The 144,179-nt window shown below is 34.7% G+C and overlaps 9 protein-coding genes across 11 annotated transcripts; 1 reads left to right on the top strand and 8 right to left on the bottom strand.

Moving 5' to 3' along the window:
• Positions 1–52,254: 52,254 nt before the first annotated feature.
• LOC131619076 (uncharacterized) lies at positions 52,255–59,705 on the bottom strand. Its single transcript, XM_058890217.1, has 3 exons — positions 59,594–59,705; positions 59,262–59,446; positions 52,255–53,142 (listed from the first exon to the last, which is right to left on the bottom strand). The coding sequence occupies exons 1-3, from the start codon at positions 59,703–59,705 to the stop codon at positions 52,255–52,257; spliced, it is 1,185 nt and encodes a 394-aa protein (XP_058746200.1).
• A 4,985-nt stretch (positions 59,706–64,690) lies between these two features.
• LOC131620582 (mitochondrial carnitine/acylcarnitine carrier-like protein) lies at positions 64,691–67,751 on the bottom strand. 2 transcript variants are annotated; one of them, XM_058891708.1, is made up of 4 exons: positions 67,706–67,751; positions 67,389–67,461; positions 65,434–65,825; positions 64,691–65,315 (listed from the first exon to the last, which is right to left on the bottom strand). In XM_058891708.1, exons 3-4 carry the CDS (start codon positions 65,823–65,825, stop codon positions 64,814–64,816), a joined length of 894 nt encoding a protein of 297 aa, XP_058747691.1. In that variant the 5' UTR covers positions 67,389–67,461; positions 67,706–67,751; the 3' UTR covers positions 64,691–64,813. The 2 variants fall into 2 exon arrangements, with proteins under 2 accessions (XP_058747691.1, XP_058747690.1); XM_058891707.1 differs by lacking the exon at positions 67,706–67,751 and having other exon boundaries at positions 67,389–67,587.
• Positions 67,752–72,897: 5,146 nt separating this feature from the next.
• On the bottom strand, positions 72,898–73,955 carry LOC131617228 (mitochondrial carnitine/acylcarnitine carrier-like protein). The gene is made up of 2 exons (XM_058888567.1): positions 73,564–73,955; positions 72,898–73,458 (listed from the first exon to the last, which is right to left on the bottom strand). The coding sequence occupies exons 1-2, from the start codon at positions 73,953–73,955 to the stop codon at positions 72,957–72,959; spliced, it is 894 nt and encodes a 297-aa protein (XP_058744550.1). The 3' UTR covers positions 72,898–72,956.
• A 6,601-nt stretch (positions 73,956–80,556) lies between these two features.
• Positions 80,557–83,489, top strand: LOC131620583 (uncharacterized). Of its 2 annotated transcripts, XM_058891709.1 has the most exons (8): positions 80,561–80,797; positions 80,919–80,996; positions 81,071–81,138; positions 81,229–81,369; positions 82,123–82,164; positions 82,599–82,738; positions 82,936–83,076; positions 83,152–83,486. In XM_058891709.1, exons 2-8 carry the CDS (start codon positions 80,920–80,922, stop codon positions 83,278–83,280), a joined length of 738 nt encoding a protein of 245 aa, XP_058747692.1. In that variant the 5' UTR covers positions 80,561–80,797; position 80,919; the 3' UTR covers positions 83,281–83,486. The 2 variants fall into 2 exon arrangements, with proteins under 2 accessions (XP_058747693.1, XP_058747692.1); XM_058891710.1 differs by lacking the exon at positions 82,123–82,164 and having other exon boundaries at positions 80,557–80,797; positions 83,152–83,489.
• A 247-nt stretch (positions 83,490–83,736) lies between these two features.
• On the bottom strand, positions 83,737–101,426 carry LOC131619077 (phosphoenolpyruvate carboxykinase (ATP) 1-like). The gene is made up of 13 exons (XM_058890218.1): positions 101,108–101,426; positions 87,072–87,279; positions 86,396–86,574; positions 86,168–86,321; positions 85,985–86,069; positions 85,792–85,892; positions 85,410–85,708; positions 85,034–85,207; positions 84,869–84,934; positions 84,602–84,780; positions 84,235–84,404; positions 83,975–84,143; positions 83,737–83,881 (listed from the first exon to the last, which is right to left on the bottom strand). The coding sequence occupies exons 1-13, from the start codon at positions 101,424–101,426 to the stop codon at positions 83,738–83,740; spliced, it is 2,247 nt and encodes a 748-aa protein (XP_058746201.1). The 3' UTR covers position 83,737.
• Positions 101,427–101,450: 24 nt separating this feature from the next.
• Positions 101,451–102,054, bottom strand: LOC131619078 (uncharacterized). The gene is made up of 3 exons (XM_058890219.1): positions 102,012–102,054; positions 101,892–101,930; positions 101,451–101,755 (listed from the first exon to the last, which is right to left on the bottom strand). Exons 1-3 carry the CDS (start codon positions 102,052–102,054, stop codon positions 101,451–101,453), a joined length of 387 nt encoding a protein of 128 aa, XP_058746202.1.
• A 3,890-nt stretch (positions 102,055–105,944) lies between these two features.
• On the bottom strand, positions 105,945–109,170 carry LOC131619079 (phosphoenolpyruvate carboxykinase (ATP) 1-like). The gene is made up of 12 exons (XM_058890220.1): positions 108,974–109,170; positions 108,578–108,756; positions 108,350–108,503; positions 108,170–108,254; positions 107,978–108,078; positions 107,596–107,894; positions 107,217–107,390; positions 107,052–107,117; positions 106,794–106,972; positions 106,438–106,607; positions 106,182–106,350; positions 105,945–106,088 (listed from the first exon to the last, which is right to left on the bottom strand). Exons 1-12 carry the CDS (start codon positions 109,168–109,170, stop codon positions 105,945–105,947), a joined length of 1,917 nt encoding a protein of 638 aa, XP_058746203.1.
• Positions 109,171–127,877: 18,707 nt separating this feature from the next.
• Positions 127,878–128,219, bottom strand: LOC131619080 (uncharacterized). The gene has a single exon (XM_058890221.1). The coding sequence runs from the start codon at positions 128,217–128,219 to the stop codon at positions 127,878–127,880; it is 342 nt and encodes a 113-aa protein (XP_058746204.1).
• Positions 128,220–134,608: 6,389 nt separating this feature from the next.
• Positions 134,609–138,103, bottom strand: LOC131619081 (phosphoenolpyruvate carboxykinase (ATP) 1-like). Its single transcript, XM_058890222.1, has 12 exons — positions 137,907–138,103; positions 137,290–137,468; positions 137,060–137,213; positions 136,878–136,962; positions 136,687–136,787; positions 136,303–136,601; positions 135,930–136,103; positions 135,765–135,830; positions 135,498–135,676; positions 135,141–135,310; positions 134,883–135,051; positions 134,609–134,789 (listed from the first exon to the last, which is right to left on the bottom strand). The coding sequence occupies exons 1-12, from the start codon at positions 138,101–138,103 to the stop codon at positions 134,646–134,648; spliced, it is 1,917 nt and encodes a 638-aa protein (XP_058746205.1). The 3' UTR covers positions 134,609–134,645.
• Between the last annotated feature and the right edge of the window lie 6,076 nt (positions 138,104–144,179).

Raw genomic sequence — 144,179 nt, forward strand, 5'->3', positions numbered from 1 at the left:
AGTCAGACTCAGATGTTGAGATGGAAGGTGCAGAAGCTGAAGACCTTCCAGAAGATCGTCCTGCTGAGATTGCTGTCCCTGTTGGCAGAAGTTCTGGCGCTTCTTCTTCTGGTGAACCCTCAGCTCTGATGAGCACTTTGGACGCTCTACATCAGAATCAAGCCATGCTAGCTTCTCGTTTGGACACGCAAGAAGCAACCAATGCTGAGTTTCGCTCCTTCATGGCAAGGTAAACTGCAAGCACTGACGGGACTCATGACATACTGGCGCAGATTTTGTCTAGGCTCGGGTCTTAGTCTTTGGTCATTGTCGTTTTCTTTCCTTGTTGCATCTGCTTATTCTGCATCTTTTTGTGTACTTTCTCTTTCAAATCAATGAAAAAGTTTAATTCTGTTTCATTCCTATTGTCTTTTGTTTATCATCTGAATCTTTTATGTTTTTGATGTTATGACAAAAAGGGGGAGAAAATGTGATAAATGATCTGATTAATATTATCAGTTACCGAGTAAAAAGGCCCCACATTTCTAACAGAACTTGCAAAGTTCTATGGTTTTTAAGTGTTGACTTGCAGGAATTAAAGATCCTCTTCAAAGCTCAACATGAGAAGCAAAATCATGAGGAGAAGCAATTCTAAAGAAGCAAGCTGAGTGCTATGAAGCTTCAGAATCAGAAGCAAGAAGGAAGAATGTTCAGATATTCTGATGATAGAATATGCTCTGAAACATTATGTCTATTTGTTCTGATACATATTATGTGGCTCTGATACATATTATGTGTTCTGAAACATATTCTATGTTCTGACTCATTCATGCTGACTTTTGTCGTTTAGCTTTGTTCTGTAACATTTCAGGATGTAGAGATGCTCTGATGATGCTCTGGTACATTCAACAATGTTCTGATACAATCTAGCATGAAGTGATGTAAGAAGAAATTCAAGCTCTGAAGCTGTCCTGATGGAAGCAAGAATCAGAAGCTGTGAATGTTCTGAAGATCAAAGAAATTCAAGCTCTGAAGCTGTCCTGATGGAAGCAAGAATCAGAAGCTGTGAATGTTCTGAAGATCAAAGAAATTAGTTCTGAAGCTGTCCGATGGAAGCAAGAATCAGAAGCTGTGAATGTTCTGAAGATCAAAGAAATTACAGTTCTGAAGCTGTCCGATGGAAGCAAGAATCAGAAGTCATGAATGTTCTAAAGATCTAGCATATGTGAACGTCTCTACTGAAATACTCAGGGAAGTCTTTTATTATTAAAATTCTTCTAGTATTTATTTCAGGGGGAGATTATCTATCTCAGGGGGAGATTATAAATCTCAGGGGGAGACATATTCACATGCTTATGCTTTAGCTGTGTAATTGTCTTTAGCCGTCTGCTCTTTCTGATCGCAAATTCATATGATTTATATATGTTTTGTCATCATCAAAAAGGGGGAGATTGTTAGAACAAGATTTGTTCTGATCAATATTCTTAGTTTTGATGATAACAAGGATATGACTTTTGGATGAGATAATGTGGTACTCTAATACACTGCAATTTCCCTTTCAGGAAATATATAAAGAGTATGCACAAATCAGCGCTCAGAAGCTTTGACTCAGAAGGTTCAGCATGCAACATCAGAACATGGTCTGGCAAGACATCAGAAGATGGTCAAAGCAGAATCAGAACATGGGTCTATGGAAGCATCAGAAGAACTTGAGTTCAGAAGCAGAAGCACTGAAGTTCTCATGGTATCACGCTCAGAAGCTCTTCAAGGTCAGAAGACAAGAAGATGCTCTGCACCAAGTTGTTTGACTCTGATGATATTCAAACGTTGTATACACAAACATCAGATCAAAAGCAAGTACAAGATGGCAGGCTACGCTGACTGACAAAAAGAACATTAGAAGCTATTAAAGGCAACGTCAGTAGACACAGCGTAAACAAGGCTCGAGGTAGTTGACAAAAGAGTGAAACATTAAATGCAATGCTGTACGGAATACGCAAAGCATTAAATGCTCCCTACGGTCATCTTCTCAAGTGCCTATAAATATGAAGTTCTGATGAGAAGCAAGGTTAACCGATTCTGAAGAATTCTGTGAATACTAACTTGCTGAAACGCTGTTCAAATCAAAGCTCACAAACTTCATCTTCATCAAAGCTCACTACATTGTTGTTGTAATATATTAGTGAGATTAAGCTTAAACTTTAAGAGAAATATCACTGTTGTGATTATAGCTTTTCAGAAGCATTGTAATACTCTTAGAATTGATTACATTAATTTGTAAGTAACTAGAGTGATCAAGTGTGATCAGGATACTCTAGGAAGTCTTAGCTTGTGTCTAAGCAGTTGTAACTAGAATGATCACGTGGTGGTCAGGATACTCTAGAAAGTCTTAGCTTGTGTCTAAGCAATTATTCCTAGAGTGATCAGGTTGTGATCAGGATACTCTAGAAGACTTAGTCGCGGGCTAAGTGGAAAACCATTGTAATCTGTTGAGATTAGTGGATTAAATCCTCAGGTGAGGTAAATCACTCCAAGGGGGTGGACTGGAGTAGTTTAGTTAACAACGAACCAGGATAAAAATAACTGTGCAATTTGTTTTTATCGTTCAAGTTTTTAGACTACACTTATTCAAACCCCCCCTTTCTAAGTGTTTTTCTATCCTTCAGATCCAACGCACCAAAACACACATCCATATCATGGACTCCACTGATTATCACACAGGATCACAATTAAAATATTTTTCTATTTTATTTTATTTACTTCTAAAATTAATTCAAAATAGTTTAAAAAATCAAAAAAATATAATAAAAATATTTTTAGGTTTATAAAATAATCTATTAATTTTTGACACAAAAATATTTTATTTTTCTTAACAATTGAAATATTTTGTTTAATTAATTAGTACATATTTATATATTTGCTTTTTAATTATTTCAACCAATCAAAAAAATCAGAAAAAATTTGTTCTTTTTATTAAATTAGGTTTATATATTATAGACTAATTTTGTACATATTTAGAATATTTTTCTCTTTAAGGTTTAATTATTTGTATAATTATTTGCATAATTATATGTTAATTAACTTAATAATTTCAAAAACATCTTCAAAAAATAAAAAAAAAATAGTTTTATTTTAAAATTAATTAATAAGCAACTTGGACATATTTTAGACTTAATTTTTAGGTTTAAATTTTATTTCTACCTTTGCTCATTTTAATTAAATTAATTATGCATTAATTCTAATTAAAATCAACCATACAAAAAAATCCAAAAATATTTCTTTTATCTTATTGCAATTTAAATTCATAGATAAAGTGTATAGGTTGTCAAAATCATGTAAATAGCGTAGTTTACATTTCTTGCACAATTGATGTAATAGCGTAGATTTACTTTCCGCATTTTACATTCCCGCATTTTAATTCTTGTACATATAAAACTGCGTGTATGTCAAAGATAAAAATTGAAGCGTTAGATCACTAACTTCAAAGATAAAAATATCTGAATCAAAACACAATCACACTTGCACCTCTTAGGGTAATCCCTCTGTTACACTTTTCAAAAATCAAATTCTACTATTTCAAATGCAAATCCGAACTTTTGTTTACATCCGGTAAAAGGAGAATTTTCTAAAAGAAATAGGAAAGGACCTTATAAACTTAGGGTAGATCTCCTAATTGCTTGCTCAAATCAAAACAAACAAATGTCTCATATATCATTGTTTTTCAAAATAAAACTTTCAAAAAAGACAATACTTGGTATATATCCAAACAAGGATCATTACGAAGTTAAAGCTCTTTTTTTCAAAACATCTTTCGAAAGATAAAACACTTTGTATACATCCGCACAAGAATCATTACAAAGCCAATTTACAAAGGTATTTTAAAACCACATACAAGCATTTCAAGGCAAGACAAATGATTCAAAACAAGTGAACTAAGCAATTAAGAGCCCATGGATAACCATGGATACAAAGGGGTGCTAATACCTTCCCTTTGTATAACCTACCCCCGAACCCAAAATCTCTTAAAGGTCTTTTTCCGTTTCTTTTATAAACCTTTCCTTAATTGGATAAAATAAAAGTCGGTGGCGACTCTCTGATTTTCAAAACTCAAAAGCAAAAGAAGAGTCAGTTCGTATCTCACGAGAGATAAGAAAAAACCGAGGGCGACATGTATCCATGTACTTTGAGCATCAATTGTGGTTTTGTTTAAGTCGAATATGTGACGCCTCAAATTAGTTGCTTGTTTTCGATGTTTTATACTATGTTTGCTCTTTTTAATTGTGGGGTAGAATTGGGGTGTTACATTAGTGGTATCAGAGCAGGTCGGTCTGTCCAGCCAAGTGTCGTGTCGTAGTGTGGTCTAACAATGTTGTATTGTTGTTTGTGTTGATTGCTTTTGTGTTGTAGTGAAGACTTGTGATGGCTGGGAGGAATGATGCTGCAATAGCTGCTGCTTTGGAAGCAATGGCTCAAGCTTTGGAGAACCAACCGAATGGTGGAGAGAGTGCTGCTTCTCGGAGTTTGGCTACCTTCCAAAGAGAGAACCCTCCTGTGTTTAAGGGAACTTATGATCCTGATGGCGCATTGACATGGCTTAAGGAGATTGAGAGGATTTTCTGTTTCATGGATTGTATTCCTGAACAGAAGGTTCGGTATGGGACTCATATGCTAGCAGTTGAGGCGGATGATTGGTGGCTAGAGACCTGTAGGAGATTGGAAGCGAGTGGTGAAGAGATCTCTTGGATTGTGTTTCGTATGGAGTTTTTAAGGAAGTACTTTCCTGAAGATGTCTGTGGCAAGAAGGAAATTGAATTCCTTGAGCTAAGTCAAGGGAACAAATCTGTTGTGGAGTATGCTACTAAGTTTGGTGAATTGGCTAAGTTTTACCAATACTATGATGGGCCGAATGGTGAGTTTTCCAAGTGCATTAAGTTCGAGAATGGGTTGCGTCCGGAGATTAAGAAAGCAATTAGTTACCAGAAGATTCGCATCTTTGCTGATTTGGTTGATTGTTGTTGGATCTATGAAGAGGACAACAATGCTCATTATCGTGTGATAAGTGAGAAGAGGGGAAAAGGTTATCAAGGTCGTGGTAAGCCTTATGACGCTCTGAGTGGAAAGGGTAAGCAAAAAGTCACTGATGGCAAGAGAACTAGTGGGGGAGATGCACCTGCTGGTGTTACGTGCTTCAAGTGTGGCAAGGTTAGCCATAAGAGCACTGTGTGTACTACTGATGCCATGAGGTGTTACCGTTGTGGAGAGATTGGACATACGTCACCTGCTTGCAAGCATAAGCAGATGGTGTGTTTCAACTGTGGTGAAGAAGGACATATTGGAAGCAAGTGTCAGAAGCCAAAGAAGGAGCAATCCCGTGGAAAGGTGTTTGCCTTGTCGGGAACTCAGACCACTTGTGAGGATTCACTCATCAGAGGTACTTGTTTCATTAATAGCATTCCTTTAATTACTATTATTGATACCGGTGCTTCTCATTGCTTTATATCTGCTGATTGTGTTAAACGATTGGGTCTTGTGTTGTCTGCTATGAACGGAGAGATGGTTGTCGATACTCTGGCTAAGGGTTCGGTTACCACTTCTCTTGTGTGTTTGAAGTGTCCCGTGTCGATTTTTGACAGAGACTTTCTTGTTGATTTTGTTTGCTTGCCGTTGAGAGGTTTGGATGTGATTTTGGGGATGAACTGGTTAGAGCATAACCGTGTACACATCAATTGCTCTTATAAGTCTGTGAGGTTTTCTTCTCCTGAAGAGGAAAGCTTAGAGTTGTTATCGACCAGACAGTTTCATTTGTTGATGAAAGAAGATGTTCAAGTGTTTGCTTTGGTTGCATCAATGTCTATTGAGAACCAAGCGATCATAGAAGAATTGAAGGTGGTGTGCGATTTTCGTGAAGTTTTCCCCGATGAAATTCCTGATGTACCGCCTGAGAGAGAAGTTGAGTTCTCTATTGAATTGGTACCTGGTACTAGACCTGTGTCTATGGCACCGTCCAGGATGTATGCTTTAGAATTGTCTGAATTGAAGAAGCAGTTGGAAGAATTGCTTGAGAAGAGGTTTGTGAGACCTAGTGTGTCGCCGTGGGGAGCTCCAGTGTTATTGGTTAAGAAGAAAGATGGAAGTATGAGACTTTGTATTGATTATCGTCAGTTGAATAAGGTGACAATCAAGAACAAGTATCCACTTCCAAGAATTGATGACTTGATGGATCAATTGGTTGGTGCTCGTGTGTTTAGCAAGATCGATCTGAGGTCGGGTTACCATCAGATTAAAGTGAAAGATGAGGATATGCAGAAGACGGCTTTCAGAACCCGTTATGGACATTATGAGTATTATGTGATGCCCTTTGGTGTTACTAATGCACCTGGAGTATTTATGGAGTACATGAATCGTATTTTTCATGAGTATCTGGATCGTTTTGTGGTGGTGTTCATTCATGATATTTTGATTTACTCTAAATCAGAATCAGATTATGCTGAGCATTTGAAGTTGATATTGCAAGTCTTCAAAGAGAAGAAGTTGTATCCTAAGTTATCCAAGTGTGAGTTCTGGCTGAAGGAAGTTAGTTTTCTGGGGCATGTCATTTCTGGTGATGGCATTGTCGTGGATCCGTCTAAAGTTGATGCCGTGTTGAGATGGGAAACTCCTAAGTCGGCTACCGAGATTCGAAGCTTTTTGGGACTAGCTGGCTATTATAGAAGGTTCATTGAAGGTTTCTCTAAGTTAGCACTTCCGTTGACTAAGTTGACTTGTAAGGGTAAGGCTTTCGTGTGGGATGTTTCTTGTGAAGATAGTTTTACCGAGTTGAAGAAAAGGTTGACGTCGGCACTAATTTTGATATTGCCTAATCCGGAAGAATCGTTTGTGGTTTATTGTGATGCTTCTAAAATGGGTTTAGGAGGTGTGCTCATGCAAAATGGTAAAGTTGTTGCTTATGAAGGATAGAAAAACACATAGAAAGGGGGGGTTTGAATAAGTGTAGCTTTAAAACTTGTAAGATAAAAACAATTTGCACAATGATTTTTATCCTGGTTTGTTGTTAACTAAACTACTCCAGTCCACCCCCTTGGAGTGATTTACCTCACCTGAGGATTTAATCCACTAATCACACTTGATTACAATGGTTTTCCACTTAGCCAACTGCTAAGTCTTCTAGAGTATCCTGATCACAACCTGATCACTCTAGGAACAAACTGCTTAGACAACCTCTAAGACTTTTCTAGAGTATTATGATCTACCTGATCACTCTAGTTCTTACAACTTAATGTAAACAAATTCTAAGAGTAATACAATGATTCTGAAAAGCTATAATCACAACTGTGATATTTCTCTTAAAGTTTAAGCTTAAATCTCACTAAGATATTACAACAGCAATGTAGTGAGCTTGATGATGAAGTTTGAGAGCTTTTGAATTTGACAGCGATTCAGCTTAATGAGCAAGTGTTGTTTTAGAATTCGTCAGTTGTGCGTTAACCTTTGCTTCTCATCAGAACTTCATATTTATAGGCGTTTGAGAAGATGACCGTTGGGAGCATTTAATGCTTTGCGTATTCCGTACAACATTGCATTTAATGTTTCACTCTTTTGTCAACTACCTCGAGCCTTGTTTCCGCTGTGTTTACTGACGTTGCCTTTAATAGCTTCTAACGTTCCTTTTGTCAGTCAGCGTAGCCTGCCAGTCTAGTACTTGCTTCTGATCTGATGTTTGTGTAAACAACGTTTGAATGTCATCAGAGTCAAACAGCTTGGTGCAGAGCATCTTCTTGTCTTCTGACCTTGAAGTGCTTCTGAGCGTGATACCATGAGAACTTCAATGCTTCTGCTTCTGATCTCAAGTTCTTCTGATACTTCCATAGACCCATGTTCTGATTCTGCTTGACCATCTTCTGATGTCTTGCCAGACCATGTTCTGATGTTGCATGCTGAACCTTCTGAGTCAGTTGCCTCTTGCCCTGATTTTGTGCATACTCTTTGTATAATTCCTGAAATGGAAATTGCATAGTATTAGAGTACCACATTATCTCATACAAAATTCATATCCTTGTTATCATCAAAACTCAGAATATTGATCAGAAAAAATCTTGTTCTAACAATCTCCCCCTTTTTGATGATGAAAAAACATACATAAATGATATGAATTTGCGATCAGAATATCAGACGGCTAAAGACAATTACACAGCGATAGCACAAGCATATAGACAATGTGTGAATATGTCTCCCCCTGAGATTAACAATCTCCCCCTAAGATAAATAATCTCCCCCTGAAATAAATACTAGGAGAATTTTTATAAATAAAAGACTTCCCTGAGTATTTCAGTAGAGACTTTCACATATGCTTAGATCTTCAGAACATTCACAGCTTCTGATTCTTGCTGCCATAGGACAGCTTCAGTACTTGAATTTCCTAGATCTTCAGAATATTCATAGCTTCTGATTCTTGCTTCCATTGGAAAACTTCAGAGCTTGAATATTTTCTTGAGTCATTGCATGCTAGATTGTATCAGAACATTGTTGAATGTATCAGAGCATCATCAGAGCATCTCTACATCCTGAAATGTTACAGAACAAACTAAACGACAAAAGTCAGCATGAATGATTCAGAACATAAAATATGTATCAGAACATATAATTATGTATCAGAGCATACAAACATAAAATGTTTCAGAGCATATTTTGTAACTAAAACATGCATCAAAACATATAAAGAATAAGAATGAAAGTATATTCTATCATCAGAATATCAGAACATTCTTCCTTCTTACTTCTGATTCTTGAAGCTTTATAGCACTTAGCTTGCTTCAATTTTCAAGAGCTTGATTCTTTATAGAATTGCTTTTCCCCATCTCTTTGCTTCTCATGTTGAGCTTTTAAAGAGGATCTTCAATTCCTACAAGACAACACTCAAAGACATAGAACTTTGCAAGTTCTGTTAGAAATGTGGAGCCTTTCTCCTAGCAACTGATAAAATAAATCAGATCATTTATCACATTTTTCTCCCCCTTTTTGTCATAACATCAAAAACACAAAAGATTCAGATGAAAAACACGACAAACACATAGAAGAAAAGGATAAATTTCATTAAGCATGGAGAAAAAGTTCAGAAGTACAAGAGGAAGGGCAAGAGAAGATGCAAAGAAAAACAGATGCAGCAAAGCAAAAAAAAACAGTCTAAGACTCAATCTAAGATGACCCTAGCTTCGACATGATCTTGGCCAGCATATCATGAATCCCACTGTTACTCTCATTCTGCCTTTCCATGAAAGCACGAAACTCAGCGTTGATTGATCTCTGCTCATCCTGGTTCTTCTGAATAACTTCCAAAGTCCTTGCAAGACGGGAAGGTTCATCAGATGAAGCTTCACAACTTCTTTCCAAAGGGATGGCATGCTGATCCGCAGCTTCCATGATCAGATCATTTGCAGGATTTTCCTCAACAGGAATTGTTTCAGCAACATGATCAGCATCTACTTCTTCCATAGAAGCATCTCCATACTCTGCAGCGGGAACCTCAGAATCTCCATTCTCAAGTGCCTGAAGAATGGCAGCAAGATTCCTAGGAGTAGAAGGACCTTCAACTTCTGGTGGGTCAACAACTTCTGGAATGACCAAGCTTGGGTCTTCCTTAGAAGGGTTTTCCCTCAGAAATTCAAAGAGAGTCCTGAAATCTCCGAGTAGAACAGGATATTGAGGTTTCCAGACCACAATTTCCCTGCAAGGATTAGCTTCCATTGCGGCAGCAATTCTTGCTTCTTCCAGTTCATCCACGAACCTCTTCTCCTCAAAAGCAACCCTGTTTCTGAGGGGATGGTAGTAGATACCATTATCACCCTCCAGAAGGTAACCAGCATGACCAGGGGCAGCAGCCACTAGTCTCTTCTGAACTCCCATTGCTCCTACTTGAAAATCCTGGCGAAAGCTTCTCCAGAGGTTTCTCGTAGAAACATCATCAAGACCATTGAGGAAAGAATCTCTCAGAAGGTCAAGTCTGCTAATCACTTCACTTCTGAACAACTCCAGACAAATGATAGGTTCAGGTTCAGGAGGGTTGAAGGTGAATTTGTAGTCAGGGTAGAGAAGGCAGTAAGGGTTGGATTTTCTGGTGGTTAGGGGGTGGGATGGAGAAGATGGAGGTGCAGTGGTTGAGGAAGATGGAATATCAGTGAAGGAGTTTGATGAGGAAGGTATATCTGTAGGTGTGGAAAGGATGGTAGTTAAGGGGGTAGGGTTGAGAACTTGAGAAGATGATGGTGTTTGCAAGCTATTAGGTAAAGGTGATATGGGGGTAGGAGTTTGTGCAGAAGGAGGTGAATGAGGAATATTTGTAGAGGTAAGGATATTTTGAGGTTTAGAAGGGGAAGGTTGGATAGGTGGAGGTTGGTACACTTGCCTGGAGAAGTTACCTATTCTGATTGCCTCAAAGGAATCAACCTTAAGAGGGTCATAAGTGACCTTCTGCCTTGTTTCTCTCTTGACAGCTTCTTCTGCAGCCTTTCTCTTTAGCCTTTTCTCTCGCTTCTTCTTATCCTCCTTCTTGAGGTCAGCTTGAGAAGGAAGCACTCTTCCACGAATCCATGCAGAATCAATAGACGATGAATTTCTCACAGAAGCCTCCAAATAGAATTTAACAGCCTGGCAAAGTTCTGCTTGAAATAAAGTAGAGAAGCCTGCAACAGGAATTCTTCTGTATTCAGTGTCAAAGGGAACAGCAGTTATTTCCTTGACAAGTTCCATTCTCAGCAAGTCAAGACCATTTAAGATAGAACCCCGAGTAACTCTAAAGAAGTTAGGTGTTCCAATAGCCTTTAGGGAGTCCATTAGGTCACTTTCAATCAGAATGTCTGAGATCATTCTGGCGAAAGGAACAGCGTTTCTTTGGAGATGAGGATACTCTGCACGTTCGTCATCTCTTGATTCTTCAATAGCCAACTTCAGATTTTCAAAAATGATGTTGGAGATGTTGATTTCAATTCTTCTTCTGACGCAGAAGAGAGTGTACTTGTGGTCAAGACTGATGTAAGATGAAGAGAAGAATTTCTTTCTGTGATGAAGAGAGCCCAGAATAATCTCAGCCCAAACTTGATAAAACGGCTTCAAGGTACCAGTTAGACTTGAATCAGTACCGGTAACACACGAAATCAGCTTCTCAACCTGGAACCAATCAACTCTGCCAGGAAGGGGACCAGCGACTCCTTCTTCATCGGCCAAGTTGTACAGCTTCCTGATTAACTTCTCAGTTATCACAACTTCATGCTCTAGCACGAAGGAGATAATGGCGGTTGGGGTGACGGTTGCATGAACCCAGAAATCTTTCACTAGTTCAGGGTAAATTGGTCCAGCCAATCTAGCCAGATAGTTTGACCATCCCTGTGCCATGAGTTTAGCATCAGGTTTGAAACCATATGCTTTCAAATTTTCAAAGTCCACTGAGGACTCACAGATAACTTCCAGTTCTGACTGAGGAATGGAGCAAGTCTTCAGAGGAGCGTATCTGTGCTTGTTGTATACCAGTTGAGAGGAAGAATTCATGATGATGTTGCTTGGTTTCTGATCACAGACTAGGGTTTGAAAGAAACGAATGCAAAGAGAGAGATGCACAAATGGAGAGAGAGAGAGAGAAAAAAATGAAATGAAGATGAAGCGGGTTATTTAAACGGTTTGAAAAAGAAAATAAAATAAAGTAAAAAGAAAACTGTTTAATGACATCAATATGCATTTAATGAGAAATGACGTTAGGAGAGATAATGTGACAAAGTGAAATGATTTGCACAGTTACCTAGGGCGGCGTCTCCTCAACTGCACGCATGCTTGTCCAAAAATAGTGAGCACGTGTTCATTTTCTGGAAAGACTGGTGACTGCTGTTTTGCTTTAAAAAAGTTTTTGAATCAACTTAGATAATGAAACGTTAGTAATAACAGAATCAGAACTTCTAATAGATTAGTATCAGAACTTCTTATAGTTGCCTAGTCCTAACACATTTCAGAAGGTACTCATACAAAGATCTTCTCATCTTCTCATTCTGGGCATAAGTCCATACTGATATTCTTCAGAATGTACTTAAACCTATCTTCAGCAAGGGGTTTTGTAAAGATATCAGCCCATTGATGGTCTGTATCCACAAAGTTCAAAGAAAGAACACCCTTCTGAACATAGTCCCTCATAAAATGATGTTTAATCTCAATATGTTTAGCTTTGGAATGTAAGATAGGATTCTTAGATAAACATATAGCAGAAGTATTATCACAGAAAATAGGAATGTTACTCTCATATATCTGATAATCTTCTAGCTGACTCTTCATCCAGAGCATTTGTGTGCTACATCCAGCAGCAGCAACATATTCTGCTTCTGTAGTTGAGAGAGCTATGGTAGCTTGCTTCTTGCTGTACCAGGAGATCAAATGACTTCCAAGAAATTGACAACTTCCAGAAGTACTCTTTCTTTCAATTCTATCTCCAGCATAGTCAGCATCACAGAATCCTACTAAGTTGTATTCTTTAGATCTTCTGTAGACTAAACCAACGTTAGTAGTACCTTTCAGATACCTTAGAATTCTCTGAACAGCAGTTAAGTGAGATTCTCTAGGATCTGATTGGAATCTAGCACACAAACACACACTGAATAGAATGTCAGGTCTAGAAGCAGTTAAGTATAGAAGAGATCCAATCATACCTCTGTACAACTTCTGATCTACCTTCTTACTTACCTCATCCTTACCTAAAACACATGTTGGATGCATAGGAGTTTTGGCTTCTTTGCTTTCAGAAAGATTAAACTTCTTCAGAAGTTCTTTCACATACTTCGTTTGATGAACATAGGTTCCATCAGAAGTTTGATTGATTTGAATCCCAAGGAAATACTTGAGTTCACCCATCATGCTCATTTCAAATTCAGCCTGCATAGACTTAGCAAACTCCTTTCCAAGTGAAGCATTAGATGTTCCAAATATAATATCATCAACATAAATTTGACAAATTAAAATATCCTACTTAGATGTTTTACAGAAAAGAGTCGTGTCCACTTGTCCTCTAGTGAAACCATTGTCTAGAAGGAAAGAACTTAATCTTTCGTACCAAGCTCTGGGAGCTTGCTTCAAACCATACAATGATTTCTTAAGTTTGAAAACATGTTCTAGAGACTTAAAGTCTTCAAAACCAGGAGGTTGATGGACATAGACTTCTTCATCTATATAACCATTTAAGAAGGCACTCTTAACATCCATCTGATACAGAGTGATGTTATGTTGAGTGGAAAAGGAAATTAATAAGCGAATAGATTCTAACCTGGCCACTGGTGCAAAGGTTTCTGTATAGTCAATCCCTTCTTGATGACTATATCCCTGAGCCACCAGTTTGGCTTTGTTTCTTACCACTTCTCCCTTTTCACTGAGCTTGTTTCTGAACACCCACTTAGTACCAATGATGTTGAATCCTTTTGGTCTAGGAACCAAATCCCATACATCATTCCTTGTAAACTGATTTAGTTCTTCTTGCATGGCAATTATCCAGTCTGGATCTTCTAGAGCTTGATCAACAGAAGTTGGCTCGATCAAAGAAACAAGACCTAATTGACATTCTGCATTGTTCTTAAGGAATGCTCTTGTTCTGATGGGATCGTCTTTCTTTCCAAGGATCACATCTTCTGAGTGAGCTAAGGAGAGTCTAGAAGATTTTCTGACTGTTGGCTCTTCAGAAATCCTGAGATTCTCTAAAGATGCAGCAACTTGATCTTCTGATTCATTGCTTCTGAGACTTTCAGCTTCTGGAGCTTTACTTCTTGGTTCTACAGCTTCTGATATGTCAATATCTATATCTTCAAAATTCTCAAACTGCTTTGGTTTTTCAAGACCAAGCTTATCATCAAACCTGATATTGATTGATTCTTCTACAACCAATGTTTCAGTATTGTATACTCTGTAGCCTTTAGAGCGTTCAGAATATCCAAGAAGAAAACATTTTTGTGCCTTAGAATCAAACTTACCAAGATGATCTTTAGTATTCAGAATAAAACACACACATCCGAAAGGATGAAAATATGAAATGTTGGGCTTTCTGTTCTTCCACAATTCATAAGGAGTCTTATTTAGAATAGGTCTTATAGAGATTCTATTCTGAATATAACATGCAGTGTTTATTGCTTTTGCCCAGAAGTGCTTAGCCATATTGGTCTCATTGATCATGGTTCTGGCCATTTCTTGCAGAGTCCTATTCTTTCGCTCTACAACTCCATTTTGCTGTGGAGTTCTAGGGCAAGAGAAATCATGGGCAATACCATTTTCTTTGAAGAACTCCTCAAAGAATCTGTTCTAAAATTCGCCACCATGATCACTTCTGACCTTTATGATTGTGCACTCCTTCTCAGATTGGATCTGAGTGCAGAATTCAAAGAACACTGAATGAGACTCATCCTTGTGTTTTAAGAACTTTACCCATGTCCAGCGGCTATAATCATCTACGATGACTAATCCATATTTCTTCCCTCTGACAGATGCTGTTTTGACTGGTCCAAACAGATCAATGTGCAGAAGTTCTAATGGCCTTGAGGAAGAGACAACATTCTTAGATTTGAATGCAGGTTTGGAGTACTTGCCCTTCTGACATGCTTCACAAAGAGCATCTGATTTATATTTCAGATTTGGGAGACCTCTGACCAGATTTAGTTTGTTAATCTGAGAAATCTTTCTCAAACTAGCATGTCCTAATCTTCTGTGCCAGACCCATTGCTCTTCAGAAACAGACATAAGGCAAGTCACCTTCTGCTTCTCAAGATCTGAAAGATCAATCTTATAGATGTTGTTCTTTCTCTTGCTTGTAAATAGGATTGAGCCATCCTTCTGACTTACAGCCTTGCAAGACTTTTGATTGAAGATTATATCATAACCATTGTCACTTAATTGACTTATGGACAATAAGTTATGCGTTAATCCTTCTACAAGAAGTACATTAGTTATGGAAGGAGAGTTACCAATACTTATTGTTCCAGAGCCAATAATTTTGCCCTTCTGATCTCCTTCAAACTTGACTTCTCCACCAGACTTAAGCACCAGGTCTTGGAACATAGACCTTCTTCCCGTCATGTGTCGCGAGCACCCAGAGTCCAGGTACCATGACATTTTGTGCTTTGTCCTCTTTGCAGCTAAGGATATCTGCAACAGAAATTATTTTCTCCTTAGGTACCCACAATTTCTTGGGTCCTTTCTTGTTAGTTTTCCTCAAGTTCTGATAGAACTTGGGTTTAGCATGATAATTAACAGGAGGAACAACATGATATTCTTTAGGTTTGACATCATGATATTTCTTAGGTTGTGTCACATGCTTCTTGGTGTGTACAGTGTTAAAACTCTGTGCATGTGAAGTGAGCCTAATATCATGTGCATGGCCATATTTGAATTGATCATACAATGGCTTGTATGTGATTTTCAAATCATCAACAGGTTCAAATTTATGTGAGGTATCACCCTCATAGCCAAAGCCAACCCTTCTGTTTCCAGAAACACCATATATCATAGAAGCAAGATGACTTCTGCCAATACTTCTAGATAGGAACTTTCTGAAGCTCGAGTCATATTCTTTCAGAATATGATTGAGACTAGGAATGGATTTTTCTGATTTAGAAGGAGATCCACTATCATTGGATAATTTTAAATCTTTTTCCTTCAGTTCAGAATTTTCCACTTCCAGCTTCTTAGTTTCAAATTCAAATTGCTTTTTCAGCTTTTTGTATTTGATACTAAGGTGAGCCTTGAGTTCCAGAAGTTCAGTCAAGCTGGAAACTAATTCATCTCTAGATAGTTCAGAAAATACCTCTTCAGAATCTGATTCTGATGTAGATTCTGATCCATCATCCACTGTGGCCATCAGTGCAAAGTTGGCTTGCTCTCCTTCAGAGTCTGATTCTGATTCTGATTCAGAATCATCCCATGTTGCCATAAGCCCTTTCTTCTTATGAAACTTCTTCTTGGGATTCTCCTTCTGAAGTTTTGGACATTCATTCTTGAAGTGTCCAGGCTCATTGCACTCATAGCAGACAACTTTTTTCTTGTCAGATCTTCTGCCACCAGAAGATTCTCCTCGTTCAAATTTCTTTGAACTTCTGAAGTTTTTGAACTTCCTTTGTTTGCTCTTCCAGAGTTGGTTTACCCTTCTGGAGATCATGGACAGTTCATCTTCTTCTTCTGATTCTGATTCTTCAGAATCAACTTCTTCAGCCTGAAAAGCGTTAGTGCATTTTTTTAATATTAGATTTTAATGCAATAGACTTACCTTTCTTCTGAGGCTCATTTGCGTCCAGCTCTATCTCATGGCTTCTCAAGGCACTGATTAGCTCTTCCAAAGAAACCTCATTCAGATTCTTTGCAATCTTGAATGCAGTCACCATTGGACCCCATCTTCTGGGCAAGCTTCTGATGATCTTCTTTACATGATCAGCCTTGGTGTAGCCTTTGTCCAGAACTCTTAATCCAGCAGTTAGCATTTGAAGTCTTGAGAACATCTTCTCAATATCTTCATCGTCCTCCATCTTGAAGGCTTCATATTTCTGGATTAGAGCAAGAGCTTTGGTCTCTTTGACTTGAGCGTTTCCTTCATGGGTCATTTTCAATGACTCATATATATCATGGGCAGTTTCCCTGTTAGATATCTTCTCATACTCAGCATGAGAGATAGCATTCAGCAAAACAGTCCTACATTTATGATGATTTTTGAAAAGTTTCTTTTGATCATCATTCATTTCTTGTCTTGTAAGCCTTACGCCAGTAGCATTCACTGGATGTTTGTAACCATCCACCAGAAGATCCCATAAGTCACAGTCTAGACCAAGGAAGTAACTTTCCAGTTTATCTTTCCAGTATTCAAAGTTTTCACCATCGAATACTGGTGGTCTAGTATAACCATTGTTACCATTTCCATTGTATTGCTCACCAGTATTCAAAGTTTTCACCATCGAATACTGGTGGTCTAGTATAACCATTGTTACCATTTCCATTGTATTGCTCACCACGGTTAAGTGCTTGCACCTTAGAACCGGCGCTTTGAATAAGTGTAGCTTTAAAACTTGTAAGATAAAAACAATTTGCACAATGATTTTTATCCTGGTTCGTTGTTAACTAAACTACTCCAGTCCACCCCCTTGGAGTGATTTACCTCACCTGAGGATTTAATCCACTAATCACACTTGATTACAATGGTTTTCCACTTAGCCAACTGCTAAGTCTTCTAGAGTATCCTGATCACAACCTGATCACTCTATGAACAAACTGCTTAGACAACCTCTAAGACTTTTCTAGAGTATTCTGATATACCTGATCACTCTAGTTCTTACAACTTAATGTAAACAAATTCTAAGAGTAATACAATGCTTCTGAAAAGCTATAATCACAACTGTGATATTTCTCTTAAAGTTTAAGCTTAAATCTCACTAAGATATTACAACAGCAATGTAGTGAGCTTGATGATGAAGTTTGAGAGCTTTTGAATTTGACAGCGATTCAGCTTAATGGGCAAGTGTTGTTTTAGAATTCGTCAGTTGTGCGTTAACCTTTGCTTCTCATCAGAACTTCATATTTATAGGCGTTTGAGAAGATGACCGTTGGGAGCATTTAATGCTTTGCGTATTCCGTACAGCATTGCATTTAATGTTTCATTCTTTTGTCAACTACCTCGAGCCTTGTTTCCGCTGTGTCTACTGACGTTGCCTTTAATAGCGTCTAACGTTCCTTTTGTCAGTCAGCGTAGCCTGTCAGTCTAGTACTTGCTTCTGATCTGATGTTTGTGTAAACAACGTTTGAATGTCATCAGAGTCAAACAGCTTGGTGCAGAGCATCTTCTTGTCTTCTGACCTTGAAGTGCTTCTGAGCGTGATACCATGAGAACTTCAGTGCTTCTGCTTCTGATCTCAAGTTCTTTTGATGCTTCCATAGACCTATGTTTTTATTCTGCTTGACCATCTTCTGATGTCTTGCCAGACCATGTTCTGATGTTGCATGCTGAACCTTCTGAGTCAGTTGCCTCATGCGCTGATTTTGTGCATACTCTTTGTATAATTCCTGAAATGGAAATTGCATAGTATTAGAGTACCACATTATCTCATACAAAATTCATATCCTTGTTATCATCAAAACTCAGAATATTGATCAGAACAAATCTTGTTCTAACAGCTTATGCATCAAGACAGTTGAGAGTTCATGAGAAGAACTATCCTACACATGATTTGGAACTTGCTGCTGTAGTGTTCGTGTTGAAGATTTGGAGACAATATCTTTATGGTTCTAGATTTGAAGTCTTTAGCGACCATAAGAGCTTAAAGTATTTGTTTGATCAGAAGGAATTGAATATGAGACAACGAAGGTGGTTAGAATTGTTGAAGGATTATGATTTCGGTTTGAATTATCATCCAGGAAAGGCTAATGTTGTTGCCGATGCTTTGAGTCGCAAGACTTTGCATATGTCGACAATGATGGTTAAGGAGTTAGAATTAATTGAGCAATTTCGAGATATGAGTTTGGTATGCGAAGTGACCCCTAAGAGTGTTCGATTGGGTATGTTGAAGATTAACAATGATTTTCTGGATAGTGTTAGAGAAGCCCAGAAGTTGGATGTGAAATTGGTTGATTCGATGATTGGAGTCGATCAAGGTGAGAATGGTGATTTCAAGTTAGATGCGCACAGTGTGTTGAGGTTCCGTGATCGGATTTGTATTCCTGATGATGGGATTTGAAAAGATCTATTCTTGAGGAAGGTCCTAGGAGTAATCTGAGTATTCATCCCGGAGCTACGAAGATGTGTCAAGATTTGAAGAATTTTTTTTGGTAGTCTGGAATGAAGCGGGACATAGCTCAGTTTGTGTATGCATGTTTGACTTGTCAGAAGTCGAAGGTTGAACATCAGAAGCCTACTAGTTTAATGCAACCGTTGGAAGTCCGGGAATGGAAATGGGATAGCATTTATATGGATTTCGTGACGGGTTTTCCGAATACCATGAGAGGACATGATTCGATTTGCGTGATTGTTGATAGGCTTACGAAGTCGGCTCATTTCATACCCATTAACATCACTTATCCAGTTGCGAGGTTGGCGGAGATTTATGTCCGTGTGATTGTGAAGTTGCATGGTGTTCCTATGTGTATTGTTTCGGATAGAGATCTGAGGTTCACTTCAGATTTTTGGAAGAGTTTGCAAGAGGCATTAGGTTCTAAGTTGAGATTGAGTTCAGCATATCATCCTCAGACAGATGGTCAAACGGAGAGAACGATTCAATCTTTGGAAGATTTATTGAGATCTTGTGTTCTTGAGCAAAGAGGTACGTGGGATACTCATCTTCCATTGATAGAGTTCACATACAACAATAGTTACCATTCGAGTATCGGTATGGCACCGTTTAAAGCGTTGTATGGTCGGAGATGTAGGACTCCGTTGTGTTGGCATGAAACGGGTGAGAGTGTAGTACTTGGACCTGAGATTGTTCGAGAAACTACCGAGAAGGTTAAGTTGATCCGTGAGAAGATGAAGACTTCGCAAAGTAGGCAGAAGAGTTACCATGACAAGAGAAGGAAATATTTAGAATTTCAAGCTGGTGATCATGTATTCTTGAGAGTTACGCCGGTCACCGGAGTGGGGAGAACCTTGAAGTCGAAGAAGCTCACTCCTCGTTTTATTAGACCGTATCAGATTTCAGAGAAGGTTGGTAATGTGGCGTATAGAGTGGCTTTACCGCCTAATCTTTCGAATTTGCATGATGTGTTTCACGTGTCGCAACTTCGGAAGTATATTTCTGATCCTTTGCATGTAATTCATATGGATGGTGTACAAGTGCGGGATAATCTCACGGTGGAGACTATGCCGATAAGAATTGAGGATCGTGAAACGAAGGCGCTTAGAGGAAAAAAGATTGCTTTGGTGAAGGTGGTTTGGTCGGGAACTACCGGTGAAAGTTTGACGTGGGAATTGGAGAGCAAGATGCGCGAGTCGTATCCTGAGTTATTCGATTGAGGTAATTTTCGAGGACAAAAATATTCTAAGTGGGGGAGAGTTGTAACGACCGTTTTTCTTTAATTATTTATTTATGTGAGTTATGTGAATTAATTGTGAACTATGTGTTAATTATATGCTTAATTCATTTTATGTTGTTTTATTTGGGGAATTATTAGTAATAATATAAGATAGTAAGTGTTGTTGATTATTGGGCCTAAGTTGGTATTAGTAAGTGAGGGGTGTTAGTTAGAGCCCATTAGTAATTTAAGATAGTAAGGGTTTAACTAAACAAGGGTTTTAAGAGGAAATAGAAATTAGAAGTTCATTTGGGGTTTTTGGTGAAAGAAGAGAAGAGAGGAGAGAAGAGGAGAATCTCAAGGTTGAAGATAGAGTTGACTTCTGTCATGCCCTCGGTTTTTTACCGTACCTCTCGTGTGAGAGATACACGAACTGACACTCTTCTCTTTTTGCTTTTGTGTTTTTGAAAATCAGAGAGTCGCCATCGACTTTTATTTTATCCAACTAAGGAAAGGTTTATAAAAGAAACAGAAAAAGACCTTTAAGAAATTCTGGGTAAGGGGGTAGGTTATACAAAGGGAAGGTATTAGCACCCTTTGTATCCATGGTTATCCATGGGCTCTTTAATTTGCTTAGCTCACTTGTTTTGAATCACTTTTCTCTTGCCTTGACATGCTTGTATGTGGTTTCAAATACTTTTGCAAATTGACTTTGTAATGATCCTTGTGCGGATGTATACAAAGTGTTTTATCTTTCGAAAGATGTTTTGAAAAAAAGAACGTTAACTTCGTAATGATCCTTGTTTGGATATATACCAAGTATTATCTTTTTTTTTAAAGTTTTATTTTGAAAAACAACGGTATATGAGACATTTGTTTGTTTTGATTTGAGCAAGCAAATTAGGAGGTCTACCCTAAGTTATAAGGTCTTTTCCTATTTCCTTTAGAAAATTCTCCTTTCACCGGATGTAAACGAAAGTTCGATTTTGCATTTGAAACAGTAGAATTTGATTTTGATTTTGAAAAGAGTAAAAGAGGGATTACCCTAAGAGGTGCAAGTGTGATTGTGTTTTGATTCAGATATTTTATCTTTGAAGTTAGTGACCTAACGTTTCAATTTTTATCTTTGACATACACGCAATTTTATATGTGCCGGAAATTAAAATGCGGAAATGTAAAATGCGGAAAGTAAATCTACGCTATTACATCGATTGTGCGGGAAATGTAAACTACGCTATTTACATGAATTTGACAACCTATGCACTTGATCTAAGAATTTAAATTGCAAGAAAAAAAAAAGAAATATTTTTAGATTTTTGATGATTGATTTTAATTAGAATTAATGCATGATTAATTTAAGTAAAATGAGGAAAAAAGTAGAAATAAAATTTAAACCTAAAAATTATATTTGAAATATGCCATATTGATTGTCAATTAATTTTAAAATAAAACTAATTTTTTTTGGATTTTTTGAAATGGATTTTGAAATTATTAAGTTAAATAATCATATAATTATACAAATAATTACACAAATGATTAAAACTTAAAGAGAAAATTATCCTAAATATGTACAAAATTAGCTTATAATATATATACTATATTTAATATAAAGAACAATTTTTTTTATGATTTTTTGATTAGTTAAAATAATTAAAAAGTAAATATATAAATATATACTAATTAATTATACAAAATATTTTAATATTTAAGAAAAAATAAAATATTTTATGTCAAAAAATAATAGATTATTTTAGAAGCCTAAAAATATTTTTATTATATTTTTTTGATTTTTGAAACTATTTTAAATTAATTTTGTAAAGAAAATAAAATAAAATAGAAAATATATAAACAATGATCAGGTGTGGTGGATAATAGAGTCTATAGCATGGACTGGCAAGGCTAGAGCGTTGGATCTTGAGTTAATGAAATCTAATGGCTGAGATCATAGAGCTCATGATATGATAGTGGAAAGCAACGCATGTGATTGGTCTGAGTTTTAAAACACACGCGCGCACAAACCAACCAACCAGGGCAAGCCACGTCTTCATCTTCAACCTCCAGACTCCTCTTTTAACAGCGTTTGTTTTCAAAAGCGCTGTAATATGTGAGCATCAATCCTGCAAAATAACGAATAGGGGTAAACGTGTACAGAACTTTTTCGCGACCTGTTCATTTGATTCGTACTGATTCACTGAATTCAACCATGCCCTTAATTTTGTCTGATTTTGCCTCTAACGAAAAACCCTAAAATAGAGTTCAAGAACCCAAAAATGGTATTTTCGTGGATACATGTTCAAACTTCAATTAAACTTCCAGAAATGATCAGAACACCAAACTAAACTTAAATATGAGTCTACATCTTGTTAAACATGCAAGTATAATGAGATTTTTGTAAGTTTTAGTTCGAGCAAACCGTGAGGTGTAGTGCTTGATTCTTTGAGTTTCAAAGCTTGAAACTGATTGGAATATATTCAATGATGCTTGAGGATTGTATTTGAGTGTTTAGTTTGAATTACAAATGGCTTAAACTGAAAATTCGAATTTCAAATTTCTTGGAAAATTTCAATTGAATTTAAGAGTGATACAAGCAAGACTTGGGTTCTGAATTCGTGTGTCCTTGTTTACTGAAGTGTTCTAGCCATTATATAAGCAATGAAGTGCTTCAAAACTAAGCTAAAAGCATTAAGTGCTTTTGTTGAATTTTGGAAATTTTTTTAATATATGTAGCTTTGAATTCAAGCAACCATGGCTTGATTTTTCCACACCTCTTGCTCTTAGGCCTGCTGTACTTCTCTTGCTGCAGAGCTTTGAATGTTCTTTGATGACTCATGCTTAGAAACTAAGCTACATATTATCCCTCCATTTTCCTTTTTTTAATTTAATCTTAAATGGGATAAAATTAAATCGAAAAAGAAACAAAAATGCTATGGGCCTTGGCTTGGTCGTGGGAGGCCCTTCACATTATGGGAAACATGTTTGGATCATGGAAATTGGGTCTCATTTGGAAGAAAAACATTTTTGACCAATGTTGATTTCATGCAATTTCCCAAAATTTAGCCAACTTCAACAAGGCATAAATCCCTCAATTTTTATCATATGAAGGAGTTCTTGTACTTTTTGGAAACCTCAAAGCGTCCTCTAACCAGTGTCTTTGGTCTCATATCAAAATGATTTTTCATGCTTCTTGTGTGTCCTTTTGAAAAAAGTGACTTTTTGTTGACTTTGAAAATGACCTGTAATGTCTTGATTCATATTTTTCAAATGGTGAATCTAATGATCATGGGACCAATTGCATTTGAAAAATAATTGAATTTCCTTCAAAATGAGCTTTGGTTTGAATTTTTTGGATGAAGGATGAGAGAGTTATGACCAGTCAAAGTTCAGTTGACTTTTTAGGAGAAAACCCTAATTTTGAAACTTAGGGTTTTGTTGATTTTTGATCTTTCCTTGATGAATTTTGATCAACCACTAGTCAAATGATGAATCTTTTGACAAAATATGGATGTTGACAAAAAATTTCATTTTTGACTGTCTGTTAACTTTTTGGTCAACCGGGTCGTCTGTTGACTGTTTGAGCTGCTGACTGCGCGTCTGAGTGAATTGAAGTTTGAAAATTTGTATGGTGGTACTTTGAGATATATGGAGGTCCATGAAATCCATTTGAGGTCTCAAAAACTTGTTCTCCTGAAAAAAAACAAGAAACCCTAGTTAGGGACTGTTTGTGTAGGAGACAGTTAAGCGTACCTGATTTTTGTGCAGTGTTGAGTCTCTGCTAATCATGTGATATTCAGAAGACTTCTAGAACAAAAATCTTGGAATTTTGAAATGCAAAAGATTGATTTGATTGATGGTACAAAACACGGAGAATTGCACTGTTAGCGGTTTTGACTGTCAACTGGCTGTCCGGGTATTAATGAAGCAGTTAAGGTGAAAATTCAACAGTTAAAGTTAATTAATTTTCTTTTTTTTTTGTTGCGTTAATGGTGAAAATTTATTTACATGAGTTGTTAGAAAAACACAGACATAATAAATAAATAATATACACTGTATGCGAGCAAAATTACCGATAATAACCCTGAAAAACATTTAATGCACAGAAAAATAAATATTTAACTGGCAGAAAACACACAAAATATTATCTGGATAATTAAACTACAGTACAACAGATAGTACGACATTTAATACTGACAGTACAAATATTACATACTATAATGAACAGTACGACGAGTAAACGGTACGTTATTAAAAGATACGACAAACTTTAAGAATGACGATTAATAACCCATGCTACAAATAATAACATATAGATGATTGGGAGTGTAAACATCCCAGGTCCGCATTTTTCAGGACTATGCAGACAGAAGAAGGACATGATTACCACCACGACGGTGATGACCATAAGAAAACATGTTTCCATCCGCTTCGCCATTTTGCCGGGGAAGAAGAGAGAATGAATATGAAGTAGAAATTTGAGATTTGATGTGAGATTTTATGGAAAAAATGAGAGGTATTTATAGAATGAAAAGAAGGATAGAGACGTTTGGGAATGAAGTGATTCCGTACAAAAAAGGAGAATTTGAGTGGAAGTAGGATTTGAAAGAAAGTGTATGGTAGGGTTTGAAAAAAGAGATGTATAGAGTAAAGTTAGGATTTGATTTTGAAAGAAAGAGAAAGAAAAAGATTTTGAAAATAATAGAATATAGTACAAAAATTAGTGGGAAACAAAAGTTAACAATAATTTACTTGTTACCAGTACAGTCTGAATCCCCGGACTTTGCGCCTGCAAAAAGATTTAGTTCTGTACCAATTGCGTCAGTACTATTTATCTGTAAATAAATCTCAAATAAATAGCGTGTGTGAAGTAATAAACAGTACTTGGCGTTTGTGTAAGAATAAATTCAACAGCGAGTCAAAATACCGTATAAGAAAAACTCTAAAAACCATGTATTCATAAATCAGGATATTTATGGAATAAAAATCCAAGATTATATGAAGCTCTTAATTTTTTAGATTGAAGTTTTCTTGAAAAAAGATGCGGGCAAATTTTGGGGTATAACAGTTGCCCCTATTCAATCTTCTTAAACCTGAAGAGATTGTTTGAAATCTGAAGGTAGAAGATGATTGAATATTTAGATGCCCTGAAAATTTGCACTTACCTCCACCGGACGTGATGTTGGAAATTGCATTTGAATGTGGTCTGAGACATGTTGTTGGAAGATTGAAACATTACCTGAGATGGGCTTTCAGATGCCATCTGGCAAATGTGTTGATGGTTTGTTCATCAGAATGAATCCATTGATTATATCTTGATGAAGGATTTGAAAACCTCTGCGTTGACCGTTTCGGAACCGTCCGAGGTTACCGCTTTAAGTCTTGGAGGCTGATCGTTATGGAACTGTCCAAAGTTTTTCCGCTTTAGATTTTGAAAGTTGATCTATGAGGAATCGTCTGAGGTATCAGCTTTAGATCTTTGATGGTAGATCATTAAGGAACCGTCCAAGGTATCGACTTTAGATCTTTGATGGTAGATCATTAAGGAACCGTCCAAGGTATCGACTTAGATCTGTGTTGCTATGTTCTTGAGTTGATAGGTGATTTGGAAAGAGAGATCTCTTCAGAATGAATCTTCGGCTTGATTATATCTGAGAGAAATGTCCGTCTGAATAGAATCCAGGGGAACACTGTATGTGATCGAGAACAACTTTGCTGAGGATATTCATTCACCTGAAAAAAATCAAGTTAGTGACATGCAATGTCATGATGCATGTAATGTATGAGATTTTTGAACTAAAAGAGAAATATGCATGTTATGCATGCGTTTGTCATGAAACATTATATGATGTGTATGAATATGCGTATGATGTATGATGTGTGATGTATGATGTATGATGTATGCAGTCTTGAGCGTATCAAGCTTCTGGTTGGGAAAATAAATGAAGGCATTGTGATCGTTGAAGATCTTTGCTGTCTTGTTCGAGTACCCTCGGCTGGGGACCTTCTTTGAGAACCAGGGTGCTCTGTTGAAGGTTTTTTGACTACCGCTCGGGGATGAAAGGTAATTTGAAAATTCTGACTTTAATGCCCTTTAAAATGGGAATGAAGAGGATGCATAATCCTCCGATGCACTATTTGACCAAGTCCTGGTGTGGAGATCACACCTTTTGGGGATAGCAATCTGGAACAGCCCTGCTGGGGAATAAGATTTCTCGAATCACTTTGTTGGAGAGGAAAATCTCATTGAGGAATTTGTTGAGAAATGCATTTCTGTTGGGGATTTTTCTTCTGATGCCGGTTTCGGGATGATGTCCAAATGATTGGGACATTACGTGAATGCTATTCCTGTTTTTCTGGTAAACATCAATCATATTCAAATGCACATGTTCATTCAAAATTATCATTGGGACATTTACGTATTCAAAACAGAAAAAGTGAAAATGTTGATTTTAAGCATGAGCTGCATTGATTTTTTGAAAAAGAGCCATGATAGGCTGATTAGTACAAGGAGACAAAAATCCTAGTAGTAGGAAATTGTCATAAAGCTTTGAAAAGTATTTATAAAGAGAAATAGCTATGTGAAAACAATCCAGTCAAGTTTCAACTCTGCTATTGTCAATCTGTCTTCGAGCATCTCATCCCTCACTTGTTGGAAGAAAGTAATTGGACTGATCGGTGTCTTTGATGTGTTGAACCTTGAAGGTGAGTAGGCAGCCGAACGGAACATAGTTGTACACTTTATTCCCTAACTTTTGCCTAGGCTGCCTTTTCAGGTTTTCAGCCTACCGGGATAATCTTTATTTAGTCTCTAATTTTTGCCTGGATCGCCTTTTCAGGTTTTCAATCCACCGAGACGCTCATTTTTTTGCCTAAGTTGCCCTTTCAGGTTTTCAACTTAGCGAGCTTTTCTTTAAGCGAAGTACTTTTTGACTATGTCCGCATTCACAGGGTGTGGGAAATCCTCGCCATCCATAGTGGTAAGCAACATGGCTCCGCCGGAGAATATTTTCTTGATTACAAACGGTCCCTCATAAGTGGGAGTCCACTTGCCCCTGGGGTCACCTTGTGGTAAGATGATGCGTTTGACAAACAAGCCACCGGTTTGGTATGCCTGACTTTTGACTTTCTTGTTGAAGGCTTTGATCATACGCTTTTGGTACAACTGACCATGACAAATAGCTGCGAGTCTCTTCTCATCAATCAAGTTTATCTGGTCCAACCGAGTCTGAATCTAATCGTCTTCATCTAGATCGGCTTCTTTCATAATCCTTAGGGAAGGGATCTGAATTTCAATTGGAAGAACTGCCTCCATACCATAGACTAAGGAAAATGGAGTTGCCCCTGTTGAAGTACGCGCAGATGTGCGATAACCATGAAGAGCAAAAGGTAACATCTCATGCCAGTCTTTGTAGGTTATTGTCATCTTTTGTATGATCTTCTTGATGTTCTTGTTGGCAGCTTCCACCGTGCCATTCATCTTTGGTCGATATGGAGAGGAATTATGATGTTTGATCTTGAATTGTGTGCAGAGTTCAGTAATCATTCTGTTGTTTAGATTTGTGCCATTGCCGGTGATGATCCTTTCAAGGATGCCGTACCGACAAATGAGATTGTGCTTGATAAATCGGGCCACAACATTCTTGGTGACTGAAGCAAATGAAGCTGCTTCTACCCATTTTGTGAAGTAGTCAATAGCGACTAGGATAAAACGATGTCCGTTAGAGGCAGTAGGCTTGATTTCTCCAATCATATCAATACCCCACATTGCAAAAGGCCAAGGAGCCATCAGGACGTTTAATGGGACTGGAGGTACATGTACTTTGTCGGCATATATCTGGCATTTGTGACAGGTTTTGGAGTGATGATGGAAGTCTGTCTCCATGGTAGACCAATAATAACCTGCTCTTAAGATCTTTTTAGCCATTGTATGTCCACTTGAATGAGTACCAAAAGCACCATCGTGTATGTCTTCCATAATCTGTTCCGCTTCCTTCTTGTTTACACAACGAAGCAAAGTCGAATCATGGTTGCGTTTGTACAAGATTCCATTACTTAGAAAGAATTTAGCAGCAAATCTTCTTAGAAACTTTCTGTCGTAAATGGATGCCCCTTCAGGGTACTCCTGAGCTTCGAGATATCTTTTTACTTCATGGAACCATGGTTTTTCTTCCGTTCCTTCGGCATCGATCTCATTGCAATAGGCTGGTTCATCCTGTCTGTAAATGGTGATCATCGGTGCCTCATTGTCCCACCTGACTTTGAACATGGATGACATGGTAGCTAAGGCATCAGCTAGTTGATTTTCTTCGCGCGGGATATGTTCAAAAGTGATCTTTTCAAAGTAAGGAATCAAACTCAGCACATATTCTTTGTATGGAATTAGATTCGGGTGCTTCGTGTCCCATTCCTCTTTGACTTGATAGATTACAAGCGCTGAGTCTCCGTAGACCTCCAGGAACTTGATTCTTAGATCGATTGCAGCTTTGAGACCTAGAATACATGCTTCGTACTCGGCTATATTGTTAGTGCAGTTGAAGCATAATCTGACAGTGAATGGTGTATAACCTCCTGCAGGGGAAATGATCACAGCTCCGATGCCATTTCCAAGTGCATTAGAAGCTCCATCAAAAACCATAGTCCATCGGGATCCTGGCTCCGGTCCTTCTTCCGGTCCTGGTTGCTCGTAGTCAGTGACTAGCATAATGTCTTCATCTGGGAAGTCAAAGTTCAATGCTTGATAATCATCCACTGCTTGGTGAGCCAGATGATCAGCTACCACACTTCCTTTGATCGCTTTTTGTGAAGTGTACTGGATGTCATACTCTGTTAAGATCATTTGCCATCTTGCTATTCTTCCAGAGAGAGCAGGTTTTTCAAACACATACTTGATAGGATCCATTTTGGAGATTAGGAAAGTGGTGTGATTTAGCATATACTGTCTTAGTCGGCGAGCCGCCCATGCTAAGGCACAACAAGTTTTCTCGAGCAGTGAGTATCTTGTTTCACAATCGGTAAACTTTTTGCTAAGATAGTAGATTGCATGCTCCTTTCGGCCGGACTCGTCATGTTGCCCCAGTACACACCCCATTGAATCTTCTAACACAGTTAGGTACATTATCAGAGGTCTTCCTTCCACAGATGGTAACAAGATTGGTGGTTTTTGGAGATACTCTTTGATTTTATCAAAGGCTAACTGGCATTTGTCATTCCATCTTTCTACTTGATCTTTCTTCAACAGTTTGAAGATCGGCACACAAGTAGTAGTCATATGGGCAATAAATCTGGCGATGTAATTCAGACGTCCCAAGAATCCTCTGACTTGTTTCTCGGTATGGGGTATAGGCATTTCTTGAATGGCTTTGACCTTGGCAGGATCCACCTCAATACCTTTGCTGCTGACGATGAAACCTAAGAGTTTACTGGATCTTACTCCAAAGGTACACTTGTTCGGATTTAGTCGCAACCTGTACTTCTTGAGTCTGTCAAACAGCTTGTGTAGATGACCCAGATGTTCTTCTTCGGTGTTGGACTTTGCAATCATATCATCGACATAAACCTCTATCTTCTGATGAATCATATCATGGAACAGAGCTACCATTGCACGCTGATACGTTGCTCCTGCATTCTTTAAACCAAAGGGCATTACTTTGTAACAAAAGGTTCCCCAAGGTGTTGTGAACGTTGTTTTTTTCCATGTCTTCGGGTGCCATCTTGATTTGATTGTATCCTGAGAATCCATCCATGAAGGAGAATACCTTGCATTGTGCAGTATTGTCAATCGATGTGAGGTAAAGGGAAATCATCTTTGGGGCTTGCCCGATTAAGATCTCTGTAGTCTACACACATTCTGACTTTCCCGTCTTTTTTAGGCACAGGCACGATGTTAGCTATCCAAGGAGGATAACTCACAACTTTTAGAAAGCCAGCATTAAATTGCTTTTCAACTTCGTCTTTGATCTTCTTTGACATATCGGGCCTACTCCTCCGCAATTTCTGCTTGACTGGAGTGCTACCTTCTTTGATTGGCAGGCGATGAACCACAATGTCTGTGTCAAGGCCAGGCATATCTTCATAGGACCAGGCGAATATCTCAACGTAGTCTTGTAACATTTGAATCAGTCTTTGCTTGACACTGTCTTCTAGATCAGCCCCTATCTTGACTTCTTTCTTTTCTTCGTCACTACCCAGGTTGATAACTTCAATTGGTTCTTCATGCGGCTGTATAGTCTTTTCTTCTTGTTCTAGCAGCCTTGCAAGTTCTCTTGGTACTTCACATTCTTCCTCACTTTCGTCCTCAGTTTGGTAGATCGGATTTTCAAAGTCATGACTGGCAATAGCAGAATCGTTATCAACAGGATCCAAGGTGAATGTGAATCTGCATTTATTTATGTGGGTGTGTGTGAGAACACATAGCTATTTGAAAAATGAATAAATCAAAGAAAGAAAAAGGATCACAAAATTTGAATATGCAAACGTCCCATGATTTTATTGAATGAACATGATCATGATATGACAAACCCTTATAAAAGGACCAGTGTGCTTCGGGCAAGGCACACGGCTTTCAAGTTCATGGTTCGATAGTACAGGAACCATTTTTATCTTTGAACAATATAAACAACGAAAACAGGAAATTGCTTTTACTCCTGGTCAAAGGAGATCACATCCTCAGCTTCCCAGTTGTTCAATCCATTGTTGTGAGCAGGGAGTATCCAGCTGCTCCAGTTGCAGTTGTCTTTTTCATCTTCCACAGCATTGATTTCTTTGGTGGGGAAATGAGTTGTTGATCCTTCGGGATAAGTAATATACTCTGCTGGATACGAGAGCCCAGGCTGAGATATTTCTGTTGGCTGAGCGAGATACCCGATAAGGTCGTCCCATCCAGTTTGAATGATGTCTTCAAGGGAGACTTGTGCATCCTGGGGAAAAGGGTATTGTGTCAGGAAATCATTCTCATTATCTGGTGTCTCCCCAACTTCTTCAAGAGCGTCAGGGTTTGTGAATGTCATATGTTCTTCGAAATGGTTGTCCCATCCAGTTGGGGTGATGTTTTCAATGGCAATCTGCGAGCTCAGGGGAGCAGAATACTTCACCATAAAGTCATACATTGCCACTTGGTTCTCCTAGTGTATCCCAAACTTCTTTTGGACTAGGTGGACCTTGATATTGCTCAACGATGGAACTTGTGAAACTTTTGCTATCTTCAAATTGATCACCCCATCCAGTTGGGGTAATGTCTTCCATAGCAATAAAAGAACTCTGAGGTGCAGTGTATTTTACTAGAAAATCATACCCGCCGCTTGATGCTTGTTTCAGATTCCATCTCTTCTAACTGAAATAAACAGCGAGGAGATGAGAAACCCATCATGTGAACCTGTTATGCAATGTTTATGAATGAAATGCATATGCAATGTTTTCAAGGATCTTGGAATTTAGATTTGTTTAAAACAAAGGAGAAACAAACATTTATTAGTTAAACAATTTATTTTATTTTTTTTCTTTCTTTTTTTCTTTGCCTCTTTTGGGCTTACAAAATAGAAAATAAATAAAATGAAGGATCCGTCAGGTCTCCCATGGACGCTTTCTCTTTGCACCCAGGAATGTGTTGATCTGCTGTTCTTCTTGGAGTTGTCCGGTGAGCTCCAATACTTTCCTCTCATAGTCTTGACAGTGTGCTTTGAAGGTGTCTCTTTCCTCTTTTAGTTGAACCCAAGATTTCTGCAACTCTTCCAGGTCAGTTGGCATATCCGGATGTAGAATAACTCGAGGTTCGTCTCCTTCAACTTCTGGCTCAATAGTCACAGGTAGAATAGCGGGATATGGCATGATGAACTTCTGAGCATAAGTACGTACCCATCTGAGGTAAGGTTCCATAGGAATAGAATTCCATTGCCCTAAAGTTTTGCTTTCTATTCTATAGACACTGCCCCACGCATGTATAAACCTTCGTCGATGTCTGTGGGAATCATCCTCGTAATCAAACACAATGCCACGGATAATCATGTCATGAGGACCGTTTCTTCGTGCATATCCGAATTGGCGCAAAGCTAAAGAGGGGTTGTAAGTGATGCCTCCTTTGATGCCAAGGAGTGGCACATTAGGGTACTCTCCACAATGGTCAATGATAGTAATGTCTCTCTGAAAGAAGTTGTTCCACCGGATATCTGAATGAGACAAAGACATAATCCTGCGAGACCATTGCATCCTTTGTTCATTTCTCAACACTGATCGGGGAAGGTGTAATGTAAACCATCTAGACAGTAGTGGTACACAGCACATAAGAGTTCCTCGTTTCTTCATGGTACGAGTGTGTAGAGAATGTAGAATGTCTCCCAGCAAGGTTGGTACCGGGTTACGGGTTAAGAAAAGGTTGATAATGTGCACACTTATGAACTGGTCGGGATTAGGGAATAAAACCAACCCATAGATCAAAAGAGCCACAACCTCCTCAAAAGCTGGGTAACTTTTGTTTTTTAGTAGTAATCGAGCCTTTTCCATTAAGAATTTAGCAAGCAAACCCTGGATTCCACTCTTTGTTTCCCAATTGGACTCGATTTCTGACTTTCGCAAGTGTAAGGCAGCAGCAATGATTTCAGGTTTTGGAATCCTTTCTAAACCAGTGAAAGGTAATTGATCTCGAATAGGTAATCCAATTAGTTAAGAAAACTCTTCCAAGGTGGGCACCAACTGGTAATCAGGAAATTTAAAACAATGATGTTCGGGATCAAAGAACTGGAACAGGACCCGTATCATGTCTTCTTCAAATTTTGAGGTAACCAAATGGAGTAGGTGACCGTGCTTTTTGGTGAATTGAGCATTCCTGGGAAATTCTGATATTAAGTCCTTTAGTTCAGATGGTATTGTTAAGATGTTGATTCGGATGTAATCTCTGGTAGCGGGAGCCATTACCTGCAATAACAGAACAAAGGTAAACTCTTCGATCCTTGAAATGATTAGTGAGAAAAATGATATGCTTATGATGCTTATGATGTTATGATGTCAAACATGTGGCACACAAAAACAAATCAAACAATAGCCTTAGGTTTAAAGGTTTGCATGAAGTTCATAGGTGATACCCTCCCCACTGAAGTTGAGTTGGTTAAAACCTGTCCTAGAATAGTATTCGGGTTCTATGATCCTTGGAGACAACATCTTAATACGGCGCTCAGACGGCCGATCAAAACATTCCTCGAGGATAACTAACTTCGATCAATTTCAAAGCTAGCCACTTAATAGGCCACAAGTCAAGTTCAACTAAAGGTTCTAAGACAAATTAGTGTTTAATGATATTTCGGAAGCCTAATATACTCCTTGATCGTTTTCAAGGGACATCAGTATAAACCAAAGTGTCACACTAACGGTGACTACCAAATCAACCGTATCGGTACATGCCGTACAGTTTCCTTGGTCTATTGTCACATACTTAAGGTATCTTGAGATTCGGGTTAGAATCTTTCACACAAGCAAAATACCCAAACAAACCTTTGAAAAATAGAGCAATCAAATCAAGCAATTGAAAACATCGAAGTGATCTAAACTCTAAAGGTAACCCCTTTTGAAAACATTTTGTTTTTAGAAAGTATTATTTCCCCAGCAGAGTCGCCAGTTCTGTCATGCCCTCGGTTTTTTACCGTACCTCTCGTGTGAGAGATACACGAACTGACACTCTTCTCTTTTTGCTTTTGTGTTTTTGAAAATCAGAGAGTCGCCACCGACTTTTATTTTATCCAACTAAGGAAAGGTTTATAAAAGAAACAGAAAAAGACCTTTAAGAAATTCTGGGTAAGGGGGTAGGTTATACAAAGGGAAGGTATTAGCACCCTTTGTATCCATGGTTATCCATGGGCTCTTTAATTTGCTTAGCTCACTTGTTTTGAATCACTTTTCTCTTGCCTTGACATGCTTGTATGTGGTTTGAAATACTTTTGCAAATTGACTTTGTAATGATCCTTGTGCGGATGTATACAAAGTGTTTTATCTTTCGAAAGATGTTTTGAAAAAAAGAACGTTAACTTCGTAATGATCCTTGTTTGGATATATACCAAGTATTGTCTTTTATTTAAAAGTTTTATTTTGAAAAACAACGGTATATGAGACATTTGTTTGTTTTGATTTGAGCAAGCAAATTAGGAGGTCTACCCTAAGTTATAAGGTCTTTTCCTATTTCCTTTAGAAAATTCTCCTTTCACCGGATGTAAACGAAAGTTCGATTTTGCATTTGAAACAGTAGAATTTGATTTTGATTTTGAAAAGAGTAAAAGAGGGATTACCCTAAGAGGTACAAGTGTGATTGTGTTTTGATTCAGATATTTTATCTTTGAAGTTAGTGACCTAACGTTTCAATTTTTATCTTTGACATACACGTAATTTTATATGTGCTGGAAATTAAAATGCGGAAATGTAAAATGCGGAAAGTAAATCTACGCTATTACATCGATTGTGCGGGAAATGTAAACTACGCTATTTACATGAATTTGACAACCTATACACTTGATCTAAGAATTTAAATTGCAAGAAAAATAAAAGAAATATTTTTGGATTTTTGATGATTGATTTTAATTAGAATTAATGCATGATTAATTTAAGTAAAATGAGGAAAAAAGTAGAAATAAAATTTAAACCTAAAAATTATATTTGAAATATGCCATATTGATTGTCAATTAATTTTAAAATAAAACTAATTTTTTTTGGATTTTTTGAAATGGATTTTGAAATTATTAAGTTAAATAATCATATAATTATACAAATAATTACACAAATAATTAAAACTTAAAGAGAAAATTATCCTAAATATGTACAAAATTAGCTTATAATATATATACTATATTTAATATAAAGAACAATTTTTTTATGATTTTTTTATTAGTTAAAATAATTAAAAAGTAAATATATAAATATATACTAATTAATTATACAAAATATTTTAATATTTAAGAAAAAATAAAATATTTTATGTCAAAAAATAATAGATTATTTTAGAAGCCTAAAAATATTTTTATTATATTTTTTTGATTTTTGAAACTATTTTAAATTAATTTTGTAAAGAAAATAAAATAAAATAGAAAATATATAAACAATGATCAGGTGTGGTGGATAATAGAGTCTATAGCATGGACTGGCAAGGCTAGAGCGTTGGATCTTGAGTTAATGAAATCTAATGGCTGAGATCATAGAGCTCATGATATGATAGTGGAAAGCAACGCATGTGATTAGTCTGAGTTTTAAAACACACGCGCGCGCAAACCAACCAACCAGGGCAAGCCACGTCTTCATCTTCAACCTCCAGACTCCTCTTTTAACAGCGTTTGTTTTCAAAAGCGCTCTAATATGTGAGCATCAATCCTGCAAAATAACGAATAGGGGTAAACGTGTAATGAAATTTTTCGCGACCTGTTCATTTGATTCGTACTGATTCACTGAATTCAACCATGCCCTTAATTTTGTCTAATTTTGCCTCTAACGAAAAACCCTAAAATAGAGTTCAAGAACCCTAAAATGGTATTTTCGTGGATACGTGTTCAAACTTCAATTAAACTTCCAGAAATGATCAGAACACCAAACTAAACTTAAATATGAGTCTACATCTTGTTAAACATGCAAGTATAATGAGATTTTTGTAAGTTTTAGTTCGAGAAAACCGTGAGGTGTAGTGCTTGATTCTTTGAGTTTCAAAGCTTGAAACTGATTGGAATATATTCAATGTTGCTTGAGGATTGTATTTGAGTGTTTAGTTTGAATTACAAATGGCTTAAACTGAAAATTCGAATTTCAAATTTCTTGGAAAATTTCAATTGAATTTAAGAGTGATACAAGCAAGACTTGGGTTCTGAATTCGTGTGTCCTTGTTTACTGAAGTGTTCTAGCCATTATATAAGCAATGAAGTGCTTCAAAACTAAGCTAAAAGCATTAAGTGCTTTTGTTGAATTTTGGAAATTTTTTTAATATATGTAGCTTTGAATTCAAGCAACCATGGCTTGATTTTTCCACACCTCTTGCTCTTAGGCCTGCTGTACTTCTCTTGATGTAGAGCTTTGAATGTTCTTTGATGACTCATGCTTAGAAACTAAGCTACATATTGTCCCTCCATTTTCCTTTTTTAATTTAATCTTAAATGGGATAAAATTAAATCAAAAAAGAAACAAAAATGCTATGGGCCTTGGCTTGGTCGTGGGAGGCCCTTCACATTATGGGAAACATGTTTGGATCATGGAAATTGGGTCTCATTTGGAAGAAAAACATTTTTGACCAATGTTGATTTCATGCATTTTCCCAAAATTTAGCCAACTTCAACAAGGCATAAATCCCTCAATTTTTATCATATGAAGGAGTTCTTGTACTTTTTCGAAACCTCAAAGTGTCCTCTAACCAGTGTCTTTGGTCTCATATCAAAATGATTTTCCATGCTCCTTGTGTGTCCTTTTGAAAAAAGTGACTTTTTGTTGACTTTGAAAATGACCTGTAATGTCTTGATTCATATTTTTCAAATGGTGAATCTAATGATCATGGGACCAATTGCATTTGAAAGATAATTGAATTTCCTTCAAAATGAGCTTTGGTTTAAATTTTTTGGATGAAGGATGAGAGAGTTATGACCAGTCAAAGTTCAGTTGAGTTTTTAGGAGAAAACCCTAATTTTGAAACTTAGGGTTTTGTTGATTTTTGATCTTTCCTTGATGAATTTTGATCAACCACTAGTCAAATGATGAATCTTTTGACAAAATATGGATGTTGACAAAAAATTTCATTTTTGACTGTTTGTTGACTTTTTGGTCAACCGGGTCGTCTGTTGACTGTTTGAGCTGCTGACTGCGCGTCTGAGTGAATTGAAGTTTGAAAATTTGTATGGTGGTACTTTGAGATATATGGAGGTCCATGAAATCCATTTGAGGTCTCAAAAACTTGTTCTCCTGAAAAAAACAAGAAACCCTAGTTAGGGACTGTTTGTGTAGGAGACAGTTAAGCGTACCTGATTTTTGTGCAGTGTTGAGTCTCTGCTAATCATGTGATATTCAGAAGACTTCTAGAACAAAAATCTTGGAATTTTGAAATGCAAAAGATTGATTTGATTGATGGTACAAAACACGGAGAATTGCACTGTCAGCGGTTTTGACTGTCAACTGGCTGTCCGGGTATTAATGAAGCAGTTAAGGTAAAAATTCAAAAGTTAAAGTTAATTAATTTTCTTTTTTGTTTTTTCTTTTGTTGTGTTAATGGTGAAAATTTATTTTCATGAGTTGTTAGAAAAACACAGACATAATAAATAAATAATATACACTGTATGCGAGCAAAATTACCGATAATAACCCTGAAAAACATTTAATGCACAGAAAAATAAATATTTAACTGGAAGAAAACACACAAAATATTATCTGGATAATTAAACTACAGTACAACAGATAGTACGACATTTAATACTGACAGTACAAATATTACATACTATAATGAACAGTACGACGAGTAAACGGTACGTTATTAAAAGATACGACAAACTTTAAGAATGACGATTAATAACCCATGCTACAAATAATAACATATAGATGATTGGGAGTGTAAACATCCCAGGTCCGCATTTTTCAGGACGATGCAGACAGAAGAAGGACATGATTACCACCACGACGGTGATGACCATAAGAAAACATGTTTCCATCCGCTTCGCCATTTTGCCGGGGAAGAAGAGAGAATGAATATGAAGTAGAAATTTGAGAGATGAGTTAGAATTTGATGTGAGATTTTATGGAAAAAATGAGAGGTATTTATAGAATGAAAAGAAGGATAGAGACATTGGGGAATGAAGTGATTCCGTACAAAAAAGGAGAATTTGAGTGGAAGTAGGATTTGAAAGAAAGTGTATGGTAGGGTTTGAAAAAAGAGATGTATAGAGTAAAGTTAGGATTTGATTTTGAAAGAAAGAGAAAGAAAAAGATTTTGAAAATAATAGAATATAGTACAAAAATTAGTGGGAAACAAAAGTTAACAATAATTTACTTGTTACCAGTACAGTCTGAATCCCCGGACTTTGCGCCTGCAAAAAGATTTAGTTCTGTACCAATTGCGTCAGTACTATTTATCTGTAAATAAATCTCAAATAAATAGCGTGTGTGAAGTAATAAACAGTACTTGGCGTTTGTGTAAGAATAAATTCAACAGCGAGTCAAAATATCGTATAAGAAAAACTCTAAAAACCAAGTATTCATAAATCAGGATATTTATGGAATAAAAATCCAAGATTATATGAAGCTCTTAATTTTTTAGATTGAAGTTTTCTTGAAAAAAGATGCGGGCAAATTTTGGGGTATAACAACTTCAATCCAAAACCTAAGGTAAGGGTGAGATTCTTTCATGCTAAAGGGATGTATGATGATGTTTTGGGTGGGGTTGTGATTGTATGTTGTTATCCATGATTGTGTGGAAGTTGAATAGAGATTGTTAGGGTTTATGTTAGACTTCTATGAAATTGTGAATTTAAGTATGATTGATGATGTTATGATGTTAGAAGACCCATAATAGGTGTTATAATTGTGTTTATAACATGTGTTCTATTGTTATTCGTGATGCCTCGTGTTTTCCAACTTGATTGGGTTGAGTTTGGGGGTTTTTGGATGGGTTTCGTATGCTGTTTTCTGTGTTTGGGGTTTTCTGAAAATCGCCAGTTTGCGCTGCGAACCTTTGTTGGCGTCGCGAACTTCTTGGCAGAAACTTGGGAAAAACTGGATTCACTCAGTTCGCGCCGCGACCCTTTGTTAGCGCCGCGAACTGCTTGGCAGAAAGTTAGGAATTTTTTGATTCGCTCAATTCGCGCCGCGAACCCTGTTGGCGCCGCGAACCCTATTTTGCAGAACCTTTTCCAAACTTTGAAATGACGTAACTTTTGAACCGTAACTCCTTTTTAAGTGTCGTTTGAACCTATGTGAAGCTATAATTGAGACCTCTATGATGAATATGATTTAAGAATGCTTATAAACCTTTTAGAATCTTTCTTTAAATGAATTTGTTTGATGTCATGATTTGTGTGGTGAAGTAGTGTGTTGTTGTATGATGATGCAACGTAACGACGTGATTGGGAAGTGGTGAATTACTATAAAAGTAATGATGTTTAGTCGGTATTCGTGATGTATTGTGAATGTCATGTTTGTTTGGATGTTGCATTCATTGAGTCACATCCATTGCATAAAGAGACGGTGGCCTTAATGGCAAAAAGCGATGGTGGCCTTAATGGCAATTAGCGACGGTGTGCCCAATGGCAAATCTTGAGACGTGGGAGTTTTACTCCAAATGGTACCACATGCATTTGCATAAGTCGAGTCACATGTGAATTTCGTTTAAGTCTTAATTGATTATGATATTGTGACTTGATGAATATATGATTGTTAAGACGTGGTGACTTGATGATGAGCTAGTTGTTATGATTGGGGTGGGATCATACTTATGAATCGTATATATTTTCATAGTTGAATTGATGACATTGTTGCCATTTCTTAAGTTAATATATTGTGACGAGAAGTGGTGACCAACGTATGATCTTTTCTCTTGCTTTGAACATTATCATACGTTTCTTTATACTGAATGATATCTCACCCCTTATGTTTGAATGTTACCCTCTGTTTGTAATGTGCAGGTAACGACGTGGAGTAGCCGTGTACCTTATTGCTCGAGTCGGTGTGTCAATGCTCTGATACGTAGCACTCGGGGGGAATGTTTGCGATACTTGCTTGTGTCTTGTTTTATGTTGATTGTCTTTTATTGAACTTTAATGTTATGTCTTGTGGAGACGTTTTGGACACATTGTGCCATGTTGGCAAGAATATATGTTGATTTAGATATGTGTCATTATTTGGATTCCGCTGCAATATTATGAAGTTGTTTGGATTTAAAAGTTTGATGAATTATGAGTTTCCTCTGATATAAGTGTTATGTATCCATGTACTTTGAGCATCAATTGTGGTTTTGTTTAAGTCGAATATGTGACGCCTCAAATTAGTTGCTTGTTTCGATGTTTTATACTCTGTTTGCTCTTTTTAATTGTGGGGTAGAATTGGGGTGTTACAGTTTTAAAACAAGAGACCTAGCTTTTGTTAGAACAAGATTTGTTCTGATCAATATTATATGTTTTGATGATAACATTATATATGAATTTTGTATAAGACAATGTGGTACTCTAATCCTTTGCATTTTCCATTTCAGGAAATACATAAGGAGTATGCACAAATCAGCGCTCAGAAGCACTGACTCAGAAGGTTCTGGATGGCTACATCAGAACATGCTCTAGCAAGACATCAGAAGATGGTCAAGCAGAATCAGAACATGAACTATGAAGCATCAGAAGAACATGAAGTCAGAAGCAAAAGCACTGAAGTTCTGAATGGTATCACACTCAAGCTCTTCAAAGTCAGAAGACAAGAAGATGCTCTGAACCAAGCTGTTGACTCTGAAATTCAAACGTTGTTGTCTACAAATCTGAGTTCAGAAGCAAGTACAAGATGACAGGCTATTAAGTCTAATCTTTAACTGACAAAAGGAACGTTAGAAGCTACAAAAGGCAAAGTCAGTAAAAGCAGCAAAAGCATGGCTCGAGGTAGTTGACAAAAGTGTGAAACATTAAATGCAGCGCTGTACTATTCACACAAAGCATTAAATGCAACCCAACGTTCATCTTCTCTCAAACGCCTATATATAGAATTTCTAATCAAAAGCAGCATATAGAACACTTGTCAAAAATACTGAAACGCTGTCAAATTCAAAACTCACGAACTTCATCATTAACCTCACAAACTCTTGTAATATTTAGTGAGTGTTAAGCTTAGAACTTAAGAGAAATATCACTGTTGTGATTATAGCTTTATAAGAAGCAATCTTACTCTTGTAAACATTATTTTTTACATTGTTTGTAAAAGGTTCCTAGAGTGATCAAGTTATGATCAGTAGACTCTAGAAGACTTAGAAGTTTTCTAAGTGGTGATTTCCTAGAGTGATCAAGTTGTGATCTGTATACTCTAGAAGACTTAGAAGTTTTCTAAGTGGATAACCATTGTAATCAGTTGGATTAGTGGATTAAATCCTCAGTTGAGGTAAATCACTCTAAGGGGGTGGACTGGAGTAGTTTCGTTAACAACGAACCAGGATAAAAATAATTGTGTTCATTGTTTTTATCTTACAAGTTTTTAAAGTCACACTTATGCAAACCCCCCCTTTCTAAGTGTTTTTCTATCCTTCAGCTTTAACAATACAAAGGTCAATGGACTAAGAATAGTTTCACCGGGAATAATTCTATTCTTTAGTACCAAGGTTTGAAAACAAAAGGTTTTGGTTAAGCTTTAACAATACTAAACCATAAAACAAGTGAAAAGCTTTAAAATACTTAACACAAAAATAAAAGAGATTGGAAAAGAGTTTGAGTACCTTTGACAATTTAGTCAATATCATTCCCATCCTTTTGGACAAAAACAACAAACTTAAGCAATTAACAATGAACACCTCAAGTGTGTGTGTGTGTGTGTGTGTGTGTGTGTGTGTGTGTGTGTGTGATATCATGTGGCATAAGAACAAACAAGTGAGTATGATAATCAACAAATAAGAGATATGGATGTATCTAAACCCTTGGATTCAAACTCATGTATGAATGATGAATGATTAGTATGATGCATAAACATGGGGTTAGATAAACAATATATAAGAGAAATTAACAAGATAATGGTTAAAATAACAATTAAGTACAAAACAAGGATTAAATCAACAAGTATGTACAAGATAACAAACTTAATTAATCATGGATAAACAAAGATCAACATGTTTTTGGATTAGGGTTTTAAACCTAGGTTTTTTGAATTAGGGTTTAAACATAAACTCCTAAACCTAATTAATTTTAATTGTTAAATATCAATTTCTTTAAGAGAAATGGTCTAAGGGTACATAAAGAAGTCAAAGACATCCTATTATAACCCTAAAAAAAATTTACAAAAATACACAAAGCTACTTTGAAGAAATATTCAAAATAAAATGATTTTTTCGTTGATTTTTTAACATATAAAAGACTTGTTTTTGGTTAATTTTTAAATGAAGAAATATTAAATATTTTTGGGGTTTTTTAACATTATATTAAAATACATAAAGTAAATAAATTACACAAAAAAGAAGGAATTAAAAAAGATTAATCTACTACTTTTTATTATTTTTCAAAGTTTAAGAAAAACTTAAAATAAATGAGTGATAAAAAAGAAGGAATGTCTTTGGAAGGGTTTGAGCCCATGACATCCAGATTGCAAGCCCAAAACCTTACCACTGGGCCAGTGCGTTATAGGTAACTTAAAGTGAGCCCAATACAATATAACACATATTTAAAGAGTAAAAACAAACACTATTTTCTATAATGTTGCAATAAAAATAGATAAATAAACATATATTATAATCCAAATCATTAATATTAGAAAAGTTTATTTTGGATAAAAAAAATTTCTTAATAAATCACATTATTATATTTAATTTAATTTAATTAAGAAATTATAAAAACCTTTTAAATAAATAGTACAAAAACAAAAAAATTTAACAAGAAGCCAATAAAACATAAGATAAATTTTCAAAAAATAAAATAACAGATAAGAAAAAAGGCTAAAATTCATGTCAATTTGTACATAAGTACTAAAACTTCAACATAATAATAATAATAATAATAATAATAATAATAATAATAATAATAATAATAATAATAATAATAATAATAATAATAATAATAATAATAATTATTATTATTATTATTATTATTATTATTCTAATTCTAATTATTATTATTATTATTAACATTATTTTACTATAAATCAATAAAAATAGAAATAAATCAAATATAATACCAAGTACAATGACAATAATATTACTATGTTTGATGGATATACATATGATAAACATTCAAATTTATATGAAACATAATAATATACTGATATTTGAAAATCGTAATAAAGCATAGTGAATCACTTAAAACAAAATTAAACAAGAAAAATCCAATTCTGTAAAATTCCAATTATATATGTTAAATCTTAATATGAAATGATAAAAGAGAAGTGTTAAATACTAAGAAAATGGTTTATACAAAAATAAATTCATACATTCATATAAAATGCCGTATAAGATATCTTGATATTTATCAATTTTTTTAAATTTAATAAAGTGGAGAAAGTAATCCAAAGATTCAAAGTCATATACAGAGTTCTTATAAAAGATAGTGAAATATTTTAAAACTTTAACACAGACCACAACAAAACATATGTAATCTAATTCTTATTTAAATATAAAATTATTTGTTTCAATCTTATGGATCCCATAATTAACAAACTAATCCGGAAACGTTGGTTCACTTGTTCTTTTTTTGTAACGTTTTCAAGACGGTGTGGAGTAGGATCTATTCGTGGTTAGGAGTCGAGAATACTTTCTCGTTGGAGGAGTTTATGGATTTTGGAACTTTACAAACTAAGGTGAAATCTCTAATTGATAGGAGGAGGATTAACACTATATAGTTTGCTACATCTTGGAGTTTATGGCGAATGCGCATCGCTATCATTTTCGAGCAATGTCAATATAGTTTTGATGTAGTGTCTTATAATGTTATGTTCTCTTCTTGGAGTTGGTTGGCTAGTAAGGAACTGTTTTCCTCTTCCTCTAGTTTTTTTGATTGGTACATGGTACAGTTAGGTTATTTCAAAGCCTTGTAATCATGTTGTAAGGGTTACCCCTGATACGATTTCTTAATACAATTGCCTACTGAAAAAAAAAACTAATCACCACCTAAACAGCAAACATTCTAATACATATCAAATGAGTTATGTTCAAATATTATGAAAGCTCTTTTCTTTTTAAAATTTGAAAATAATATTTATATATTTCAAAAAAAATATTAAATTCAAATCAGTATCTATTTGCGAGAAACAAACACTATTTTCTATAGTGCTGCAATAAAAATAAATGAATAAACATTATGTTAATCCAATTCTTTAATATAAGGATTAAATGGAAGGACATTGACACTGTCATTGAATCGTAACCGTTAAATATTTATTGAAATTTGACTATTAATTTAATTATTTATAAAATAATATATGTGAATGATTGTGATGCACTGACCATGTAAAGAATTTTACATTGACAGTGCATATCCATTAAACCCTTAATATAATAAAAAACTTCATTTTGAATAAAAAATATTTATTAAAAAACTCAAGTTATTATACTTAATTAAATCAAGAATTTATGTCAACCTTTAAATAAATAATACATTAACAAACAAACTAAACAATAAGCCAATAAAAGATAAGATAAAATTTCAAAAAAAACAAGATAGCAAATATGAAAAGGTTAAAATTCATAACAATTTGTACATAAGTACTTAAACTTCAACGTATATTAATAATAATAATAATAATAATAATAATAATAATAGTAAAAATAATAATAATAATTATTATTATTATTATTTCAAATAAATTAAAATAAAAATAAATAAAACAATACCAAGCACAATGACAATAATATTACTAAGCTTAATGGATTATAGATCTTATAAGCATTCAAATGTATACGAAACAAAATAATTTACTAATATTTGCAATCAAACATGTTTGAAAATTGCAATAATACATATTGAATGTGAATCCCTAAAACAAAACTAAACAAGAAAAGTTGTTGAAAAGTTCTATTAGGTAAAATTCCAATTGTCATGTGTGAAATATTCTTAATATGAATTTATAAAAGAGAAAGTGTTACATACTAAGAAGATGGTTTATACAAAATGAAATTCTTACATTTATATGAAATGTCAAACTTGAGTTTTCGTATAAAACATCGTCTTAATATTTATCAATTCTCTTAATTTTTGTAAAGTGGAGAAAGTAGTCAGAAGATTCAAACTCATATATAGTGTTTTTATGAAAGATGTAAGAAATTTAAGGAGAAAATTTATATACAATTTTTTAAGGGATATTTGTTTCATAGATTTAAATAGGGTTTTTTGGAATGTGAGGTTGGAAATCTCATATTCTCATGTTTGTTTGAAGTTTTAATAAATTATTTCTAGGAACTTTTTATTCCTTGGAATAAAATTTATTCATAAAATTTTAAGGATTTATTCCCATGTTAATGGGTGGGAATCTAACATTCATTCCCATGGGAATAAAAAGTAACCACCTATAACTACTCATTTATATATTATTTTAATAATTTAAAATTATAAATAAAATAAGATTTTGAAATATACCTAGGAACCTAAATAACTTGCCAAACAAATTGATGGGAACTATTTTTCAAGGATTAGCATTCCTAGGAATAACATTCCTAAGATTGTAAATTTAATCCATCAAACAAACACACCCTTAGGTGTTATTTATATTTTTTTTCAAATAAAAATATGATAAGTGTATAATTTCTTTCTACACATAGGTAAATTTCTCCTATTTTCACTCCTTAAACAATATTTAAGTACACTTGTCATGTTTTTATTGAAGAAAAAAATAAACCATACATAAAGAATTGTACGTAAGTTTTCTCCTAAATTTAAATAGTTTAAACACGAATAACTACAAAGCATGTATTCTAATTCTAATTTAAATACAAAATCAATTTTTTTTCATTTTATGGATCAATGATTAACAAACTAATCACTATCTAAATAACAATCATTAAGTTGGTCTAACAAACTTGATCTATAAAATAGAATTACTATGACAAAGTGCTAATACATCTCAAAGTGATTTACATTCAAATCTTAATATGCTAATACATCTCAAGTGGGTTATTTTCAAATATTATGCCTTTTTTCAAAACCTAATAATTATAGTTAAATTTTCCAAAAAAAAATTAATATATATTTTCTAGCAAAAACAAAGTCTATTTCCTATAATGTTGCAATGAAAATAGATAAATAGACATACATTATAATCCAAATCATTAAGATAATAAAACACTTTATTTTGAATAAAAATATTCTAAAAATTTCAAATTTTTATTTTTAATACAAAATTTGAATTTATATCAACCTTTGAAATAAATAAATGAGAAAAACAAGAAGCCAATGTAAGAAAAAATTTCAAAAAGAAAAATTACGGGTAAGAAATGGTTTAAATTCATGGCAATTTGTACAAAAGTACTAAAACTTCAATGTATAATAATAGTATTAATAATAATTATTATTATTATCTTAAAGAAATTAAAAAATTTATTATTAACAAACAAAAGATCCTTCAAGTACAAGAAGTACTTTGAAGACTACAACACGGTAAAACTCCAATCTGAAATTAACACCGAATAAAATAACAGACAAGCCTGAACAACACAACACCTAAATAGAGACTAGCTTATATAATTCGAAATACATTGCATAGGATTAAGCATCCAAAGATGATAATCAACCGTAAAACCCATAAAGTAAGATTTCAACCACCAGTACGATTGAAGTTTAACCTTTTCAACAATTGTCATCACCGACAAACGCGAATTTTGAAAGATCCGTTGATTACGCGCTTTCCAAATTCCCCACATAGCTGCTATACAAATGACATGCAAGACAATACGATAATTGTCACACTTATTCAAACCCCCCCCCCCCTTTCTAAAAGTTTTTCTATCCTTCAGCTTTAACAATACAAAGGTCAATGGACTAAAAATAGTTTCACCGGGAATAATTCTATTCTTTAGTACCAAGGTTTGAAAACAAAAGGTTTTGGTTAAGCTTTAACAATACTAAACCATAAAACAAGTTAAAAGCTTTAAAATACTTAACACAAAAATAAAAGAGATTGGAAAAGAGTTTGAGTACCTTCGAAAATTTAGTCAATATCATTCCCATCCTTTTGGACAAAAACAACAAACTTAAGCAATTAACAATGAACACCTCAAGTGTGTGTGTGTGTGTGTGTGTGTGTGTGTGTGTGTGTGTATGTGTGTGTGTGAGATATCATGTGGCATAAGAACAAGTGAGTATAATAATCAACAAATAAGAGAGATGGATGTATCTAAACCCTTGGATTCAAACTCATGTATGAATGATGAATGATTAGTATGATGCATAAACATGGGGTTAGATAAACAATATATAAGAGAAATTAACAAGATAATGGTTAAAATAACAATTAAGTACAAAACAAGGATTAAATCAACAAGTATGTACAAGATAACAAACTTAATTAATCATGGATAAACAAAGATCAACATGTTTTTGGATTAGGGTTTTAAACCTAGGTTTTTTGAATTAGGGTTCAAACATAAACTCCTAAACCTAATTAATTTTAATTGTTAAATACCAATTTCTTTAAGAGAAATGGTCTAAGGGTACATAAAGAAGTCAAAGACATCCTATTCTAACCCTAAAAAAAATTTACAAAAATACACAAAACTACTTTGAAGAAATATTCAAAATAAAATGATTTTTTCGTTGATTTTTTAACATATAAAAGACTTGTTTTTGGTTAATTTTTAAATGAAGAAATATTAAATATTTTTGGGGTTTTTTAACATTATATTAAAATACATAAAGTAAATAAATTACACAAAAAATAAGGAATTAAAAAAGATTAATCTACTACTTTTTATGATTTTTCAAAGTTTAAGAAAAACTTAAAATAAATGAGTGATAAAAAAGAAGGAATGTCTTTGGAAGGGTTTGAACCCATGACATCCAGATTGCAAGCCCAAAACCTTACCACTGGCTCAGCGCGTTATAGGTAAAATAAAGTGAGCCCAACACAATATAACACACATTCAAAGAGTAAAAGCAGAAGAAAAAAATGGCAAAAGGTCTGGGGCGAGGGGGATTCGAACCCCAGACCTGAGGGTCACGGGTGCACTAAGTAAAAACACACAAACCAACTCTGGTAGAACGATGTAGTCGTTTTAAGAATGACTACCATTCAATATATTAAAAAACGCGCGCCATTTTCAAATTCAAAAGCACAGTAACTTCATCTTCTTCGTGGAGAAGAATAAAAATGCAACCATGGTTGATTTTCAAACATCATCAAATCTCAACCAATTTTAACAAAATAAAAGTCTAAACTGATCAGCAAAAGACCACAAATTCAAACATGTAACTTTCAAACATTAATTCAAATCACAGCTTATGAATTTCTAGAATTTAACTATGAACCCTAAAATTCATATTTTAAATTAAACTCTGGACACACATAATTGAGCCCTAAAACCTTAGGGCTTTCATTCCATACATAATTCTAAGTAGAATGGTCACAAGAACTGATTAAAATGATGTCAAAACGTGTAAGCTCAAATTTTAGTTAGATACCTCTGAAAATGGATGTCCAATTCATGCCTGGAGGTGTTTCAGAAGGGTTCTCTTGATTTGAATAGCTCCAATGATCCCTAAGGATGCTTTCTGGGCCGCTAAATTAAACTGAACACTCCTCCTTCTTCAAACACGAATTCACCTACAACAAGAAAATGTTATGGCTAGAACACATAGTTTTAGGTGTTACAGATCAAGATTAAGCATTTGGATAGCTTCTATATGCAATATAGAAGGTATCTGAAGCAAGAGGCCTCAAAATGCACGAGTAAAATTCAAAATCCAAACTTTGGTTCAAAGTGACATTTTTGTGAAATTTCGAATGGTGATTTTCTGTTTTATGAGTTTGGTCAGTGTTTGGATGTTATGGATAGTTTCCAAATGATAAATAGGAGCTATTTGAAAGGCTAATTTGGTTTGGAAGTGTTTGGTTTGGATTTTGGCTAGTGATGAGCTTAAATGAAGCTTTAATGGAGTGAAAATGGTGAATTTTGGTTAAGGGACATTTGAGAGGTTAAGGAAGGTATAGACACCTTCTAAATGATGTTTAGAAGTTGTCTAAATCTTTGGTTGACACCCAGAACTTGTGGAACTCAAAATCACTATGAAAATGCAAAGATTGAGAAAATGATAATTTCAAGTGAGGTAGTGACTTGGAGAATTCTGGTGTCATTGATCAAGGGAGTTATTCCCTCTATTTATAGGCAAGATTTAGGGTTTTTGGAGGAAAAAATTCAGAAGTTTGAAGCTCACATGTGACCCTTGTACCACCTTGCTTATTTGTGAAGTTATGTGAAAATTGGAGTTCCAATGGCAAGGTACAAGTTCAAGCATGCTTCTATGACTTTATTCTGAGTTTGGAGAGGTTGCTTGAGATGTTTAATTTACTTTTGGTGTAGAAGAGACATGGTAGAGGCTCAAGGAGAGAGGACTTTGTGCATAAAGCCTCTTTATCAAAATGGAAGTGTGATCTCTATATCATTAATGGAATGATCACTTGGATAATATCTTATACACTTGGATTATAGCTCAAAAGCAAGTGTAATATTCTTATTATGGTGCTTTGAACAATTTATATGAGCTGCAAGAAAGGAATCTTTGCATTTGAAATGGTTTTGGTTCATAACTTCTTCATCTTCATTCTTGAATTCAAGTGTTCATGGTGCCTTCTTCACAAAATCATATCTCATTGATCAAGCCATGGATTTTCATGCTACTTATCTCTTTGGAAAACCCTTGCTACATACTTAAATTCACTTGTTGAAAATTTCCTCAAACTCTTTTTGGATCATGGAGAAAAAAGGCCATAAAGTTAAGAAGAAACTAGGTGAAAACACTTAGAATTTTTCTAAGTTTTTTGAACATAAACCTTCTTAATCCAAAATCTCTCAAAATAATCACTTTTAGCCAAAAGTTGTATTGTGATAAGTTGTTTGTTTTTTCAAGATCTACAACTTTCATGTTTGGAGATTTGTGAGTTTGTAGGCAAAATTTGAAGTTCCAAAATTAGGTTAAAAATCACTTAAAACCCTAATTTTGACTTTTGTTGACTTTTTGATTCTTGATTAATTCTTCGAATTTTCTTTGATAAAATGTCTTCAATATCCATATGATGATTATTTGGATCCTTAAAAGTCCATAGTTGACCATTTTTCTCAAAAGTCAAGGGTTGACTTGCATAGTTGACTTTTCCAGATGAACTGCAATTTTGTGTTTTTCAAATGAATCAAGCTCTCCTCTTCAAATAGATGATATGAATGGACTATAATGTTGATTTGGATTCCCTTGAATCATATTTTGAGTCTTGGAACCATGTCCTGATTAAAAGTCAACCCTCCAATGGAATTAGGTCAAAAACCCTAATTGGAGCCTCTGGTGAATTTGAAGGTGATTGATCTTGCATTGAACCATCTTTGGACTTTGATATTGATTAGAGAATACTTTGAATCATAGAAGAATGTTGAATTTATTTGTGGGTCTCAAAACTCTAATTTGCTCAGCTTCCTCTTGATCAGTCTCCTGTCTTGGGACATAAGCAACAAACAGCAATTTTTTTGTATTTTGGGTTAACAAATGATAAATGCATGATGATTATGATGACTATGATGATCCTAATGTTTAAGCTATGGTAGGATCTCAGTGGTCAAAAATTAGGGTACAACAAGTCTCTAGTTGGAAGCCTCTCAATAAAACACCTCCAACCAAAAGCCTTTATGTTTTGAGGAACGAGCATCTTCCAAACGTCAACTAAAGCCTTGTCATGAATATTAATAAGACCAAAAGGAATATAAATTAAGAAAAGCATAACAACCTTTTACCGTATAAACATGCTCCGCTCCATCCTTCCAAATCACCTTATCCTTCGAATCCACACAATGAGAGATTGATTAAAGAAGAATCTGTAAAGAGTGCACTTCTTCGAAAACAAAACTAGTATTCAAATTAGAAATTCCGAAATCACCCCACTCCCAAAAACTCATATGCCAACCTCCCATACTTCCCACCGAAGCTTCCTTCTAAAGACAAAGAGAATAACGATGGAAATAAATCCCGCAAACGACCACAAGGCAACCAAGAAGAGAGCCAAAAAGAAGTGGTATACTCATTTCCAAGGATAAAAGAGGCCTTCTTGACAAATATGTCTTTAGAATCCTATTTTATTAAAGAAATGATATCCTTCCACCAAACCGATTTAGAGTAACTATTCTTGCCACCTTTCCCCCCTTTCATGACTATTAAATTAATATCGCCATAACGGGCCTTCAAAACATTATACCACAAAGCGTTTTCTTCCGCTAAAATTCTCCACTGTCACTTGTTAAGAAGAGCAATGTTAAACTCTCCCATCCTCCTTAGACCAAGACCCCCTTTCTCTATCGGAAGGCATAAATCCTTCCAACTCACCCAATGAACCTTACTATTCTCCTCCAAACCACCCCAAAGAAAATTAATTTGTATCCTAGTAATTTCCTTAATAATTTTAACAGGTGCTTTATAAAAAGATAAAGTGAAAATGGTAAGGCTAGTTAAAACCGATTTGAGAAGAGTAATCCTACCTCCAAAGCTTAGCCACCTCTCTTTCCACGAAGATAACCTTTTTTTAATTTAGACACAAGGCTACTCCACGAAGCAATCCTCCTAGGATTAGATCCTATAGGAATCTCGAGAAAAAGGAAGTCTATGTCCCCCCCCTACAAGAAAGAAAAGAAGAAGCAACTTCCAAAAAGTAAGAGTTTATGTTAATTCCAATGATCTTGCTTTTGTAGTAATTAATTCCAAGCCCCGAAACAAGTTCAAACCCCCTCAACACCGCTTTAATAGCGCAAATATGATTCCAACTACCATCTCCCACCAACAAAGTGTCGTCCACAAATTGAAGAATATCAATATTACACTTCCCATTGATATTAAACCCCATAAAATCCCCATTAACCACCGCTATGTTTACTAACCCCTTAAGACCTTCCGCTACTATTACAAAAAGAAAAGGAGAAAGAGGATCTCCTTGTCTTAAACCCCTCTCTACCACAAACTTCTTCGTGGGACTACCGTTGACCAACACCGACATATCGCTTGAAAACACTAAAACCTCCATTCAACACATCCAAAGAGAACCAAAATCCATCCTTCTAAACATGTATCTAAGGAAGTTCCAATTAACTTTATCATAAGCCTTTTCAAAATCAACTTTGAAAAGAAGACACTTTTTACCTTCTTTTTTAGCAAAATCCACCAGTTCATTAGCCACCAAAACTCCATCAAGTAATTGTCTTCCCGGGACGAAAGCACTTTGACAATTAGAGATAATGGAGTTTAATACTTTCTTCAATCTACAAGCCAAGAGTTTAGAGATAACTTTGTAAATGCAACCAAATAAACAAATTGGTCTATAATCCTCCAATCCTAAAGGATTAGAGGATTTAGGAACCAAAGTCAAGAAAGAGAAAATGATAGCTTTAGAAAGATAAGCCCCGGTATAAAAATCCTCAAAGCACTTAACAAAGTCATCTTTAATAAAAAATCAACACTTCTTAATAAAGTGAAAAGAATAACCATCCGGGTCCGGACTCTTCGAACCATCACAACTCCACATTGCTTCCTTAATCTCCTCCTCCGAGAAAGAAACCTCAAGAAAATCTCTCTCAATAGAATCTAACCCCTTGGAAAAAATCCCATCCAATACCGGCCTCGATACTTCCAGCTCGGAAAACATCAATTTGAAATGATTCCGGACTTCTTCCCTCACCTCATTAACCGATTCCAACAAACCACTATTAGAATTGATAGGACTGATATGATTCCTCCTCCTCCTTTCTTTCATAACCAGATGAAAGTACCTACTATTAGTATCTCCTTCATTGAGCCATTTTATCCTTGATTTTTGAATCAACATATTCTCCTTAATCTTGAGATTCAACCAAAATTTACTACTAGCTTTCTTGAGTTTTTCCACATCAACTATCCCACCATCATCTTCATCCACCCCCTCATTCATATCCCTAACTTCCTCTTCTATTTCCAAGTCAATATTTCCAAAAACATTTGTATTCCACCACCTAAGTCTTCCTTTAAGAATCTGAAGTTTCTCCTTAAGAATAAAATCACCACGTCCCGCCACTTTTATAGCTTTCCACTCCTTTTCCACAAAAGGAAGAAACTCCTTATTGCAACAAAAAGGTTTCAGACCCCAATTAGCACGATCGACCACCAACCAAATAGGACAATGATCCGAGATGTCTCTCGAACCGATGAATTGCCCCACGAGACCCCAATCTCTAATAATATTGTCCGCCACCAAAAATATATCAATCCTACTTTTAGACTTCTCATCTCCGCTAAACCAAGAGAACTTCTTACCTTTAGAAGGCACATCCACGAGACAACTATCATCAATAAAATTTGAGAACTCCTAATAACGCGAAAATGTATCACATATTTGGCTTGATTTACATAGATTATGTCTTCATTTTATTTTAATTAAGAAACTCTTTACTTGTATTATGCCGGTATTTTCAATGTTTTCAGGTTTTTACTATTTACAAGGCATGTATGAAGAAATTCGCAAAAATGGAGAAGAATCGAGTTCAAAACCACGAAAGAAATGAAGAAAATGATATATATATATATATATATATATATATATATATATATATATATATATATATATTTTAGTTTTATATATATATATATATAAAACTATATAATATATATATATATATATATATATATATATATATATATATATATATATAAACAAATTGTTAAATAAAAGTAAAAGTGACTACCGTCACTTTATATACATATATAATGAAATGAAAAGTGACGAGGGGCACACCACCCCTTTTGACGACCGTCACACACCCCTCATTGCCGAACGGCAATTCGCCTGGTTTGACGAACGACAAGCCAAATTTGCCCTGTAACACATATTGTTCTCCTATTTTCCTGGCGGCAACGCAGCTCAACGCTTTGAACGAAACACACTCAAATCCACGCTCCAACTGAGTCAAACAAGGAATGCCACTTCTTCCTATATTTTCTCAACCTAGAAGTTATGCGCAGCAGTATAAATACTGGGCATTCCATCAGTAGCAGGGGGGACTCTTCGACGACTCCTCTTCTCTTTTCGGCAGAGCTTTTTCTTGTTAGTTCTTAGGCAGTTTTTCTACCATGTAAAAATGGTAGTTTCTCACATCGAGGAACTACCACACCATTAGATTTAGGTTCTGTTTTCTTGCATTACGCGAAGATTATTTCAGAAGTTAATTCCAGTACCCTTTTATTTCATCATTTACAGATTTTATTTTATGCTTTCTTATTTATTCTTATTTATCGTCTCTAATTTAAGTGGCATGTCCTTCTTAATTTCAATCCACACGTTTAATTTGTTTACGCTTAATTTTATGTCCGACTATATTGTTCTGAGTCCGGTATGTGAGGACCGTCGCCTCCGACGGGACTCGGTAATTATTTTGTTGGCTTAAATTATTATTATTAAATTCTGTTTTGGCTTTAGTTTTTATTCTTAATTTAGGTAACCTTGTCACGAGAGTGAGAGGTTACTTACCACGATTTCGTCACAAGAGTGAGAAATCTATTAAGGTTCGAACCGACACTGCGAGAGCGTGGGGGTCGAACCAGATAGTAAAAACTAGGCATTAATCTTAAACACAGCGAGAGCGCTTTAGGATTAATTAGGACTTGTTTAGTTTTCAAAACGCATTCTTTGATTTATGTGGGCGAGCGAGAGCAGAATCCTACGGTTAAGGAGCGTGACTTTATTCAAAACCACGAGAGTGTGAGGTTTAGTCTTTAAGCTAATATTTTCTACTAAATATGTTTTTAACATTCTTAATAAGCCAATGAATTACAGAGTTCCTGAAATACGCGGAATCACATTCCGGTCTCTCTTCTCCTATATTTATCTTAATCTTAGTTTTATTTCAGTTTTAGTTCTTAGGTTCCCCTTAATCATACATCCATTAGCTTAGCTTTACAAAGCAACAATAGATTACAGTAGGTTGACATTGGTCTCTGTGGTTCGACAATCTTTTATATTACTTCGATATATCCGTGCACTTGCGGACGCATCAAGTTTTTGGCGCCGTTGCCGGGGACCAATTTAGTCAATTTCGTAACTCCGTTGTTACACCGTTTAGACTAAGGCATTCAAATAAAATTAAAAAAATATATTTATCTTATAATCCTAAGTAGATGTATCAACCAAATTTTTTCTATAACTCCTATTCCCAATATCTCGAGGAACCGCACCAAAATTTCCCACATGATTACCATTCCCAGTATCTCGAGGAATCACAAGAACCCCATAAATTCGACCTCGAAATATTATTGGAGAATTTCAATGCGTCACTACGTGATTCTCACCCAAGCTACCTCCTCAACCACCAATCCCAACATTTCGAGGAGTCTGAAGAATCCCACAATTCCAATTTCGAAACATTCATTGAGGATTTCAATTCAATACTAACTTATCCTCAACCGAATTTCCTCTACGATCACCACAACCAATATTTTAAGGAGTCACCTGAATCCCATAAATCCGACCTTGAAATATTAATGGAGAATTTTATTGAAACGCAAACTCTTTCTAGGCTAGAATCTACAATGACGGAGTGCTTTGTGGAAACATAAAATGCGATGCTAACCCACTTTATAGAACCACAAGAATCCCATAATTTCAACTTCGAAGCATCAATGGAGGATTCCGATGAGGCGCTAACTCACTCTAGGTTAGAATCGATGTTGGAGTACTTTGTAGAGACACAAACTGTCCAAAACTAAGAGTTTATCAAACAAAGTCTTCAAAACAACGAAACCCTTAGGCAACTGACCACTATGGTTGAGTCCCTCGCGACTCACAACATGGCATTAGAGACTCAAATCTCCCAACTTGAACAAAACCCTCTAGGACCCTTCCCTGATGAGCATGTGGATGTTGAAACAACCATTAGTGAAAAACAAATTGAAATTCCTGAGGAGAGTGATTATGAGGAAAGTAATTACGAGATTGAGGAGAGTGATAGTGTGGTTAAGGAGAGTTCTAGTGAGAAAAGAGTGGAGATTGAGAAAAATCCACCAACACCAACTGAAAGGGAGGTTGTAGAAGAAGTAGACAAGGAAGCACCTATCGTTGTTCCTCCTCTCTATACCTCACCGATTCCTTTTCTGCAAAGTTTTATGGAAGCTACGATAAACTCTCAATCCAAAACGTATGTGGAGGTATTGGAAAATATCCACACTAATGCACCCTTGTCTGAAGTCTTGCATAAAAAGAGAAAGTTCGAGGACCATGAAACCGGGGATGTCATTACTGTTAAAAGGGGAAGGTTAGCATTTGAGGTGATGGCTGAAATCGCTATGCTCAAACTTGAAAAGCTGATACTTAGGATTGATCCAGAACCACCACCACAAGTTCAAAAGAATGAACCACCCCACAGAAGAAAGAAACGAAAAGGTGAGGGATATGTGAGATGGCTAGATAAGTGGCCATGGAAACCAACGATTACTAAAAGTTCAACCGAGGAGTTATTCTCGAGAGAACCACCATGAGTGCTTGCACTCTTAAGCTGTCGAGCTATCGACGTTAAACAAAGCGCTGCGTGGGAGGCAACCCACGAGCTTTCAATTTAATGTTTTCCTTTTATTGTTTGAACTTGCAGAAAACAAAAGTATGGATCGCTTGTCACGTCTCAACCATATCTAGGCGAAAAATCTATTGATGATCATCTCAAAATCGAGCAGCTCTCCACGCACATTCCTACAAATGTTGCTACTGGTGGTGACACTGTTGATGAGCATGATAGGATAAGGTATTTCCTCCGGACGCGGAGCATATTTAGTCGTGATAGCCCACTAGTAGCATCCATTCAGGTTCTGTCTTTCCTTTTCCATATTTTATCAAAACATTGAGGACAATGTTTGGTTTAAGTGTGGGGGAGGAATTTACCGCTTTCATTTATTGCTTTATTTATTGTCTTCTAGTTGTGTTGTCGAGTATTTCTACGTGATTTTTAGTTGCTACTGAATTTCCCCAAAATTTTAAAATTTTAACCACCAACAAATATTTTCCTTTTTGACGCATGGCATACACACTCTGAAAGTATAGAGGTTATCACACTTTAGGCTTTGTTAGAAAGACTTGGGAATGTTTCAACAACATCGATACCGTCCTGACACCCTAAACCCCCTAATTATGTGATATCAATTTGAGTACCCATTATGTCGAGACCTTAGGCTCAAGTTTTCAAAGTAGCTCTTAAGTAGTTTATATTAGCAGTCGGCACCATCTTAAGCACAAACTACGTAGCGAGTCGATGAATATAAGTGAATGATCCTGTTTTTAATAAATAAATGATTTAATTGAAAAATAACCTTCTAAGTTAGGTGACCCTCACCCGGTCATTTAGCCCAACGGTTGTTAAGCCTATAAGGATTTAATAATAAGCACCAACTGTTGGTTGGCCCATAGGTCACTGGTACTAGACTTGGTAGGGCGGGTTACGGTCCGATCCTCCGTAACCGCAGTTGGGAAAAATGGGGCTGCACCACTTAAAAACCAGAACCCATTGCTAAAGAAAACAAAAAGGATCATAGTCACTAACCGATTTCCCTACTATGTGCGTGTACGGATAACGGGCTTAATGTGATTGCGCTTGAATGAAAAGAGTGAAAGAAAAACGAGAGATATAGGTTGAGTTATAATGGTATGATTCGAATTGGTTTGTATAAGGAGAGAGTTTTTAAACATTGTGTCGTTACAGTATCCTTGGTGTTGATATCTAGTACCTATCGATTTAACATTTGCCTAGCACCGGGTATAACTAGGAGTTGTGTCATGCCCTTGTTTCAAATCGCACTTAATTATTTTCTTTTACCATGTTGGTTGATTGCTTGAGGACAAGCAATGATTTATGTGTGGGGGTATTTGATAACGCGAAAATGTATCAGATATTTGGCATGATTTACACAGATTATGTCTTCATTTTATTTTAATTAAGATACTCTTTACTTGTATTATGCCGGTATTTTCTATGTTTTCAGGTTTTTACTATTTACAAGGCATGTATGAAGAAAGTCGCAAAAATGAAGAAGAATCGAGTTCAAAACCACGGAAGAAATGAAGAAAATGATATATATATATATATATATATATATATATATATATATATATATATATATATATATATATATATATATATAAACAAATTGTTAAATAAAAGTAAAAGTGACTACCGTCACCTTATATACATATATAATGAAATGAAAAGTGACGAGGGGCACACCACCCCTTTTGACGACCGTCACACACCCCTCCTTGCCGAACGGCAATTCGCCTGGCTTGACGAATGACAAGTCAGATTTGCCCTGTAACACATTGTTCTCCTATTTTCCTGGCGGCAACACAGCTCAATGCTTTGAACGAAACATACTCAAATCCACGCTCCAACTGAGTCAAACAAGGAATGCCACTTCTTCGTATATTTTCTCAACCTAGAAGTTATGCGCAGCAGTATAAATACTGGGCATTCCATCAGTAGCAGGGGGAACTCTTCGACGACTCCTCTTCTCTTTTCGGCAGAGCTTTTTCTTGTTAGTTCTTAGGCAGTTTTTCTACCATGTAAAAATGGTAGTTTCTCACATCGAGGAACTACCACACCATTAGATTTAGGTTCTGTTTTCTTTCATTACGCGAAGATTATTTCAGAAGTAAATTCCAGTACCCTTTTATTTCATCATTTACAGATTTTATTTTATGCTTTCTTATTTATTCTTATTTATCGTCTCTAATTTAATTGTCATGTCCTTCTTAATTTCAATCCACACGTTTAATTTGTTTACGCTTAATTTTATGTCCGACTAAATTGTTCTGAGTCCGGTATGCGAGGACCGTCGTCTCCGACGGGACTCGGTAATTATTTTGTTGGCTTAAATTATTATTATTAAATTCTGTTTTGGCTTTAGTTTTTATTCTTTATTTAGGTAACCTTGTCACGAGAGTGAGAGGTTACTTACCACAATTTCTTCACGAGAGTGAGAAATCTATTAAGGTTCGAACCGGCAGTGCGAGAGCGTGGGGGTCGAACCAGATAGTAAAAACTAGGCATTAATCTTAAACACAGCGAGAGCGCTTTAGGATTAATTAGGACTTGTTTAGTTTTCAAAGCGCGTTCTTTGATTTAAGGGGGCGAGCGAGAGCAGAATCCTACGGTTAAGGAGCGTGACTTTATTCAAAACCACGAGAGTGTGAGGTTTAGTCTTTAAGCTAATATTTTCTACTAAATATGTTTTTAACATTCTTAATAAGCCAATGAATTACAGAGTTCCTGAAGTACGCGGAATCACATTCCGGTCTCTCTTCTCCTATATTTATCTTAATCTTAGTTTTATTTCAGTTTTAGTTCTTAGGTTCCCCTTAATCAAACATCCATTAGCCTTAGCTTTACAAAGCAACAATAGATTACAGTAGGTTGACATTGGTCTCTGTGGTTCGACAATATTTTATATTACTTCGATATATCCGTGCACTTGCGGACGCATCAACTCCCTCCATTCGGAATTGCTTCCCACCAAAGATCTCCCTACTCTTTCCTCCTGATTCTTAACGGCGTTAAAGTCCCCTCCTATCAACCAATCACCATCGAAGAACTTAGATTTTAACCGCATGAGCTTTCTCCAAATATATCTCTTAGGTCCTAAAGAACACGGAGAATATACGTTGATAACGTAATAAACCGAGTGATGCCATTTCAATTTTATTCCCAAGTAACCTTCTCCTTGAAAATTGCATATAACCTCCACACTGTTTTCCTTCCAAAGAATTAATAAACCTCCCGACATACCAATAGAACGTGAGATAGAAAATCCTATATCTTCAGACCTCCAAAAACTCCTAGCCAAAAAATCGGGAACCAAATTCAATTTTGTCTCTTGAATATGTAAAATATCCGTCATCCCCTTTTTTATAATGTGACTTATCCTTCTTCTCTTTATCCTACTACCTCCCCCTCTAATATTCAAAGATCCTACTATCATTGGAACAATTTAGTAGGCACCTTCCCTCCTTCCTTTCTTATTCTATCCTTCAACTCCATATCCATAATCTTCTTTTTGTAATCCTTTTTAGAGTCCTCCACAACTACACCAAGATTAGAAATAGCTTTCCATAATTTATCCCCAATATTTGAATCCAAATTACCTCTTATCCGGAAATTACATCTCATAATATTAGAGTCGTCAGATTGACTATCATAGCAATAACTCCCTGCCACATCTCCTCCCTGTATAGAATTGGAAAAACTAGTTGAAGTATTATGGAAGACCTTCAGTTGTCTCTCCTCTGGACCATTGACCATCGCTGGTAAAGAACAAAAAGAAAGTTTTTCTTTTTGAGTTTAGCTTTCTTTGAATTAACGGTCCCTACCAAGTCAGCAAACTTTTTGAATTTTATTATTTTATTCCTCTTTCTTCTTTTCACATATTGCACAGAGAAATTGCTATTATTAATGTCACAAGTACATGTTATCCTAGTCTCCATAAAACTAGTAAAAGAAGATATGTAATCCTCATTCCTTTCCCCACTACTAGAAGGACACGTCACTATCTTGCTTCTAACTATGGCTTTATCAAAAGTACCTTCACACTTCTCGATAGACTCAATCTGATTATCCATAGTTTTGCTTATATATGTTGGATAAAGAGAGTAAACTTTATCACCATCCTCTGCCAGTTCTTCAGCTTAAGAACATCGAGTTTCTCCACCAAGTCTTCGTCTCCTGCACTGTTTTCTTCTTCTATCCAGCGTTCGTCCACGCTTGAAGAAATGGCCGAAATATTATCTTGCTTCAATTTACTTACTTCTCCTCTAAACATGCCCTGTGAATCTTCCTTCAAGTACAGAGAAAAAATGGTACCATCAATGTCAACCTCCATCTGTTCCTGAAGCCGGAAAGATAGCGGAACTCTCACCATGATCCTCACCACATCCATCCTATTCTCTGCTGAAACATCAAAACAAATATAAGAACCAAATGTGTTTCCTAATAGCTCAAAGAACTCAAAGCACATAGCTTGACAAGGAATGCCAAGAATACGAATCCACAAGCCCTTTCCCTATCAACATCGGACTCCTTCCATGGTCTAATGGTCGAGAACCATTGTTTCCACCAACAGGACCCTCCATTTATCAAATCTTCAATCTCTCCTTCCTCCACTTCTTCTAACAGACATAAGTTTGTACCTAAAGGAGACACCTTATGTTGAAAATATCCTTCCATTTCAAAGTTTGATTGAATATTATAGGTAGAGCCAAAGTGATGAACTTCACCAATGTATGCCTTCTTTAATCTGAGAGACAACTCCTCTTTTGTCACAAACTCCTCTATTGTTTAATGTTATATGTTATTGTGATTGAGTGGGACTAGTATTGTTTTTGTGTTGTTGAGAATGTTATATAATGTTGTTGTAGTTGTTTCATTCTTATTGTGTTATTGTATTGAGATTATTAGCGTGTTGTTCACAATGTTGTTGATGTATTGGTGTATTATGGTATATATTTTTTTCATATTATTGAAAAGTGATTCGGTAAGTTATTATTTTGAAAATGTTGTTGTTGTTTTGTTGTATTGTTGTATTACAAAATAATCTTACAAGATTTTGATATCAATTTTAAAATATATTATGGACCGTATTTGGATAAAATTTGATAGATTAGGTCTGGTGTATGTGAAAGAAGTTCTTGAATTTCTTGAATACGTGGAGCAAAATCTTCTTGACAATAATAGAATATTTTATTGTCCTTATGTTATATGTGGGAATGTTAAAAAAAAATCAAATAAAAAATATTTCATCACCTATGTTGTGATGGAATTTGTCAAAATTATACAATATGGATGTGACATGGTAAAGTAGATAAAAATAAACTACGACATCACAAAGACATGAAGTTGTTGTAGATATGGATGATCAACTAGAAGATATTATTTATGATATTGGAGAATCTTATTTTAAGAAGGCCCAAATTTATGATACTTTATATTGTGACATTGATGTGTCGTTAAATAAGGGGTACACTAGTTATACACGATTGTCTGCGGTGTTAAAATTGTTTAATTTGAAGGCAAAAAATGGGTGGACGGATAAAAGTTTCACAAAATTGCTTGAGTTGTTGAAACAAATGCTACTGATAGATAACAATTTTTCGGACCATAGTTATGAGGCCAAGGATATAATGGCATCTCAAGTAAAATAAGTGTTTTATGTCACTGGTCCTTTTGGCAAAAGATGATCAATTGTTCTCCAAGGAAAACACATTCCTCATAATGTAGAAAATCATGATTTAAATTTTGATAGTCCTGAGATTCATTCGTACGCAACACATGTGCCTACTTCATATGAAGACGTTGATATAGATTTTGTGCACGTTATTCGTTATGATTATGAAGAAGGCATATGGGAAAATTAACAACTAAATAATTTTTATTGTTTATTCATGATTTATTGTATGTTATAATTTCTAAGTGTTGTATACTAACCAGTATTATAATTTGAAATTATAGGTGTTTAGAGACAAAACACTAAAAGACTTCGAGTCATATTGTGGATCTTGATTCCTTCAGAATAATTAATGTAGTGCATAATGCTTTTGTATGTTCATTGGTTTTTTATTTGATGTAATGATGTGTAAAATGGACATCATTTTGGTGTTATTTTGGTTTTGATGTATATAAGGTCAATCTTTTTGTAGGGCATATATATCACGTCAATGAGAAAGGTATGATCATTCACAGTTATCAAACAGTCTTCACATACCCGACAGGTATCGACATTGTTATCCATAGTTGTGGTTACTATCATTAGGGAAGGTAGTGCAATTGCTTCCAAATCAAGTCTCTCTAAACACTTAGTTGAGATAAAGGAATGTGATGCTTCACAATCAAAGAGATCAAAAGGTGGTTGATCAAGTATGTAACATGTATCGACTAACAGATATTTGTTTCCCTTGACTTTTCTTTCATTCAACGTGTAGAATTGGCTTGCTCTACTGGGTCCTCCCACTGGCATCTTTTGGTTTCTCTGCTTAGAAAAATCCTTTACCATATGGTCATGCTCCTGGAAATTAAAACATCTCGCTAGTCCAGTCTTGCACTCTCTAAAAAGAGGACTCTTGCAAGTGTTGCATTGGGGTGGTTTGTTAGGTCTAACACCTTAAACGTGCTTTCCTTTTTCCTGAGTTGTTGGAACTTTAACTCTTTTTAAGCCCAAAAACTATTTCGAAAAATACTTTTCCAAAAATAATGCCTTGAAATGGTCCCAATCTTTTCGGGTATCCCGGGTTATCTTGTAAGTTGGGGCACTAACCTATCATTTGACTACTGGTCCCTTCAACATGTGGGTGGAAAAAGTCACATTCTCCTCACTCCACAAAGTAACCTGAAATATACGTTCCATTCCTTTGATCCAATCTTATGCCAAAAAGGGATTAAAACTTCCTAAAAATTCTGGCGAATTCATCCTGTAAAAGTCCTTAAAATTCTGCTTCCCTACCCTTTGTTGTGGAGGCTTAGGGAGTTCTTATCTGTTAGGCTACCGAAAAGAAGATGCATCTTGTTGGTATAAGTAGTATCAATCAATCCTTATAAGCCTTCCTTCAACCATGAATGCCTTGAAATGGGTCTTTTTAGCATGTTTTGTCCTCACTCACATAGCTCTGATACCATTTGTAACGCCCCAGACTGTATTCAGGATTACCGATGTCACAAACCAACACAGGTCTTTTCAGCATGTTTTGTCCTCACTCACACACATTCCATAAAACTTCCCAAAAGGTCACCCATCCAAATACTACTCCAAGTCAAGCACGCTTAAGTATGGAGTTCTTATCTGTTAGGCTACCGAAAAGAAGATGCATCTTGTTTGTATAGGTAGTACCAATCAATCCTTATAAGTCTTCCTTCAACCATGCAGTCTCATACATGCACAACCTCAAGATCCCTCTCATTTCGATTTGAATTCGGTTTTTGCCTAGAAGTTGTCAAGAGCGTCTCATTGTTATGCCTCGTGCACCGGAAACCACTCCCTTCCCTCGTTGGCCTCGGGTGTTACAAATGGTGCCTTGAAAACAGAGGGATCATTGTTCTTCGAGGGAGAATCTTCGAGGATAAGGTCGTTTTCTTTCTTATCTTTCACTTTCTTGGTGCTTCGCGCCCTGAGATCTTCTTTTTGGGGCTGGGGATTGATCAAATCGAGGACATTCATGATAACAGGAGAGTGAGAACTCTGCAAGAAGTGAACCGATGGTCCAAAATGACAGTCCATGATCCGAAGATCAATAGTTTAAACCACCAAGTTGAAAACACCGTGTCGACGGGGGAAATAGTGCGCCACAACATGGCCGAAGCCCGAAAAGAACCCTAAATCTCAAACACTAACAGAGCGTAAATTCAATTTTAAATTTATTTAGATTTACTTAAATTTTAGTACAAAGGAAATATGTCTTATTGTATGATGTTCTTCAATTTGAGGAACTTTACCTTTTTTCTTTTAACTGCTTTTAAAATATTTTGTAAGTTTTCATAAGTTTATTCCATATTCATAAAAAATAAGAATCTAAAAATAATTTAAGAACAATTTCAAATTAAAAGTTGTTTTGAGCAGTTTCTTATAAAAATCTATTTTCTGTTACTAATTAATTTTATTAAAAAAAAGTGAGTTTTGTTTCGATAAACAAACCCAAAATAATTTCTATATTTTTTTTTAATTTCTAAAAAATAATCTCTAAATTATTGAACATCAAAATCACATTTTATATAATTCATATCAAATATGCTCTTAATTATGTTTCACTAATATATATTCTTACTCCAAAATGATAAGACTTACAATTTTAGTTTATTTTTATGAAACATATTCAATGATAAGGATGTATGTAAAACTTGAGGTTAAAGAATGACTACTTTTTATTGAAGCAATAACAAAAGACAAGCATGTGTAGCCATATGGTAATTGATGGAATGAAAAAGTTTTGGGAACAAAAGGGTAATGAAAGAAACATGAGCATTTGATCATCCTAAAGCTGATCTTGTCATCTCATATGCCAAGAAGCATGCTGCATTTGCAGGAATACTTCTGCCCATTGCAGGACCAAAACCCTTATACAGCCCTTTGAATCCCTCTGAGGATTTAATCTTTCTGAAAGCATCCAATGAACCAGAGAATTTTGGGTTCTTATGATCATCTACTTGAAGCACACTTTTAATAACATCGGTCGGGTAAACAAGGAACCAGAAGGAACCACCTGCCAAACCTCCCGCAACAATCAGCGAGCCTCTGCTTAGACCAGAGGTATCGGTGCCTCCTGCAATCCGTTGCTTTATTGCTTCGTATACGCCAAACATTATCGCGTTTCCAGGTATCTCGCGTCCCATTGTTGGAATCAAGCCTTTGAAAAGACCTCTCACGCCCCCCTCTGACCGAAGAACTTGCCTGGCCACATCCATTGGTCCGCCATATTTAACGGCCACAGCTGCTCCTCCTGTTCCAGCTAGTGCACTTTGTGCCTGCAACCTGATGATATTCATAAAGATCCATCTCGTGAAGAACTATTTTCTGAATCGTGAATCGAATCTTGTTATGAATTGTAAAATACAATTACTAATAAAATGATTGAGAATAACAGACCTACCTGCATTTGATTAATTCAGTTGGGCAAGCAAGAAAGGAAACGGCAAAGCCAGCTCCAGCTCCACAAACAAACTGCTGACTTACTGTGAGGGGGGCACCTGGATTTGACCTCAATAATGATTCCATCTGCCCCCTTACTGTAAACAAGACAGCATTGAAGGCTGCTACCGTAGCGAGTGGGGCGCCCATTCCTTTGAATAAACCACCTGCACCTTCGGCTGCTATTGTCTGCCTGACGGCATCAAATGCACCGGCATACTTGGGAAGCTGACCAGGGAGTGGTGTAGGCTGGCTTTGGAGTTTGACCTTGATGGTGTCAAAGGGATGTCCGCATACTAGTTGTGCAGCCCCTCCAACAGTACCGGCTGCAAGATCCTTAGCCACGTCTCCCATCTACAAAGTAGAATTTCCAAAGAGGAAAACAAAGAATTAGGATAATGAAACATGAATGTATTAAACTAAAAGCAGTGTTGTCGATAGTGGATGAAGGAATATGGCGGAAGGCCAAAAATCAGGAATATAAACACGCCATTGCGGCCTATGGTGCCACCCTGACAGTAGTGGTTGTCAGATGTCATGCCATTCAGTCAAGATGGCGCCATAGGCCGCAATGATAATGACATGCTAGCACGAAAAGCAAACATCGCATGATCAAATACTGAAATCATTAATAACTCAGTGGGGTACACACTCTTCAGTTTTTTCGTAGCATAGCTTAATAAGTTTTAATGGCAGACCTAAGTTTTTTGCTTTATTGCATAATCAATGTTGTTGTCTAAAACACTTTCAAGAGGGTTTAATTATAACACCACAATATGAATCATGCAGACAGGTCAACTATACAGTTGATGAATAATTACAGAAAAACAAGCGAAAGCGATCAAATCAAAGTTCCATTTACCGAAAGAGGACTTAAAAAAGGATAACATTCACAGTGTATAGATATACAAGGAACATCATAAGCCAGAAAGACTATTGAATCCTTGATATACCCTCTACATATATTCCACTTAATCCTTCACTCTATGTACAGATATACACAAATATCATGTCAGAAAAGATTCAGCAACAAAAAGAATTTGAAAGTCTGTTAAAGTAACGTCTGTATCAGATTTTATCAGGTGAAAGAAGATAATACACAAATTTCCACTCTCTTTTGGCTTTTAGATTACAAAAACAGTGACAGATTGCTTTACGAAGCAGAATATCTTATTTTAGGCACAATCAAAATCACTACCTCTATAATGGTAAATAATAATAATAATAATTGAAGTTTAGCTCTATACAGTCTCAACTACAGTCACATTACAACAGCGGAATGGTTTTTAATTGCGGTTGCAGACATTGTGATGGCGGTCATTGTGGTTTCTGTCGTGCTCATTGCGCTTGTTGCAACGTGAATACTAATTGAGAGGAGTGTGAAATACACAGTTGAGATAGTTTCAAAAGTAAGATTTTTCATTAGATCTCAAGAACATTGGAATTTCGAGTTATGAAATCTAAATTTTTGGTGAAAGATTTATAAGAACACAGCCGTAATCGTCTGGCGCAATTCCTACGGCTGCACATGTGATTTTATATCACACTGCAATCGCAAAAACAATAGTGCGGCCTGCATTGCAGATGCAGACCGCAATTAGAACATAACATGGACAAATACACAAACACAGCAAAGGCAACCTGTAATAAACCACAAAAACAGACACCAAACGCAACATTGACTTCGAGTAGACACTGATAAAAAAATTTACGAAAAGTGAAAGTGATTGAATGTGACTACATATGTAGGTGTAGTGTCAATCCACCAAACGCAACCGTGAATGATTCTTAAAACACTAATTTTCAATCAAACCGTAGAATCCAAAAGACTACACATTAGTAAATTCAAAGAATTAACAGTTACAAAACTTAAAAGCAATTGTGCATAAAAACTTCAACGTAAAACCACAAACTTACGGAGCTTTAGCAGAGTCCAAAATTGAAGTTGAAGAAAAAGCTAAATCTCAACAACTTCCACCGTTAAAAGAACCTGAGAGGAAACAAAAACGTTATCATTAACCAATGTAGAATGTTTAACGAAACAAGAGTGATGTATTTTTTTCTGGTATAGATGCGTTATAGTGACGTGGTAGAATGTAAAGACACTGAAAAAAAATTGTAACATAAAGCGTAATTGAATATGAGAGAACCACAATTCAGTTGAGAAGAGGACAAAGAAGAAATGCGGTTGGAAAAGAGAAGATTAGGAATCAGAGGCAGCAAAGGTCACTCACGTTATTCAACAAGAATCGACCAGTGAGTAGTGACTGTTGTTTTGTTGGGTGATTCCTTAATGTAACAAAAAATGCTTGAAAATTACTATCGTCCAATGTATAAATAATTATGGACAATCCAACCATTGAGACTAGGTTCATAGTTTTTACTTTTTTGCAAAATTTATAAATATAATAAATTATTTGCTTGACCATGCCACATATGATAATAAAAAACTGTATAAATAAAATACTTTTGTAATTTACCCTAATTAAATTTAGTATAGTCATAATTATTGTAGGTGAAAAGATGAATATATTAATTTTTTTAATAAAGTCAATTTATTAAATTAAAAAAAATTAAAAAATAGGGGATCTAAAATCAAACTCATCAAAAATTATAGTTTGATTTGTTTCATCTATCTCACTAAACATTGTAATCAAAAAAAAATTATATTGTCTAATCTAGATTAGCATATGCATTTCTTTTTCGGGGAAAACTTCTCTATCTATCACAAAAAGTTTGATAGTATACCTCTAACCAATCACATGATAATATCTAATTTAACATATTTAATTATTTATTAAATAATACAATTGTTTGTTGTTTTCAAAACATTTTAAAATGAGGTAACCTTACCCAACTTTTTGAGTTGGATAGATAAGAATTCACCTTCTCTCTTTAAAACGGTAAGATATTTTGAATTTAAAAAGCGTGTAATGTGTAAAGTATTATTCAATTTAATTAAAAGATGTCAATATATAATATTCGTATTAGAAAATATGCGAATGGTGAGCATTGAGTTAGTTTTAGGTCAAAGATTTTACTACATTAAATAATTTATTTCGTAACAAAAAAATTTCTCGGTTAACAACACAAACAAAGTAAAATCTATTTTATAAAGTGTCTTTATTTTAATTAAAAATTATATCACATATTCTCTTGGTTGTCTTAAAAATCGAGGGAAATAATCTCACAGGAACAAGTTTTTATTCTCAACTCCAGTAATTTTGTGTTTTATTTATAATTAAAATGACACATTTCTTTTGTTATTTTAAAATTAAAAGTAACCTTTTCCCTCAGTTACTTGGTAAAATCAAGGGGGAAAATTATCTCGATTTTATATATAAAGCACAATGTTCCTTCACTCTTACCCTAAACCTAACTTATCTTTCGACCTCCAAGCTTTATTTTCCATTTACGAACTTATTAGTTAGCGCTCATATTGGCTGCAATAAAGAAAATACTGAAGATAGGGGATAGTTTAAGGTAAGAAAGGTACTTGTTAGAAGTAGAATCCAACGAGGAAAGTGAAGATCAAGTGAGAAGATGGAAGCTTTCTTGAAAGAATAACAATCTATCTAGGAAATAATCTTGAAGAAAAATAAGTATATATGCTTACAAGTATAAACTTATTCTCACAGGCAACGAAAAGTTCTCTCAAAACTCTAAAACCCTCATATATAGGCGAAAACAATCAACAGACTAGACCAGTTAGAATGGGAAATTGCAAGATTGACGGCTGGATTTCTCCTAGGGAACACAAACAAACTCAAGTGAACTTAAGTATACCAGGAGGAAGCGTCATACGGTAAGCTGATCACCTCAGGCCACACATAGAGGAAAATCGGTGAAACGTTTCAAATGATGCAAAAATATTTAATGCGCTTGTCTCTTACAAATATTGTAAGCAACCCCAAGTGTTTCCACTTCTCCCCAAGATTAGACACCGTTCTTAGTTTATCTCGTGATAAATATTGTCTATCTTGTGATAAATATTGTCTAGTTTCTAACGGTCTTAGTCTCACTCTTAAAAGATCCGGGTAACTAAAGTTATAGGAAAAGGACTAACAGGGTATACTAACCGCGAGTTGTAGAAATTAATCGATGTATGGTAACAACAGTACTTAAAAATCTATTATCACGACTAATCATCTTATATCATTGGTTCAACATCTAATTTCTCCAAATTAAGTATACTTATGTACAATTTCAACACTAAACTCACATCATGTACACAATTACTACTTTCCACAACGTTATTCATATAAACCTCGCAAGAATATACTATATTCACAACATCATTCTAACGTATAAATATCATGAGACATTAACATAACCACGATCTCGTCTAAACATTTAAAGCTCATGAATTCACTACCCTAAGAAAGGTTTATGTTTTAGCTTTTCAACGAACTGGTCGCAACGGACTTATGAAACTCAAGTTATGCTTGAAACAAGATGACCAATACTCTCTTGTGTTTTCTACGATTTATTTGACTTATTTTGACTTATTTCTACTTATTGTGAATTATTCGACTTATTTTGACTTATTTCGACTAATTCTTTAATGTAATAGTTCCAGTATTCGATTTACACATATAAACGACATATTTCACATTAAGGAACATCGATCTAACATATATCACATCAAATATTTGTGTTTTCTTCATCAACTCATCATATAGCATATGAACATCAACAATCAATTTTTAGGGCATAGATTCACACGAAATTCACATCAACAATAATAAAATCAGCATCAACAACACTAAATAGAATTCATACTTAATATAATCATGAAAATTTTGCACAAAGCTCTCAAAATTCAATCAACAACATCGTAAAAGAGAAAAGGGGTTAAGGAATCCCCGTTATTCCTTAAGCTTAACACCCATCAGGAAATAATCTCCCCCTTACCTTATTAAGTCAAAACCTTGAGCTTTTTGGTGAAGTTCCTAATCCTTGAAAATTTCTCTCCTAGGGTTGCCTTAACTCTTCTCCTTGTTTTTTCTCTACTGACACGTTCTAAATTTCCCTCACCCTTTTTATAAAATTAGGTTTTTCCTTTTGTTTAATTATTCTCACTAATTTCCCTTATCCTAATAATTTCTAATAAATTTTTCAAGGTGTTACAACTCTCCCTCCACTTATAGAATTGTCGTCATCAAAACTTTCCGCGAAATAAACACTCCTACACAAGACTCCTCTATTTGACTTGCCAACTCTCGAGTAACGCTACCGCTGAGCTACCTTGAAGTTCCCGTCTTCGACTCATGACAAAATAACGACGTGGTTACAGAATCGTTGGTTGTAGAAACAGTAGAGCAAGTAGAGGTCTAAGAGGATAAAGTACCGATAGTGTTTACACACATGTTACATACAAGGGTAAAATTATTATTAATACCTAAGACCAGATGAACCGACCCGGCTCTTTACCAACGGTGTAACACCCTAAACTCCAATATATAATTTTATACAAATGCATGCGAAAAATATAAAGATAAAACAAAACATGGTGTCTCACATATCTCTCAACATTCAATCTTTAATTAGCGTCTAAACAACATAACATCATTATTCAAGTAAGCAAATTAGAAACGAAACATTGTATTCCCAACCAGTATTACACTATCAGAGGAACAATAGGAATACTAAATAGCCGAAAACAATGCGGGGGACATAAAATGGTAAATAAAGTGACGAAGATGCCAACTACGCCATCCTTCACTATGCATAATAACTACTCTTCAGTCTCAACATGAGTATTTGCAAAATATGCATATAGAACAACATAGAAACAAGAAGAAAGGGGTGAGAATCCATTCCATAAATCAAACGGTGCTAAAATAGTAAAGATAATATAATCATCATATACAATCAAATCACAATCATATGACCACACATGCTTGTGTTTTGTTATTGGTTCAATAAAAAGTAGTCATTCTCAATCCTGAAGCTATAAATACATCTTTATATTGAATTTGTTTCATAAAAAGAAACTACAAATATAAGTGTTGTCATTTAGAGTATATATCATATTAAAGACATGAATTTTTTTCTCTCTCCTCTATCATTTATTTTAATAATTAAGGAAAGAGAAAAAAAAGATTGACACATAATCTCAACCATTTATTTTAAAATTTAATGGTTCAGATTCATTCTCATATATATATATATATATATATATATATATATATATATATATATATATATATATATATATATATATATATATATATATATATATATATATATATATATATATATATATATAACACTAGAGGTTAGAGAATGACTACTTTTTATTTCATAAACTAGTAAGATACCCGTGCTTCCGCACGGATAAATTTATTTGATACTGTATAAAATTTAATTAGATACGTATAAATTTTAAATGAATATTTTAATTATAAATAAAAAATAATCATATAAATTCAATTATATTAAATTATCATATAAAAAAATCTGTAAGATGAAGATAATTTTTTTTTAATTTTAACATTTAAAAATAAAAATTGTCTCTCAATAAATAGTAATTGTAGATTAAAATAAAATAGATACTTTGTTGATAATGACTCGTGAAATAAAAAATGTATTTGATGCGATATAAAATATATTTAAATACAAATGTAAAATGAACAATAATCATATAAATTTAATTGTATTAGATAATCATAAAAAAAAAGAATCATGAGATGGAGAAAGAAAAAAATTAAAAAACAAGGATATTATCTCTTAAATAAAGACAATGATTGATTAGAATAAAATAAATATTGTGTTGATAGTGATCCGTGAGATAACAAAATTTTTAATTTTATTAAAATTAAAAAATAAATTATTTTTTAGTGATAATAAATAAATAGAGAAAAAAATTAAAATGAAAGTAAGAAAGTGTGGAAAAAAATGTGAGAGAAATTTGAAATTTTAATTAAGATAGAGAAAGTGTGTAATGATAGATTAAAATAAATTAAATATTGTATTGATAGTGACCTTTGAGATAAATAAATATTTAATTTTATTAAAATTAAAAAATAGATTATTAATATTTTTTGTAATAATAAGTAAATGGAAAAAAATTAAAATGAAAGTAAGAAAGTGTGGGAAAATGAAATGGAAAAGAAATTTGAAATTTTAAGTAAAAGAGAGAAGATGTTTGTTGGGGAGAAAAATGTGAATCCTAAACATTGTAATTGACACTTGGCAAAAGCCTTAATTTTCATTGCACAATAGAAAAATAGTAAGGTGATTTTGTTAGTTGCTTTTTTGTCCAATTTGTAGTGTAATGTTTTTAGTGGAAAGGGTATTTTGAAAGTTTGGTGAATTTTTTAGTAATAGTTATATAGTAGATAATAGATAGTTATATTGTAGATAACAAAACACAAGCATGTGTGGCCATATGGTAATTGATGGAATGAGAAAAGTTTTGAGAATATAAGGGAAATGAAAGAAACATGAGCATTTGATATCAAGCTTTGCCATATGAACTAATCATCCTAAAGCTGATATTGTCATCTCATATGCCAAGAAGCATGCTGCATTTGCAGGAATACTTCTTGCCATTGCAGGACCAAAACCCTTATATAAGCCTTTGAATCCCTCAGAGGATTTAATCTTTCTGAAAGCATCCAATGAACCAGAGAATTTAGGATTCTTATGGTCATCTACTTGAAGCACGCTTTTAATAACATCGGCCGGGTAAAATAGGAACCAGGGGGAACCACCTGCCAAACCTCCTGCAACAATTAGAGAGCCTCTACTTAAACCAGAGGTATCGGTGCCTCCTGCAAACTGTTGCTTTAATGCTTCATATACACCAAACATTATTGCATTTCCAGGTATCTCACGTCCCATTGTGGGAATCAAACCTTTGAAAAGACCTCTCATGCCCCCCTCTGACCGAAGAACCTGCCTGGCCACATCCATTGGTCCTCCATAATTAACAGCCATGTTTGCTGCTCCTGTTCTAGCTAGTGCACTTTGTGCTTGCAATCTGATGATACTCATAAAGAAACAAAAAACTTACTATTTTCAAAAGAGATAAAAATCAATGAAAAATTTACACAGAAAAGGAAGAAAACGAGATCATCTGAGCTACCTGCATTTGATTAATTCAGTTGGGCAAGCAAGAAAGGAAACAGCAAAACCAGCACCAGCTCCGCAAACATACTGTTGACTCACTGTGAGAGGGACGCCTGGATGTGACCTTAATAATGATTCCATCTGCCCCCTTACAGTAAACAAGACAGCATTGAAGGCTGCTACCGTAGCAAGTGGGGTGCTCATTCCTTTGTATAACCCGCCTACACCTTCGGCTGCTATTGTCTTCCTAACGGCATCAAATGCACCAGCATACTTGGGAAGCTGACCAGGGAGTGGTGTAGGCTGGCTTTGTAGCTTGACCTTAGTGGTGTCAAAGGGATGTCCGCATATTAGTTGTGCAGCCCCTCCAACAGTACCAGCTGTAAGATCCTTAGCTACATCTCCCATCTGCAAGATATAGTTTCCAAAGAGGAAAACAAAGAAAGAATTAGGATAATGAAATATGAACGTAAATAAAAGCAGTGTTGTTGATGATGCGTGACGGAAGGCCAAAAATCAGGAATAAAAATACGCAGTTCCAGCCTATAGTGTCACCATGACAGTAGTGGTTGTCAGAAAATCTGCCATGCCATTCAGCCATTATGGCGTGGCGTCATAGGCCGCTATGACAATAACATGCTAGCAAGAAAGCCAAACTTCATATGGTTAAATACTGAAATTATTAATAACTCAGTGAGGTGCATACTATTAGTTTTTTTGTAGCTTAGCTCAATGAAGTTTTAATGACATACTAATTTTTATATTTATTGCATATTCAATGTTATTGTCTAAAACACCTTTTAAGAGGGTTCAAACACTACACGGACATAGTCAAAAAAAAAAAAAAACACTACACGGTCAAATACATAAACACAGCAAAGACAACTTGTTATAAGCACAAAAATAGACACCAAACACATTACTGACTTCGAATAGACACGATAAAAAATTTAAGAAAACGAATGTGATTGAATGTGACTAGATACTTATGTGTCGTGGAAAACCGATGTGTTAGTGCTACATAAAAGGCATATTCATAACTCCCATGTAAATTGTAAGAAATAGTGGTTACAAAGCTTAAAATCAATTGTGCATAACAACTTCAACGTTAGAGTTCAAAAAAATTAAGCGAAATGAATTTTGAATAAAAAAGTTTAAAGATCATGAGAGGAAAGAAAAACATTATCATTAACAAATGTAGAATGTTGAATGAAACAAGAATATTGGTATAAAGATGTGTTATAGTAATTTGGTAGAATGTAAAAACACTGAAAAAATGTAACATAAAGGATAATTGAATACGAGAGAGCCACACGTTAGTTGAGAAGAGGAAAAAGAAGAAATGCAGTTGGAAAATAGAAGATTGTGAATCAGAGGGGCCACTCACGTTATTCAACAATGTTTTGTTGTGTTTTGTTTCATCAAAATGGATGATTCCTTAATATACCAAAAAAAGCTTGTATATTATCGACTATGTAAATAGTTGTGGACATTCCTACCATTGTGACTAGGTTCATGCTTTTTACTTTTTAACAAAAACTATGAACTATGTCCTAAAATAAATTATATTTTTTTTGACTATATCACACAATAATAAATGATGTATAAATAAAATATTATTGTAATACTTTTAAATTGATTACCCTAATTAAATTTACTATAGTCATAATTATTATAGATGAAAAGATGAATATATGATCTTTTTTAATAAAGTAAATTTATTGAATAAAAAAATAAAAAGGAAGAGGGATTGAAAACCTAATTAATCAAAAAATTAACAAAAACTATAGTTTGATATACTAATATATCTCTCAAAAAGCTTTTAAAAACACAAATCATAACCAACAACAAAAAAATTATGAATTGTCTAGTTATTGCACATGTATTTTCTTTTTTTAAAATGTGAGATATATTGAATGTAAATAAGCATATACTACACTCTCCCATATTATAAGCAAAATTTATTTTTTAGATTTATTGAATAATTAATGTATTTAGTCTACATATAGACCAGATACATTAATTATTCAATGAACCTAAAAAGTGAAAATTTCTTATATGAGACGCTCTTCCATTTAATTAAAAGATATCAATGGATAATATTCATATTGGAAAATATGCAAATGGTCATCATTGAGTTAGTTTCAGGCCAAATATTTCACTACATTAATTGGTATATTTCATAACAAAAAAAATTCTCGGATAACTACACAACCAAAGTAAAATCTATTTTATAAAGTTTCTTTATATTTTATTTTAATTTTAATTAAAAACTATATCACATATTCCCTCGATTGTTTTAAAAATCAAGGAAAATAAAATCATATAAGTTTTATTCTCAACTCCAGCAATTTTGTGTTTTATTTATAATTAAAATGACCCGTGGGGTTGAGTTACATTGAATGTACTATATATTGCACTTGGAGAGGCGACTTTCTTTGAGATGAGGCAGCTTTTGGCGATTATATGAGTCGACTTCAGGTATACAAATTTATTATGCCTTATTAATATAATTCTTATTTATGACATTTGCTTATTTGCATATCTTCTTGTGTAGTGTTGGATATACAAGCATTTCCGTTCATTTGTGACAGACGTGTTAGTGTTCCTACTACTAACGATGGAGGGCCAAACATTCACATCCAGACTATCTTCAAAAGTACATGTGGAGGATCGATACACTGACTGTAGACAAGTTATCTAAACACCTTATGCAGACCATGAGTGCATAAGAAGTTTGATGACATCTCCCCCTTTTCTTGTTATCTGCAACGTGAGAGCTCATCCGCTAGATACTTACCTCATAGGTGTTTGTGTCAGTTTGGGTATGTTTAGGTCATCCTTTAACTAGTCTCTATTGTGCCAGCTAAGGGCATTGATATATGGTTTGTGTCTAACATTATCATATGTGCATGTTATTACATACCATGAAAATGAGGTTTAGTTCCCTTTGTAGCGAGTGGATGGTTCAATTCCATTTGTTTCCCTACGGTAATATGTTCTCCGTATAGCCTTCAAATCTTCACCAGTTTGCAGCTCAAAGTTGTTGTATTTCACCATTCGTTAAGTATCAATCGATGGTGCAGAAAACTCAATTTTAAACATCTTTTTGTTGTCGATGTGGGAAAATAGGTTATCCCATTTGGATCTCAGAACAACGAGAGTAGTGGTGTCATTAGGGAGCCGAAAATCAACAGGAGATTTCATGTTGTTGAAGTACACAACTATCAGATACGGATATTGAGACATTCTAAGATGTTTTTTTAACAACATATGATCCATATTTATACAAGTTTGGATTCATTATGAACCACACATTACTGTCAGTGTAATCACAACTACACAAAATTGTCGGCAAAATTTCAACCGTGAAAATTCAAACTATCAGATATTTTATGGTCTTGCTAAATGTCCAGTAAATATATGAACTTTTTCACAAACCCGATAATTTAACACTACCAAAATTTTCAACCTTTTTGGGAAAATTCCAATAATCCATGATGTCTTTTTTAAATGGAATATTTTTCTATGCACCATTTTTTTTATAAAAACCATTAAAAATGCATACTGGAATTTTATACAGGTCTACTAGATTTTATCTTGCTCATCCTAAATGAGATGGTGTACTGAAACAATGGAAAAGTGTTAAGATTATTATTATGTGGAAGGAATATTGGTTGCAGACTGATCTTAAACTTGAGCAATGGAGAATAGAAATTGATTGGTGCGTCAAATAGATAGAATCAATGAGTTGTTGGATGATAGAGGTGATTAAAATTTGAATACTTTAAATAATACCTTTCCTCCAAATTATTAAAAGGGTGAGGACATTTGTAGGTGGAAAGGATCAAGCACAAGTAGTTTCACTATAGCTAGTGCTTATGATTTTATTAGATGCAATAGCAATGATGATAATTCAAAAATTTGGAGCAACATTTGGAGTTTGGGAGTTCTGGAAAGAATTTGATCCTTTACGTGTATGGTGAAACATAACAGTCTCGTTACAAAGCAATGACTAACTCAAAAACACATTGATTATCCATATCGTTAGGGGTGTTCATGGGTCGGTTTGGGTTGAATTTAGCTAAAACCATAACCCAACCCATACATGCTACACTGGTTTGGGTGAAGAAAAATAACCACCCACAATATCATTGGGTTGGTTTGGGTAAAACCACAAATTTGTGGGTTGGATTGGGTTGGGTAATGGGTTACCCAATATTATTTTTCTTATATAATTATTAATGATATGCTACATTTTTTCTTAATAAATAGTTTAACATATTACTACTGTTTTTTTAAACATCAAATGTCAAAATGTATAATGAAATTTATCATAAACATATATTTGTAAAAACCAAAGTTACATTACAGTAAAACCTAGAATTGCATAAAATACTTGCAATTTATTAGAATTAGCATCAAAATAATCAAAATGTGGCATCCTAAATAAGTTAAAATCATTACTTACTAAATAAAAGATGTTCAAAAAGTTGAAATTCAAGCAAGCAAAATTAAAAACATCAAAATCATCACTTGTCAAATTACAAAAAAGAGAAAAAATATAGTTACTCAATAACCCATGGATTTTGTGGGTTGGGTGTGGGTTTACCCATAACCCAATTATTTTGAATGGGTTTTCATTTTTGAAAACCGTATTCACCCAATAACCCAACGCAACCCACTTTTTTGGGTCGGTTTGGGTGGGTTTTACTGGGTTTATTGGGTTTACCCAACCCATGAACACCCCTACATATCGCCTTGATTATAGGGGCAAAATGGATAGATTAGATGGATATGAATTAGATGGTTAATGTATGGACCAAATCAATCCATTACCAATCTACTAAATTCTCTTAATAAAAATTCAATCCAATCCATCCATTAAAAAATAAAATTCATTAAGCCCATCCATTAACATATTTCTAATGGATGGATATCCATCCATAAAAATAAATTAATTTTTTTTTATTTTTTTAATTTTTATAAAAAAAATGTAAATATTCTAAAATATTTTTCAAATTTCATAAAAAATTTAAATATTCTAAAATATTTTTTCGTTCTTCCGAAAAAACTAGAATTTTGGTTTTTCTGAAGAAAAAAAACTCGACTTTTTTATTTTTCCGAAAAAATTCGATTTTTTGTTTTTCTAAAAAAACTTGAATTTTTTGAAAAAAAAACTTGAATTTTTGGTTTTTTTGAAAAAACCTGACTTTTGGTTTTTCCGAAAAAACTCGTTTTTTGTTTTTCTGAAAAAAACTCGGTTTTTTGGTTTTTCTGAAAAAACTCGATTTTTTTGTTTTTTTTTTAAAATAACAGACTTTTTGGTTTTTTTTTAAAACCTGACTTTTGAAAAAAAACTCGATTTTTTGGTTTTTCCGCAAAAACTCTACTTATTTGTTTTTCTGGAAAAAAAACTCGACTTTTTTCGTTTTTACAAAAAAACACAATTTTTTTTGTTTTTCCAAAAAAATTCGATTTTTTCGTTTTTCAGAAAAACCTCGTTTTTTTGTTTCTCCGAAAAAACTAGGTTTTTTTGTTTTTCCGAAAAAAACTCGATTTTTCGAAAAAAGACCAGCCTTTTTGTTTTTTCGAAAAAGCCGATTTTTCATTTTTTCCGAAAAAATTCGATTTTTTGTTTTTTCAAAAAAAACTCTATTTTTTTATTTTTTTCTAAAAAAACTCGATATTTCATTATTTTGAAGAAGTTTAATTTTTTGTATTTTCAAATTTTATTATTTAAAAAAAAACTATTTTATTATTTTTTAAAAAATTATTTAATAAATTTAAAGTATAAAATAAAAACAATTTATTAGATTATCAAAGAATCCATTACTAGCGTTCTTCGTACTCTGACATTGCTAAACACATTGACTTTGTCTGAGGATTGCAGAAACTTTGGAAAAAAAATTAATTGTGAATTGTAGGATTGGATTGAGCTCAATTTAAGTTGCACAAAGGAAGAAGAATTGAGGGAGATTTGGGCTACAACATCACTTACTATGGTACTGAAAAAATCAAACAATGCACAATAAAATTCTTCCAATCTATATAGTTTTGATTTCTACGGGGAGCCTATTCTCGTGTGTATCGTGTTTAACTTGTTTGTATTTTTTAGTTTTTTTTACCTTCCTTCATATAAAAAAATCTCTATTTTAGAACAAATTGACTAACAAGTTAAACACGAAACACACGAGCACTATGATGGTAGAGCATTTATTTTGGTTAGAGGTCTCTTGTAAAACGGCATTTTCTTTGGGTTTAGGATGGTTTTTTGGGTTGATTTTTTGTTGGGTAGTTTGGAAATGTAGGATTGATACTATTTTCAATAGTCTTGTATTGTCTTCCTTTGATGGTTTGGGCTTGATCAAATTGATCTCTTGAGAGTGGATGGTTGTCTTCTACACATAATTTTTTTTTTGACAAAGTCTTCTCCACATAATTTGTTAATGGTGTTTGGGAAGATTGATGTATTGATCCTAGACTAGCTTTATGTTGATTGTTTGAGGGGTGGTGTTCTTCTTTTTTTGTTCTTGTTGTATTGTGGGTTGTAGCACCCCTAGTGTTCTTTAACGAAGCCCTTTTGCTTAAAAAAAATTGGATGTATGTGTAATTTTTTTTACACTATAGTGTACTACCATTAAACTTATCTTATTAAATTTATACATTTATATATTTCAAATTTCAACTCCAATTTATATTATAAATTTTTTCCTCTTTCACATTTCATTTCGGTTTTGGCTCTCATTTTGATTTTAAAATTCAAAATTCAAGAACCTTTTATTGCATTATCTCTCTATATTAAAACAAAATACCTATTGCATCGCATATATATAATAATTTGTAAAACAAATAGTCCTTCTGTTTTTATTATAAGTTGTTTTAGAAGGAAAAAATTATATTTAAATATAAATTATTTTATAATTCTAATGAATAATTGATGTTTTTTTTATTTATTATATCCTTCGTATTGTTCTACTTATCGTTAATTTTTTTTTATGTTTTTAATATATTGGAAAAGGCCGAAACTACTTATAATAAAACAACCGAAGCAGCCAGTATTATGCGTTGCGCGAAGCTCCTGGCATAACTGTAGCAGCCAGCGGACGCCCCCTCCGCACTGCCGCGGTTGCGACTAACTACCTACATTTTTTTTATTCTTCACTCCCTTTCTTATAATTTGGCTTCCAAGCTCCAAGTTACACACCATCACTAGTGTCGATTTACAAGATTTCTCTTCAACCATTAAGGTAAGATATCTTGAAGTTATGGTTTTGTTAATTTAGGGTTTTTGAAATTAGATAGAACCAAATCAGTAACAGAGTAAGAAAAAGGAAGAATGATAATACTATTTTTTTCATATAAATGCAGAATGGAAACCATGGAAGACAAGTCAATTTTTGACTTGGAGAAACAAATTTTAAACAAATTCAGAGATTTCATGACTGGGTAATTTTGTCCTTGTTTTTTTCACAGAATATATTTGTACAATTTCATATTTCTCAACAGCTACACTATTATAGGTTTACAAAGATTGATGAGTTGGGAACTGCTGGAAGCAAGCTTTTGTCTGGTTTTCAACAAGCATTAGGTATACTTCAGAAATTATTTTTTACCATGTGTATATAGTTAGTGTAAAATAGTAATATTGCTATCTCTTAACTTTTGCTTTGTCGTGCAGAGTTTATAAGGAAGCCTCCTATGGATACAAGCTCTAAATTAGTCAACAGTATCATTAAAGCTAATGAAACTGAAAGACTTAAGTCCTATGTCAACTTCGAATGTAAGAACCGCAAAGATGTTGACCAGAACGCAACCAGTTGTAAGTACGACTCTATTTTGTTGGTAGTTAAGAGGAAGGGGTAGTTTTTTTTCATTACAAGCTTATGGATTCCGATGATGTCAAATAGTGGTTATAGCATTGTGGAATTTTAACTAGTCGCAATTGTTCCATGATACACTATGTAGTACCAAGTATTGTCGAATAGTGGCTATATCACTATAACGTAGTGAAATTTGAACAAATTGCTATTATCTGCGATTTACAACACTGGGGCCTTTTGCAAGTCTCAACGAGTGCTTGCTTATATTGACATCTAACTACATGCTTTTCAATCCTGTGATCAATAGGATTTTTACAAAGTAATATCTTCACGGCCATTTTAGTTGGATTGACATTTTTGGCTTGCAGTTCTTGTTTTTTTAACAATTATTACAGTTTCCCCTATTCACCCGTTTTAAGTTTCCTAATAATTTATGTACCCACTTTATTTAAGTCACTTCCCCTTCAAATTTTGATTAAACTCCCCAAAATTGGCCATATAATGCTCTTTTTGTTCCAAAATACATTTGTCATTGCAGTAACAACAAAAACCTTTCCCACAAGCAACACTGATCAAACAATGTGCAATGTGTTGTCTTGATTTGTGAATCATGTCTCACGACAAACCATATAAACACATCCACACTTGTAATGTCATCATGAAGTATGCATTTATACATATTTGATTTTTTTGCTATTTCTTTTCCCTGACTGTGTTAATTGTTACAATCTGGCAAAATATACATATGGAAGTGGGCTCATGTAAACATGGACTTCTTCTCCAGATAAGACAAGGTATGGCGTCTTTTTCAACCAAAAAAATTTATGATTGACTACTTTACAGCTATGGATTGTGTTATTTATGCTGTCTTCAATCTTAATTTATGAAGCTGGACTGATGAGTCTCGTACATTTAATATTTGTGCCTGGAAGAAACAACCTGTCAGCTTAATTTTTGAATATGCAACTATAACTTGGAGTATGCTTCTTTTTTTCAATATTTCTTTTCATATGTAAGTTGTGATTGATGAATTGGCTATCATTACGTTAACATAAAGATTCTTCTTAAAGTGGGATAGGAAGAACAAGGTTTAAGGTTTAAGGTTCATCTTTTTATTGAGTTTTGTGTTTATATATTCTTTTAAGTGTAAACCTTATGTATAAGCGTCTTGGTGATATTGTCTTCTTTCTTTTAGTTTGACGGTTAACTAATTGCTTATGTCTTGCAGTGAAGGTAGTACTTGATGAACTTGAAGATATACAGGCTAATGTAAGAAATGTCCTGCAAAGTATACATGGAAAATTATCATCCCTTTCAGATACGGATATTGATTTTGAAATGAACGAGCAAGAGATCTATAATGATTTGGTAATGCTACTAATTTTTAATTCAGAGAATTTCTTTATGCAATTTCTATCTTTTTGAATAAAAATGTATCACTAGATTAGCAATTGGTCGAGAAGTTATACACATCCACTAGATTTGTGCATCATTTACACGCTATTTAATAATAACGGAAATTACGGAATTCTGGCTCACTAGATTAACAATTGCTTCTTACTCAGGACGACAAAAATACTGCTTTCTGTCATTCTGGAAGTACTGATGTTACAACTACAAAAGTTAAGGAAAATACTGATTCCACACATTTAGCTGCTCTAATGGTTGCCATATACAGTATGGTCCAGCAAGACTATTTGATGCAGGTAATTAATGGTTTGTCTGTTACATTACTGTCAGTCAAATGAAGAACTCTCTTAAAATATTCCACTTGGGTACAGGAAAGGATCGTTTCTGCGTTAGATCTGAATGTGTCATCGGAAGAACTGGAAAGCTACTGCCTAATGTGGTCTTTGCATCCCTTCATAAACGATGAACTTGTGCATGAAGCTTGGAAATATATTCACTGAATAATCTTTTGTTTTTATTGTATAGAATCAGTTACCATAAGGCTAGATAAATATTTTGCACTATTTATTAAGAATTCTATTTAAAGAATGGTTCTAAGAGTTGTCATATTCATTGCATTATGATACTAAATCTAATTGTAACACAATATTTATATTTCTCTTTCTAATAGCAAAGATTGTACAAGTATTTATTTACATGAAAGGTATGATCTTTATAGAGTTAGAATGCTCTCAACTCAAATTAATTTGATGAAAATATGTTTCTTTACTGTATTTGAAATAGTCAAATGAAGATGCAGAAATAAAAAGCATTATGAAAGGGAAATTTTAGTTTGTAGCTAAGTTAATTAAAATCAGTTAAAAATACATATTGTTTACAAGCATTACATATTGTTTACAAGCATATTTTATAGCCAGCCTTAGTCTTCTTCTCTGCGAAACCGAACACAAGATTGCTTTAAAAGATTGGACCAGCCGCAAGAATATCCTCTGTCAATTTGTTGTCTTCACCAATCTTATAGTCAGTGAAGGTTTCAAAATTCTTCTTGAACAATCCAGCCAGCTTCAACAATGTCTCTTTGTATGCTGCTTTGTCTGACCACTACAAAATAACAAAACATCCATTGCTTAAAAGATTTTGAAAAGTGATAGGCTCGAATAACATGCAGAAAGCATGAGTTCAATGGAAACTAACCGTGTTCTCAGGATCGAGAATTTCTGAGGGGACTCCCTCCAATTCAGTAGGGATCTCAAGTCCAAAAATCTCAGTCTTCTTGTACTCAACTTTCAAGAGGCTTCCAGAGTGAATAGCATCAATAATTTTTCTTGTATAGGATAGTTTAATGCGATTTCCAGAACCATAGCTGCATTTTGACAGAAGCATAAACCAAGTTAACTTCAGATTCTTTATAAAGAAAAAAAATCAGCATTTTAATAAAAATCTTGAATGCATACCTTCCACCAGACCAACCAGTATTAACAAGCCATCCAGTAGCACCATGGTTTTGCATTTTTTCAGCAAGCATTGCTGCATATTTTGTAGGATGTAGCATTATAAACGCTGCACCAAAACAAGCCGAGAACGTTGCCTGTGGCTCTTTTATACCCTCTTCTGTGCCAGCCACCTTGATTTATGATCCATATAAAAATTAATGAATGAGAGATACATAAAAACATAAATTTATTCTATTTAACACTAACACTTCAAGTTGAAGGTGTGTCTCACAATTCATCACGTGTCAATATAAGTGTCATGTCTGGTGTTTTTGTCAGTAATTCATAAACATTACTAAGATATATCGGAGAGTGAGTTAGACATTACCAAAGCTGTATATCCACTGATGAAATGATACATTGTCTGTGACATGCTTAGTTTACTAACTGGTGGAAGCACGCCAAATGCATCACAGGCCAATAGTATCACATTCTTCGGATGAGGACCAACACAGGGTAACTTCACATTTGGAATGTACTCAATTGGATAAGCCGCACGAGTATTTTCTACAATACAAAACAACAATATTATCATTGCTCAACCAAAAGAGAACGTTGGCAACTAAAGCAACTGAAAAACAAAGTTATTAGTTACCTGTAACTGATTTGTCTTCATAATCAACTTCTCGAAAATGATCGTCAAAAACAACATTTTCCACGACTGATAAAGCAAGTGATAGAAAAACATATCAAAACACATATCTCTCGTATGAGGTAACTAGAGATGAAAATAGATATTAAAGTAGCTTCATATTAATACCTGTACCAAACTTGATAGCATTCCAGATATCAGGTTCTTTTTCCCTAGATAGATCAATGCACTTTGCATAGCAACCACCTTCAATGTTTGAGACACCGTCCTCACTCCAACAATGCTCATCATCTCCAATTAAATACCGATTGTGATCTGTTGAAAGAGTGGTTTTTCCAGTACCTAGTATAGACGATGATAAGAAAAAAGAAAAGGTTAAAAAATCATTGTAACTCTTTCGTTTAACTACGATAATATTTTTAAGGATTATCAACAATATTAGTGTGACCTGATATGCAATGTCGGTCAGACAAGCGTTATTTAAAATATGGTTTTAAACGGTAGTCTGCAACCGCAGTTGTGATTGTAGATGCTATAGATATACCTGAGAGTCCGAAGAAGAGAGCAACATCGCCATCTTTGCCCATATTGCAACCGGAGTGAAGCGAGAGGATTTTGCGCTTCGGCATGAGATAATGCATGAGACTAAAAAGACCCTTTTTCATTTCACCAGCATACTGTGTTCCAAGAATCACCATTTCTTTCCTTGCAAGATTAATATCAACGCTCGTTGAAGATGTCATGTAATGTGTATAACGATTACACGGAAACTGTCCTGCATTATAAATAGTAAAATCCGGTGTTCCAAATTCCTCAAGCTCTGTAGGAGTCGGTCGAATGCACCTGCCAATACGCACACCCGGTTAAATTTCAGTCCACATTTGCAGTTACAGCGTGAGCACGCAAATAATAAAGTTAGAACTTACATGTTGTGCATAAAAAGTGAATGATAAGCTCTAGCAGAAACAATCCTAACTTTGATTCTGTTCTCTAAGTCCCAGTTCAAGAATTGATCATTCACGAAAACCTGCAAATTCGATTATATCATTCTCTTCGATTTCTCTCCATTTTCATATTCAATCTTAATTTCATTTTTAGTCCATAAGTGAGAAATGTGACCTTATCCAAAGAGTTCAAGTAATCAACGGCTCTTTCTCGATTCACCATGAAACTGTGCTCGTCCATCTCAATGTTCGGAGAACCCCTTCAAAACATAACAGTTTTTTTAGATAAAATTACACACGTAGTCCCTTAACCGATTTTCAAATTAAAAGTAGTCCTTAATATGAAAACGATGCTTACTTTCCCCACCAAAGGTCATTCTCAGTGAGGTCATCCTTCACCACACGCTTATCTTTCGGACACCGTCCAGTCTTGGCCCCTGAAAGCGTGGCCAAGGCTCCGGTTGAAGTTATGAACGAGCCTTTCTCGTACTTTATGGCTTGCTCATAAAGTTCTGCACCATTCTTCCACATTAGCATATAGTTTTGATATATAAAAAATTTGTGAAAAGAGAAAGTAAAAGAGAACCTGCTGGGGAGAGATTATAGAGAACATGAGTGAACTTGAGGGCACTGTCACTGACAGCAATGGTTGGTGTGATACGTTGGTGAGGCACATGAGCAACTCTTTGTGTTTCTGATCTCAAAGCTGGATCTCCCTTCACTATCTTGGGTCCAGTTTCTCTTGTCAATGAAGCTAGAGATGCACTGTTTCATCAAATTAATTCATGTCATTAATCATTTAATTATTATCATACATGTTTGCGAACTATATATTTTTTCACGTATAATCGAATATTTTCTGCATGCAACTAAATAAACTAATCCTTCCAACCGAACTACAATAGACCGTAAAACTCTGTCAATAGAATTTAACACTAACATAATAGAATATGCATTGTGATTTAAAGCCAATGACAAAAGTCTATTTCGCTAAATTACGATAATATTTTAAAATCACTTATATGATATATAGTTGACACATGATAGTTTTTTATTGGTATTATTATTTTATTTTATTTTATTAATTTATTTCTCTAAAAATAAATAATTAAAAAATACTATTAACAAATTTATATAATGAAGTGGTTAATTAAGAAATCAAGTTTTTACATAATGAAAATGAAATGTTTAGATCATGTAACAATTTATTATAACATAATGAACATTCAAAAACATGAAAATTTGTTAGTCAGACCACATACCTGATGGATTCAAGTTGTTGTTTGTGACGCTCTTCTCTGGAATAAGTATTTAAATCAACCTGAGATCCGGCCCTGGGAGTAACATTTTTCTTCCTTTGTAGTGAATGAAGCTCATCAATGGTGTTAGCCTTAACCGTTTGAATACTTCCCTCGTCGTCGTTATTTTCCATTGTAGTTTTGTCTTTGGTTGGCAACATCTTGCAATTATCTGTCGTTAACAAGACACACATCAACACACAAATTTATAACATGAGACTATGCCATGTAAGGTTTATTATGATTCAAAGTTTCATAAAATTGTGACAATACATGCATGCATGTGTTACATAACTATAACCTATAAAGTATGACAGAGACACATGACACAGACACAAACATGTATAGACACAACTGACACAAACATGTATAGACACAGCTTCCATTAGAAGTATGTATGCAACGACAATGAGGGAATCATAATTTGGAGGTTGTAGCATGAAGAGAGAACGTACCTAGTAATGAGATAGAGAGAAAGAGAGAAATTAGAATGAGTATGAATGAAAGTAGAAGGTTTTGATGATGTGGCTTTTAAACCTATGATCCCTAAGCTTAAGGGCTTAGAATAGAAAATTTCCAACACATTATCCAACGGAAATGTTGTTTAGTCAGTTTCCATGACAGTATTAATTTTCATCCATAGACCTATTTTTGAAAAATGAATTCACCATTGGTTGTTTCTTGTTAGTATACGCACATTTAGTTAAAGCTAGAATACAAAGTATTATCGAATAGTGGCTATATCACTACAACGTAGTGAAATTTGAATAAATTGCTATCATCTGCAATTTATATCTAACTACATACTTTTCATTCTTGCGATCAATAGGATTTTTACAAAGTAATGTCTTCTCGGCCATTTTAGTTGGATTAACATTTTTGGCTTGCAGTTCTTATTTTTTTAACAATTATTATAGTTTCCCCTATTCCCCCGTTTTAAGTTTTCTAATAATTTACGTATCCACTTTATTTTAGTCACTTCCCCTTTCAAATTTTGATCAAACTCCCCAAAATTGGCATATAATGCTCTTTTTGTTCCCATAAGCAACACTGACCAAACAATGTGCAATGTGTTGTCTTGAATTGTGAATCATGTCTCATGAGAAACCATATAAACATATTCACACTTGTAATGCCATCATGAAGTATGTATCTATACTTATTTTAGTTTTTTTATATTTCTTTTCCTTGACTATTTTTTGGTTAAGTCTCTTGTTGTCCCTATAAATATTTTAAGTTTCATTTTTAGTTTCTATTAAAAAAAATGATATATTTTGGTCCCGTAAAATTATTATGCATGTAGTTTTAATCCTTACTATTAAACCGATGTATATTTTTGAATAATTTTTACAGAAATGTTAGGAACGTTATACAAAATTTATCGAAAAAAAAAGAAACTCAAAATTTGATTTCTAAGTCGAGATTTGCATTACTTTTCTCGTTATCTTTTAAAATTTAAAAAAATCATATTTAATTCTTCTCATTATAAAAAAAAAACTACAATTTGGTAAAGAAACATTTTATAATATTCTAAACATGTATGAAAAAAATTATTCAAAAATTTAAAATCTTAAGAGTAATTAAACAGTTTTCAAAATTTTAAAAAATAGCAAAGACTAAAACTGCATGCATAAAATTTTTATAGGGACTAAAAGATGTCATTTTTTTAATAGGGACTAAAAATTGAGATATTTATAAGGACAAAAAACATACCTAACCTTTTTTTATGGTAAAATAATTTTCACTTAAGAAGAGAAGCCAACATCTGGTACAAGTGCAGAGGCCTCCATAGATGGATAACCTCCAATGCAGGTCCTAGACCCAACAACATACGCAAATCTTGCCAACTTATGAGCTTGCACATTACAGCATCTACGATGAAACAAAAGAGAAGAGAAATTAAAACTACTGAGAAGTGCTCTAATATAAAAAACAACGGGCTCCAAAACTGCAATCTTTCGGATAAAATTGACGCAGTCTACAACCACCTTAGCATCTGATTTAACCACTATCCTTTCAAGATGCAGGTCTTTAGCCAAACTCAGACCCAACAAATTGCCATTGCCTCTCCCACCGCAACCTCGACTGTATATCTTCTCTTTTGTAGGCCGCTATTGAGATTGATTGATGTTGATCTTTATGATGCATCCCATAGTCAAGAATCCTTCTTCAGAAATACTAGCATCGACATTAATGGAATGTGAAATTCTGGTAAGTCAGACTTCAGATGTCACACAGGATGCTAAGACATCTGATCCAACTTTCAGGTAGCTAAGTTACAATTGTAACACCCCGTATTTTTCGTAATTTAATTGAATTTAATTGAATAATGGGAATTATTTGGAATTATTGAGAATTGTGAGAATTAAACAAATGGGCTTAAGCTGTGATTAGTAAAGAAGTGGGTGTGTTGGGAGGCCCTATTACTAATTGAAATAGTTTTATATATATTTTTTTTACAAAATAAAGGATTGTGAGAAAAGAGGAATAAAACAAAAAAGAAGAGAAGTCTGAACGTGAAAGAGCAGAGAAGCGGAGAAGTGCGAAGAGAGGAAGAGCGAAGAATCAACCTTCAGGTAAGGGGGGACTCTTCCATTTATCTTCTATTATGGGATTATAGGTAGTAGGATGGATTGAACATGTTTTTATATCAATTGAGTTATGTTTAGGTTGTAGGAGGTTAGGTTTTGGGGAATTGGTTAATATTGGTTGTATTGATCATGTATGGTGCTAATTGAATGTTTGAAATGTGTTATAATTGTAGTATATTATGTCACATGATAATGTTTTGATGTGGTATGATTATGGTGTGATTGGACTGAGATTGAGAGGGGAAGGATGTCAGAATCGCAGCAAAATTCTGCACAAAACACAGCATGCGTCGATCTGAGTGTCAGTTGCGTCGACCTGAGTGTCAGCATGTGTCGACCTATAGTGTCAGCGTGCGCTTACCCGAGAGTGGTAGAAGCTGTATGCGTCGACTTGAAGGAGGCTATGCGTCGACACACAGCATGCAATTTTTGAAAAATATTCTGAAGGTCATAACTTTTGATCCGTTTGTTCGATTTTAGTGCCGTTTCGAGCATAGCGAAGCTAATTAAATGATTTATACAATAAAATGGTGTTTTGAGTCGTAAATCGATTTTATATTAAAACTCTCGATTTTAATTAGTGGTGATAGTTTATGCGTACAAGTACAATGGTGAATGTTTTATCTGTTGTGATGCCATGATTGTAACTGGTGGTTGATATACATATATTGTCGATGTAAATTATGTGTTTGTTCTGATTGAGGATAGCATAAACCGTGCGCGGCTATTGATTGTTGTGTTGGTTGATGATTATGACATCTGGTTGATTAATGTTGATGACGAGCATGTTATGGTTGATGCATGCATTTCATAATCATTATGTGGCTGATCCTTGACGATGGTGGATAAGTGGTAGCTAATTCCCATTGTGTGGAATTAGTGAGTGAGTGTCATCGTATCCTTGACGATGGTGGATCGGTGAGATGGGTTATCCCATGTTTGGTACCACATGCATGTAGTTGCATTGCATTAGGCTACTTGTGTTATTATAGCATGAATGGAAGATTGTCCAATGTTATAATACGTGTTGATTGTGTATTTTTTGTAACTAATTATGCTGTTGTGAATCTGATCGTAACTGTAATTGGGTGAATAATATGTGATTGATATTTTATTATCTATATCTTATAACATTGGTTAAATGTGAATGAGACTCACCCTTACTGTTGTTATTTTTCAGATTGAAGAGTAGCTTTTGTACTTGGTGAGGATTAGTTCGTCAAGTAATTCGTTAGAGTCAGTTGGGTCCGTGTCATGCTCTGGTCGTGTAACACTGGGGACGTTATTTAGAGTTACTTGATAAACTCTTACCATTGGGTGTTTTGTTTATGGTGGTATTTTAAGTCTATGACTTTGGTTGTTTCATTATTCAGATGTTAAAGATATTTTCCGCTGTGTTAACATGTTAATCTGGATAATTTTGGTTTAACGTTTTCTTTTAATGGCATGACATGAGTATTGTTTTAATTAATTGGAAGTTGTAATGCCCTTTTCATGTTTTACTCTGATTATTGTTAAATTTTCCGCGGGGTTTTAGAAGGGTGTTACAATAATGCTTCTATTTATAACCTATTCCCAACTGGATTTGGGCTTCTAATTGCAGCATAATTGCTGTTACAAACCAGTAACAACTACTGCTAAAAAATAGGTCTTCAATCAAACCTTTCTAAATTGCATCCAATTATAGAAAGTCTTTTATTCTTCAATATTCTTCTTGATTCTTTCGACCTTTAAATTTATTCCTTTGAAAGAGTGCATAACATTCTCTGAATATTATGCATTATTCAAAATAGACTGAATCTTCCAAATCAGCAAGCATGATGTCTTGCGCTTCTTCAAACGACATGTTGTTCCAGATGTTAAAGATCTTCAACTCAACGTATTATGACATCTTGTAGGAAATCTTATGTACCTGTTCAATAGTAAATATGTCCTATATTTTCTTTCATATTATTTGTTTTACTGCCAATCATAAAATACAGAACCAACAATCTCCCCCTTTGGCATATATTTGGCTAAAACAAATAACACCCGACAATGTCATTAGCAGTAACTTCAACTTCCAAGAATGTCATCAGCAACAACTTCAACTTTCAAGACCTCTTCTTTCATATTACGGAAAGAAAGGTCCAGTCTGGAACCAGAAGCATCTTCAAGTCCTGTGTTGTCAAAACATCTTGTTTGACATCTTGAACAAGCACTCTGATTTAGCTCCATCTGCTCCAGATCTTGAACACCAAGGAACAACAACCTCAGGATTGTTAGATAGAAACTCCCGAAGTCATTTGGTGTACATGAGGAAGAAGATATACACCTATCCCCCTTAATTGAAAAACTACCTGCATGATATGTAATACTGAGTACACAAGTGGTGTAACTCAGACCATAAGTCACAACAATTCTTCATAACTTAGATCACAAGTCACAACTAGATACCATACAGTCTTAAGGTAGAGCATTTTTTCTGACATGTTTGGATATCAGATGTGGGTACCAACATATGAATGAGCATCTGAGTAACACACCCATTCTCCCCCTTTTTGGCCAATAATTGACAATTAAGGTCATCACTAAACCAAACCCAAGAACATTTTCCCCAGACCTGTAAGAACCTCATAGTGATTCTCACTTCAGCACACTGTGAACATATGAATGACGAAGGCTTTATAAATAGGCTGATAGTAGGCTTAGGAAGTAACGATCCTTGTAAGCACGACACTTTAACCAGTCAAAGAAGGCATTATTCAATGAACAAAACCTTACAATCCAATGTGTACCGTCCAAGATCTCTGAATGCTTTTAACGTAGTTGGATTGTTTCTTTAGACCTGATAACACATCCACGTGCATAGTCAATCTGAAAATTATTCCAATTCCAAGATTCCTTTTTTACTACCTTTTCTGGATGTGGACCAATTCTTCTGGAAGAACCAATTTCCTAAGATAGCGCATGCATAGACATGGACACTCCCTCCTGACTAGGCTTTGAGATTATCTTCGAAAATGTTCCTTACCAAGATTTCCATTCTTTGCTTGAGCCTGAGATTATATGAAGAGATTTATTTCCAATAAAGTTCCCTACACAGTCACTGACACCTTTATCTGACAGTGCTAGACCTTATCTATTGAGTAGCTTCCTTGCTTGACTCAGAGAGGCATGTCCTTAAACATGTCCTGACATCTGGTCAGACATGCTTCCACTTCAGTTCTTCAAGATTTAACTATCTCCAGTCAACAAGATAAGACACGAAACACGATTCCCTCAGAACTTTTGTAACAACTTCGTAACTCTCAGTAACAAACATGCGGATTGGAAAATCTTGCAGCAACCTCCCACAATCCTTTGGATAGCACAAAATCATAAAGTTGGAACATTCTTACAAACCAACTGCAACGATGGACTCCAAAACTTTTTACTTACATAATGCCATACTCAACCAATTATTTCAAGATGTAGAAACAAATAACATACTCGAAAAATAAAGAAAATACAAGACTCTAATGTCAACTGTCACAGAACTAGACTCAGCAACATTCTTTTCTCCCCCTCTCTAGTCTATCTTGACAAAAGGTAATAAGAGAAAAAGACAAAAAAAACTTAAAAACAAGAACAAGCAAAACCTAAGAAACCAAGAGTAAGTCTAAGTTTCTCCCAAAATAACCCAGGAAACTAAGAGTAAGTCTAGGTTTCCAAAAAAACAGAAAGACTCTAAACAGATACACTTGATTAGGAATTTTTCACATATTCCAGAACAAATGTTCCCAGTTGTCTTGCTACACAAGGTCCGGACTGCCACTATCTGGAACTCAGAGTAGAAAAACCTCGTATTCATCATCCATTATGCTCTTATCTTCAATATGATAGCAATCATGTTTTTCCAAAACATATTACTATAACTAAGATCAGTACCACTTCTAGTACTACTAAGTGCCAAGATCTCCCTTTTATTCCCAAACAACTCCATCCCTGATGTTATAACAATATTTGAAAAATTACCTTTTAGAGTCTCGCACTCTCTGTAGGTCAGTCAACTAGTTACACATTTGAACTCCATAGAGAAGTAAACACTCAAAAATCAGCATAGCCTTAACAACCTCTGACATATGATCTTTCTAACACAATGGACAAATACAAAGCCTCCTTCAGTGTAATTTATGCACAACATCTTAAAAATGGACAAGTACTCAGTCTCCCGTATGAATATTCATCCTTACAAAATAATCATAGACAAGATTTCTTCATAAATGCTGATTCTCCTTTGATTTTAAGCTTCCCGGAAAGTCAATCATACTTTCCTAGCTGACAACAAGGATATATATTTGAAATGATGATCCAACCTCAGATTCGACATCACTCTCAAATACTTGTGAATGGTCTCTACTATGGCTTTGGAGGATCCTCCATAGTAATTTGTGCCCAACTCCTTGCTAGGGACATACAAGCTTACTCGCAGCTAATCACTCATTATGATCAGGTCAGCTTCCACCTGACATAATGTTCTTTGAGATATGAACTTGACCTTCATATTCAAGAGTTTAGTTTCAGCTTGAATCAGAAGTAAACTGAGCTAAGTGGTGAACGAGTGATTATGTCACCAAATAGCATGTCAATTTCGAAATTATTCTGACACAGCTGCAGTCGTGAATTGCCAGATCACCATCCTAATGGTTAGAATATTCAAGTATCAACCACCCATTATGATGTCAACACATCATTTAGAACATGAGTAACCTCATATGAAGTTTCGTCATAACACCCTTTCTGAACATAGATAGCCGAATTGCATAGTAGCTCTAGACAAGAACTAAGTCTCCCGACAAAGGTCACAGTTTCAGGCATATGCACCTTCCAGATAAATGCTCAGCTCTCGTCAGAGTATTTATCGTTATGACAACAGATTTACCTTCTCACACAAGGTAGAGCCTTTTGTCCTATCTTGCTCATCTGAGTGAAGTGGATACTTGCTGATATATCGTCTTTCCAGAACTGAGCCTGGTTATGAGAATAGCACATCCCAAGCTTTAGCAACAACAAGGCTTATAGACACCTTCCTAGATAGGTCAAGTATTAGGAAGACTTATTTAGAGACCAAGATGACTTGCTTTAGTGTTCCTTCAACAGTCCCATCACAAAATACCTTTAAGAAGAAACTTGAGAGATGATCCTCAAGTATCTTTGGCACCTTCACTGAGTTGGTTGAAATAGTATTGAACAACCGTCATCATCGCAGAACACCCAGGCATACATCAGATACCATGCAGCGGAACTACACATCTCATTATCTCCTCAACAGTCTTCAGCCCTTGCACAAACACATCATTCTAAGAATACCAAGTTAGGTTTGAAAATAAATCAAACACTAACAGAGTGAGGCTACCACCTGCCTTACTCAACATAGTCCATTCTCCTCTTCAAGGGACCATGTATCAATACCTTGATCTAACTAGAAAGTATCTTCCCAGGATCTCATCCAGAGATAGAACAGGATGTCTGCTCTGATACCAATTGAAATTCTGGTAAGTCAGACTTCAGATGTCACACAGGATGCTAAGACGTCTGATCCAACATTCAGGTAGAAAGGTATAGGCGTGGTAATCAGAAAAACAATAAACAACACAATAATTGTTAACCCAGTTCGGTGAAATCACACCTACTCTGAGGGCATACCAAGCCACAAAGAAGATTCATTATTAGTAGTACTATTTTATGTAAACAACCTCCGGTTTACAGGTAAACAACCTTTGGTCTACGTAGTCCCTACCCAATGACATGTTTATCTTAGAATCACCCATCTAAGACATGAGAACCTCTTCTCACTCCCAACCATCGCAATAGTGTTGTACAGTTTCCAGTCCCAGGAACTATATCAACGACTTAATATCCTTTTCTCCTTCTACTGTTTTCATTCTCCAGATTCTTATCTTGAAGTTGCTTCAAAGCTTCCTTAAATAACAATACTCCTCATGCCTACAGGCTTCGAGGATCAAAATGGTAACCTTCCCACAGGACGATAGGTTTACCTGACCTAACCCTAATGATTACATCGTTTCTCTTCTCGGCTAGCCTAAAATTCTAGGTTACAATGCTTCTATTTATAACCTATTCCCAACTGGATTTGGGCTTCTAATTGCAGCATAATTGTTGTTACAAACCAGTCACAACAACTGCTAAAAAATAGGTCTTCAATCAAACCTTTCTAAATTGCATCCAATTATAGAAAGTCTTTTATTCTTCAATATTCTTCTTGTTTCTTTTGACCTTTAAATTTATGCCTTTTGTTAGTGCTTTTGAGGATTGGCTTTATGTTTGGTAAAACTAATTTAGCAGCAATAGGTTAAATAGAGTTATAACTTGTAAGAGAAAGCAGGTTGAAGTTCTATTTAATGGAGAAACATGTTGTGTTGAAATGTTTCAACATCTGGAACAACATGTCGAAGAAGATGTCGTGACATCATAAATGACATCGTGTTTGAGCTGACAGTTTGGATTCTGTTATAACAGAAACAGAATATTCCTAAAACATTGGATCCTATGAGGAGCTATATCTAAGGAGAACATTTAGGAAACTAAATGTGGAAAGATTTTATAGGAGAATCTGTTGCAAAAGTGTAACAACTTATTGTTGTTACTTGGAGCATATTTTATGGAGATATTTGTGGAGAATATCTTGGAGCTTATATTGTGGAGTAATTTTAGCAACAGTTTGCTATGTCATTTTGTTATGATTTAAAGGTCAAAAGAATCAAGTCATAATATTGAAGATTGTGTAGTTTCTAATTGTGGAGACAATTTAGGAAACTTATGATTAAAGACCTTTCTTTTAGCAAAAGATTCCTGGTGATTTGTAACTGAAAATATAGCTGTGATTATAAGCCCAAGTCCAGTTGTGAATAGGTTATAAATAGAAGCTTTGTAACCTAAGTTTTGTACCAGCCGTAATTTTAACAATGTAGTTTTTAAGGACTGAGTCTGTAAAGTGAACCACCCGGATTGTGGGATGGTCACTAATATGTGATTCTCGAAGCTGTTAAGCAAGAGAAGTTTAGTGTGAATCTCGAAGCTTGTAGGTAAGAGATGTTGCGTTCTTGGAGGAAGCTTTGAAGCAACTTCAAGTTGTATTTATTTGTGTGCTTAGAATGTTGGTGATTAGGCCATGGATGCAGTGGCTAAGGTGTTGACTGCTAGACATCATTGTTATGATTGGGAATGGAATGGAGATATTCCATATTTAGGGAGTACCTAGGTAGAAGGGTCATTGGGTAGTGATTAAGTGAGGAGTTGTAAACTGAGAGTTTAGCTCTGAATTGATACTGCTAATAGTGGACTTCATCCCTGGCTTGGTAGCCCCTAGAGTAGGTATTGTTGTATACCAAACTGGGTGAACAATTCTGTATGTTATTTATTTTCTGCACTGTTATTTGTATTCCTATCTTGTCTGTTTTATAATGTCAGATCAGATGTCAAGACATCCATATATGACGTCTGAGTTCTGTCTTACCAAAATTTTCACCTTTCAAAGATTGCATAATTTCTCAGAATATTCTGCATTATTCAAAACAGATTGAATCTTCCAAATCAGCAGTCATGATGTCTTACGCTTCTTCAAACGACATGTTGTTCCAGATGTTGAAGATCTTCAACTCAACATGTTATGAAGTCTTGTAGGACATCTTATGTACCAGTTCAATAGTAAATATTGTTAGAACAAAACAAGATTGAGAAACTATGTTCAGAATCTGGTTTTTATGATAACAAACATATATTTTGTGAGTAACAATTTTACCACTAATGGTTTAATTTAGTGTGCATATGTTAAGCTTAAAGCATTATACAAGATACATTAGAAACTGGATCATATGTGAAAGAATAAGGATCCAACAGTACAAGAGTACAATGACTACATCAGGAACTGGCTCAGATAAGAAATAATATATGAGGAACCAAACATCCAGAAGATTGACAAAGCCAAAACATCATTCATCAGATGTTTTGATTAAGAACACGTCAAACAAGCCAAAGTCAGCAAATCAGAAGCAAAAGAAGCAACAATGAAAAATAAGCCCACTCAGAAGAACAAGCAACATCAATGTCCACATGCAACAAGCAAAGTATCAGAAAGAAACTTAGACAAGCTTCAAGGAATTACAAAGAATTATCAAATACATGAAGTCTCGGTACAACAAGAATAGATGATCAGAAGTTCTGAAAGTGAAACGCAGTGACATACAAAAGCCACAACAACAAGTCACATGTGAACAAACAAAGAAAAGAAAATACAATTTCAGCATACAAAAGTTCAGAATCAAAAGACAAGAAAAGAAAATACAATTTCAGAATCAAAAGAAAAGCCGTTACAAACATCATCATTAGCAAAACGGTTGCAACAGGTTAATGGAACGACTCCCAAGGGTGATTGAAGAAGCAAGCCACATGCAGCGCATTGGAAAGACAAGCTTAACCAAAGAAACACGCCTTCAGCTGTCATCATCACGCTAAGGATAATACTCTGCCAAGAGAAATACTTGTCATTCATGATTCAATCAAGACAAAGCATTCAAAGCAACATTCAAACAAATCTCAACGGCTAGATTCCAACGGTAACTCATCATGCTATATATATATATATATATATATATATATATATATATATATATATATATATATATCAAACTTCAAACTTGAATGTGTGTCCATTCGTACACAAAAAAACGCATTGAATGTGCATCCAAAGTGTAAATCCATGGTGTAACTACAGAGTGCAGCAAAAGAGAAATCTTGAGAGAAAATCTGTATAGAGAAGCTGAGCATGAAAGTATAATAGAAGAAATGTGAAATCATGCATCAGAAGTTACACAAGAGGCAACACATACTTATTATGTGATGAATCAATCCATAGTGTTGTCATACACTAACTATAAGCCTATGTGAAGAAATCATAAGAGAGTGAAAAAGAAATCTCTGCTGTTAAGCAGTATTCTCCACTGGAGTCATCAGAAGTTCACTAATAATTGATCAGCTCATACATTGCTCTCATTGAATGACTTGAGAAACTGAATACACTGGGTTGTTGCTCGAAGAGTGTTTAATGTTTGCTTATGATCATTAAATGTGCTATCAGCTGTAACAGGCTTCATGATCAGTATTCAAGAAGAAGATGAAGATCTACAAGAAGCAATCAACATGAGAGCTGGTGCTCCATATCTGCTTATAAAGATGAAAAGAAGATGGTTTTACAAGAAGGAATTAATTTCAAGAGCTGAAGCTATAATCTCCTTACTCTGATAAGAGAAGACCTAGCTGATAGAAGCAATCAATATAAGAGCTGCTGCTCTTAATATGCTTTCAGAAGAAGATGAAGATAACCTGAAGAAGTAACTCAAAATAGAGCTGTTGCTCTAAATCTTCTTTCAGAAGATGAAGATCAAATCAGAAGCAATCAACAATAGAGTTGTTTCTCTAAATCAGCTTAATAAGATTTGAAGACGAAGATCAGCATGAAGAAGCATTCAACATCCTGAGCTGATGCTCATATTCTGCATGCCATCAGACATGCAAAGATCTCATCCGAAAGTTGAAGAAAAGAAGACTGCAAGATATTTTGTTTCTTGTAATAATATGAAAAAACACATAGAGTTGTTGCTCGTAGTTTGTTATATCTTAAAAACTTCTGATAGGATGTTTAGGCACCAAAAGTGACTTCTAGTCAGTGTGTCGTAAACAAATGTACTTAAGCATAGGATAAGTTTGCTTTTCTAAGAAGCACTCTTGTAATCTCCAGGAGATTGATGAACGTACAACTCGTTGAGATCACTTAACGGTTCATCATATGTAGTCATTCACAAGCAGTTGGATTCTGTGGGGTTAGTCACAACATGTTGGTTGTGCAGGTGGTTAGTCACAGCATTTGGCTGTGCGGGAGTCAATGGATGTTATATCTTTGGATCATATCAGTGAACAGTCCATTGCAGTTAGTCACAAGCAGTTGGCTTATGCAGGTTACTAGATTGATGAAAGTTATATCCAGAAGGGATCACTGAACAGTTCAGTCATCTAGGGGTTAGTCACTCGCGGGTAGCCTGTGCATGTGTTTAGTCACGACGATTGATCGTGCATATGTAATCAAGTTTGGTTATCGTGGATTAAGACCTCTGTTGAGAGGCAAATCACCCCAGGAAGGTAGACTAGAGGTAGCCTTATTCAGAAGGTGAACAAGGATAAAATGAACGTGTCTTTTACTTTATGCTCAATTCATTTGACTCAGCACATTCATGCAAAATGTCTTTAGAACTGTACTGGAACAAGTCAGAAGTTCTGATGATATAAAGAAGTTGAAATGAATATCTCATTGGTTATGCAACTCCATTTAAAGCATGCTTCCGCAACATTAAAAGCATATCCAGAAGATGAGATACTAAGAGGAAGAAAATAATTTGAAGAAAGGGAATTTTTAATCGATAAATAACACAATTCAATCCCTTGTTTCTTGTGTTTTTCTCCACCTTCAAATATGTCCTATCTTTTTCTTTCATATTATTTGTTTTACAAAAATCTGCCAATCATAAATTATTGAACCAACAGAATGGACATCCTTCTTGCTCGAATATGAACTGAAGTTCTCCCTATAATCCCCATCTCTAACATAGTTCCATTTGTTGAAATCCACTACACTATCCACAGCTTCCTCCGCGACCTTCACCGGAGATAAATCGTTTGATTGATACAGTTTGAGGTTTCTTCCCAGACAGACTTTATAAACGATAGTACAGATTAATCGTAAGCTAAAAACATCTCCACAAGTGAGTATACTTAGGAGCTAGTAATTGAAATCAAGGGCAGTCGGAATTCTGTAACTCAGAATAGAGGAGAAAATGGCTTTCTTTGCAAACTCACTGTCCATAAAAAGATGTCTAATATTCTTTACATACTTATTGCAAAATGAACATAAAGGATCTAACCTGATGCCTTTTTTCTACAAATTGTCCTTTGTAGGAAATTTGTTCTTTGCAGCTCTCCACAAGAAGTATCTTATTCTGGTATTGACTGGAGGTTTCTAAATTTGCTGCCAATGTTTCTAGCAAGGTGGATTAGAAGGGCCAGAAGAGTTTGAAGCTTTTACCTGCATACAAAGGTGATAGGCAGATCTAATAGAAAAATCCCCACCTTTTTCAAAGTGACAAATCATTTTGTCACTCAAGTTACCCCTAGGAAGAGAGATGCCGACAATTTGGCATGCTTCATCGTGATCAAAAGCTTGAAAAGTTAAGTCTCATTTCTAGGTTCCCAATTCTTTATTAATGAGGTCCATTACCCTGCAATCATTAGAAAGAATTCTCCGTTGGGATCTGATTTTGAAACCAGTATCAGATGGCAGCCACCTATCCTAAAAAACTTTGACCTGTTGCCCATTACCTATTCTCCACCTCGATCTATTGTGAATAAGATCCAGTGAACTCAGTATACTTCTCCATGCAAAACTTGGGGCACATCCACTACTGCTTTTATCCATTGAGGCCCTTGGGAAGTATCTTCCTTTCAATACCCTGCCAACTAAAGAATTCTCACATTCCATCAAACACCAGTACTGCTTCCCTAGAAGGCTTTTGTTAAATTCACTAATATCGCGAAAACCCATACCTCCACTACTTTTTGACCTTGACAGTTTTTCCCAACTTATCCAATGAACTTTTATCTCCCCATTCTTGGACCCCCACCAAAACTTGGCCAACATCGATTCAATCTCACTGCAAATAGCTTATGGCATTTTGTAGCAGCTCATCACATATGTTGGAATTGCTTGAGCCACCGCTTTAATTAAAGCTTCTTTCCCAGCTCTAGACAAGAATTGTTCCTTCCAACCCTTAATTTTCTTCCACACTCTTTCCACGACAAGTGAAAAAACCTCCTTTTTTGATTTTCCAAAGATCACTGGCACGCCAAGATATCTAGAGTGATTATCAACTGTCTTTACCCCCATCCTTGCACGGATCATAGCTTTATCCTTTTCACGCACATTTTTACTGAAAGATACCTCCGACTTGTCGAGATTAACCAATTGACCTGATGAAAGTTGATAAGATTTTAGAGTTGTCATAATTTTGTCCGCTTCATGAAATGTAGCCCTAGAGAACAGGAGGTTGTCATCCGCAAAAAAAGAGATGTGTGATCACCAGAGTCTGTCTCGCTACTTGAATACCATGAATCCTCTTTTCCAAAGCTTCCTTCTTAAGCAAACCTGAAAGAACATCAGCAAAAATAATAAATAAGTACATTGAGAGCAGGTCTCCTTGACGAGGACCCCTCTTTGGAATGAAACCTCTGCTTGGTTGGCCGTTGATAAGGATTTTGTAAGACACCATCGAGATACACCTCTTAATCAAGTTAACCAAGTTGGCTGGAAAAACCATTGAAGAGAGAACCTCCACAATAAAAGGTCACTCCAACCTATCATAAGCCTTTGACATAGCTATCTTTAAGGCCATCACTCCCCTCTTTCCCGTCTTCTTCTTCTTGAGAAAATGAAAACACTCCATAGCCACCAAAGCATTATCTGTAATTAACCTCCCATTTACAAAAGCACTTTGTTCTTCGTCCACTATCTCCGGCAGAATTTTTTTGTTGCGGTTTGCAATTGCCTTCGAGACCATCTTCATCACCACATTGCAATTGCAATTTTTTTTTGTATTTGGGAATAAGGACAATATGGGTGCTGGAAATTTCATCGGGATCCCTATTATTGTTAAGAATGTCCAGAACCAAATGGCTTACCTACTCACCAACTATGTGCCAATACTTCTGAAAAAATAGCGCGGGGAGACTGTCCGGACCAGGCGCTTTGAGGGGGATCATTTAGAAAAGAGATTCTTTGACTTCAAAGGCAGTAAAAATTTCCTCACACCACCTAAAATGCTCATTATTAATTTTCCCACGCACCACTGAACAGACTTCAGAAATGTTTTCAGGGATTGAGGAAGTGAACAAGTCTTAAAATAACTAACCAACAACCTTTCCACATTTTCTTCTTCTCTCCACCAAAAACTAGCATCATCCTTAAGTTTCTGAATAGCATTCGTTTTCCTTCTCTGCTCAGTTTTCTTGTGTAAGAATTTTGAGTTCTTGTCGCCTTGTTGTAACCAAACTGCCCTACTTTTTTGTCTCCAGTTAAATTCTTCAAGTTGCAGCAGAATATTCCTTTGAGCTTCAAGGGCTTTGTAATATGCAATTGCCTCCTCACTAGCATCCCAGTTATTTTCTTCTTGCAGAAAGGACTTTATTCTTTGCAGCTCCTGTGTTACCGCACTAACTTTGTATTCTTTAAAGTGCTCTTTTAAACCTTGAAAACCAACAATTTTTGAAACACCATTCCCAGAGAGACTATTCTAAACCTCACGCACCGTCGACTCACATTTTTTATCTCTGCTCCAAGCCTCCTCAAATCTGAACAAATGTTTCCTTCTTTTGTCATTGCTACCCAAATCTGCCTCCGAGTCAATCCTTAAAACCGTGTGATCCAAACCAAACCTTGGCAAGTGAAGGACTTTTGTTAGTGAGAATGTGTTGAGGAAATTTTTGGATGCTAGAGCCCTATCCAGACGACATTGGATGTTGTCGTTCCCCTTTCTGCCGTTAGTCCGCGTAAAAGGATGGCCCTGGTATCCTAAATCCGTCAAACCACATATATCTAGGACTTGTCTTCCCAAAGAAAACTGAGAAGACGACCTACTGTTTCCAACTCAAGATTTTCATTAATTCATGACTGTCCACAGTCCCATCTATGATCATCACATCTATCAGATTCCTCTTCCGACTTTCCAACTCTACCTTCTTTGTTGGACCTTGATTTCCTTTTATAACTCCTTGTCTACGAGTCCATTTCTTTTTCTTAGTTGTGCGTTCCTTTGGAGCTTTGCCTGAATCCTTTCCAACATTCGAGATGTCTACTGCCCCAAAGGATGCTGCCATTGCCTCAATCTCCAAAACATTTATCTTTTGGGGACCTTATTTCACCTTGAGATCCTCCTCGTTGTCACCTACAAGTAAAGGTGGACTTTTATTATTCTGATTTACCTCTGCTTCATCTCCTTCCTCGTCCTTCCCTTTCGCCTCACACCTAATCTGCCCTGATGATAGATTAAACAAACTCTTGCTACAAGAGCTTGAGTTTGACTCCTTTTTCCCTAACCTAGAAAGTACCAAAGTGCATGTTGAGTTTTGAGGGCTGTTCTTCTCCAGACACTCGAGCAAGCACCAAAATATTCCAATCGAAACTCCAAGGCCCATTTCTCAAAACCCCTTCTAGATCCTGTTTGGTAGCAAATCAAAAAAGAAAAAGGTTCTTGCTCATCTCTTTGACTTCAACTGGAATTTTTTAGCTTCCAAGCTCCTATCACCGTGTTTGTGAAAGCAAAGTATTGTCAGTCCATAGCCTAGCCGCTAAAGTTCTTTGAAATACTTTGTCTTCGCATGCCTCTTCCACCTCTAACGTAATACCTTCCTCTTCTTCCCTTTATAACTGAAACTCCCTCCATTTCTCTATACCACCAAAACACCTCAAAAACCAATTAACAACACACAAGAAAAACCGAGGATAAACACCAAAGAAGGCTGCTCGTGGATAAGAGAAGAGAAAACTACAACGAGTTTGGGAAACAAGCCAGAGAAACTGGGAACAATCACCGAAAACGGCGCTCTAAACCCTACCAAGAGTATAAGAGAAAAAACACGATAAGTTTTTCTTAGAGAGAAGTGGGAGCTTCTCACTTGACTATTAATTGTTACAATATGGCAAAATATGTGTATGGAAGTGGGTTCGTGTAAACATGGACTTCTTCTCCAGATAAGACAAGGTATGGTGTCTTTTTCTACCCAAAAATGTTTGCTTGCTTACTTACTTTACTTCTATGGATTGATACGACGGTTGTTTTTGACGAATTGGCCATCATTTTGTTAATATAAAGATTTTTACCAACAAAATCAAGCCCCCTTTCTTAAAGTGTGATAAGAAGAATAAGGTTCATCTTTTTATTGAGTCTTGTGTTAAATATATTCTTTAGGTGTAAACCTTATGTATAAGCGTCTTGGTGATATTGTCTTCTTTATTTTAGTTTGATGGCAAACTTCTTGTTTATGTCTTGGTGTAAACCTTATGTCATAAGTTTCTTGGTGATATTATGTTCTTCCTTTTAGTTTGACAATTAACTAATTGTTTACATCTTGCAGTGAAGGTAGTACTTGATGAACTTGGAGATATACATGCTAATGTAAGAAATGTTCTGCAAAGTATACATGGAAAATTATCATCCCTTTCAGATACAGATATTGATTTTGAAATGAACGAGCAAGAGATCTATAATGATTTGGTAATGCTACTAATTTTTTAATTCAGAGAATTTCTTATGCAATTTCTATCTTTTTGAATAAAAATGTATTTATATCCACTAGTTTTTAGCATCATTTTCACGCTATTTGATAATAACATTGATTATGGAATTCTGGCTCACTAGAGTAGCAATTGCTTCTTACTCAGGACGGCAAAAATGCTGCTTTCTTCCATATACGGTATGGTCCAGCAAGACTATTTGATGCAGGTAGTTAATGGTTTGTCTGTTACATTACTATTAGTCAAATGAAATCTCTTAAAATATTCCACTTGGGTACAGGAAAGGATCGTTTCTGCATTAGATCTGAACGTGTCATCGGAAGAACTGGAAAGCTACTACCTAATGTGGTCTTTGCGTCCCTTCATAAACGATGAGCTTGTGCATGAAGCTTGGAAATATATTCACTGAATAATCTTTTGTTTTTATTGTATAGAATCAATTACCATAAGGCTAGATAATGTTTTTCACTATTTATTAAGAATTCTATTTAAAGAATGGCTCTAAGAGTTGTCATATTCATTGCATTATGATACTAAATCTAATTGTAACACAATATTTATATTTCTCTTTCTAATAGCAAAGATTGTACAAATATTTATTAACATGAAAGGTATGATCTTTATAGAGTTAGAATCCTCTCAACTCAAATTAAATTAATTTGATGAAAATATGTTTCCGTACTGTCTTAGAAATAGTCAAATGAAGATGCAGAAATAAAAAGCATTATGAAGGGGAAAATTAGTTTGTAGCTAAGTTAATTAAAATCAGTTAAAAATACATATTGTTTACAAGCATTACATATTGTTTACAAGCATATTTTTTTAGCAAGCCTTAGTCTTCTTCTCTGCGAAACCGAACACAAGATTGCTTCAAAAGATTGGACCAGCTGCAAGAATATCCTCGGTCAATTTGTTGTCTTCACCAATCTTATAGTCAGTGAAGGTTTCAAAATTCTTCTTGAACAATCCAGCCAACTTCAACAATGTCTCTTTGTATGCTGCTTTGTCTGACCACTGCAAAATAACAAAACATCCAATGCTTAAAAGATTTTGAAAAGTGTTAGGCTCAAATAACATGTAAAAAGCATGAGTTCAAGGAAATCTAACCGTGTTCTCAGGGTCGAGAATTTCTGAGGGGACTCCCTCCAATTCAGTAGGGATCTCAAGTCCAAAAATCACAGTCTTCTTGTACTGAACATTCAAGAGGCTTCCAGAGTGAATAACATCAATAATTTTTCTTGTATAGGATAGTTTAATGCGATTTCCAGAACCATAGCTGCATTTTAACAGAAAATCCTGAATATTTTATAGGATAGCTGCATTTTTCTTGTATAAGATTTTATTAAAAATCCTGAATGCATACCTTCCACCAGACCAACCAGTATTAACAAGCCATCCAGTAGCACCATGGTTTTGCATTTTTTCAGCAAGCATTGCTGCATATTTTGTAGGATGTAGCATTATAAACGCTGCACCAAAACAAGCCGAGAACGTTGCCTGCGGCTCTTTTATACCCTCTTCTGTCCCAGCCACCTTCATTTATGATCCATATAAGAATTAACGAATGAGAGATACATATTATCCTATTTAACACTAACACTTCAAGTTGAAGGTGCGTCTGAGTATCCGTCACATGTCAGTATAAGTGTCATGTCTGGTGTTTTTGTCAGTGATTCATAGATATTACTAAGATATACCGGAGAGTGAGTTAGACATTACCAAAGCTGTATATCCACTGATGAAATGATACATTGTCTGTGACAGGCTTAGTTTACTAACTGGTGGAAGCACGCCAAATGCATCACAGGCCAATAATATCACATTCTTCGGGTGAGGACCAATACAGGGTAACTTCACATTTGGAATGTACTCAATTGGATAAGCCGCGCGAGTATTTTCTACAATACAAAACAACTATATTAACGTTTTTCATCCAGGAGAGAACGTTGACAACTAAAAAACAAAGTAATTAGTTACCTGTAACTGATTTGTCTTCATAATCAACTTCTCGAAAATGATCGTCAAAAACAACATTTTCCACGACTGATAAAGCAAGTGATAGAAAAACATATCAAAACACATATCTCTTGTATGAGGTAACTAAAGATGAAAATAGATATTAAAGTAGCTTCATATTAATACCTGTACCAAACTTGATAGCATTCCAGATATCAGGTTCTTTTTCCCTAGATAGATCAATGCACTTTGCATAGCAACCACCTTCAATGTTTGAGACACCGTCCTCACTCCAACAATGCTCATCATCTCCAATTAAATACCGATTCTGATCCGTTGAAAGAGTGGTTTTTCCAGTACCTAGTATAGACGATGATAAGAAAAAGAAAAGGTTAAAAAATCATTGTAACTCTTTCGTTTAACTACGATAACCATTTTAAGGATTATCAACAATACTAGTGTGACCTGATATGTAATGTGTGTCAGACAAGCATTATTTAAAATATGGTTTTAAACGGTAGTCTGCAACCGCAATTGCGATTGTAGAAGGTATATATATATATACCTGAGAGTCCGAAGAAGAGAGCAACATCGCCATCTTTCCCCATATTGCAACCGGAGTGAAGCGAGAGGATTTTGCGCTTCGGCATGAGATAATGCATGAGACTAAAAAGACCCTTTTTCATTTCACCAGCATACTGTGTTCCAAGAATCACCATTTCTTTCCTTGCAAGATTAATATCAACGCTCGTTGAAGATGTCATGTAATGTGTATAACGATTACACGGAAACTGTCCTGCATTGTAAATAGTGAAATCCGGTGTTCCAAATTCCTCAAGCTCTGTAGGGGTTGGTCGAATGCACCTGCCAATACGCACATTCGGTTAAATTTCAGTCCACATTCGCAGTTACAGCGTGAGCACGCAAATAACAAAGTTAGAACTTACATGTTGTGCATAAAAAGTGAATGATAAGCTCTAGCAGAAACAATCCTAACTTTGATTCTGTTCTCTAAGTCCCAGTTCAAGAATTGATCATTCACGAAAACCTGCAAATTCGATTATATCATTCTCTTAGAATCTTCTCCATTTCATATTCAATCTCAGTTGCATTTTTAGTTTAAAAGTGAGAAACGAGACCTTATCCAAAGAGTTCAAGTAATCAACGGCTCTTTCTCGATTCACCATGAAACTATGCTCATCCATCTCAATATTCGGAGAACCCCTTCAAAATATAACAGTTTTAGATAAAATTACACTGGCAGTCCCTTAACCGATTTTCAAATTCAAACTAGTCCTTAAAATGAAAACGATGCTTACTTTCCCCACCAAAGGTCATTCTCAGTGAGGTCATCCTTCACCACACGCTTATCTTTCGGACACCGTCCAGTCTTGGCCCCTGAAAGCGTGGCCAAGGCTCCGGTTGAAGTTATGAACGAGCCTTTCTCGTACTTTATGGCTTGCTCATAAAGTTCTGCACCATTCTTCCACATTAGCATATAGTTTTGATATATAAAAATTTTGTGAAAAGAGAAAGTAAAAGAGAACCTGCTGGGGAGAGATTGTAGAGAACATGAGTGAACTTGAGGGCACTGTCACTGACAGCAATGGTTGGTGTGATACGTTGGTGAGACACATGAGCAACTCTTTGTGTTTCTGATCTCAAAGCTGGATCTCCCTTCACTACCTTGGGTCCAGTTTCTCTTGTCAATGAAGCTAGAGATGCACTGTTTCATCAAATTAAATCATGTCATTAATCATTTAATTATTATTATTATTATTATTATTATTATTATTATTATTATTATTATTATTATTATTATTATTTGCTTAATATTTAGATATGTTTGCATACTATCTATTTTTTATAGTATGATCTTGATATGTTTGCATAGACATAATGAACATTCAAAAACATGAAAATTTGTTAGTCACAACACATACCTGATAGATTCAAGTCGTTGTTTGTGACGCTCTTCCCCGGAATAAGTATTTAAATCGACCTGAGATCCGGCCTTGGGGGTAACATTTTTCTTCCTTTGTAGTGAATGAAGCTCATCAATGGTGTTAGCCTTAACTGTTTGAACACTTCCCTCGTCGTCGATATTTTCCATTATAGCTTTGTCCTTGGTTGGCGACATCTTGCAATTATCTGTCGTTAACAAGACACACATCAACACACAAATTTATAACATGAGACTATGCCATGTAAGGTTTATTATGATTCAAAGTTACATAAAATTGTGACAATACATGCATGCATGTGTTACATAACTATGACCTATAAAGTACTGACACAGACACATGACACGGACACAGACATGTTTATGGACACGGTTTCCATTAGAAATATCTATGCAACAACAATGAGGGAATCATAACGTACCTAGTAATGAGATAGAGAGAAAGAAAGAAATTAGAATGAGTACGAAAGAAAGTAGAAGGTTTTGATGTGGGTTTTAAACCTATGATCCCTAAGCTTAAGGGCTTAGAATAGATAATTTCCAACACATTATCCACCGGAAATGTTGTTTGGTTAGTTTCCATGGAAATTTCCAACACATTATCCACCGAAAATGTTGTTTGGTTAGTTTACATGGAAGTATTAATTGTCATCCGTAGACCTATTTTTGCAAAATGAATTTTATTGTAAGTTTAAATATTTATTCTAAATCTTAACTCTATCTTTTTTTTAATCTAATGGTTTTAATTGATAATTTATATTCTCAAGAGAGCAAATTATTTCTAAAAAATATTATACAAATAGAATCAACATCTTATAAATTTCAATCTTATAAACTTTATTTTAAAAAATATTAATTTAGAATGTCAAATATATACATAAAAAAAATAGACTTTAAAAAATTACTTTTAAATTCGGGAAATAAACGAGTTGAACCTAATAAGATAAACCTAACGAGTTGAACCGAGATGTTCGTGAACTTCTAACAACTCGAGTTTGAGCTGGAAAAAAAAGTTAGTGATGAGCTCAAACTCGAACTCATCAAATTCTTAATGAGTCGAGTTTGAGCTGAAATAAAAGTTCATGATTAGGGCTATTCGTGGTATAGTTCTTTAAGAAAATCAAAATGCAATGAACCAAACCACAACAAATAATTATAAGAACCGAACTGAACCGTTTAAATTTATTCAAAACGGAACTGAACCAAACAAATGATTAAGTATACCGGTTCTTAATTCTGAACCATTATTAATTTTTTTAAATTGTTTTTATAAGAAATATTTTTGATTTTTCAAAACAATTTTATAAGTGTTTTTTTAACACCAATATATATTACAAAGTATTTAAATTATAACAGGTTTATATTAAAATCATTGATCTATTTAAAATTTTAAAATTATTTAAAATTTTATTATTAGGCCTTATATTACTTATATCATATTTTAGATTAATCTTTTAAAACCAACACATTAATAAAGACGTAAAAATAAAATATATTAACAAGTGAACAGTATATAACAATGATATTCTATTTAATCGTTTTTTAAGAATGACACAATGTATAAAAATCACATTCTATTTAATTGTTTTTCAAAGTTTCGTAAGTAACAACAATGACATTCTATTTAATTGTTTTTCAAAGTTTCGTATGTAACAACAATGACATTCTATTTTAATGACATTTTTCAGAACCAACTAATTAAGAAAGCTTTTTTTTTTTATCACATTTCATTTGTACATTTTCTCTCTAAAACAACATTATTGATTATATTTTAAATCACTAACACATTATCAATATTTCGAATATCCACTTAATTGAATCTTCTGTCCATTATCAATATTTAATATTACTGTTTAAAAAGAATCTAATTAAAATATACTGACAGTATAAAGATTTTTCACACTATCAATGAATCACAACCATTAATAAGTATAAAATGTTTGACTTTGATTTTAACTTCTTTTAAAGTAATACAATTGAATATTGATGATGTAATGATGGTGTAAAAGTTTTTACACTAACACTGTATATCAATTAAACTCGTTTAAAAAAAATTACTACTAAATAAATAACTTAAGTGTTGAAAAGGTTATTTATTTATGGATTAAGTTTAAATAACCTTTTATGTTTAAAAAAAGTTTATTAAAAAAGGTTACTACTAAATAATTTAAATAATTTAAAAGGATAAACTTAATTCACTTAAAAGGATAAACATAAACTTAATTTAAAAGGTTACTACTAATATTGTTTAAATAATATTGAAAGTGTGGTGTCGTTTTCTTTACCTCCCCATTTCACTTGAGAGGACGGCACGCTAGACCCTTCACGCGGAATTTGGAAGGAGAATGCGTCCGTGGCGGGATGAATTTTGTTTCAGTTCTTCCTACGATATCACACGAACTTTTTAATTATCCTACGAGTAGGAAAGGAGAAAAAGATCTCAAATAAACCCTAGGAGTTTGTTAAGTGTGGGGATTCACCTAGACTAGAAATTCTGGAGTCCGGGAGGTCGGTTATACATAGGGAAGAGTTTAAGCACCCTACATATCCGTAGTACTCTACGGGAACCTTCTCTATGTCAATGTGATTGTGTTTGTTGCTTATTATTGGGAAAGTTTCTCCTTTGTGTTAGGAGAAGGAATTAAATTGAATTTAAAAAAAAGAAGACAGACTGACTATTTTTTGGTTTTTTATTAGCTCGCTGAGATTCCTTGTGAACCTCATGCCTACATATCCCTAATGGAAGTCAGAGCTTTTTGTAGTTCGGAGAACTAATTAGGGAAATTAATTATTTTTGGTGCCTTGCTTGAAGCTCGGTTGAAGCTTGAATTAAATCTCTGTTTACAGTAAAGAGACATGAAGTCATCTTTATAGAGAGGTATTTCTACTATTCCACCACAAACATTATAAAGTGACAGAAAAGCTGAATTCATTTCATTAAGAGAGGGAGCCTACTTGGTTGATCAAGTATGACAGCCAACATGCCTCTTGAATGAAAGAAGGATTCTCATCAAATTAGGGAAAGTGTACAAGTCTGGGTTTGTTTGCCTCAGAGCATGCCTTTCAAAGTCCTAAATGGGAGAATGTTTAAAATTGAAATTGAAATTGAAATTGAAATGTTTGTTTGTTTGAATGTGGTGAGATAGGAGAAATATCTCTCTATAGAAATAAACTATGTCTATCTATTGTATAAAAGATTTGACTTTAGCTGGCTTGTATGAGGCCCAAGCTTGAGGCTTTTGATTGATTTATTGTTTTATTGACTCTGAGAGATAACTCTACTGGGGATGGACTTAAACTAAGAAGTCTTTGTGTTCTGTACAAAGCCCAGAATTGAGGCTGACTCTAGCTGGAGAGCATTTATTTGATGGATTTTATTTGGTGTTATGTACAAAGCCCAGAATTATGGCTGACTCTTTATTGGGGAAGTCATTATTTCATGCCTTGTATGATGCCCAAGGTAGAGGCTGACTTTGACCAAAGATAAACAAATGTGGATCCTAGACTCCGCTAAGGAAGATTAATGAAGATAAGGGTGACAAAGACTGTCCATGTCTCTCATTCCAAAAGGGATGTGCTCAATATGAGATTGAGACAATCTTAGCTTGTTTAGAGTCTGGTTTGAAAAGTAGAAGAAACTCACCAGGGTAGGCTAAAAGGTAACTAAAGACCTGTTCCTATGTTTATAAGAAACCTGATGGGTCCTTGTATACAAGCTCAAGAGGAAGCTGGAAATGCTTTTAAGAAGCCTGTGGGTCCTTGTACAAAGCCCAAGAGGAGGCTAATCGAGGGTCATCGAGGGTCCTTGTTATAGCACAAGAGAAAGCTATGTGGTTTTGAACTTATTTTGGCTTTAAGCAAATGGGTAAGAGATTTCACCGGGAATAATTCCTCTTGGGTGGATGTATCCTATTTGGGTTCTAAGGCTTTTTTCAAGATGTTTCACCGGGAATAATTCATCTTCAGGGTTTGAACTAAAGATCTCTAATTAGGAAAGAGCCTTCACCGAGAAGACATTCTCAATCCTAGGACATAGTCCTATAATATATGTATATATATATATATAGTTTAACTGTCTTAAGGTTTACACTCAGACATAGTTCTAAACAATATATAAACAGTTTATATTTTGACAGTAATTTTAAATAAAGACTGTAAATTGAAAGCTATAAAGCCTAACCTGGATGGAGTGGAGGCCTTTGAAGATGTATGTACAAAGCCTTACCAGCAATTTTTGTAACAGTTGAATATTTATTATAAACAGTTAAAGGTTTTTGAAAACAGAAGAAGTGAAGATGGACAAAGGTCACATAGGTATCTGAAGAGTTTCACCGGGAATAATGCCCTTCAAATACCAGAAGAATGTTTTGAAAACAGAAAGAAGATTTTGTAAATACAGTTTTTGAAAACAAACTAAGAAAAGAAAAAGGTGTTGGGACTTACACTCTATTAGAGGCCCATGGATTTATTTAGTGTTTATGAAAACAATTGAGGAGATACAAGGTTTTGTTGTATGAAAACCTGGATCATCCGTGTGATCGGAGATTGAAAATAGTTTTAAAAGTAAAAAAAACAAACTTAATTAAAGTAAAGGTGAAATCTAAACCTAATTAAGACCTAAATGGCTTAGGGTTTTATCACAAAGTTATTCATACAATAATTAGGTAAAAAAACAAAGGAAAGCATATATTTGAAGTATTAAGGAAATACTTAAAATACATCATTTTAAACCTAATAAAAATGCAAGAAATAAATAATATTTTTGTGATTTTTTTGATTATTCATAAAATAGATATGTTAATTGACAAGTGTATGAAAAATGAAGAGAAAATGATTTAATTTGAAGTATAAATCAGATGGTTAAAGTTGTGAAGAAATTGAATGGGAAAAGTGATAAAAAATATGGTTTTGTCTCCAAAAGGGCTTGAACCCACGCTCTATAGGTCACCACTCGAAACACTTACCAACTGGCCCATGCGCGTGGCTTGTTAAACAAACACCTCCAACTCAATATATTTTATAACTAGTTCATAAATGAGTTGAAAAATAAAATGATCAAAACAAAAGGTCTGAGGGGGGGATCGAACCCCAGACCTAAGGCAAGGCAAAGCTTTTGTACACGCGCTGTAACCATTGGGACACTACGATGAGTTCGTAGGTTAAACACAAACCATTCAAAATATAATAAACTTAGACCTGGGAATTTTGAAAAATGGCGCCATCACCATCATCGTCTTCAACCTCAAGCTCTCTCATTTTGAATTTCTGAACTCTTTCAATTCTCAACCATTTGCAAAGATGTAAAGAGCAAACTTGCTCTAAATTCACTCACGATTCCAGATATATGACTAACATAAATTTATATTAACTATATCTACTAAATTAAACAAAATACGTGAAGAACCCTAAAATTCAAAAATAAAATTAAATGATGATGCTGATGAATAAATGCATGAGAGTAGAGGGCTTTTGATCCTCTAATGACATTGCATAAACTGGTATCGAGCTTTATCAAAATAGGTACGTGAATTAAAGAGGTGGAGTTCAAAAACTTACCTCTGAAACTGAAGGTCGTGAGGATGATGGGGAGCACCTGGGCTTGTATGAATGATCCTAAAAGCTTCCTTGGAACTCAATGATGCTAACTGAATACTTATTGCACCTTGATTGGAAAGTAGTGATTCTGCATTTACAGATAGGCTGCGACCATCTGAATAGCTTCAATGCATCCTAAGGAACATGTTTGGATGCTTAGACTTGCTTGACACCCTTTGAATTATGCTAGAGACCTCCAACTGCTCGATCTTCAAAATGAAAGTGGCTATGGTGTTCCTCCACTTACAGGAGTGATCCAGGTGCTTGGATAACCTCTAATGAACCTCTTTGAGATGTTAGAATGCTTACTTCTCAAAGAAGAGCCCTGGTTTGAAGAAATCGATTCTTCTTGCCAAAGAACTTTGAAAAACCATAAGCATGAGAGAGAGAAGGAGAAAGAAAGGAATTAAGTTGCTTTGGTGTGATTAATACTGAGGTATGCACTTGTATTTATAGGCAAAATGTTCAGAGCAATTGGAGATAGTAAGCTTGCTTAGTGAAGTAAGTTTGGTTTCTTAAGCATGAAGAAATTCAAAACTATCCAAAATGCAATGATGGCCTTTTCGAGCATTCTCCCTAGCCATTGATCCTTGCTGATCTTAGGGAACATTTCTGATTTGTAGAAGCTTTCTATTGGCTTAGGAGAAGATTCCAATTGATGAATCATCACTTATCATAAATTCTCAAAAGTAATGATTACATAATCACATGTTCTTGCTTTAGGGAATCTTCTTCAATCCTTATGCCATGGTGAAAATGAATGCATGATATGTTTGCAGATGTATTATGGGTCATGTAGCATCCATTAGTGAGGCCATATGCACAAAATTGCAAAGTTTCAAATTGTTCATGACCTATAATTTCACTTCATGAGGCCAACTTTGAACAAGCATAACTCTTAGCTCAAAATGAATTTGGAGAAGGTTGAGCACAATTTGGAAAGCTCTAAACATCTACTTCAATTCATTAGTTTGGGGTTTCTTCAGAATCATTTGGGAAAATTGTGAAAAATGAGCCTAAAGTTGGAAGAAAACTAGGTCAAAAACACTTGGAAAAAATTTCTAAGTTTTTAAGGCCTATAACTTCCAAAACCTAAATCTCTCAAATGATTAATCTTTTGAAAAAAGTTGTTATGTAATATGTTGTTTTATTTTGCAAGATCTACAACTTTCATGTTGGAAGTTTTTTGAGTTGTGTAGGTGAAATTTTGAGTTCCATAATGCCCTTAAAAACCCTAATTCCTGACTTTTTGATCCATGATGAATTTTCTTGAATTTCTTTTGCCAAATGACTTTAATAATCATATATTGATGATATTGATCTTAAAAAGTCATGGTTTGGCCAAAAATCCTAAAAGTCAAAGATAATCTTGTATAGTTGACTTTTTCCTAATGAAGTGAAATCTTGGACTTTTGTGATGAATCAAGTTCTCTTCCTCAAATGAGTGATGTGAATGGATTATATTGAGGTAATGGAAGTTCTTGAACCATGTTTTGAGTTTTGGATCCATATCCTGATTAAAAGTCAACTGTCCAGGTGAATTAGGTTAAAATCCCTAATTGTCGACCAGATGTAATTGATGACTGTAGATCTTGAATTGAAGTGTAATGTCCAATGGATAATGTCATATGAACCAATTGAAGATATTTGAACCAATTGATAGATGTCATGGAGCTTTTTAGGGTTTCCCAAATGTGATCCCTGATTACAGTCCCTAATGGGCTCAAAACCCTAGATTAGTGAACTAAGCAAACATGGGCCCAGATGATTGGGTGTCTAATCAATCATAGGTGAATAGAATGAAGCTTTTTGAGTCCTATGATTGTATTAGAGACTAATCCTTTTATTGATTGATCCTTTGCCTGAGCTCTTTTGTTTCTGAACATCCTCGATTAAGCACCAGATGAACAAGTGACTGTTCTGAGTATCTGTTTTGATTCTGATGAAAAGCCTGAAAGTATGACATCTCAGGGGGGGGGGGGTCAAGAGTAGGGTATGACAGAAAGATTACTACTAAACTTAATCCATATTTAAATATTATTATTTATTAGTAATCTTCAGTCCAAGCTTAATCCATAAATAATTTAAATAACCTTTACCGGAGGCGGATGTAAGTACTGTCATATGGGGGCTTAAGCCCCCACAAACTAATTTCCATTTTCTTTGACAATGTTAAATATTTTTTTTGCCTTTATATTAAGTTTGGAGAAGCAGGCTTGCCCCCACAATTTTTCAATGTTTGTTTCAATCCCTCACATTATGTGTTGTGTCCAAAAATTATATTTTATTCTAGTGCCTTAATCTTGTATACTTTATAAAATTCAATGTTATATGAGTTATATAATTTTATTACTTTCTTTATTATTTGTAAAATAAAATATTATATTTGTTTTCTTTTCATTACATATCTTTTTCAAACACCAAAAAAATATAGTTGTTTTATGATATTTATATCAAGATTTTTATTCACCAAAACTTATATATGTTTTATTGTTAATAAATTGAAAAAATTGTAACGATTCATATCATAGTATTTATTTTATAATTTTTGGTATAAAATTTGAGAAGAATTCGTATTTTAATTAAATAACGGTTATTGAATTTTTATTTTTAATTATAATATTTTAAAATCTTATTTGTGTTAAAAACTATTTTACTCAATTATGTTATGTCCCCATTACATAAAATGTCTGGATCCGCCACTTTTACTAAATAAATATTTCTACTACTGTTTTAAAAAGTTAATATTTAAATAAACTACTAGTGTGATACCCGTCCGAACGCACGGGTACCCGTCGTTTTTGCACATTTGGATTGAGGGAAATAAAAGGTGATGGTAAAAGATTACATTTTAGAGAAGAGATTAATATAATAATAAAAGATGAGTGAAAAACATAAATTCATTTTGAATAGTTTGGGCCTAAGTTGGTAACCTTCATATGGATAAAAAGTTGGTAACCTAATATTTTTATTTGAGTTAATAGAGTAGGATTAATATGCCCAAAACAAATAATATTATTATTATGTAATAATATAACATAATGGTATAAAGTGATGAAATAGAAACGTGAAACGTTGGTTGCTTCATAAAGTTTGAACGTGTTCCAAAACGTCCGTGTAATAGACAGCAGTGTGGTTTCCCAAAAGTTTCCAACAGTAAGATGTCAAGGCAAAGTCAGTATGTTCTTCGCATGAGGTTTGTGCATGTGTTGTAGTTGATGTTTGTTAATATGCTGGAAGTTTAATGTTGACTACTTATAATCTGTTTTGTTGTCGTCTTTGCAGATCACCTTATTGGTTGTCGTTGCAAACACCTTGGAAACGATTTGCCATTGAGAAGATTCTGAGTGCGTCATCTGAGAGGGATTTTGTTTGCAAGTAATGGAAGAAACATTATGATAGGTAAAGTTATGTTGTAGATGGTTGTAGGGGTTGCGAAATCGATGAAAATAATGAACTGAAACATGCAGTCTCATGTGGTGAAGGTGGAGTGAAAAGAAAATCTTCTTCTGTTGAAAGATTATATTTGGAGATCCATTACTCTGCAATCGAGGTCGAAAGGAAAGGGTAATACTATGATTAAAATTCATTTTGCATGTTATGATAGTAGATATTGATATATGAATGTTAACAGCTTGATGTTTAATTTAGGTGATAGTAGTCATTTTTTTTGTTTAGAATACATAGTTGTACATAAGTTAGTGTGTTTTTGGTGGAAATTATGAACTTTTACATGAAGGGTTAAACACAGTTATGGAATTTATATGTTAATAACCTATATTTCAATTTGTTATTTGAATGTTGATCGTGGGCTGTGATGTTTGTAAAGTAATATAAGTGAATATTGATTCTGGGTTGTGGGATTTGTAAATGGATATTAATAAGAAATATTTGAATGTGTTACATGAAGGGTTTCTGACAATCTTAAAATTCATGAGTTACCTAAATGATTCGTGTGTATATTTTTGTTTTGAAGGAATAATGGGGGGAGAACGGGTTGGTTGGTTTAAAAGATTTTGCAGTGCATGAGAATAGAAGTGAAGCATTGAGAGAGACGTCGGGCGTGGATAAATGGAAGAAAAAAGTTGTTGACGGGGTAGATATGTTGGAGGGGAATAATGAAGCTGGAGATATATTGAAGGACAAGAATAACGGTGGAAGGTGAGACAAAGGGAAGGATAAGTATGTAGGATCATCTTCTGCGGTTGTTGCAGAATGTGATGATGTGAAGGAATACATAACGATTTCTTCTGATAGCGAAAGGTAAAGGTGTTGTGAATTCAAAGTGAATATAGCACAATGATTTGAATTTAGAGTTTGTTATTTTGACATTGTGTTCTAAGTTTGTTGTTCATCTGCAGGCTATACAATCCTATTTATGAAGAACAACACGAAGAGTAATGGATGCATGAAGTAACTGATGCAAAAAAGATGCGGTCGAACATTTCGGTAAGAATAGTTTTAAGTCGACATGTTTTATTATTAAAAGTTGTTAACATTTAGATGTAACTGATATTGTGTGTTAATGTGTCCAATAATTTCCAGTACATGTAATAAACAACTGCCTTCGTGGTAGAATTTCGAAGACAGTTCTATATGACGTGGACAACGGGTACCCGTATTACTGTGATGTGAAGAAGAGGCCGAAGAAAAAGGCGAAGTATTTGTGCGGAGAGTGGTTTGACTATGTAAGGGCAGCAGACTTGAAGGAAGGTGATAAACTCCACTTTGTCATCCAATACCCACCAGTGGAAGATATTATGGTTTCAGTGGAGCATAGTGCTGCAACTTCAGGAATTCGTTGATTTAGCAAGCTGTGATGGTTGATGAAGATAACATTGTGTAGTTATTTTGTTTTTTGTTTGAATTAAGGGTTTGTGCTTTTATGTATTACCTTGATAGTGTTGTAGCAGTTGAAAGATTAAGATGTATGGATTTATGGATGTTTTTTAATTAAACCTAGATAGTTTGTTGGATGGTTTATATAATTTGAATGATTTATCATTAAAATTGAGAAGTATATTTGTTGGCCATGTTGCAGTAGCTGACTTTATAGTATTATATAAATTATTTAGCTTTAAATGTAGTGTTTGTGAGTTAGTAATGATTATTGTATTATATAAGCATTTTGGTTTGAATGTTTTAGTTGATGTGGACATTTGTTAATGGCGTAGAGTGTGAAATAGAAATATCATAAAGTGTTAGTGTGAACCATTGTTGAAATTTTGAAGAAAAAATTTCAGAACAGTCACTTGTTTACCTAGTACTCAGTCGAGGGTGTCCAAGGACAAGAAGCTCAGGCAAAGGATCAATCAATAAGAAAATGATCTCTAATACAATCATAGGACTCAAAATGATTCATTCATCCACCTATGATGATCAGACACCAGTCATCAGGACTTAGGTTTGCTCAGGTCACCAAACTAGGGTTTTGAGCCCATCAAGGACTAAAATCAGGGCCCACATCTGGGAAACCCTAAAAAGCTACAGGGCATCACTCAAAGTGTTTAATCATCCTTAAATGAACCCTATGTCAATATCCAATGGGAGTTGTACTTCAATTCAGAGGCCACAGTCATCAATTTCATCTGGCCTACAATTAGGGTTTTTGACCTAATTCACCTAGACAGTTGACTTTTAATCAGGACATAGTTCCACAACTCAAGAAATGGCTCAAGAACTTCTATTACCTCAATATGTTCCATTCATATCATTCATTTGAGGAGGATAGCTTGATTCATCTAAAATCTCCAGGAATTTCAATTCATTAGAAAAAGTCAACTGTAGAAGCCACCTTTGACTTTTTGAGTGTTTAGTCAACCATGGGCTTTTGAAGATTGAAATCATAAATATGTGTTTATTGAAGCCATTTGACCAAGGAAAATCAAGAAAATCAATCAAGAATCAAAAGGTTAAAGATTGAGTTTTCCATACTTTGAAATTTTTCTAAGTATTTTAAGGTCTTTTTTTCTAAACTTTGGAAGAGAATATCTTAAAATTTCAAGTACAAACTGAAAAAAAAAAAAACTTCCAACATCAAAGCTGTAGATTTTGATCCAATGAAAAACTTTGTGAAATATAATTTTTTTGCTAAAAATCAACCATTGAAGAGATTTGGAGCTTCAAAGTTGTTGCCCAACCAAGAATGGTGAAAAAACCCAAGTTTTCTTCAAACTTTATGGGTTATTTTCACTAATTTCCTTGAGTATTTTGAGAAAACACAAAACATATGAATTGAAGCACATGTCAAGGGCTTTCCAAATTATTCTCAACCTTCTCCAAATTCATTTTGAGCTAGGAATTATGCTTGTTCAAAGTTAGGCTCATGAAGTGAAATTACAAGTCATGACCAACTTTGGTTTTGGTTATTTTTTGTGCAAAGGCCTACACTAATTGGTGCATCTACACTTCAAATATATCAGAAGATATTGGAGAGAATCGTTTGAATCATTTGCATCAAGATTCCAAAACATCCAAAAATCAATGCCATGTGATTATGTAATCATTACATTTAGGAATTTATGGCAAATGGTGATTCATCAATTGGAATCTTTTCTGAACCAATTAGAAAGCTCTACACATCAGAATTGTCCCCTAAGATCAGAAAAGATCAATGGCTAGGGAGCTTGCTCGAAATTGCCATCATTGCATTTTGAGATTCTTTGAAATTTCTTCATGGCCAAGAAACCAAAACTACCTCACTAAGCAAGCTCACTCTCTTCGATCTGTACAGAGCTCTTTGCCTATAAATATAAGTGATCTCCTCCATATAATTGACACCAAAGCACCTACAATTCTTGCTTTCTCCTTCTCTCTCTCATACTTAGGTTTTTCAAAGGTTCTTTGGCAAGAAGACTCGGATTCTTCAAACCAGAGCTCTTCCTTTGAAAATAAGTATTCAAACATCTCAAGGAGGTTCATTAGAGGTGATCCAAACATCTGGAACACTTCTGTAAGTGCAAGAACACCTTCATCACTTTCAACTTGGAGCCAAGTCAGTTGGAGTCGTGCATAACAATTCAGAAGGTGTCAAAGCTTCCTAAGCATTTCAACACGTTCCTTAGGGTGTAGTGAAGCTATTCAGATGGTCGCAGCTCATCTGTAAGTGCAGAATCACCACCTTCTATTTTCACTTGAAGCTCAAGCAAGAGGGGTCGAGTAGATTGATTCAGAGGTTTTCAAAGCAATTCAAGTGCCCAGATAGCATCAACAAGGTCCCAGGAAGCTTTTGCAATCATCCAGCCATAGCCAGAAGCTCTTCACCATCATCACGACCTTCAGTTTCAGAGGTAAGTTTTTGAACTCCACCTCTTTAATTCGTGCACTTATTTTGCTAAAACTTGATACCAGTTCATTCAGTATCATCAGAGGATTAAAAACCCTCTATCATCATTCATTTATTCTTCAGCCTCATCATTTAATTTCATTTTCAAAATCTAGGGTTCTTCACGTTTTCTTGTTAATTCAGTAGCTATAGTTAATTATAGTTTATAATAGTTACATATTTGAAATCGTGAGAGAATTTAGAGAAAGTTTGATGTTTACATCATCCAATTTGATTGAGAAACGAGAGAGTTAGAAATTCAAATTCTTGGAAGCTTGAGGTTGAAGATGAAGATGGCGGTGGCGCCATTTTCAAACATTCAGAGTTGAGTTTAATATATTTTTAATACAAGGCGTAAAAATAATGAATACATTGTTATAGCCCAGTTGGTAATGTGAGTTTGTGTGAAGCGCGTGCCCAAGGTCTGGGGTTCGAATCCCCCTCGCCCCAGACCTTTTGATTTTATTTTTTTTCATTCCTATACACTTGTTTAACACATGTATTGAACTGGGGCCACTACTATGTCACCAAGTGCGCATTGGTTGGTTGGTGTGTGTTTTGAGCAGTGGCTTCAAGGACGTGAGTTCAAGCCTTGGTGGAGACAAAACCTATTTTTTTTACCACTTTTCTCATTTAATTCCTTCACAACTTTAACCAATTAATCCACCTATCAAATTAAATCATTTTCTTTTGAATTTTCACACACTTGTCATTTAATATATCTATTTTATGAATAAACCAAAAATCACAAAAAAATATTATTTATTTGAAACTTTTTATTAGGTTTAAAATGACATATTTTTAAGTATTTTAAAATACCTTAAATATAGTTTTCATTTGATTTTCAAAACCTAATCTCTTGTAAATATTTTTGTGATGAAACCCTAATCCATTAGGTCTTAATTAAAGTATAGACTTTGTCTTTATCTTGATTAAGTTGACTTTTGTCAAAAATTCAAAACTGTTTTAATCTCTAAAATAAATAGACGATCAAGGTTTTTAATCAACAAAGCCTTGCATCATCCAGCCAGAAGCTTTCAATTGTTTTTCACAAACAGTATATAAATCTTCTGGGCCTCTAATAGAGTGTAAGACCTAACACCTTTTCTTTTTATAGTTTGTTTTCAAATCCTCTTTAAACAGAAAACTTCTCATCTGTTTTCAAAACTTTCTTCTCGGTATTGAAGGGCATTATTCCCGGTGAAACTCTTCATATACCTATGTGACCTAGTGTCCATCTTCACTTCTTCTGTTTTCAAAACAAAAACATTTCAAAACTGTTTTCAATAAACATTCAACTATTTTCAATAAACTTTCAACTGTTTTTCAAAACAACTTCAAACTTCAAATCCATTTCACATGGGCCTCTCCTTGAGTCTAAGACCCAACCCCTTCTGTACATACATCTTTCAAAGGCCTCCCCTTCATCCAGGTTAGGCTTTACAGCTTTTCATTTACAGCTTTCATTTAAATTCCTGTCAAATATAAATTATACATACACTATTTAGAACTCCGTCTGAGAAAAACCTTAGGACAAATAAACTGTATATATATTATAGGACTATGGCCTAGGATTGAGAATGTCTTCCCGGTGAAGGCTCTTTCCTAATTAGAATTCTTTAGATCAACCTCAAGATGAATTATTCCCGGTGAAACATCTTGAAAAAAGCCTTAGAACAAAAGTAGGGCACATCCACCCAAGAGGAATTATTCCTGGTGAAACCTCTTACCCATTTGCTTTGAGCCAAACTAAGTTCAAAACCAACATAGCTTTCTCTTGTCCTATAACAAGGACCCTCGATGACCCTCGATTAGCCTCCTATTGGGCTTACAATACAAGGACCCACAGGCTTCTTAAAAGCATATTCACAGCTTTCTATTGAGCTTGTATACAAGGACCCATCAGGTTTCTTATAAACATAGGAACAGGTCTTTAGTCACCTTTTAGCCTACCCTGGTGAGATTCTTCTATTCTTCAAACCAGACTTCAGATAAGCTAATAATGTCTCAATCTCAGTATTGAGTTCACCTTTTGGAATGAGAGACATGGACAGCCTCTGTCACCCATATCTTCAATCTCCAGTGTGTCTTCTCCTTAGTAGAGTCTAGATTCCACATCTGGAATTTCCTCAGTCAAGTCAGCCTTAATGTTGGGCTTTAAACAAAAAGTATAAATCAATCCTTTCATCCCTTTCATATCATTGGAGTGCTACCCAATCATTCATTTCATAAAATTCCCTGGAAAGGGTTAGCCTCCAAATCATCCCTCACTCATTTCATAAAATTCCCTGGAAAGGGTCAGCCTCCAAACAATCATCATAAATCTAAATCCCCTGGAAAGGGTCAGCCTCCAAACAATCTTCATAAATCTAAAATTCCCTGGAAAGGGTTAGCTTCCAAACCACTCCTTCATTTCACAAAATTCCCTAGAAAGGGTTAGCTTCCATCTTCCTTCATTCAAACCTTCAAAACTCCCCGGTAGAGTCAACCCTGGGTCAGTCTCAATCACTCAAACAAATTCCCTAGTAAAGTCAACCTTCTACTATGGGCTCTCATTCATCAATCCCTGCTTAATAAAAGCAAATTCCTCAGTAGAGTCAACCTTCAACCTCTGCACAATAGAGTAACCCTCCACAAAGTTAGCCTCAACCTTGGGCTTTGTACAAGGAAGATATTCCCCTTTGAGTCAAAAGATCCCAAACTGGTAGATCTTCCCCCATTCATAGTTAGCCTCAACCTTGGGCTTTGTACAAGGCAGATAACAGAGTCTCCACAGTGAGTCCTTCCTCATCAAGAGTAGCCACAACCTTGGGCTTTATACAAGGCAGATAAACATCATTCCCTGTGTCAAAAGATTCATAACCCTTGGGGTCTTTTCCCCACTAAGTCAGCCACAACCTTGGGCTTCATACAAGGCAGAAAACAATGTCTCCCTAGGTAGAGTCAGCCACAATTCTGGGCTTTGTACAGAACACCATATAAACCTTTCAATCAAATAAAACAAACAATCTCCAACTAGAGTCAGCCACAATTATGGGCTTCATACAGAACACAAATTCATTCAGTCAAAGTCAATCCCTAGTGGAGTCATCTCCTAGGGTCAATCAAAACTCTTTTAAGCCTCAAGCTTGGGCCTCATACAAGCCAGTCAAATTCAAATCTTTCATACAGTAGATAGACATGATTTATCTCTATAAAGAGATATTTCTCCTATTTCACCACATTCAAAAATACAAACATTTTCATTACAATTTCAAAACATTCTCCCATTTAGGATTTTGAAAGGCATGCTCTGAGGCACACACACCCAAACTTGTTTCCTTTCCCTAAACTGGTTGAGAATCTTTCTTTCATTTAAGAGACCGCGACTAGCATACTTGCACACAGACAAGTAAGGTCCCTCTCTTATGAAACGAACCCCGCTTTTCTGTCACTTCAAATGTTTGTGGTGGAATAGTAGAAATACCTCTCTGTAAAGATGACTTCATGTCTTTTTCTTATAAACAGAGATTTAATTCAAGCTTCAACCTTGAGCTTCAAACAAGGCACCCAAAAATAAATTCATTTCCCTAATTAGTTCCTCGAACTACAAAAAGCTCTGACTTCCATTAGGGATATGTAGGCATGAGATTCACAAGGAATCTCAACGAGCTAATCAAAAACCAAAAACAGTCAGTTCATCTGTCTTTCATTTCAATTCAATTCAATTCTTTCCCCTAACACAAAGGAGAAACTTTCCCGATCTAGCAGCAACACAAACACATAGACACAGAGAAGGTTCCCGTAGAGTACTACGGATATGTAGGGTGCTTAAAACCTTCCTTATGTATAACCGACCTCCCGGACTCCAGAACATCTGATTAGGTGAAATCCCCACACCTATAAAACTCTTGGGGTTTATTTGAGATCTTTTTCCTCTTCCTCCTCATAGGATAATTAAAAATTCCGTGTGCTATCGTAGGAAGAACTGAAATAAAATTCATCCCACAAGGGCGCCTCTCTCCTTCCAAATTTCGCGTGAAGGGTCTGGCATGCCGTCCTCCCAAGTGAAATGGGGAGGTAAAAACAAACGACACCACGCAGTCCCTTTTAGAGTGTTATATAACTAATGTGAAGAAAGGTTGAAAGTTGTATTTTTAAGAACTCACTACTTCTCAGAAGGTGATCATCATACCTAAACCTCTAACTTTATTGTTACGTTCGTTTCTGTGTCAAAATGTAAGGAGAGTATATAGTAGCTTGATGTCTATTTGGCAGGTAATATTCCATTTCTGTGAATATTATGTTTGCATGTTTAGAAGTGATATGTGTTGATGTTTTTATTGATTTTTTACAATGCTATTTATCAGAGTTAAAGGTGAAACTGAAAATGCTTGTTTATTGAGAAGGGTGGAGATGGATAAGCTTGTCATTGATTATGAATAAACTGGTGGAACTCAGAAAGAAAATATGAAGAGAACCCAGTCATTGAAGCGTAAAAGATGGAAAGTTGATGAACCAATGAAAGGAAAAGGTAAAGATATGGTTTTAGTGGTTGATTTGTTTTACTGTGGAACTGCAACCTTGAATATATATTTGCATGAATGGGAAGAATGTTTAGTGAAGAAGACGAATGAGGGGAAATGTTTATCATCTGATACTTCATTGTATGTTTATTTTTGGTTAATCTTGTGGAGATGTTTATATTTTTTTATTTAGAAGGTTTTATTACACATTTCTTATGGGATTGTTAATCCATGTAATATTGTGTGATTTCTAATTTAATATTTTCTTTTAGATGTCATGATGGTGATGGTGATGATGATAGGTCTTATGTAGAGCAGCCAGTGGACTTCAATTATTGCCTCTGGAAGAAAAATGTCATTAATGGAAGGAGTGCTCAGTCATGTCTCCTTGTAAGTTAGTTTTGAATTTAAACATATTTCGATAGGACCAAAAAGGTGAAAAAGTAATGTTGTTTGATATTAATATTGTAGGAAATCCTTGAGCATGTTGTTAAGAATAGTTGTCTGAACGGTGTAAGGTTTATAGATCTGGTGGACTGGGAAAGAGATGTTAAGTATGAGTTTGAAGTCCATCGAGCTGAAAAGGGTAATTGTGTTGAGATGTTTTTAGGGGGTGGTTGGTATAAATTTACAAAGGAGAGAAGTTTATGTGATGGAGACTCTATGGGCTTCAGCATTAAGAACTGTGTTAGTAAAGAGATAGTTCTGACAATGATGAAGAATTGAATGAAGATATGGTATAGTAGTAGAGAAATGTGTTATGAAAAGTTTTTTTTAAGTGGTTTTGAAGTAGTTTTTTGGGTTGTTTTTGTAACAAATGTTATGGATATCTAATGGTTATTTTAATTTAAATTGATTGGCATAGATACATTGAGTACAAATTATTTTCATGGCGAAAGCATAATAAAACAATAGTTGTGTATGAAGGTAATGTGGTGTAAGATAATTGGTTTAACGTGTGAAAGAAATGGAAGATAAAATGCTGTTAATAATTGGTATATTATAGAGTTTTCAAATTTATTGTGTTAAATCCATGAAAATCAAACGTTGTTAAAAACCTCTTTATACACAACATTTGTAGTTTTTCCTTTGAACTTTTCGTGTTCATCATATATCCGTATTTTTATCCAATAATTGGGGTTTTGATGTTATAAACTCTTCATTTAAATAAGATAAATGCTATGTTTTAATATGATATTTTAACATGAATTAAGCATTTATCACCTACTTTTTTGTCTCCAGTTAATTTCTTGAACTTGCAGCAGACTATTCCATTGGGCTTTAAGGGCTTTATAAGATGCAATTGCCTCCTCAATAGCATCCCAATTATTTTCCTCTTGCAGAAAGGACTATATTCTTTGCAGATTCTGTGTTAACGCACTAACTTTGTATTTTTTAAAGTGCTCTTTTAAACCTTGCAAACCAGCAAATTTTGAAACACCATTCATAAGGAGACTATTCTAAACTTCACGCACCGTTGACTCACATTTTTTATCTCTGCTCCAAGCCTCCTCAAATCTGAACAAATGTTTCCTTCTTTTGTCATTGCTACCCAAATCTGCCTCCAAGCCAATCCTTAAAACCGCGCGATCCAACCCAAACCTTGGCAAGTGAAGGACTTTTGTTGGTGAGAATCTGTTGAGGAAATTTTGGGATGCTAGAGCCCTATCTAGACGACATTGGATGTTGTTGTTCCCCTTTCTGCCGTTAGTCCGTGTAAAAGGATGGCCTTGGTATCCTAAATCCATCAAACCACATATGTCTAGGACTTGTCTTCCCAAAGAAAACTGAGAAGACGACATATTGTTTCCTCCCACTTTCTCTTGTTCAAAGATAATATCATTTAGATCACCGAAGCACAAGACTCTATCCCCTCCCCTACTAACCAAATCGTGAATAAGCTTCCAAGTATTCCTCTAGTTTAGCTCCTCCAGATGGCCATAAATACCATTAAAATACCAATCATGATTTTCAACCTCGTCCACTACCGTCCCCCCAATATGATTCTCATAATAAGAAAGAATCTTTAGTTGAAGATTTTCATTCCAAAAAAGAATCAAACCTCCAGCTCTTTCCCTCCCAAACCTTTACAATCCCCACTCAAACAACACCTGTAACCACTATTATATTTGATACTTTGCACCTCCTCCATATTCAAGCACGACTCCATAATAAACATGATGTCAGGATTTTCCAACCGAGTGAGCCTTAGTAAGGCTCGAATTGCATGGGGACTCCCCAACCCCCTGCAGTTCTGTCGCGGGTCAAAAAATCATCGCCACGAAATAGGTAACAAAACAGAGTCGCCACCAAATTTTATTTATTCCAATGGGAAAGGGAAAATATTGATAAAACCCACAAAGGAAATGAAATGGGCAAAGATGGTCTTCGCAACCAAATTTGGGTTCGGGAGTCGGTTAAGTAAGGGGAAGGTATTAGCACCCCTTACCTCCATCGTACTCGATGGGACCCATTTAGTTATTCTTGTGATTGATTGTTATCTTATTATCTACTTGCGTTCTAATTATCATATGGACAAAAAAGAAACGGGATCTGGGTTTTTTATTATTGTGCTCGCCAAGACATTTGAGTCTTGTGCCTACATATCTTCAATAGAAGAATCAGAGCGAATGTAGTTCGGAGGAACTACGAGTTTGTTGATTGATTTTTATGGGTCTAATCGCACTTGGGCGGGAAGACGAGTTTTTGAATGTGGTTCGCACTTGGGCGAGATTTGCACTTGGGCAAAGAGAAGATGAGTTTGAAATAGGTGTTTTATGAAAAATTGGAATTCGAGTACGTAAACAATGGCTTAACGGCCATCGTCTAGAATACTTGAAAGAGCATTTGCTAAATTGAGTTCTTATGAAGTTTTTTAATGGAATACAAGCATTCAAACAAAAGCTTAACGGCCATCGTCTAAATGCTTTAGAGCAACTTGTACAAGTACGTACAACCCCCTCTTGATTAATCCATTATAAACCGAAATTGATTTGATAAAAACGTTTTGTAGAGAAAGGTGAGACAAATAGAATTTTAAGGGTCTTTAATGGAATCAAAGCATTCAAACAAAAGCTTAACGGCCATCGTCTAAATGCTTTAGAGCAACTTGTACAAGTACGTACAACCCCCTCTTTTCAACCATTATTGACAAAATTCAATTCGATTATTAAAACATTTTTTGAAGTTTTTGATTATGATAAAAGAAGTTTGAAAATGATACTTGGTGTTGACCAAAGTTTATTGTGAAATTATTTAAAATGAGCTCGATGTTGGATCGAGAAAATTTATTTGAATGAAAATTGTTTATATAAAAAAAAGGAAATGATTTTGTTATGGTAGAGTTTAATTAATCAATTAAAAAGTATTTAATTTATTAATTAAATTAATTAAAAATTTACTAAAATCATTAATTAATTTTAATTAATTAGCAATATAGTCAAAGTTTAATTTAAATGATTAATTAACTAAACCAATTAAATGATTAACTAATGTGAGGTATAATATTTTTTAGAAAAAAACAAAACAGTTTATTGGGCCAAGAAGCAAGGCCTATGATCAATGAATATTAGGCGCTGGGGGTGTGTGAATCAGATGGGAGTAAGGCCCAAATAATACAAAGAAAACTTCAAAACTTTGGGCTGGACCGGGTCAGTGGACCTAGATCCAAACTCAAAAGGAATTGAGCCGGGTTCAATAACCCTAGCCTCTTTCTCTCTTCAACCGGTTCTGTTCTCTCACAAAGAAGAAAAGAAAGAAAACACGCTCAAGAAACTCATCCTCTCTCGCGATTCTCACTCATCACGGCCATCCTCTCTCACGCGCTAAAGGAACACAACCATGAATCTCTCTACTCTCCTCGATGTCGCTCTCACACGGTGAAACACGGTTCGACAAGCACAAACAAAAATCAAAACCAAATCAAACAACTTAAAACCTTAGGCCCCAAATCAATCCCAATACCCCAGATTTTCAATATTATTCAGCGATTACATGTTACAAGAGCAAAGAGAAATTGAATGCAAATGAAATAACAAAACACAAACCAAGTACGTTACATCTCAGCTTCGTCTTAACTTTCTTCGATCTACTCCTTCTCTGATTTGTGTGTATACCTGCTCTACTGCGGTTTTGGCTCAGTTGTTATTGTTGCTTTCTGTGCGAGTGGTTGGTACGTTGAAACGTGAGGTTGAGTGACTCAGTTTTGAGGGTGAGTCGAGTATTGTGTTTTTGGTTGCTGTTGGGTTTGTGTATGGTTGAAGGAATTTTCGAAGGCTGAGTATTGGCAGAGTTTTGGAGAGATTTCTGAGTGAATATTGTTGGTGGTGGTTTCCGAATGAGTGAAGGTGAGCGGCTGGTTCGAATGAGTTATGTTGGGTCAAAGAAGCTTCTGTGAGCGTGAGTATGAGGGTGTATTGTTTCTGTGTGGATGGTTTGAATCTGAGGGTCGAGGGTGGTTTGGATGTTGGTTTCGTGAATTTGCTTGGAGGAAGTGATTCTGGATTTCAATTTGGCAGAATTTTATTACTTTTTCTTCCTCCCATTTTTGTGAGAATGAGCAGTCTTTATATAGCAGTGAGAATGTGAGGGTAGAAGAGGGAATTGTATTAGAATTGAGGATAAGATCAAAGGGGACAAATTCTGATTTTAGTACAAGTTTGTTGTAGTGGAATGGAATTTGCAGAGTAGTGGAATAGAGAGTGGAATGAAGGACCAAGGTGGTGGTACGTTCCTGCATTTGAAGAAACAGCAACAACAATTTTTTTGTCTTGTAATGTAATGGGCTTATGGATGTGGGATGGGCCTCATTTCAAATGTAATAGCAAAATATTGTGTAAAAGCTCTTAATGCATGAATTGCAATATTCCTTTAGTTTTTTTTGTTTTTTTTCAAATCTAACTTACACTAAATAAATTAAATTAATTCTAAATAGAATTTCAAAAGGAAAATGCAAGTTAATTTATTAAAGAGGAAAATGCAAATGATAAAAATAAAAATGAATTCAAGATGCAAAATTTTAATGAAAATATGCAAAAAATTAAAATGATGAGAAATCAATTGCAAATTAAACACTAATTTGAAATGCAATGCGCAGAATCAAAACTTAATCTGGACGCGTATGAATTGATTGGTGCTAATGCGAGTGAATCAGATGAAAAAACTTAGGTCAAAATTTAGGGTGCGACAAGTTCCAACTCAAGATTTTCATTGATCTAGGCGGTGTTAGACTTTCAACACCACCTCTGGTTTTGTTGTAGCCATTTCAGTTAGATCTTCTGGTCCCTTCATCCTCTTTTCAATAACTCCATGACCTTCTACAGTCCCATCTATAATCATCACATCTATCAGATTCCTCTTCCCACTCTCCAACTCCACCTTCTTTGTTGGACCTTGATTTCCTTTTCTAACTCCTTGTCTACGATTCCATTTCTTTTTCTTAGTTGTGACTTCCTTTGGAGCTTTTCTTGAATCCTATCCAACATTCGAGATGTCTACTGCCCCAAAGCACTCTGCCATTGCCTCAATCTCCAAAACATTTCTCTTTGGGGGACCTTATTGCACCTTGAGAGCCTCCTCTTTGTTGCCTACAAGTAAAGGTGGACTTTTATAATTCTGATTTACCTCTCCTTCATCTCCTTCCTTATCCTTCCCTTTCACCTCACACCTACTCTGCCCTGATGATAGATTAAACAAACTCTTGCTACAAGAGCTCGAGTTTGACTCCTTTTTCTTCTGCTCTTCCTGTATCCTTGGCAAGGGGGAAGCCCTCAACGACGCTCCGTAAGGTAGATCTTGCTCTTCAAGGTTTTCAAAACCTTCATCGCTAAGATCTCCAACTGCTTGACAATCTTTCATCTGATGTCCAATTCTACCAAAGACAAAGCAGAAAATAGGCAACCTTTCTTACTTCATTTGCACTCTTAAGTTTTTCTCTTTAAAACGAACCACGATTCCCCTTTTGAGCGGTTTATTAAGGTTCATCTTCACCTTGAGTCGCAAAAATATCTCGTTCCTGTGAGCCTCTTTTTGGTCAATCTCTTCATATTCTCCCAAAATACCTCCTAACTTCTTAGTCATCGCTTCTGGTTTAAGCATTAGAGGAAGTTCATAAACCCTAACCCAGAAAGTACCAAAGTGCATGTTGAGTTCTAAGGGTTGTTCTTCTCCAGACACTTGAGCCAATACCAAAATATTTCGATCGAAACTCCAAGGCCCATTTCTCAAAACCCCTTCTAGATCCTGTTTGGTAGCAAATCAAAAAAGAAAAAGATTCTTGCTCAGCTCTTGGACTTAAATTGGATTTTCTAGCTTCCAAGCTCATATCATCGTGTTTGTAAAAGCATGAGTATTGAAAGTATTGTCAATCCATAGCCTAGCCTCTAACGTTCTTTGAAATACTTCGTCTTCGCATGCCTCTTCCACCTCCGCCGTAATACCTTCCTCTTCTTCCCTTGATAAATGAAACTCCCTCCATTTCTCCATACCACCAAAACACCTCAAAAACCAGTTAATGACAAACAAGAAAAACATAGGATAAAAAGAAGGCTTCTCGTGGATAAGGGAAGATAAAACCAAAATAATTTTGGGAAACAACCACCTTAGAGAGAAGTGGGAGCTTCTCTCTTGACTATTAATTGTTACAATATGGCAAAAATATGTGTATGTAAGTGGGCTCGTGTAAACATGGACTTCTTCTCTAGATAAGACAAGGTATGGTGTCTTTTTCTACCCAAAAATGTATGATTGCTTACTTACTTTACTTCTATGGATTGATACGAAGGTTGTTTTAGACGAATTGGCCATCATTTTGTTAATATAAAGATTTTTACCAACAAAATCAAGCCCCCTTTCTTAAAGTGGGATAAGAAGAATAAGCTTTATATAAGTTTTACGGTGTAAGGTTCATCTTTTTTTTGAGTCTTGTGTTGTATATATTCTTTAGGTGTAAACCTTATGTCATAAGTTTTTTGGTGATATTGTATTCTTCCTTTTAGTTTGACAATTAAATAATTGTTTACGTCTTGCAGTGAAGGTAGTACTTAATGAACTTGAAGATATACATGCTAATGTAAGAAATGTTCTGCAAAGTATACATGGAAAATTATCATCCCTTTCAGATACGGATATTGATTTTGAAATGAACGAGCAAGAGATCTATAATGATTTGGTAATGCTACTAATTTTTTAATTCAGAGATTTTCTTATGCAATTTCTATCTTTTTTTCATACACTATCTGATTTAAGGCTTTATACTGATAGAGATGAGTCAAAATATTTTTGAATAAAAATGTATCATTAGATTTGTGCATCATTTACATGCCATTTGATAATAACGTTAATTATGGAATTTTGGCTCACTAGATTAGCAATTGCTTCTTACTCAGGACGAAAATACTGCTTTCTGTCATTCTGGAAGTACTGATGTTACACCTACAAAAGTTAAGGAAAATATTGATTCCATACCTTTAGCTGCTCTAATGGTTGCCATATACAGTATGGTCCAATAAGACTATTTGATGCAGGTAATTAATGGTTTGTCTGTTACATTACTGTCAGTCAAATGAAGAATTCTCTTAAAATATTCCACTTGTGTACAGGAAAGGATCGTTTCTGCATTAGATCTGAACATGTCATCGGAAGAATTGGAAAGCTACTTCCTAATGTGGTCTTTGCATCCCTTCATAAATGATGAACTTGTGCATGAAGCCTGGAGATATATTCACTGGATAATCATTTTGTTTTTATTGTATAGAATCAGTTACCAATACCATAAGGCTAGATAAAGTTTTTGTATTATTTATTAAGAATTATATTTAAAAAATGGCTCTAAGAGTTGTCATATTCTTTGCATTATGATACGAAATCTAATTGTAACACAATATTTATATTTCTCTTTCTAATAGCAAAGATTGTACAAGTATTTATTTACATGAAAGTTATGATCTTTATAGAGTTAGAATCCTCTCAACTCAAATTAATTTGATAAAAATATATTTCTGTACTGTCTTAGAAATAGTCAAATGAAGATGCAGAAATAAAAAGCATTATGAAGGGGAAAAATTAGTTTGTAGCTAAGTTAATTAAAATCAGTTAAAAATACATATTGTTTACAAGCATTACATATTGTTTACAAGCATTGCATATTGTTTACAATTGCATATTGTTTACATGCATATTTTATAGCCAGTCTTAGTCTTCTTCTCTGCGAAACCGAACACAAGATTGCTTCAAAAGATTGGACCAGCTGCAAGAATATCCTCTGTCAATTTGTTGTCTTCACCAATCTTATAGTCAGTGAAGGTTTCAAAATTCTTCTTGAACAATCCAGCCAGCTTCAACAATGTGTCTTTGTATGCTGCTTTGTCCGACCACTGCAAAATAACAAAACATCCAATGCTTAAAAGATTTTGAAAAGTGTTAGGCTCAAATAATATGTAAAAAACAAGAGTTCAAGGAAAACTAACCGTGTTCTCAGGGTCGAGAATTTCTGAGGGGACTCCCTCCAATTCAGTAGGGATCTCAAGTCCAAAAATCTCAGTCTTCTTGTACTCAACTTTCAAGAGGCTTCCAGAGTGAATAGCATCAATAATTTTTCTTGTATAGGATAGTTTAATGCGATTTCCAAAACCATAGCTGCATTTGACAGAAGCATAAACCAAGTTAACTTTAGATTCTATATAAAGAAAAAAATCAACATTCTAATAAAAATCCTGAATGCATACCTTCCACCAGACCAACCAGTATTAACAAGCCATCCAATAGCACCATGGTTTTGCATTTTTTCAGCAAGCATTGCGGCATATTTTGTAGGATGTAGCATTATAAACGCTGCACCAAAACAAGCCGAGAACGTTGCCTGTGGCTCTTTTATACCCTCTTCTGTGCCTGCCACCTTCATTTATGATGCATATAAGAATTAACGAATGATAGATACATATTATCCTATTTAACACTAACACTTTCAAGCTGAAGGTGTGTCTGAGTATCCATCACGTGTCCGTATAAGTGTCATGTCTGGTGTTTTTGTCAGTGATTCATAGATATTACTAAGATATATTAGAGAGTGAGTTAGACATTACCAGAGCTGTATATCCACTTATGAAATGATACATTGTCTGTGACAGGCTTAGTTTACTAACTGGTGGAAGCACACCAAATGCATCACAAGCCAATAGTATCACATTCTTCGGGTGAGGACCAACACAAGGTAACTTCACATTTGGAATGTACTCAATTGGATAAGCCGCACGAGTATTTTCTACAATACAAAACAACAATATTATCATTGCTCAACCAGGAGAGAACGTTGGCAACTAAAGCAACTGAAAAACAAAGTTATTAGTTACCTGTAACTGATTTGTCTTCATAATCAACTTCTCGAAAATGATCGTCAAAAACAACATTTTCCACGACTGATAAAGCAAGTGATAAAAAAACATATCAAAACGCATATCTCTCGTATGAAGTAACTAGAGAAGAAAATAGATATTAAAGTAGCTTCATATTAATACCTGTACCAAACTTGATAGCATTCCAGATATCAGGTTCTTTTTCCCTAGATAGATCAATGCACTTTGCATAGCAACCGCCTTCAATGTTTGAGACACCGTCCTCACTCCAACAATGTTCATCATCTCCAATTAAATACCGATTGTGATCTGTTGAAAGAGTGGTTTTTCCAGTACCTAGTATAAACGATGATAAGAAAAAGAAAAGGTTAAAAAATCATTGTAACTCTTTCGTTTACGATAATATTTTTAAGGATTATTAACAATATTAGTGTGACCTGATATGTAATGTGTGTCAGACAAGCGTTATTTAAAATATGGTTTTAAACGATAGTCTGCAACTGCAGTTGCGATCGTAGAATATGTATATATATACCTGAGAGTCCGAAGAAGAGAGCAACATCGCCATCTTTTCCCATATTGCAACCAGAGTGAAGCGAAAGGATTTTGCGCTTCGGCATGAGATAATGCATGAGACTAAAAAGACCTTTTTTCATTTCACCAGCATACTGTGTTCCAAGAATCACCATTTCTTTCCTTGCAAGATTAATATCAACGCTCGTTGAAGATGTCATGTAATGTGTATAACGATTACAAGGAAACTGTCCTGCATTATAAATAGTAAAATCTGGTGTTCCAAATTCCTCAAGCTCTGTAGGAGTCGGTCGAATGCACCTGCCAATACGCACATTCGGTTAAATTTCAGTCCATATTTGCAGTTACAGCGCGTGAGCACTCAAATAACAAAGTTAGAACTTACATGTTGTGCATAAAAAGTGAATGATAAGCTCTAGCAGAAACAATCCTGACTTTGATTCTGTTCTCTAGATCCCAGTTCAAGAATTGATCATTCACAAAAACCTGCAAATTTGATTATATCATTCTCTTAGAATCTTCTCCATTTCATATTCAATCTTAATTACATTTTAGTCCGTAAGTAAGAAATGTGACCTTATCCAAAGAGTTCAAGTAATCAACAGCTCTTTCTCGATTCACCATAAAACTGTGCTCATCCATCGCAATATTCGGAGAACCCCTTCAAAACATAATAGTTTTTTAGATAAAATTACACTCGCAGTCCCTTAACCGAGTTTCAAATTCAAACTAGTTCTTAATATGAAAATGATGCTTACTTTCCCCACCAAAGGTCATTCCCAGTGAGGTCATCCTTCACCACACGCTTATCTTTTGGACACCGTCCAGTCTTGGCCCCTGAAAGCGTGGCCAAGGCTCCGGTTGAAGTTATGAACGAGCCTTTCTCGTACTTTATGGCTTGCTCATAAAGTTCTGCACTATTCCTCCACATTAGCATATATAGTTTTGATATATAAAAAATGAGTGAAAAGAGAAAGTAAAAGAGAACCTGCTGGGGAGAGATTATAGAGAACATGAGTGAACTTGAGGGCACTGTCACTGACAGCAATGGTTGGTGTGATACGTTGGTGAGGCACATGAGCAACTCTTTGTTTTTCTGATCTCAAAGCTGGATCTCCCTTCACTACTTTGGGTCCAGTTTCTCTTGTTAATGAAGCTAGAGATGCACTGTTTCATCAAATTAATTCATGGCATTAATCATTTCATTATTATCAGATATGTTTGGGTACTATATATTTTTTTCACGTATAACCGGATATTTTCTGCACGCAACTGAATAAACTAATCCTTCTAACCGAACGAACTACAATAGACCGTAAAACTCTGTCAAGAGAATTTAACACTAACATAATAGAATATGCATTGTGATTTAAAGCCAATGAGAGAAGTGTATTCCGCTAAATTACGATAATATTTTATTTTATTAATTTATTTCTCTAAAAATAAATAATTAAAAAAATACTATTAACAAATTTATATAATGAAGTGATTAATTAAGAAATCAAGTTTTTACATAATGAAAATGAAATGCTTAGATCATGTAACAATTTATTATAACATAATGAACATTCTAAAACATGAAAATTTGTTAGTCAGACCACATACCTGATGGATTCAAGTTGTTGTTTGTGACGCTCTTCTCTTGAATAAGTATTTAAATCAACCTGAGATCCGGCCCTGGGAGTAACATTTCTCTTCCTTTGTAGTGAATGAAGCTCATCAATGGTGTTAGCCTTAACTGTTTGAACACTTCCCTCGTCGTCGTTATTTTCCATTCTAGCTTTGTCTTTGGTTGGCGACATCTTGCAATTATCTGTCCTTAACAAGACACACATCAACACACAAATTTATAACATGAGACTATGCCATGTAAGGTTTATTATGATTCAAAGTTACATAAAATTGTGACAATACATGCATGCATGTGTTACATAACTATAACATATAAAGTACTGATACAGACACATGTCTCTAAACACGGTTTCCATTAAAAATATCTATGCAACAACAATGAGGGAATCAGAACGTACCTAGTAATGAGATAGAGAGAAAGAAAGAAATTAGAATGAGTATGAAAGAAAGTAGAAGGTTTTGATGTGGGTTTTAAACCTATGATCCCTAAGTTTAAGGGATTAGAATAGAAAATTTCCAACACATTATTCACCGGAAATGTTGTTTGGTTAGTTTCCATGGAAATTTCCAACACATTATCCACTGGAAATGTTGTTTGGTTAGTTTCCATGAAAGTATTAATTGTTATCCATTGACCTATTTTTGCAAAATGAATTTTATTGTAAGTTTAAATATTTGCTCCAAATTTTAACCCTATCTTTTTTTTTTAATCTAACGGTTTTAATTGATAGTTTATATTCTCAAGAAAACAAATTATTTTTAAAAAAAATTATACAAATAGAATCAACATTGTATAAATTTCAATCTTATAAATTTTATTTTATTTCTATATTTTTTATTTTAAAAAATATTAATTTAGAATATCAAATATATACATAAAAAAATACTTTAAAAAATTACTTTTAAGTCCAGGAAATAAGCGAATTAAACCAAATAAGATAAACCTAACAAGTTAAACCGAGATGTTGGTGAAGTTCTAACAAGTCGAGTTTGAGCTAGAAAAAAGTTCGTGATGAGCTCGAACTCGAACTCATCCAATTCTTAAAGAGCCGAGTTTGAGCTGAAATAAAAGTTTGTGATTAGGACTGTTCGTGGTATAGTTCTTTAAGAAAATCAAACTTTACTAAACCAAACCACAACAAATAATTATATGAACTGAACTGAACTGAACCGTTTAAATTTATTCAGAACCGAACTGAACCAAACAAATGATTCGGTATACCGGTTTTTAATTCTGAACCATTATTAATTTTTTAAAATTGTTTTTATAAGAAATCATTTTTGATTTTTCAAAACAATTTTATAAGTGTTTTTTTTGTCACCAATATATAATACAAAGTATTTAAATTTAAACAGGTTTATATTAAAATCATTAATCTATTTAAAAATTTAAAATTATTTAAAATTTTATTATTAGGCCTTATATTACTTATATCATATTTTAGATTAATCTTTTAAAACCAATACATTAATAAAGACGTAAAAATAAAATATATTAACAAGTGAATAGTATATAACAATGATATTCTATTTAATTGTTTTTTAAGAATGACACAGTGTATAAAAATGACATTTTATTTAATTGTTTTTCAAAGTCTCGTATGTAACAACAATGACATTCTATTTTAATGACATTTTTCAGAACCAACTAATTAAGAAAGCTCTTTTTTTTATCACATTTCATTTGTACATTTTCTCTAAAACAACATTATGGATTATTAGTATTGATTTTATTTTAAATCACTAACACATTATCAAAATTTCGAATATCCACTTAATTGAATCTTCTATCCATTATCAATATTTAAATAATACAGTTTAAAAAGAATCTAATTAAAATATACTGACAGTATAAAGATTTTTCACACTGTCAATGAATCACAACCATTAATAAGTATAAAAGGTTTGACTTTTATTTTAACTTATTTTAAAGTAATACAATCGAATATTCATGATGTAATGATGGTGTAAAAATTTTTACACTATCAGTGTATATCAATTAAATTCGTTAAAAAAGTTTACTACTAAATAAATAACTTAAGTGTTGAAAGGTTATTTATTTATGGATTAAGTTTAAATAACCTTTTATGTTTAAAAAAAGTTTACTATTAAATAATATTTAAAAAAGGTTACTACTAAATAATTTAAATAATTTAAATAATTTAAAAGGATAAACTTAAGTCACTTAAAAGGATAAACATAAACTTAATTTAAAAGGTTACTACTAATAATGTTTAAATAATATTGAAAAGCTTACTACTAAACTTAATCCATATTTAAATATTATTATTTATTAGTAATCTTTAGTCTAAGCTTAATCCATAAACAATTTAAATAACCTTTACTAAATAAATATTTCTACTATTGCTTAAAAAAGTTAATATTTGAATATACTACTAGTGTGATACCCGTGCGTTCACTCGTGTACCCGTCATTTTTTCGCATTTGGTTTGAGGGAAATAAAAGGTGATAGTAAAAGATTACATTTTAGGGCAGAGATTAATATAATAATAAAAGATGTGTGAAAAACAGAAATTCATTTTGAATAGTTTGGGCCAAAGGGTTGGTGAAAATATGTACGTTAATAGTCAGGGCCTAAGTTGGTAACCTACATGTGAAAAAAAAGTTGGTAACCTAATATTTTTATTTGAGTTAATAGAGTAGGATTAATAGGCCTAAAACAAATAATATTATTATTATGTAATAATATAACATAATGGTATAAAGTGATGAAATAGAAATGTGAAACGTTGGTTGCTTCATAAAGTTTGAACGTGTTCCAAAATGTCCGTGTAATAGACATCAGTGTGGTTTCCCAAACGTTTCCAACAGTAAGATGTCAAGGCAAAGTCAGTATTTCTTCGCATGAGGTTTGTGCATGTGTTGTAGTTGATGTTTGTTAATATGCTGGAAGTTTAATGTTGACTACTTATAATCTGTTTTGTTGTCGTCTATGCAGATCACCTTATTGTTTATCGTTGCAAACACCTTGGAAACGACTTGCCATTGAGAAGATTCTGAGTGCATCGTCTGAGAGGGATTTTGTTTGCGAGTAATGGAAGAAACATCATGATAGGTTAAGTTATGTTGTAGATGGTGGTGGGGTTTGCGAAATCGATGAAAACAATGAACTGAAACATGCAGTCTCATGCGGTGAAGGTGGAGTGAAAAGAAAATCTCCTTCTGTTGAAAGATTAGATTTGGAGATCCATGACTCTGCAATCGACGTTGAAAGGAAAGGGTAATACTATGATTAAAATTCATTTTGCATGTTATGATAGTAGATATTGACATATGAATGTTAACAGTCTGATGTTTAATTTAGGTGATAGTAGTCATTTTTATGTTTAGAATACATAGTTGTACATAAGTTAGTGTGTTTTTGGTGGAAATTATGAATTGTTACATGAAGGGTTAAACACAGTTATTGAATGTTGATCGTGGGTTGTGATGTTTGTAAAGTAATATAAGTGAATATTGATTCTGGGTTGTGGGATTTGTAAATGAATATTAATAAGAAATATTTGAATGTGTTACATGAAGGGTTTCTGACAATCTTAAAATTCATGAGTTACCTAAATGATTCGTGTGCACATTTTTGTTTTGAAGGAATAATGGTGGGCAGAACGGGTTGGTTGGTTCGAAAGATTTTACAGTGCATGAGATTGGAAGTGAAGAATTGAGAGAGACGTCGGGCGTGGATAAAGGGAAGAAAAAAGCTGTTGATGAGGTAGATATGTTGGAGGGGAATAATGAAGTTGGAGATATATTGAAGGACAAGAGTGAAGGTGGAAGGTGTGACAAAGGGAAGGATAAGTATGTGGGGTCATCTTCTGCGTCTGTTGCAAAAAGTGATGATGTGAAGGAATACATAACGATTTCTTCTGATAGCGAAAGGTAAAGATGTTGTGAAGTCAAAGTGACTACAACACAGTGATTTGGATTTAGCGTTTGTTATTTTGACATTGTGTTCTAAGTTTGTTATTCATCTGCAGGCTATACAGTCCTATTTATGAGGAACAACACGAAGAGTATTGGATGCGTGGAGTAACTGATGCAAAAAAGATGCAGTCGAACGTTTCGGTAAGAATAGTTTTAAGTCGACATGTTTTATTATTAAAAGTTGGTAACATTTAGATGTAGCTGATATTGTGTGTTAATGTGTCCAACAATTTCCACTACATGTAATAAACAACTGCCTTCGTGGTAGAATTTCAAAGATAGTTTTATATGACAAGGACAACGGGTACCCGTATTACTGTGATGTGAATAAGAGGCCGAAGAAAAAGGAGAAGTATTTGTGTGGAGAGTGGTTTGACTATGTAAGGGCAGCAAACTTGAAGGAAGGTGATAAACTCCACTTTGTCATCCGATACCCACGAGTGGAAGATATTATGGTTTCAGTGGAGCATAGTGCTGCAACTTCAGGAATTCGTTGATTTAGCAAGCTGTGATGGTTGATGAAGATAACATTGTGTAGTTATTTTGTTTTTTGTTTGAATTAAGGGTTTGTGTGTATTACTTTGACAGTGTTGTAGCTGTTGAAAGATTAATATGTATGGATTTATGGATGTTTTTTAATTGAACCTAGTTAGTTTGTTGGATGGTTTATATCGTTTGAATGATTTATCATTAAAATTTTGATTCATGTGTATAAGCAAATGAAGCATTGGTGTTACATCCAATGAGCATATTACATATTGTGGATCATTATAAGGAGTGAACCACTACTTCTAAGTGGGTTCCTATTATGGTTGAATGTCAATTTGAAGGGTAACATTGCATCCAGTCCGATATGGAACTGCAGCAGGTTTGTAATTCCAGCGCACAAACTAAACAGTTTTTGTTTTTTTGGTTGATGCAGTATTATAACTTTTTGAAAAAGTTGGTTGCAATCCACACGGAAGTCTCCATTATATGGAGTATAACAATTGAATAGTGAATATAATATTATAGGTGAAATAATAATATAGTGAAATATTAAAGAGTAATAATATAGGGTTAATGAACTTTTTGGTCCCTCTAAATATTGCAGATTTCGTTTTTAGTCCCTCTAAAATTTTTCTTTAAGAAATCGTCCCTTCAAAATTTTTCATCTAAACTATTGGTCCCTAACGTCAAATTTGCTAGAGATTAGCTACGACTTTAGCCACCGATTAGCTACGAAATTTGACGTTAGGGACCAATAGTTCAGAAGAAAAATTTTGAAGGGACGATTTCTTGAAGGAAAATTTTGGAGGGACTAAAAACGAAATTTGAAATATTTAAAGGGACGAAAAAGTTCATTAACCCAATAATATATTTGTAATGGATTATATTTTATGGGGATATGAATATGGACACACTTGATGGGTAGTAAATGCATTTTTATGAGTAAAATAAATAACTGTTTTTAATTGATGTAAATACATAGAAGACTAACTGAATAATTTAATTGAAAAAAGTGGTCGGTGGAATAGTAATAGGCATGGGAAAGAGTCTGTCATACCCTAATTTTGACCCCCCCTGAGATGTCACATCTCCAGACAAATACCCAGAACAGTCACTTGTTTACCTAGTACTCAGTCGAGGGTGTCCAAGGACAAGAAGCTCAGGCAAAGGATCAATAAATAAGAAAATGATCTCTAATACAATCATAGGACTCAAAATGATTCATTCATCCACCTATGATGATCAGACATCAGTCATCAGGACTCAGGTTTGCTCAGGTCACCAAACTAGGGTTTTGAGCCCATCATGGACTAAAATCAGGGCCCACATCTGGGAAACCCTAAAAAGCTCCAGGGCATCACTCAAAGTGTTTAATCATCCTTAAATGACCTCTATGTCAATATCCAATGGGAGTTGTACTTCAATTCAGAGGCCACAGTCATCAATTTCATCTGGCCTACAATTAGGGTTTTTGACCTAATTCACCTAGACAGTTGACTTTTAATCAGGACATAGTTCCACAACTCAAGAAATGGCTCAAGAACTTCTATTACCTCAATATGTTCCATTCATATCATTCATTTGAGGAGGATAGCTTGATTCATCTAAAATCTCCAGGAATTTCAATTCATTAGAAAAAGTCAACTGTACAAGCCACCTTTGACTTTTTGAGTTTTTAGTCAACCATGGGCTTTTGAAGATTGAAATCATCAATATGTGTTTATTGAAGCCATTTGACCAAGGAAAATCAAGAAAATCAATCAAGAATCAAAAAGTCAAAGATTGACTTTTCCATACTTTAAAATTTTTCGAAGT

The sequence above is a fragment of the Vicia villosa genome, linkage group LG7, assembly GCF_029867415.1.
Source record: "Vicia villosa cultivar HV-30 ecotype Madison, WI linkage group LG7, Vvil1.0, whole genome shotgun sequence".
Classification (NCBI taxonomy): Eukaryota; Viridiplantae; Streptophyta; class Magnoliopsida; order Fabales; family Fabaceae; genus Vicia; species Vicia villosa.

Excerpts from the sequence above, each read along its gene's own strand:
- LOC131619076 (XM_058890217.1), bottom strand. The coding sequence starts at position 59,705 with ATGACGGATATTTTACATATTCAAGAGACAAAATTGAATTTGGTTCCC. Across the intron at positions 59,447-59,593 it reads TTCTATCTCACGTTCTATTG|GACCTAAGAGATATATTTGG; the intron begins GTATGTCGGGAG and ends CGTGTTCTTTAG. Across the intron at positions 53,143-59,261 it reads AAGTGCACGGATATATCGAA|GAGTTCTCAAATTTTATTGA; the intron begins GTAATATAAAAT and ends TCGCGTTATTAG.
- LOC131619077 (XM_058890218.1), bottom strand. The coding sequence starts at position 101,426 with ATGTTGGCCAAGTTTTGGTGGGGGTCCAAGAATGGGGAGATAAAAGTT. Across the intron at positions 85,208-85,409 it reads TCTCTTCTTCGGACTCTCAG|GTACTGGAAAAACCACTCTT; the intron begins GTATATCTATAG and ends CGTCTATACTAG. Across the intron at positions 84,405-84,601 it reads TCAGTGGATATACAGCTTTG|GTGGCTGGCACAGAAGAGGG; the intron begins GTAATGTCTAAC and ends TCATAAATCAAG.
- LOC131619079 (XM_058890220.1), bottom strand. The coding sequence starts at position 109,170 with ATGTCGCCAACCAAGGACAAAGCTATAATGGAAAATATCGACGACGAG. Across the intron at positions 108,757-108,973 it reads CAACGACTTGAATCTATCAG|TGCATCTCTAGCTTCATTGA; the intron begins GTATGTGTTGTG and ends TTGATGAAACAG. Across the intron at positions 107,118-107,216 it reads TGCTATCAAGTTTGGTACAG|TCGTGGAAAATGTTGTTTTT; the intron begins GTATTAATATGA and ends TTGCTTTATCAG.
- LOC131619081 (XM_058890222.1), bottom strand. The coding sequence starts at position 138,103 with ATGTCGCCAACCAAAGACAAAGCTAGAATGGAAAATAACGACGACGAG. Across the intron at positions 136,104-136,302 it reads TCTCTTCTTCGGACTCTCAG|GTACTGGAAAAACCACTCTT; the intron begins GTATATATATAC and ends CGTTTATACTAG. Across the intron at positions 135,677-135,764 it reads TGAAGACAAATCAGTTACAG|AAAATACTCGTGCGGCTTAT; the intron begins GTAACTAATAAC and ends TTTGTATTGTAG.
- LOC131619080 (XM_058890221.1), bottom strand. The coding sequence starts at position 128,219 with ATGTCGTCTTCTCAGTTTTCTTTGGGAAGACAAGTCCTAGACATATGT.
- LOC131620583 (XM_058891709.1), top strand. The coding sequence starts at position 80,920 with ATGGAAACCATGGAAGACAAGTCAATTTTTGACTTGGAGAAACAAATT. Across the intron at positions 80,997-81,070 it reads TTCAGAGATTTCATGACTGG|GTTTACAAAGATTGATGAGT; the intron begins GTAATTTTGTCC and ends ACACTATTATAG. Across the intron at positions 82,739-82,935 it reads AAGAGATCTATAATGATTTG|GACGACAAAAATACTGCTTT; the intron begins GTAATGCTACTA and ends CTTCTTACTCAG.
- LOC131617228 (XM_058888567.1), bottom strand. The coding sequence starts at position 73,955 with ATGGGAGATGTAGCTAAGGATCTTACAGCTGGTACTGTTGGAGGGGCT. Across the intron at positions 73,459-73,563 it reads ACTGAATTAATCAAATGCAG|ATTGCAAGCACAAAGTGCAC; the intron begins GTAGCTCAGATG and ends GAGTATCATCAG.
- LOC131620582 (XM_058891708.1), bottom strand. The coding sequence starts at position 65,825 with ATGGGAGACGTGGCTAAGGATCTTGCAGCCGGTACTGTTGGAGGGGCT. Across the intron at positions 65,316-65,433 it reads ACTGAATTAATCAAATGCAG|GTTGCAGGCACAAAGTGCAC; the intron begins GTAGGTCTGTTA and ends GAATATCATCAG.
- LOC131619078 (XM_058890219.1), bottom strand. The coding sequence starts at position 102,054 with ATGGTGTCTTACAAAATCCTTATCAACGGCCAACCAAGCAGAG. Across the intron at positions 101,931-102,011 it reads CAACGGCCAACCAAGCAGAG|GTTTGCTTAAGAAGGAAGCT; the intron begins GTTTCATTCCAA and ends ATGTTCTTTCAG. Across the intron at positions 101,756-101,891 it reads TTTGGAAAAGAGGATTCATG|GTCAATTGGTTAATCTCGAC; the intron begins GTATTCAAGTAG and ends AACTTTCATCAG.